This window comes from Limanda limanda, chromosome 4 (genome assembly GCF_963576545.1).
Source record: "Limanda limanda chromosome 4, fLimLim1.1, whole genome shotgun sequence".
Lineage (NCBI taxonomy): Eukaryota > Metazoa > Chordata > Actinopteri > Pleuronectiformes > Pleuronectidae > Limanda > Limanda limanda.
In genome coordinates, this window is record NC_083639.1 from 6232695 (window position 1) to 6356652 (window position 123958).

The following is a 123958-nucleotide window of genomic DNA, read 5'->3' on the forward strand; positions in this document are numbered from 1 at the left end:
TGGTGAAGTTGATGTTGTGGGCGTCATAGATTCACTTGTTGTTGATTCAGCCGAAGTCTGCATGGATGAAGTAAATATGGTTGTTGATGGAGAAGCACTTTGCAGGGTTGTCTTTGTAGTTTCAATTGTACTGGAGGTTGATGCTGGTATTGAACTGGTTGGTGTGGTAGACGTTGTGGGTGTCATAGATTCACTTGTTGTTGATTCAGACGAAGTCTGCGTTGATGACGTAAGTATGGTTACAGATACTGGAGCGCTTTCTAGGGTTGTTTTTGTAGTTTCAATAGTTTGGGTAGTTGATGCTGGTAATGAACTGGTAGGTGTAGTTGATGTTGTCGGAGTCATAGATTCACTTGTTGTGGATTCAGCTGACGTCTGCATGGATGAAGTAAATATGGTTGTTGATGGAGACGCACTTTGCACGGTTGTTTGTGTAGTTTCAATAGTTTGGGTAGTTGATGCTGGTATTGAGCTGGTTGGTGTAGTTGATGTTGTGGGCGTCATAGATTCACTTGTTGTGGATTCAGCTGACGTCTGCATGGATGAAGTAAATATGGTTATTGATGGAGACGCACTTTGCACGGTTGTTTTTGTAGTTTCAATAGTTTGGGTAGTTGATGCTGGTATTGAACTGGTTGGTGTAGTTGATGTTGTCGGAGTCATAGATTCACTTGTTGTGGATTCAGCTGACGTCTGCATGGATGAAGTAAATATGGTTGTTGATGGAGACGCACTTTGCAGGGTTGTTTTTGTAGTTTCAATTGTACTGGTGGTTGATGCTGGTAATGAACTGTTTGGTGTGGTAGATGTCATGGGCGTCATAGATTCACTTGTTGTGGATTCAGCTGATGTCTGCATGGATGAAGTATTTATGGTTGTTGATGGGGACGCACTTTGCAGGGTTGTTTTTGTAGTTTCAATTGTACTGGAGGTTGATGCTGGTATTGAACTGGTTGGAGTGGTAGACGTTGTGGGCGTCATAGATTCACTTGTTGTGGATTCAGCTGACGTCTGCATGGATGAAGTATTTATGGTTGTCGATGGGGATGCACTTTGCAGGGTTGTTTTTGTAGTTTCAATAGTTTGGGAAGTTGATGCTGGTATTGAACTGGTTGGTGAAGTTGATGTTGTGGGCGTCATAGATTCACTTGTTGTGGATTCAGCTGACGTCTGCATGGATGAAGTAAAAATGGTTGTTGATGGAGACGCACTTTGCAGGGTTGTTTTTGTAGTTTCAATAGTTTGGGAAGTTGATGCTGGTATTGAACTGGTTGGTGAAGTTGATGTTGTGGGCGTCATAGATTCACTTGTTGTTGATTCAGCCGAAGTCTGCATGGATGAAGTAAATATGGTTGTTGATGGAGAAGCACTTTGCAGGGTTGTCTTTGTAGTTTCAATTGTACTGGAGGTTGATGCTGGTATTGAACTGGTTGGTGTGGTAGACGTTGTGGGTGTCATAGATTCACTTGTTGTTGATTCAGACGAAGTCTGCGTTGATGACGTAAGTATGGTTACAGATACTGGAGCGCTTTCTAGGGTTGTTTTTGTAGTTTCAATAGTTTGGGTAGTTGATGCTGGTAATGAACTGGTAGGTGTAGTTGATGTTGTCGGAGTCATAGATTCACTTGTTGTGGATTCAGCTGACGTCTGCATGGATGAAGTAAATATGGTTGTTGATGGAGACGCACTTTGCACGGTTGTTTGTGTAGTTTCAATAGTTTGGGTAGTTGATGCTGGTATTGAGCTGGTTGGTGTAGTTGATGTTGTGGGCGTCATAGATTCACTTGTTGTGGATTCAGCTGACGTCTGCATGGATGAAGTAAATATGGTTAGTGATGGAGACGCACTTTGCACGGTTGTTTTTGTAGTTTCAATAGTTTGGGTAGTTGATGCTGGTATTGAACTGGTTGGTGTAGTTGATGTTGTCGGAGTCATAGATTCACTTGTTGTGGATTCAGCTGACGTCTGCATGGATGAAGTAAATATGGTTGTTGATGGAGACGCACTTTGCAGGGTTGTTTTTGTAGTTTCAATTGTACTGGTGGTTGATGCTGGTAATGAACTGTTTGGTGTGGTAGATGTCATGGGCGTCATAGATTCACTTGTTGTGGATTCAGCTGATGTCTGCATGGATGAAGTATTTATGGTTGTTGATGGGGACGCACTTTGCAGGGTTGTTTTTGTAGTTTCAATTGTACTGGAGGTTGATGCTGGTATTGAACTGGTTGGAGTGGTAGACGTTGTGGGCGTCATAGATTCACTTGTTGTGGATTCAGCTGACGTCTGCATGGATGAAGTATTTATGGTTGTCGATGGGGACGCACTTTGCAGGGTTGTTTTTGTAGTTTCAATTGTACTGGTGGTTGATGCTGGTAATGAACTGGTTGGTGTGGTAGATGTCATGGGCGTCATAGATTCACTTGTTGTGGATTCAGCTGATGTCTGCATGGATGAAGTATTTATGGTTGTTGATGGGGATGCACTTTGCAGGGTTGTTTTTGTAGTTTCAATAGTTTGGGAAGTTGATGCTGGTATTGAACTGGTTGGTGAAGTTGATGTTGTGGGCGTCATAGATTCACTTGTTGTGGATTCAGCCGAAGTCTGCATGGATGAAGTAAATATGGTTGTTGATGGAGAAGCACTTTGCAGGGTTGTCTTTGTAGTTTCAATTGTACTGGAGGTTGATGCTGGTATTGAACTGGTTGGTGTGGTAGACGTTGTGGGCGTCATAGATTCACTTGTTGATTCAGACGAAGTCTGCGTTGATGACGTAAGTATGGTTACAGATACTGGAGCGCTTTCTAGGGTTGTTTTTGTAGTTTCAATAGTTTGGGTAGTTGATGCTGGTAATGAACTGGTAGGTGTAGTTGATGTTGTCGGAGTCATAGATTCACTTGTTGTGGATTCAGCTGACGTCTGCATGGATGAAGTAAATATGGTTGTTGATGGAGACGCACTTTGCACGGTTGTTTGTGTAGTTTCAATAGTTTGGGTAGTTGATGCTGGTATTGAGCTGGTTGGTGTAGTTGATGTTGTGGGCGTCATAGATTCACTTGTTGTGGATTCAGCTGACGTCTGCATGGATGAAGTAAATATGGTTATTGATGGAGACGCACTTTGCACGGTTGTTTTTGTAGTTTCAATTGTACTGGTGGTTGATGCTGGTAATGAACTGTTTGGTGTGGTAGATGTCATGGGCGTCATAGATTCACTTGTTGTGGATTCAGCTGATGTCTGCATGGATGAAGTATTTATGGTTGTTGATGGGGACGCACTTTGCAGGGTTGTTTTTGTAGTTTCAATTGTACTGGAGGTTGATGCTGGTATTGAACTGGTTGGAGTGGTAGACGTTGTGGGCGTCATAGATTCACTTGTTGTGGATTCAGCTGACGTCTGCATGGATGAAGTATTTATGGTTGTCGATGGGGACGCACTTTGCAGGGTTGTTTTTGTAGTTTCAATTGTACTGGTGGTTGATGCTGGTAATGAACTGGTTGGTGTGGTAGATGTCATGGGCGTCATAGATTCACTTGTTGATTCAGACGAAGTCTGCGTTGATGACGTAAATATGGGTACAGATACTGGAGCGCTTTCTAGGGTTGTTTTTGTAGTTTCAATAGTTTGGGTAGTTGATGCTGGTAATGAACTGGTTGGTGTGGTAGATGTTGTGGGCGTCTTAGATTCACTTGTTGTGGATTCAGCTGACGTCTGCATGGATGAAGTATTTATGGTTGTCGATGGGGACGCACTTTGCAGGGTTGTTTTTGTAGTTTCAATTGTACTGGTGGTTGATGCTGGTAATGAACTGGTTGGTGTGGTAGATGTCATGGGCGTCATAGATTCACTTGTTGTGGATTCAGCTGATGTCTGCAAGGATGAAGTATTTATGGTTGTTGATGGGGACGCACTTTGCAGGGTTGTTTTTGTAGTTTCAATAATTTGGGAAGTTGATGCTGGTATTGAACTGGTTGGTGAAGTTGATGTTGTGGGCGTCATAGATTCACTTGTTGTTGATTCAGCCGAAGTCTGCATGGATGAAGTAAATATGGTTGTTGATGGAGAAGCACTTTGCAGGGTTGTCTTTGTAGTTTCAATTGTACTGGAGGTTGATGCTGGTATTGAACTGGTTGGTGTGGTAGACGTTGTGGGCGTCATAGATTCACTTGTTGTTGATTCAGACGAAGTCTGCGTTGATGACGTAAGTATGGGTACAGATACTGGAGCGCTTTCTAGGGTTGTTTTTGTAGTTTCAATAGTTTGGGTAGTTGATGCTGGTAATGAACTGGTAGGTGTAGTTGATGTTGTCGGAGTCATAGATTCACTTGTTGTGGATTCAGCTGACGTCTGCATGGATGAAGTAAATATGGTTGTTGATGGAGACGCACTTTGCACGGTTGTTTGTGTAGTTTCAATAGTTTGGGTAGTTGATGCTGGTATTGAACTGGTTGGTGTAGTTGATGTTGTGGGCGTCATAGATTCACTTGTTGTGGATTCAGCTGACGTCTGTATGGATGAAGTAAATATGGTTGTTGATGGAGACGCACTTTGCAGGGTTGTTTTTGTAGTTTCAATAGTTTGGGTAGTTGATGCTGGTATTGAACTGGTTGGTGTAGTTGATGTTGTCGGAGTCATAGATTCACTTGTGGTGGATTCAGCTGATGTCTGCATGGATGAAGTAAATATGGTTGTTGATGGAGACGCACTTTGCAGGGTTGTTTTTGTAGTTTCAATAGTTTGGGTAGTTGATGCTGGTATTGAACTGGTTGGTGAAGTTGATGTTGTGGGCGTCATAGATTCACTTGTTGATTCAGCCGAAGTCTGCATGGATGAAGTAAATATGGTTGTTGATGGAGAAGCACTTTGCAGGGTTGTCTTTGTAGTTTCAATTGTACTGGAGGTTGATGCTGGTATTGAACTGGTTGGTGTGGTAGACGTTGTGGGCGTCATAGATTCACTTGTTGATTCAGACGAAGTCTGCGTTGATGACGTAAATATGGGTACAGATACTGGAGCGCTTTCTAGGGTTGTTTTTGTAGTTTCAATAGTTTGGGTAGTTGATGCTGGTAATGAACTGGTAGGTGTGGTAGATGTTGTTGGCATCATAGATTCACTTGTTGTGGATTCAGCTGACGTCTGCATGGATGAAGTAAATATGGTTGTTGATGGAGACGCACTTTGCAGGGTTGTTTTTGTAGTTTCAATAGTTTGGGTAGTTGATGCTGGTAATGAACTGGTAGGTGTGGTAGATGTTGTGGGCGTCATAGATTCACTTGTTGTGGATTCAGCTGACGTCTGCATGGATGAAGTATTTATGGTTGTCGATGGGGACGCACTTTGCAGGGTTGTTTTTGTAGTTTCAATTGTACTGGTGGTTGATGCTGGTAATGAACTGGTTGGTGTGGTAGACGTTGGCGTCATAGATTCACTTGTTGTGGATTCAGCTGACGTCTGCATGGATGAAGTAAATATAGTTGTTGATGGAGAAGCACTTTGCATGGTTGTTTTTGTAGTTTCAATAGTTTGGGTCGTTGATGCTGGTGATGAACTGGTTGGTGTGGTAGATGTCGTGGGCGTCATAGATTCACTTGTTGTCGATTCAGCTGACGTCTGCATGGATGAAGTTAATATGGTTGTTGATGGGGACGCACTTTGCAGGGTTGTTTTTGTAGTTTCAATTGTACTGGAGGTTGATGCTGGTAATGAACTGGTAGGTGTGGTAGATGTTGTGGGCGTCATAGATTCACTTGTTGTGGATTCAGCCGACGTCTGCATGGATGAAGCAAATTCGGCCATAGACGGGGAATTACTTTGCAGAGTTGCTGTAGTATTTTCACTATAATTTTGTTTTACATCCAATACAGATCTAATTTCCAAAACCTGTGACTGTTCATTTACTGTCATGTTCAGTTTGGATTGATTGTTCCCCTGAGGGTGGGGTGCAGACTGTAGTTCCTTCCACTGGTTCTCAGGTTGATCTTGTTTTGCATTTTGATTTCCTGTTGAAACAATTTGTTTGTGCCGTTATGAGCGACTTGCATCACATTTTCAGTTTCACATGGAAGATAACACATCACAAAACGTTCTATTGTTATGTCATTGTTTTCAATTTATCTTATTGGAAGCTCAACCAAATATGATCACATACATATGTTCTGGTCTTGCCCTCTCCTCAGAAAATTTTGGGGAGACAATTTTCATGCCTACTCTAAAATTTTCGGTGCGGTCATCCCTCCAAATCCATTATGTGCTATTTTTGGCTTTACTGATGAAACTCGTCCTCTTAAAGGCAGGGTCCATGTTGTCATAGCTTTCACCTCACTGCTTGCCAGACGTCTGATACTACTCTTATGGAAGGAGCAAACACCTCCCAGAATTCAGTAGATGGATTATAGACACCATGTCTTTCTTGAAACTGGAGAAAATCAGATATACTCTGAAAGGTTCCATACAGAGCTTTGAGAGAACCTGGACCCCTTTCTTGTCGTAATATGAAAGCATACAAAGGCCACTACAAGAGAAAGATTAGATGGCAAACACCCCCCCTCCCCTCTCCCTCCTTTATTTTTATTTCTTTTAAATTTTAATTACCTATTTACTGATTTATTTTAATTTATATAAATTTTCCTCTTTCTTTCTTTTCTCTGCTTTGTCTTGCTGCAGTGTTGTATGTAATTGTATTGTAATAATCTAATATTCCTATATACATATATATATATATTAGGGCTGTCAATAGATTAAAAAAAATTAACTAATTAATCTCACATTTTCAAATTCATTAATCTAGATTAATCGCGATTAAAAGTTTGTTTTTCTTCTAAAGACTAAATCTTATAAATTAACGAGTAATCACTTCAGACAGCCTGTATTTTACACAATGCTGTGTTTTCACAGAGACTCAGGCCTATAACACCTACCTATAAAGTGGCAGCCAGGAATACGTAATTTACTCTCCACACCCGACATTGAACGGAGCAAACTGCGGAGTTCTTGAAGATGGATGACATTAAATTAATAATTGAAGTGGAGAAGTACAGTCAGCTGTATGATCCTCAGCACATATGAGACAAAAATACAAACGTTGGGACGCTGTTGCAGTTAATGTTGGAGCAACAAGTAAGTATATGCTTGAAAAAAATGATTAAATGCGTTTTTTACTGCAGGCTGATAACAGCAAAAGTAGGTGATATTATTGGCGCTGCGCGGTGCTTCAGCAGCGCAGAGTAGGACTACACACACCAACATGCGCACAAACACACACACAGTTCGAGGAAGTTAAAAAAATGCACATGAGAGGACGGAAAGAGTGGAGTTGCCTGTGTGACGGTCTCTGTTTGCACTGCTGCTTTCTTCATCCACTTCACTTGACTCAGGCTTAGTGAAACAGTTTAACTTTATTTTCTGTAACATATAACGGGACACAGTCACAGTTATCTTCAAAAGAAATGTTGCATATTACTAAACAAGTTTCATACACTAAAATAACCATTAGAAACTAACTAAAACACTAACAGACAGAGCGACACAACTTACTCAGTACGGGGGAATCTGCTTCTGAGATAATAAAGGGTGCGCTGCTACACTAATCCCCAGAAGTTCCGGCTGTGGGCCTTCAAAATAAGACAAACACGGCAAAATAAAAGAAATACAGTTCAGCCAGCGCTGAGCGAGGGTGGCAGCGAGCGGACCCTTATTTCGCTGGATCCGTTTGATCATCTCCACCGGGTGGCAACATCTTGAACTAGTGACTCTTCCTGCTGTCCTTGTTTGCTGTGCTTTCATTAAGACGGGACTTATCTTTTTACGGGCTGTGTTTGAAGTGCGTCGAGGAATTCCTCCGCAGTTTTCCGCTGTATATCGCGACTCTGTTTTTTTTAATTCCAATGCAAAAGATCTAAATGTCCATACATTGTCAATAAAATGAGCTGTGACACCGAGGTAATTGTCATTGCTGAGTGACGTCAAGTGGTCACCGGTGAGGGCGATGCTGGCAGCTTGCTGGAGGAGCTGAATTTTCTTCTGCACACCGGATGTAAACAAAGCTGCGTTAAAATATTTTATCGCATTAATCTAGGTCACGATAATCTCATAGATTAACGCGTTAACTTTGACAGCCCTAATATATATACATTCTAAAGTGTCTCTATTGTATGTACTTCTGCTGCATGGGGTAGGCTGGCTGGGGGTGGGTGTGTCTTATTGTGGGTAGGGGTATAATCCCTAAGATTTGTGATGAGTAATTGTATAATTGTATTGATTACCCAAAGAAAACCAATAAAAAAGTGTTAAACAGGAAGTACCACCAAATTGTTTTTCAATGTTATTTTTGTTACCTCTCAAGTATTGGTCGAATTCCAAACTCAGTTCAATATTAACTAAATTGAAATGCACTTCCTTCAGCTCTGTGCAACTGGCTATTCTAATTATGTCCAGATGAAAATCTATCATCCAGTTTCTGTAATGGTTCAGTGGCACACCATTTATTTTCTGGAGTTATTAACTTCTAGTCCATCAGTCCGTATCACTGATTCCCCTGTTATGTGAACTCTATTGCCTCAATGGAATTTAGCTTTATGCCATCATGAAATACAGGCGAGTGCTAAGATGACTGTTGAAAACCTAAAGCTGCAATAACTTTTTGTTGTGAAGAAAGTTATTCAACTATAAATGTAAATAATATATTTCAGGTAGATTAATTAATAAAAGTGATGATTTGTAATGATTATGAATCATCACTTTTATCAACCCTAACCCTAACCCAATATTTCGTCAGATGACATAATTTAAAATAAATGAACAACCAATAATTGTCAAATTTTTTGAACATTGCTTAAAATATATATGCCTATGTTGAGTACAATTAACCATGAAATATCGTGCAACGAGTAATGTGCATGTTAAGAATTAAGGGCAGTCATTATTTTTGTATGTATGTACAGTGGATATGAAAAGTCTACACACCAATGTTAAAATGCCAGGTTTTTGTGATGCAAAAAAAATGGGACCAAGATAAATCTAGGCAGAACTTTTTCCACCATTAATGTGACCTTTAACGTGAACAATTCAATTGAAAAAACAAACTGAAATCTTTTAGGGGGAAAAATACAACTAAAATAATGTGGTTGCATAAGTGTGCACACCCTCTTATAACTGGGTATGTGGCTGTATTCAAAATTAACAAATCACATTCAAACTCATGTTAAATAGTAGTCAGTACACACCTGCCATCATTTACAGTTACTCTGATTAATCCCAAATAAAGTTCAACTGTTCTGATTTTCCTGACATTTTCTTAATTGCATCTTAGAGCAAAGCCATGGTCCGCAGAGAGCTTCCAAAGCATCAGAGGGATCTCATTGCTGAAAGGTTTCAATCAGGAGAAGGGTACAAACGAATTTCCAAGGCATTAGATATACCATGGAACACAGTGAAGACAGCCATCATCAAGTGGAAAAAATATGGCTTTTCTTACAAAGAAAAACACCCAAGCCCGGCTACATTTTGCAAAAGCATACATGAAGTCCCCAAAAAGCATGTGGGAAATGTTTTATGGTCTGATGAAACCAAGGTTGAACTTTTTGGCCATAATTCCAAAAGGTATGTTTGGCACAAAAACAACACTGCACATCACCCAAAGAACACCATACCCACAGTGAAGCATGGTGGTGGCAGCATCATGCTTTGGGGCTGTTTTACTTCAGCTGGAACGGGGGCCTTAGTCAAGGTGGAGGGAATTATGACCAGTTAAAAAATACCAGTCAGTTTTGGCACAAAACCTTCAGGCTTCCGTTAGAAAGCTGAAGATGAAGAGGAATTTCACCTTTCAGCACGATAACGACCCAAAGCATACATCCAAATCAACAAACGCATGGCTTCACCAGAAGAAGATTAATGTTTTGGAATGGCCCAGCTACAGCCCAGACCTGATTCTAATTGAACATCTGTGGGGTGATCTGAAGAGGGCTGTGCACAGGAGATGCCCTCGCAATCTGAAAGATCTGGAGCCCTTTTGCCAAGAAGAGTGTGCAAATATTGCCACGTCAAGATGTGCCATGCTAACAGACTCCTACCCAAAAAGACTTGAGTGCTGTAATAAAATCAAAAGGTGCTTCAACAAAGTATTAGTTTAAGGATGTGCATATTTATGCAACCAGGTTATTGTTAGTTCTTAATTTTTAATTCTTCCGCCTAAAAGATTTCTCTTTGTTTTTCAATTGAATTGTTCAATTTATAGGTCACATTAAAGGTGGAAAAAGTTCGGGCAGGATTTATCTTTGTCTCATTTGTTGACATCACAAATACCTTGCATTTTAACAGGGGTGTGTAGACTTTGTATATCTACTGTATGTATATCACTGACGACTAAAACTGGGACTAAAATTTATTATATCAAATTGTATCACTATAAATACACTGCCATATTATATCAATGTAAAGATTGCATGCAAATTATCATTCTTAATTAAAATCACTTGTTTATGCAATAAGAATTATAGAAGTCATAGACTTACCCCTTTTTTGAACAAAGAACACATTGACTGAAATTAGTATGATGACCACAAAAGCAAGAGTTATGAAAATGTTGGAAATCCTCTTCCAGTTACTGGATCCCAAATAAATCCACGTCTTCATTTTCCAAGTCTTTTAGGTAATCATCCAAACGATGTAAAGACAAAGTATTTCAACTGCTGCAATGTTCTTCACTCCATGAATACCTATCAATTCCACTGAAGAAGAAAAATGTAGACTTTTCTGTAATTCTCTGTCTTGCAGTAAATGTCAAATGATCTCCTCTAATAATCGTCAATGAACTGGCAGTTAAGTTTGATCCTGCTGGCAGTTGTATAAACATTTGTCTATCGGAGTCAAGTCTCCCCTGTGTGTCATCAATGATCAACTGGTAACTGAGGTTGAGGAGGACTACCCTCCCTAGGCAAACCTCTTATTGTGATACGGCACTGTAAGGAACTGTAAAGTTTCCTGAGTGTACATGCACACCCAGTGCGTATGTGTTTATAATAGTCCAGATCACAGTAAAAGTGAAGTGGTCAAGGACTAAGGTGTGGTTGTGTGAGGTAGGTGGGTCTGTTTCAAGGAAAACACAAGTGATACATTCAAAAAACAATGCATTAGCTGTATCCCCAGACATCTGGCAAATAGTGTTTTATTGTTCTATTGCTGACACATGTTACACTATTTTAGTCCAATATTTATATACTGAGCAACATGTTGATGGATATCCACTGAATTGAAAAGGCATGCTATAAATAGATTGTTAAACACGATCCCAGCTAGGTTAATAAGTGGTCTCAATAGCTCCAACAATAAATAAGCTGTGACGAGATTAAGCACAAATATTGTGCTCGATCTTGAGGGCACAAGTTGTTTGACCCTCCACACCCGTGTTTGCTCATTGCTAAATAATTTCTAAAGTCATTGCTACACATCAAACAATCTGGATATTTCCTGCTCAATACATTATGATGGATTGCAATAGTTTCATATGAGAAATGATTATTTTACAATTTTTCCTGATATGTACAAACGATCACCGGTATTGGAAACAATGTGTAGAGCTGCATACCAACACCCTGCTGCTACATAATTACAATACTTTGGGATTCCACAATCTTTATGGAAATGAAGAAATATCAAGAGCAGAGCTGGACTTTGGTGTGGACCACTGGGTGTTGTCAGGCGTGCCTTTGCTCAAAACAGTCCCTCTATCACTAGATCAATGACGCAAACTGCCCTTGTGGTTTGAAGTATGACCCTACTAATGACCAGTTCACAGGAAAGACAAGACACCTGTAAAACATTTATCGTAATATTTATTATAGTTGAGTTTGATTGCTCTTACTCTTGCTGAAAGGGTGACATGTCTTTGGCTGTCACTGGGCTCTGGGGTGCGGAGATGCCTTTCAGCCCTTTTTTCACGATATGACTCGTTGATGAAGATAACAGTGATGCGGTTATCTCTTTGAGATCTATATGATAAAACTAACTAATAAAACTTTAACGATGCAAACGTCATTTGTTGTGGATTTTTGTGGTCACAGTTAAGAGCTTGAAGTAGAACAAAATGGAAAATAGAAAACTGATGATTCACAACACCGCCCAATGTCATCTGACCTAAGTGACCTATCTAAGTGAGTGATATGTTTCCAGTTTACAAAGGTTTCCATAGCACACAGTACAGTTTATGGGTGGAGATTTTGGTATTGATCCAAAAATACATTGTGTGCTAAAACCATTGATGATAATCTAATCAACCAACGGTTCCACCCACTTATGTTTCTTTCTTTACGTCTGACGTAGCTGACATTCAACAAAAGAGGGATAGATGGATGCAAAGTTCACATCATTCGCAATAGAAAATAAATATTGGTGGTTATAGATCTTAAAGATTGCACAGAGCATAATGTAAAAAACTGAAACTGAACTCCAAACTAGTTCAATAATGACAAATACTTTAATTAGGTCACATGAAATAGTAAGTACAAATAAATTCAATGAAGCATCAGTTGTAATGGAAAAAGTTTGTCCATGGAGACCACTGAATCAATCAGGGCTATATGTGATGTTGCAATGAGCTGTACAGCCAACAGGTCAGGAAACAAATCCATCTGTTCTCTTCCAAAAGACCTGTGGCCTCTTTTTGGACCCGGCAGTCACACACAGTCCCCAGCTTTGGTTCTCATACTTCAGCCTGCTGCTGTCCCACCTCCAGACCCTCTTCTGCTTCGGTTTCAGTCTGCTCTGTTCGAGCTCTGAGACGCTCTGCCTCCGTGATCGTCATGGGGTGCAGAGGGAAGAATCCCGCTAACCCTGCCGAAAGAGAGGAGGGAGAGAAGAAGACTGTAGCAGAGCCCAGGGTTGCCAAACATGTTGAACGGACTCAAGGAGCTGATGGATCATCAATTTGTGGAATAGTTCACCCAAACATTTGAAAATGTATGTAAATTACCCCGTTTTGGGTCGAATACTAATGTCAGGGCAGAAACGGCGTCATTGCAACGGGTTTTAAGCCAAAATATCCACTGATATCTTCCGACGAGGTGCATACAGGACATGCTAGCGTCCGCTACCTTAGCCACTTCCTTAAAACGCAATGTTAATTCTGCCGTTTCGAGTCGAATATGAATGTCGGGTCTTGCGGAGACTTGGGTTACAGCAGGATGGAGGAATGCTATGTTCTTTTCTGTTTTATTACATTTGAAGAATAGCTCACCATTGACTTCAATTGTATTGGATTCTGATTTTACAAAGTTTACCCCTGATACTCCTCAAGTGTGTTGTGGACTCAAACACTTCATCCATCCCTCCATCAGCATAGTGGTGAGTAGATGAGTGAATTTTCATTTCTGGGTGAACTATCCCTTTAAGATAATCTTTTCCCTTTATCCATCCACATTATATATTCATCTTTGGCACGTTATCGTACCAACTAGTCGATTAACAAAAACAACTGTGATATATTAGATGCTTTTACAACCGTGAAAGTCAAATGTAATCTGAGGCTACAGAAATAGCAATAGATAGGATTCATGGTGCAGGTGGCAGATAATACATAAAGCTAAAAGGTGTATGTGCTCAAATAGTTATGGATGGACCTCCTTCAATAAACATATCACTGTGACTCACATAATTCCCTTGAAAAGCTGACAATAATATTGTGAAATGTTGGTTCGACTTAAATGAATGCTTGTGTTGTAAATACACACCTAGAAGTTTGGACACAGGATTTGTTGGGTGTGCGCCGCAGCCGATCCAGTACTTGATTCGGTCGAAGTTGAAGCTGACTAGTTTCTCATTGTAGATGTTAGGGAGGGGGTCATAGGAACCCAGCTGCTCAATGTACTTGCCATCTCTCGCCCTTTTGTTGTACGCAGCTACGATGCGGTAAAAGGGTCTGTTGGCTTGTTTGTGGCCTGCAAGAGCCAGTCGAATGACAACATAACCCCCATGATACTTCTTCAGGAGGAGTGACGCTGCAGAGAGAGATGAGCACAGTAAATGTTTTGTAACATTTAAACACCTCAGTACACCAGACAGAGATCAAGTCATTTTCAACACTGCTGTAGTTTTCCATTTCTCTGAAGACACACAGCACAGTTTAAATTGACTTTCATGAGCGAGCTGAAGGGAAGAGGAGTGCGAGGAGCAGCAGTGGTAAAATGTTCAATACTTGCTCAGTGTCTTTCACACACCTAGCTAGTCTAAAATCCTGTTTTTATTATATTCCCTTTTTAGAAGCCACAGTGAGGTGTGAATTAAATCTAATCGTCTTTTCGGAGGCTGTAGCTTGTTATGTCATGTTTAGTTTTTCCCTTATTGATATAAAAGGGGGGGACAAAATATAATGTTTTTTTTAGTTTTAAAGCTATACAAATCCTTAAAAAAACAACATGCAACTAGTTTTGCATTCATTTTATTGTTGTGTACCTTATACATTGTGAATTGGATGTATATTTATATACAAATTAAGGTTTGATTTTACTTTCTTATCTCTGTGTTTTGGACTGTTGGCCAGAAAAAAAAAAGACATTTGAAAAGCTTAAGTGGAGGTATTTGGATTTGTGATGGGCATTTTTTTCAAATCTTAATGTATGTTGAAGCCATATAATCAAATAAATCTACTTGACTGTATTCTACAACAAGCAGTCCACACCTGCCTGTACTCAGTGTTGGGGAGTAACGGAATACATGTAACGGCGTTACGTATTTAGAATACAAATTATGAGTAACTGTATTCCGTTACAGTTACAAATTAAATAGATGGTATTCAGAATACAGTTACATTGTTGAAATCAGTGGATTACATGACGGTACTTCTCTGTTTCACGAGTTTAATCACTGTCTCGTAAATCCACCGGAGGCAAAGCCCCCAGGAAGCAGCTGGAGACCAGGGCTGCCGTAAGAGCGCCCGGACCCCGGCGGCGTGAAGAAGCCTCACCGCTACCCGCTCGGGACCGTTACAGGCCCCGGGACCTTGGCTCTGAGAGAGTTCCGTCGCTACCAGAAATCTACGGAGCTGCTGATCCGCAAGCTGCCCTTCCAGCGCCTGGTGAGAGAAGACCGACCTGCGCTCCCAGAGCTCCGCTGTCATGGCTCTGCAGGAGACCAGCGAGGCATGCAGGGTTCACACCGGACGCTGAAGCGACGCTAAAATAATATCACCCGTTGACCCAGTAGTATAAAAGCATATGGTCACTTGTTGCTCCAACATTAACTGCAACAGCGTCCCAATTTAATGTCATCCATCTTCAAGAACTTCTCCGCTGTTTGCTCCGTTCAATGTCGGGTGTCGAGGGTAAATTACGTATTCTCCGCCCCCCCCCCCCCCCCTCTCTTTATTTAAAACTCCAGGACAACAGAAGGGGAATACAAACTATGGGATGCATGCTTTATCATTTATATCATATAAAATATGTCATCCAATCCAGGGCCGGCCCTGGCAATGTTGGCGCCCTAGGCGGGGTTTCAGAATGGCGCCCCCCCCAACATACACACGCAAATTGTCATGCATCCCCAAGAACTTTTGGACTGTATACAGATGCACACACAGACAAAATTGTAAGCTATAAAAAATAATAAAAATATATAATAAAAATATAAAAAAGTCTGAACTCAGCTGTACTGACAGCATATCATGTCATGTCGACAAAAATAAACATTAATGATGAATTGGGGTGATTCTACCTCTATATTGTTCTTTCTTCTCCTCCCCTACTTTGCTGCGCTTTCTGAATCGTGCACCTGATAATTTAATCCTTTTTTGACTCATCTTCAACTCTTACCACAGTCTAACACGCCTCCCCACACACACACACACAAGAGAGTATGTGCTTGTGTGTTTCTGTCTGTTTAGACACAACTGACAAATGTGTGGATTAAGCAGTGTTTGGCAAGTTACTGAAAATTAGTAATTAGTAACAGTTACTAGTCACTTCTTTTAAAAGTAATTGATTTACCCCACCAGTTACTGTATATCAAAAGTAATTAGTTACTAGGGAAAGTAACTTTTAAGTTACCTTTATGTCTGCTTTTTAAATGTAATGAATATGAACAGTACTGAACAGTCAAACACAATACATATATTTTTTAGACCTATTTTTGTAATCAACAGGGCAACAGGCCCATTTGTGGGTCATTTGGTACCGGGCCGCACAGAAAGAATAAATATTTTACATGTTTTCTGTTTTATCTATTATCCGGTAGTTTTTCAAAATAAAACCGTTTTATTTTGAAAAATTACCGGATCCTCTGCGTTATGACTCATGCTTTATGCATGTCAAGACGCTCGTCTCGGTCACGTCACTTTTTCGCTGACCACAAACCAGCACGGTATTTGTCGGACCCATTTGTCAACAAACCAGGTGAATCCAGCAGGTCTGTTTAAGAAAAAGATCAGCTGCCCGAGATCACAAATGACGGCGGCCCTTAAAGTATGTTTGAGAAAACAACTCTGCCGGTGTCCTGGATTAAAGTCACGGCAGAATACCCTGAGATCGCCACAACAGCACTTACAACACTGTTGCCATTTCCGACATCATATCTGTAATGACATGATAGATCGTTTGAAATATATCAATTTTCAGTGTGTTTTCCAGCCCGATTTGCTCGCAGCGAGCGAAAAAAATAGAACAGACCCCGGAACCCTCGCTGCAGATCGCGAGCCGGCCGCGGCGCTGCCCGCAGCTTCCCGGCACAACGCTGCCGGTGCGAACAGCCCAATTATTTAACATGGGCGCGGAAAGGAAGCGGACAGCTTTCGTGGCGCCTCGCTGCGCTTCTATCTCCGGTGCGTCCCCGGGTTTAGAAGATGATGTTGTGATGTGAATGTTTTGGTTTATATTGCATGTGTCACGTCATGATAAATCAGTCCCTTGTGCCGCCCTCTCGGCATTTTGCGCCCTAGGCAACCGCCTACTTCGCCTATGCCAGGAGCCGCCCCTGATGTCATCAATATCGTTTAAAATCCTTTTTCAGTGTGTTTCCTGGAGCGATATGCTCGCGTCAAGCGCAAAAAATAGACCCGACGCCGAAACGATCGCTGCACGGCGCGAGGCAGCCTTGGCGCAGGGGGGGGTTCAGCCTCCGGTGAGACCCGCACAGAGGTGGGAGTGGATGGGAGCCGGACATCCAGCGGGCCCGCAGCATCGGTGGAGAGAGAGTTTAAACTGCTGCTGCTCCACTGACTATAACAACGCCGCAATCATACACTTAAAAAATGCAATACAAACCGGAAGTATTCCAAGTATTCAGAATACGTTACTCAGATTAGTTAATGTAATGGAATACGTTACAGATTACATTTTTGTGCATGTATTCTGTATTCTGTAACGGAATACGTTTTGAAAGTATCCTTCCCAACACTGCCTGTACTAAATGTAACTCATACCCACATAGATGTGGAATAAGTTTGGCAACACATTAAGTCAATGTAATATTGCGGAACACTTTTTAATACATGCTGCGATTTTTACTGTAATTTCCTTGTAACACCACTAAAATATACCTACTGATACTTGGATGTTATGACGATGTGACAAGTGACAGGATCGGGCATTTTAGAGGTAAGAAGAAATAAATTAAACTATATGTTCCCTCAGATACTTTACAGTGCAGGGTAGACATCTGAATTTTGGGGAAATGGAGTAGAGAGGGGAGAAAAGTCACATAATATGTTTTAACTTTCATAACTTGTTCTTACTGAGTAAACAAAGGAATGTATGATTAAAATTAATGATTAATATTACTATTTGCTTCTCAGTGATCATGACAACGTGGGAGTGCCCAATAAAATTAAAAAGAAAGAGTAACATATTGGACTACGTCATTGTATATCTAGATAAAGACACAATGGCTCAATATAATGACGGAACATCATGATAATGACTGGGCAAGCAAATGGTAATGGACATCTATGTGATTATTGCCATGTGGATCTCTGTGGGCAAAAGCCTCTTGAAAAATTTGAGTTTGTCGTTGTTTTGTACTTTTCACCCCCTTTAAAATGTCCCTTAAGAAATTTTTGTATAGGTTTGTTTTCTTAGGAATTGGGGTCTGAACTCACCTTCAACTTCTTCTTATTGTTTATCTATTTACTTTTAATCTAGCACTGGTGTTACCAACTGTTTGAATCATTTTATAATGTTTGGTTTTATTTAGTTTTTACTCTATTCTCATCCGTAACATATAAATTCTTGTATTTCTGCTGTAATATTATCTAATGCTGTGTGATCATCAAAATGCATTCAATCATTGTCTATTGGTTGTCCTTAATCCCTAATTTTTCACTTGTAAAGAACATTTAGCTGTATTTTGAAATGTGCACCATAAATGTTTATATCACTTTTATTTCATGGCTTATTTGTAGACTCTCCATACTGTTTGACATGATTCTTGCTTTGGTCATATAATAGGTTAGTGATGTTTTGAGTCTGATGTTGGGACCAGTCTGCAGCATAATTTGCAAATTAAAGTGTTCTGGTCCACAATAGATATTAAATTTGCTGGTCCAATTGATCCTGTTCTGTGTCCTGTTCACTCTCCTCCATATTAGTTTGTGTTTCCTAATGCAAATGTATGCCTTCTGTAAAAGAACAATGTAACTAGTGTGATCATAATCAGAAAGTCATAAATAGAGACATTATGATACCAGCATCAAAGTCAAAGGGCAGAGATAATGCTGAAATCGCCGTGTCAGGCCACGGCATGTACGAGAATCAAAGTACGAGAATCAAAGTACCGATCTGATACCGCGTTTTTAGTTTCACCAAGGTTAAACTGCAACTTTCTTTCCCCGGAAATCCCTTCATCCTTGCCAGTCCAACACAGCAGTTGCGCTGTGATGCCAGTGACTAGTAATGTTTTTAGAAGGAGCCGAAGAAGAAATGATCTTCGTTACTCTGGCGTAAGCAAGAGCTTTCTAAAATGTCAGTCATTTGGCAATATTCATTCTGGAAAGTCGCACAAGTAAAACAGCGACATGTACTTTATGCAATTCAAATTAAGCTATTTAAATGAAGTAATTGTTATGTATTCCTAGATTTAGTCACCTCCATACAGGGAAAGTAGCATACAGCAGTATTACAGCAGTAATACTCTATGTAGCTGAGTATTACTACCATCGCCAAGTAGGTTGTTCTGGTCTGTAGTTGTTTGTCTGTTTGTTAGAGGGATAACACAACCCCTAATGGACGGATTACCTTCATTAAATGTTCAGGGTTCATACACATTTGACCAATTGGATTTCCATGACTTTTCAATAACTTTAAACCAAATTTTCATGACCAAACATTTTGTGAAATCTCGTGACATTACATGAAGAAGTGACCATTTAGTATTTAAGCTAACAATGAGAATTCCAAAGCATACAGTATACCTTAAATGTCACAAATGAATGAGAGACAATAGTTTGATTGAAGTCTTTGTCTGTTTTAACCCATGACATGTACTTTTCCATTTGTAGCCAAGCATGGTTAAATCTACACTTCTCTGGCATAGTGCATTATGTAACTAGTGTGATCATAATCAGAAAGTCATGAATAGAGACATTATGATACCAGCATCAAAGTCAAAGGGCAGAGATAATGCTGAAATCGCCGTGTCAGGTCACGGCATGTACGAGAATCAAAGTACGAGAATCAAAGTACTGATCTGATACCGCGTTTTTAGTTTCACCAAGGTTAAACTGCAACTTTCTTTCCCCGGAAATCCCTTCATCCTTGCCAGTCCAACACAGCATTTGCGCTGTGATGCCAGTGACTAGTAATGTTTTTAGAAGGAGCCGAAGAAGAAATGATCTTCGTTACTCTGGCGTAAGCAAGAGCTTTCTAAAATGTCAGTCATTTGGCAATATTCATTCTGGAAAGTCGCACAAGTAAAACAGCGACATGTACTTTATGCAATTCAAATTAAGCTATTTAAATGAAGTAATTGTTATGTATTCCTAGATTTAGTCACCTCCATACAGGGAAAGTAGCATACAGCAGTATTACAGCAGTAATACTCTATGTAGCTGAGTATTACTACCATCGCCAAGTAGGTTGTTCTGGTCTGTAGTTGTTTGTCTGTTTGTTAGAGGGATAACACAACCCCTACTGGACGGATTACCTTCATTAAATGTTCAGGGTTCATACACATTTGACCAATTGGATTTCCATGACTTTTCAATAACTTTAAACCAAATTTTCATGACCAAACATTTTGTGAAATCTCGTGACAATACATGAAGAAGTGACCATTTAGTATTTAAGCTAACAATGAGAATTCCAAAGCATACAGTATACCTTAAATGTCACAAATGAATGAGAGATAATAGTTTGATTGAAGTCTTTGTCTGTTTTAACCCATGACATGTACTTTTCCATTTGTAGCCAAGCATGGTTAAATCTACACTTCTCTGGCATAGTGCATTATCCCACCTGCTCCCCCCCCCCATGAGTCTGTGTAATTTCAGATGCAAATAAAAATTACAGATCTAGTGAATTTAAATGTGGTTTCATAAGGGGACTATTGGGCGGAGGCATAAGAATCTCTTATTAATAAATGATTAATCTACCATAAAATTATACATAGGTTTCTTTTTCCCAGCCAGAGCTGTTGTTCTTGAGTTATTTTTATTTCTTGCTCAACCTTCTACACGTTACAGTAAAAGTTTAATGAGAAACGCAGACACTTGCGTGGAACATGACAGTAAAGATAAGGTATGGGACCTGCAGGGTTGGGTGTGCCTGGCCCTCCCTCTCATTACATAGGGTTGCCTAATATCTACTTCTTTATTGCGTCGAGCCACCCTCCAGTCTTTGCTGACACCAGACAGAAAAGCGGGAGATGTCAGGGTGTGCCTGATCACAATGCATACTCACATAAATGGACCATCGTGTTCACTGGGTTCTCCTGTAACAAGCAAAACAAACATTTACAGCGGCTTGCCCTCAGCTATATAACTTTATATACACTTTATATACACTGTCACGCGTTATAACACATGTGTGCTGAGGTCAGAGCCTGTAAACCTCACAACAATGTCACTATACGTTCCCAGTGCAGCTCAGTGGGATGCTAGCGGCTAGCTGTAGCATCTGCTTGTGTGCTACGTCAAATTCGCTTAAATACCTCAGAGGACGTTGAAGGACAGAAAGTCAAATCCTCTCGCGGCTGTCGCTTCTGTCTCAGAGCTCTGAACAGTTCAGGAGACAGAGGTTCTTCACCATTTGTTTCCACACGAGCAGTAGTGTGACATTTGTCAGGGGGCGGCCATGTTTTTGAAGGCGGAAGTGACGTCAAGGCCGCCTCGGCGTCTCTGCATCGCTAGATGGCGGTGTTGCGCCGCTGCTTGCGACGTGAATGTGGAAGTCCAAACGAAAAAATAACACGTTGAGTCAAAATGAAATAATTAGTAAACAGTCCCGAAATGTTCTTCTAAAAAAGTTCCTTTAAATAAGATAGCAACATCACATTCAAGCTCTTATGAGGCCAGTTTGTCTAGTGTCTTGTGTTTATAATATTCTGTTTTTATAGTTTGACATTTTTTACATTAATGCCTAGATAAACATGCTACAGCAAATTCCTTGTATCTGTATACCTGCTTGGCAATACCCCAGATTCTGATACTGATTTGAAATGTTATTCAGATTTTAATTCTGATTGTGATTCTGATTAAAATTTAAATTCTGATTCAGATTTTAATTCTCATTTTACATTCTCATTTTAATTCCGATTTGATTTTAATTCTGATGGTGATTTTAATTTTGATTGTGATTTTAACTATAATTCTGACTTTAATTCTGTTTCTGACTTTGTTTCTGAAGTAGGTCTTCAGTATGTATCATCACTTTTGGTCAGAGGTGGCAGTAGAACTCAGATCCTAACTCCCCCTAACCCTATTCTCTATGACTTGCCAAACATTTGGACTATTGGAAAGTATACAAATAGCATTAGATTACATTTAATTTAGCTGAGGCTAACACATTCAACTTGATAAACTCTGGGTGCTGGACAGAAATGACAAAAATCTGAAGATGAAAATGTCCACACGCAAGTTAATGCTCCCGTAAACGTATATTTATTTGTCTTCCCAGTTTGGTTTGGTCACAGGCCCTTCTGCAGGCGAAGGGAAACGATATCTGCTTGTGAAGATAAATGGGAGAATTAAATGGACATTCTCGTCTGCCCATCCCACACAGGATAACAGAACATGGGTATTTTACAAAACATACAGCTTCCATTAATATATATATACAAAGACAAAAAAAAGTTAAATCAGAAATATTTATATTTTCTTTTAAATAACATATTCAGGTGGAATATAACATACTGCAAATGCTCTGCAATAACAGAGATGTCATCATACATGATTACGCCTTTATAAGTGTTTTCGTTGATTTCTCAGAGACTTAGAGGATCTTTATACATTATATATATGTATATATATATATATATATATATACATATATATGTATTTCTTGTACTGCTGCTGCTATATTAAACTACTGTATTAGTATTACTAATGTACATTAACATGTGCGCTGCAATTTATATTTTAACTGGTTGAAATGGTGCTAATCTTTAGTACTATACCATTTGCTGTAATTGTATTTATATCATGCTGAGATCATACATTATAAAGATCTCACGGTATATGTTGTTACTCAAATCTTAAACTAGTCACTACATCTGTAAATCCAATTTAGTGAGGTAAAATGTAAAATAAATGTACAATAATCTATGATATTACCCAGGAGTAGTGCAGTAGAGGTAGCAAGTATATACATTGAAAATACTCAAATAATGTAAAACTATTTCACTTAACTATCGTTGAAAACTTACGCTGTATTTTGTTCCACTGTAATTTTAGAGCCTTATTAATATGTAGTGGCTGCATTTATTCTACTACTGCCCTCAGTGCTGGCCTCTGTGGATAAGTACATTAGCTACGAATGCGGCTAAATGCCTGAAATGCATGAACGTGTAAATGTGCTCACATTTACCTACTGTTTATACAGCAACGCTTTCGATTGTTAATGGAAGTAATGGGGCTGAAATGAAGATGCTACAGAAACTAAATCATAATTAAGATTAATGTTACGATCTACTGCTCAGTATGAGACTCTCTGTGGTCGTTCAATCACTCACATTGTTGTGTGTGTATTTTCTATTCGACGTGTATCATGTATCTTACATCAGCACACGCACAGTTTCAAATATCCATTTCCACCGGTGACCCCAGAGGAGATGAGACACTGGCTCTTCTGAATGAATTCAGGGGTCACTGCTTAACACCACCCCCCCATCTCCACTCCCCTATCCTTTCCTACAGTCTTGGAACATGGTGATTTCACACTCCTGTTGTGTAAAGCTTGTTTTTCTCTTTCGCTCTCTCTCTCTCTCCCTTAAGTGTGTGTGTGTGTGTGTGTGTGTATGTGCATGTGTGTGTGACAAACACATGGTTTCTCTGTGAGAAGAGGTCACTAGAGACACACAAAAGAGACGGGCCCTTGTTTGTAAATGTTTTCTGAAAATATCCCACTGTCCCTCCATGACTCTTCATACATAAGGCTATGACTGATGAAAAAACTGCTAAAAGACACGTTACCTAAGAATATTCGGGAAATACGTCTGTTTACTCGCATTGATTATTCGATTAATTGGGAAAAAATGCTCTCAGCAAAGGAAAACATCAAGGCTACTACTTTATACTTCCTAACTTCTTCTGTCACATAGTCCAACTAAATCTAAACCACTAATACAGCACTCTAGTTGTGATGTTTTTGCAAATTAACGCTCTATTCTCATGGGAAAACATGGGAAACAAATTAAACACTGCTTTAATCACCAGGATGAAGAGCACTGAATGGTATACGGTATGTAAAACCAATCCAATTGACAAAATGCATGCACCCTATCCAAACACTCAAACTCGTCTGTCATTGAAAAGAATAACAAGATTATAAGCGTATTAGTTCAAAAAGATTTGAAAATTTTGACAGTATGGTTTGTCACAGAAGTAATCTCAGCGACCAGACAAATAAAGCGACACAAAACCCGTTCTCCTCAGCGAGCCAGGGCTGAAAATCTTTAATAGGAAAGCGTCATTATTGAGCTGACCACGTTTTTTCGGCGTTAAAATCTGAAAATGAATAGAGGCTTTACACAGTTACGAAGCAAACAAAATGCATCTTACATGGTGAATCAGCAATGCGTGATTATCTGAACGATGACATTGATTCTAGTTGTGGATAAGTCTCTCGTGAGGACCCCATGCTCTTTGGGATACCAAGACGAGTTGTTCCTCCTCTAATCGTCTGTGACAGTTCAGTTAGAGACGCTCAGATGACCAGATATTTTACTTGGAAAAAAAAAAGAGAAAGAGGAGTCTGCTTTAAACGAAGAATTTAATTTAATTATGTGGAAGACGCCGCTAATGTCTTCTGAACACTGAGCTTGCTCTTGCATTGTGAACTTACAAACACCTCTCACCTTCACTGTAAGCTAAATTAAAACAGGATTTCAGATAATTCACGAGTTTATTTTTTAGGTCCCCGCTTCCTTTTATTTTGTTTCAGAGTTTTTATTGTCCATTTATGGGCTTAAGTTTAAGATTTCAGGTGTTTGATTGTCCTTTTTTCTCTGCATGTATTACAAATGTAATAGATCGTCATCTCTTTCTTTTGTTTTCACTCAAAAATATTGTTTTGATGCTGAAAACAGGCAGATACATGTAACACTTCAGAAATATTATGATATTTAAAAAAATATTTGCTCACATAATAGTAAAGAAGCAGAACTGACGTTGGACTGAGCAGGTTATATAGTAAAGTTTTAGTAAAGTTACTTTCTGGCATCACCGCAGCCAGATGAGCTGTAAACAGCCACAATGGTATCGGCCTTCTCATCTGACTCTTCCGAACAGTGTTGTTTCCCAAAATGCCATGTAAACTGTTGTTTCAATCTTACATTGGATAGAGACCTTTGTTTGGCTTATTTAGGAAATTCAGTGCTTATCTAAAGTGACCAGTTCTAAACACAGAAGTGTGCGTTGCTAAAAAACATAAATCCATCTTGTGGAAGTCAGCCCCCCGCTACAGGAAAATGGTTTTCAGAACAATCTGTATCATCCATTATATAGTTCGCATACAATCGAGAAAGATAGTTACATGAAGGGCTATTGTAGGTTCTTAAAGACTGACAGATTATCTGTATTGGTGGTGAAACTTGTATTAACATGTAAATTATCATTTTTAATCCCTGTGTTTCTTCTGGTATATTGTACAATTTGAAATTGGAAAATTGTATATGGAAATTTTATATTCAAACTACAATGGCTCTCATACTTCTGCCAATGCCTAACAGTCCATTTAAATTCCTCCTCAAAGTCCATGAATTACTCCGTTGTAAAACAGTGAAAATGTTGAAAAACGTTAAAGAAAGAGAAAATAAATCCCAGATCCTCCCCCTGATCCAAATCTGATTGGTTTCTTCCCCGACTCACACTGCATCCTACCACCAGGTTTCGTGGAAATCCATTCAGTTGTTTTTGTGTTATTTTGCTCACAAACAAACAAACTAACCACCAAACAGACAAGGGTGAAAACATTAGCTCCTTTGCAACAGTAAAAAGCATCTGAAGACATCAATGATCTCTTTATCCCCCCCTGCTTATTTTCAAAATGGAGCCAGTTGAAGCTCGTACATGTAAGGTAACAAGGCATTTTGGAGAGGAACAGAAAAAATACTATATACGACCCCAGTCTTCTCCAATCCGCTTGCTGAAGTGTCCTTGGGCAAGATACTGAACCCCAAAATTGTCCCTTCTCATAGAGAAAGTGCTGGACATAGATGCACGATATAAATGTGTGTGTAAATGTGTGAATGGCAAAAACTGTATCAAGATTGTAAAAGCTCGGAATAAATACAAACCATCTACCATTTACATTTATTAATACAGTTTGAACAATGTTGGATCTTCAGGTCTATCAATGGCCCTTGAAATGTGGGATGAAGCCATTTGAGTGCACATTAGAAACCCACAAGAAACACTGGGAAGGCATGAAAACATGCACTACACTCAGAATGAGGCAGGGAATCATCCAGATAATGTAATAAATCACAACAAGAAAGATTCTCTGTCCTGATCAAGCGGTGAAAGACACACAAAAACATAATTTTTCATGTTTTTAGTCTGGGAAACATTCGAATACCACACAGAAAATCACCGGAGATCAATCCTGGATCTTCGTGTCAACCACTGAATCACTGTATCACCCCAATCTCTTCAACAGCTTAAAGTATTTAATGCTAATTACTCCTAACCACCATTTCTGCACCAAATAATATATTTTCTAAGGCAAATTATCAGGCAAACAACCAGTCAAAGTGTCTGTTCAGACCGAATGACAAGAAGGATCTTTCTCATGGATCGTTCCGTGAGTTTTGTTACATCAACCTCGGTCTAACATTGTGGTAGCTGTGATATATGATAATGTTATGTATAAACATGTATGATATGTTTACATAAATATTCATCAGGGATTAATGCTCTTGACAACAATATCAAGAAAGACCTGTTTACAACTACCTTAAAATGCTGTTTAAATTATTCATGTTTATATATTCTAATTAAATACAACATAGGAGTGTTTGAATTAAAATGTTAATGCTTTTTATTGGTTTAATTTACATTAAGGGATGTAAGAGTTTCTCAAGTCATAAAAGAAAGAAACTAAATGCTTTATTTCATCTGAGCACTGCTCATTAGATCATTCTCTGATATCTGTATTTAATGCTTTATAGCAGGTGTTCATATAAGCCTACCTTCATTTATGCTGCTGTATTGAAGTGCAGTTGGATTGTAAATTGCATGTAAATTTGCATTAAGAATGTGTCTTTTTTTACATTCGAAGATACTTCATCCGCACGGCAGTTGTTGTTTTTACTGTTTGTGTTGTTGTTGAAAGAAAGAGTATGTGCATAATATTCTTCAGTTCGGTTAGTTGGAATAATGGACCTTTTCAGTCACAGGCACCGTGTGACTTCTACTCTGTGAGGTCTTTGTGATGCCCACTGCTTTTTTAAGCATCTGTGTCCAGCCCGAGTGGAGATACACGTTATGGTTGCGGAGAGCACCTAATGGAAAGACAGGGCTCGGTCACAGATGGGGGGTCAAGTGATCTCCCTTCTCCGGAAAGATCTTGCAGATGGTTATGGTGAGACTAATTGTGATAGCATGCTAAAAGGAGGCATTACTTTTATCTTCATTAACAAAGAGACTTCTTCATTTTCTCTTACTTTTTTTTCTAAGATTTGTCCACTTTTGCAGCCACTGATTAAAGCAGAAATGTTGTGTCTTCTTTGGAATTGAGAGACATGTGGTCGCTTGCCTCGGGCATCAAAGTAGTAAAGGTTGTGGATGATACACAACTATCTCAGTTGTCATTGAGCTTAAGACCCAACATTGAGTTTTGAGTTTCACTTATATTGTTATTTAAATATCACATTTTACCAAAGGTCATTTTTGATTAAGCAATTGTTTCTCTTTCTCCTTCCTCATACACCAGAAAATAATGCATTTTTGGTTACAGATGGACAGTGAACAGTGACACGAAGAAGAGAGAGTGATGAAATGCAGTAGTTTGTTCAGATGGGAGTTGAACTGGGGACTCGCTGCTCGAACCATTCAGCTCTTAGGTCACCTCTCTTAAAGTCTTAAACACACTCATATGGGTTCGTCATTTCTGAAAGTTACCTTTTGAAGACCTGGCTAATTTGCAATATTGCAGACATCAGTGAAATCATTTTATTCAGGATTATGTAAATGGTAAATCACATTTTATTTCGTAATACTGCTGAAGAAAACAACATCTCAGTCAAAGACAGAAATAGAGAAGATTTATGTTTGCAACTTGGAAAATGCCACGTTCCAGTTATACAAGCACATTTACTGCATGAATTAGACTCTTAATACAAAAAACAGGATGTGAACAATTGTTATATATCCAACGGTAAATAAATACTCTGTCCCAAGCAGCTACAAGTTATATGTTCATATATCGTTTATAATCATCCACTAATATAATATGATGATATAATATATGTAATAATAAAAGCCTGACAAGGAGGGTTTCCCTACATAATATAAACTGTAAATTGAAGTACATTTACTGATATAACTAATACTCAGTTTCCTTTTTAATACAAAACTTATACTTTCAGAGAGCTGAATACATCTTCCACTTGCCAACTCACGCAAGTAGGCAGAAAGCATTTCACACATCCAGAATAATCAGAAAACAACATTTCTCTTTCAATTCTTTTACATTTTTTTTTCCTGCAGAAAGAAAGATAGTAAGTGCAATAGTAATTTAAACATATGTGGTGAGATCAGTTAAAACTATAGACATGTCCTTAAATATTGAACAGAGACGGCTGAATTTGACATCAAACACATATCGGATTAAAAAATAACTTACCAATATGATATATAAATACAATAAAGGTCAGTGGAAGCAGACATAGTGAGTGTAGCTGGCTGAGATTAATATGGAATTGGTCAAACTCAGTCAGCACATCACAGTGTGACTTGTGCTAGAAGGGGTCGTGACCTGCTTCCTGTGCTGCTGCTCTCCACAGACCTCTGCTGGCGGAGCCGAAGCGGCGGAGCCACACTCGTAGGTTGTGTGAGAGGACAAGTGGATTTGGCATGCACATCAGAGCGTGATACCCAGGCATTTTGGTTCTATCACATGCCACACACACTCACACTCACACACAGTACAACACACACACAGAGCATTCTTGGTTGCGTAAAATGGATTGCAACACTGGCCACTGTAATGAAATGATAGCAGCAGCCCCACAGTATTCCTTTACAGCCAAACCCGGTGAAGGGTTCAGTGCACTCACAGCGTCCAGTGTTGTCCTTACAGCCGACCGAAGGAGTTTCAAATGTTTTGTAAATAATCTGCACGTTTCGTCCTCTGACTGCAGATGAGGTGATACTAAGGTAGCCGTGATTTATTATTCCTATTTTCAAGTCAGTGGCCCTGAGTACAAAGAAGTTTAAATTTGACAAATGTTAAAGCCTAAATAAAGTTTTACCAGTTTCCCCACTAAATAGAATTCTGATCAATAGAAAAAAAGCTCCTGGTTATTTCAGTTTAACCTTTGATTTTCTTCTTAATTTGCTGGTTCACTGATTTAGTCTCAGAAGCTTTTGTGCACGCTCCAGGGAAATTTGCTCATCTCTGATCTTTCACATTTGGGTGTTGGTGGAACCTGTTTATTGAACACCCAGTAGCAACTTCAAAATGTCTCCGTATTTAACTGTTGTGATGCCCCATTTTATTTATTTATTTTTTACAAAACTGACACTAAACCAAGAGCCACCTTATCTTGGGGACATCGTAGGCGGCCATGACAGGTTATACACCATTTAAAATATTGCTATTTCTCGAAGCGGCCGTGCCAGTCTGCGGCGAATCATCAAAGACACAAGATCAGCGGCTGGTAACGACATGGTACCTTGTTTACGCACAAGTCAGAGGTAGCGGGAATCGCGTTAAACTCTCCAGCGCCGTCCCCACAAAGACAAACGTTTAACAAACTGAGCTCGGAGAGGAAGTGTGATCTCATGTGACAGTAACACAGAGAGAGGTGCTTTATTGGTTCCCTTGTGCGTTAAACAGAGGAGGACAGGTGAGCTCTGCTGTGTGGTGATAAGAGCCTCGGGATACACAGACAACAGGTTTCTTATTGTGTTGTTTAACAGGGGATAAAGGAGCACTGTTGAACATCCCGAGACGCTGAGGAGGACAACAGCCATCAGCAATGCTTTGTCATGTGCCTTGTATTTTCTACTTGTTTGTTCCCTGTTGCTTCCCCGGCTGCAAAGCGTGAGATCGCTCTCATTTTCAGACCTCAGATTGTCCGTGTTTGTGCAGCACATTGTCCTCCGTCTCCATTATCTTCCACCTGTTCCTCAGGGATCAAACTGGATTTGCGCTCTCTCCCTCCCTTCCTCCCCAGACCTCTCTCTCCAGTGTCACATCACTAGTTTTGTGCTGCTCGTGCCAAGTGAAGGTGTTACACGGAATTCACACTTTAATGAGCAGTGACAGGATGTCAGCCGCTCTGCCACAGATCAACCCCCACCAGCCTGCCCCTGCACCCACCTGCACCCATGCAGCTGAGTCTGCCTGTTTGTGTGATGTCACCTGCACCCTCCCAGCAATCTCTGCAGAACCGATCAGTCCTGCTGATGGTGTTGCAACAAGGAGGCAACATCTCCCTGCTCCAAGCCGCTCGACTGGCCTCCACGTTTAACACCCCACTGCTTTACCATCTTTTGTTTTTCATGTGTGCTTGTCCAAGTTTGACCTCACACTGATCTCTGATCTCTTTGGAAAATCCACAGCGCTGCTCCCCTCTCTCTCTCTCTCTCTGTAGCCCGTGGCTGTGTTTGATCCCTGGCTGAGTTATAGATGTCACCATGACTCATAACTCAACACACCAGACTCAGTTGTCAACATAACATATGTTGCTTTCCCCACCTCCTCTGCCACACATTGAGTGTGTAAAGAGATGATGCAGGACAGAGAAACGTTGTTGTCGGAAATCTTGTGATGAAACAAGAAAAGGATTTTGGTTCCAGTTGTTTTTCAACTCTCAAACCTTGTACATATGGTTTCCGGACCGTTGCTCCTCTAAAGCTCTTTGTACTGGGGGTAAAATGGGATCCGCACATTTTCTGGAGTTTGTCTTTCACATATGATGAAGGAGATTTTCCATGCCAGACCCGTTCACAACAACAGAAACATTTCTGGAACATCCAGTGTTTTTCATTACAGCATATCCACACCAGCGTGGGCTCCTGTCGCCAATAGCTCTTGAATTCCGTTGTCTTTCCCGGTGGTCATCTTTGTTGGGGTCTCCGGCGTTCACATCACCTCTTTTTCATTCTGAGAAATTGGTAATCTTTGGTTTGGTTTAGGGTCCGTTTTTTTTGCTCACTGTTAATTTCCTAGTCCTTTTCTTGCTGTTTTCTCACATGGGCTCACTCTGAATATTTCTGGATTAATTTACTCGGACATTTGCATTCTCACACACAAGCCCTCTGGAAAAGAGTCCCCAACCCTGGAAGCCGAAATGGTTTTACACACTCTAGAGTCTTTATGGTTATGTAAATTGACTTTTCCTTTTGAGAATTCATTGAATTTTTTCAAACCTTACCAGCCTTGCCTTTGTCCGACTTTATCTCGTCATACTTCTGTGTTTCCTATATATGTTCTGCATTGGGCCACCTTGGAGGAGACGGAGCAGTGCGAGTTCAGGCAAGGTTCACACCTAGGCTAACTTGTTCCAAATGACTGGGAGGAATTCCTGGGCCTTTGCTCTCCCTATTAACCAAACATCACCTTGTCAGACCCGACATGCCTCTTCAGAGCTTCTCCCTGTGCCACACATAATGAGATGAGTGACTCAAATCACCTTTCTTTAATTAAAGGTACAACACAAAATAAGCTTTTACGCCAGTCTCCTCCTAAGACTCTCTCTCCATCGTGATAAAATAATTCCCATGAGGAAGTGATTACACATTTGGATAATGCCGAGCAGATGTGAGAATGTCTCAACAAGTTAACAAGGCGGTGGTGGACGTGCACTTTGTCACCATTGAAGCAGTTTGTCGCGGCATCACAGAAACTGTCTCACGAGCCTCGAGCCTGGCAGGGGACGTGATCTGATGATTTAAAAAGGGACAGATTGTTAAGTATTTTTTATTTTTTTTATAAATTATTGGTTGTATCCACTGAGCAACTTCCTCCTCCTGATATTTTTGGTGGTTTTGGTGGCCACAGAATCAACACATGAAAAATGTGGTCGGTTATTCAGAGTTTGTCTTTCATGTAGGAAGCAGCAGGAAATTGTGCGTGTGCGACTTGTTCACAACAACAGGGACATTTTCATAACATTGAGGCGAGCGCATGGGAAGAGCACTCAAATTTTGGCGGGAAATCAACAAACCGAGTCCCTGCAGCTCTTCTGAAAATGTCAGCTTCGCCTTATCGTTGTCTTTCCAAGTTGACATTGTCATCGGCGTCTTCTACGTTTATGGATCCTGATTTTCATCCTGAGTTATTTGTATTCTTTCAGCTTCACGTCCATCACGTGTTGGAAACGTCATCACTCGCTGGCTGTGAATTATCCAGTCATTGTCTCGCTGTATTCTCACGTGGGCTCGCTCGGACATTTGCTTTTCTTCTTGAAAACAACTTGGACATTAGCGTTCAGATGTAACATAGTAGCCACTATTTTATTGCATGTATAGACTTAGGCAGTTGTTCAACTTCACCAGAATTGAGGCCAGTCATCACAGGAGAAGCAGAACGAAAAAAAAGATTATTTAAAAAAAGATATCTGCTTTCCTTCAGCATTAATAGGCATATTAAATGTAAAAGAAAGGCTTGAGGAAACTCATATCGTTTTGATTTTTACAGCGCAGGTTACTAGGGATTGGAACACTGCAGGAGACTGGATATTTGTTTGGATGTTTTTCGTGTTTTGGGAATGTTTATAATCTGAATTGTATAATACAGCAGTTTAGTTTTACTTGTGTGTTTTACATATTTAATGTCTGAGTTTAATACTAGTTTTAAAAGGTTGTTCCCTTTTAATTTCATGGAGTTTATTCATCATGTGGAAACAGTGCAGCACAGAGGTTTATCAGCTCTGACAGACTTCATTCAGAGCAATGTGAAATATAAAAAAATACATAATCTAAAAGACAGAATGTATTGTTTGTTTGGATCTAACGCTTCACCCTCACCTTCTGAAAGATAAGAGAAGTGTTCAAATTCAAATAAAAATAATGTTTATATGCACTTATCGTCTTTGTTCAGCTCGGAAAAAAGATAAAGACGAAATTGGCGATGCCTCTAATCCAAGGTGTTTTCTCTTTTGTGCTTCTGTATAGCGAAACTACACGTTAAGAAGAGAGAGGAGGGGGAGAGGGTTCACCTACAAGCAAGAAAGAAACTTTGGTAATTACCAGAACACAAATAATGAGAGGCTATGAGGGAAAGTGTTTGAAGAGAGACCCTGATCAAGATAAGATTGCAGACTGTATCGTGAGAGAGAGGAAGAGTTTTTTTTCTGTCTGCTGCAGCTGAGAGGAAACTTAAGTGACAGAGTTATATACATGAACCAGACGCCGAGCTGAACCCTGCAGAATCAACCACAATAAATGGGGTTTAGGGTGTGACGAGGACGAGTGAGATTCAGATGCTATTCGTGGTCAGACAGTAAGGAAATATGATGCACACACATCTCTACCTTTACGGGTCTGTTGTTTGGAGCTGGAGAAAAACTCCAAAAGGTGCCAAGTTGAGCTTTTCTGTCCTTTAGGACATAAATCAACTGACAGAGAAAAGATGAAGCAGTCGTCGCCCACTAGTGGACATGGTGCCAATGCCTAAATGGGAACTTATCCCAGCAGAAAACACAGAAAAACCACAAACGAGGATTTGTAAAAGAAAAAATCAGGGGTTTTGTGATACACTCTACACTTTTTGTTACTGAGGGTCTAAATGTTACTTTATTAACCTGCTAATAAACTATAAAAACTGTTAATAAGGAGCCTATAATAAACTGATTTTGTGGTACACTCTTTGTTTTATGGGCTAAAGCTATTATTTTACACTATAAACTATCAAAACTGTTAATAAAGAGGCTGTCATTAAACGTGTTTGTGATACACTGTGTTTTTGTCATTCAAGGTTCAATTTTTCTTCATAAATCAGCGGATAAACTGAAAACTCTTAAAAAGGACATTGTGATAAACTGTTTCTGTGTTAAACCGAGGTCTAATTTTACAAAATAAACCTGCTTATAAACTAAACATTTCTTAATAAGGAGGTTGTAATAAACAGTTTGTGTGATAAGTGATGAGTTTTTGTTTTTGCTAAAGGTTTAATTTTATTTAATGAATCAGCAGAACTGGACTAAAGCTATAATTTATAAACTATAAACTAGCTCATAAACTATGATAACTCTTAATAAGGAGGTTGTATAACCAGTTTCTTTTAAGACAATGCCAATAAACATCCTGGATTAATGTAAATTTAACCGGCCATTGTGTCTTTGAATGGATAATTACATCTGGAAAAATGTCCACACAAACACAATTACAATATAGTGATTTTCAAGAGGTAATAACGGCTGCATTAGATGAGCTCTGTTTTCATTCCGCTCTAAAGTCTCTTATACGTTGTAAGGTCGTTGTTCTCCTCCTGCATGTTTGTCTGAAAGGGAATCTTAAATAAGAAATTTTTGGAATCATATAAAACTTTTTGGGGGATAACAACATTAAAGCTGAACATAGATCTTTAAAATAAACAAAAACCAAATCAGAATCTATGTAATAAGCTGTGGCAGTGACCTCCAGATGAGAAACACATCTGCCTTTATGTTTGAAAAAATATAGACAGACCTCACACAACTAACTCTCAATAATGTAAATGATGCACATTTCACAGCCCACTCTAAACTCCTGTTGTTTTATCAGCAGCTGCATAACCAATGAATACCAGGCTAATAATGATTAGAATAACAGAGGCCAGACCTGGCGGTGGTGAACCAATGATATTTGCAGGGATACGGGATTATTAGCTTGATGTGCGTATCCGTGTGATTCTTCTTTTAAAAAAAAAAAAGAAAAGAAAAGAAAAGAAAGAAAGAGCATACCTGTTGCAGCAAAGGAGAGGAAGAGAGAAGCAGGGGAGGTGGAGTATTTAGAGGAACATGCTTCCCCATAAAGAGAAATTGACTATTGTTTGGATTTCACATGATTGATGCTTGACTTAATCCAGTGCTCTTTGCGCCTTCCCAGGAGGGCGAGGCGGCCTCTTTGTGCGCCGCTGTCCCATGTGAAGCAAAGCAAAGCGGGAGAGTGAGGGTCAGAGCTATTCGGCAGGGTACCAGGTCCTTCCCACCGGCGCATCTGCATGTGAAATCGCCATTTCACCCCTCCACACTCCCTAATTGTTGCTAAAATTATTTGTGAAATTGCCTTCCACCAGGAGTGTTTTCCACGGCAATTGTCACGATTTCATCTGCACGGTGGGCCCACCGAGTCGACACACGCACCTCTCCTTTCTCTGCCACATGTGAGGTTTTTATCCCACTTTAATAGTAGCGCATCATTTCTCTTTCTTTTTTTCTTTTTTTTTTGAACAATTACCTTTAAGCAATTACTCTCGTGTGTACTCCGGGGGCAAGTCAACCTGTTGTCATCAGGGGAGGGTCGAGCCGATGGTGTAATTACCACAAAGGAAAAGCTATAGGAGCGATTCACATGTCCACGCTGCGCACATTTACTTAATTGAAAGGTTAACAAGCCTAAAAGCATCCGCTGGACCAAACCTCCGCCACGTGGAGCCCGGTCCGTCCATCCGCACATCCCGGTCCTCACCTCAGCTGCTTCAGGTTCCAGGTCTCTTTTTCTGGGGGGGTTCACATCAGGCAGACGATTCAATATATTTAATCAAAAATATGGCAATTTCGGAAATATATATGTATATATTTCTTCCAAATTTATTTTAATCGAAGTGATATTATAGACAAGCAAACTATTTTTTAACAACTTTCAAGGCTTTTTTTTACCTATGTATTTGCTATTGTTGTAAATGTGTTTTTCATTTGATTTGTTTCTTAACATTGACTGTGATGTTCAAAGAAAGAAAGAAAGAAAGAAAGAAAAGAAAGATCGAATATCATCTTTTTATAAACGCATTAATATTCCACAGGTTTGAGCGGGTGAATATCAAGGAGCCAGACACACACTTTTTTTTAAAAGACGGGATTTATAATAACATTTAGATTTAATAACATTTTGAACTGGGTTTGGTGCGTTGGGGTCTTTTTCTTATGAGGGAGGCAGCAGTGAATTAAAAGTGGAATGCGCGCCTCTGATTGGTCCGCCGGCTACTGGATAAACCCAGGAGAGGCCAGGGAGCCAATGGGAGCGTGCGGCTGTCTCCTCCTACGACATGCACGAAAGTTGGCCACTTAAACTACTTCCAACCAGCCAGCAGACATTATACTCAACCAAACTACAGCAAGGGAAAATAATAACATTGCCGTTTTCTCCCCCAAATTCACATCCCTAACTTGTGGTGCATCTCCTCCGGTCTGCAGACTTAAGGGTGTTTTTATTCCATTCGTTACTGACTTTTTATTTTATTTCGTACATTCATCGCACCAGAGGAGAGCATCAATTCCGTTCTTCCCCCGGTGGAAGAAGGGCTCGTCCAGTTTCTCCGCCTGGGATTTGGGATTTGACAGCGCTTAGAGAAAGAAAGAGAGAGAGAGAGAGAAAGAGAGAGAGAGCATCTTTTTTGAAGCATTTTGAAAGATATTCAGTTTTTTATTCTTTTTGACTTGGACTCAGTGAGCGTATCGCAGGTTTCGAACAGAGTCTGTGTTCTGTGTGAGTAACTGTGGGATGGCTACTTTGCCAGGAACAGTGCCTCGGATGATGCGCCCTGCGCCAGGACAGAATTACCCAAGAACCGGCTTTCCCCTGGAAGGTAAGAAAAACATGACACGCAGCTTGTGACTGTCAATTTGTTTTTGTGTGTTGGTCAAAGTGTTTATTGCTAAGAAATAAAACACTGGGTGAACAAATGCAACCTCGATTTAATGATGATTAAAGTTTACAACCAGAATAAAAGCTGGCATTTCCTGTGGTTGCAGATCAGCTCACAGCTTTTAAAAATGTGTATTTATTAATATTATGTTTTGTTTGGGCTTTATGGTGTTTTTAAATGTTTGTATTTAATTGTAGCATATTTTAGTTTGAAGCTGCATAGACTCCCAATAATTCCTGCTTTTTTATACAAAATAATATTCCTATTAATAAATTTTATTTTACGTTTTAATTAAGCTGTTTTTATGGGGTTTTTAAATCATGTAATTTAAATTACAAAAGAGTTGCTTTTAGATATGCGAGGCCTGGAAATTATTTTATTTTCGAAATTATCCTCTGTATCATAATCATTTAATACAATTCCCTTTATGAAAAATTAAACTAGATAATAATCGATGTTTTGGTTCCTTATTTCAAGGAGCACTTTTACAAGTCCATCCTCGATTGTTACACACACAAATACATGCACGCACACACTCTCCCAAGCACACACAAGCAATTTAATTGGTAATTTCTGAAAACTTCCAAGCCCGCCACACTCCAGCCGTCTGAACATATGGGCGGAAAAAAGATCACTTTTGTATTTGCATGCATTTACGGGAGCAGTTTTCCCATTACGCCCGCTGCGTGCTCAAGTGCTCTGGAGTGAAATGGACAAAAACCACGTAGCTCGCAAGTGACTCGAGCTGCGGGGATTTGTTCAAGTGTCCTGCTGCTGGAAATGGCAATAACACACACGGCAAAGAGACGGCTCAAAGGATCACATCAATATTTGTACAGCATGACTAGGAATAATCAAGGTGGGAAGTGTCACCCTGCTCAGTGTCTCTTGAATGTGGAGCTGCAGGCTGGAGTGGCCTCGGACACATCCTGCCGCTGAGTCTGGATGAGTCTGCCTCTTGAAAATGTATGAAATGATAATGTGCGTAACCTGCGTCCGGGTCAAAGTCAGCCACATGGCAAAAACAACGCTGCTGCTCCACCACATCGCACAAACTAAAAGTGCATCCACTCAGAACATCCTGCCCCTTGTGTGGTTGTTGTTGTTGTTGTTTATTTCCGAGGCTGATGTTGTTGTTTGTTGTGGCGCAGTGTCCACCCCTCTGGGCCAGGGTCGGGTGAACCAGCTTGGCGGAGTGTTCATCAACGGGAGGCCGCTGCCAAATCACATCCGACACAAGATAGTGGAGATGGCCCACCACGGCATCCGACCGTGCGTAATCTCGCGACAGCTGCGGGTGTCTCACGGCTGCGTGTCCAAGATCCTGTGCCGGTACCAGGAGACCGGCTCCATCCGTCCCGGGGCCATAGGAGGCAGCAAGCCCAGGGTGAGTGGCGGCCCGTGGCCATCGGGCTCTGTGGGGGGGAGAGGGGCGAGGATGGGTGGGTCAGAGGGGGCAGCACACCTGAAGAGCCCTGATCTGATGGAGTGTTAACTGGAGGGAAAGATCAAGTTATAAAAATACTCTGTAATACTGTATTTGCATCTGAAATTTAATAATATTAATATCAAAAATTCTTATTATTTTTTTTCACCTGAAATTTAAGTTACACATTCAAGCTCCACTCTTCTCCTCTTCATATAACTTAATTGCAGATGCATTGTTTTTTTTAAATATTTGTATAGATATGTTATATCATACATCATTTTTTAAAAGAAAAAAGAATACAAATATTTATTCAAAAACAACCCTGAAGTTTTAAAAATTTAAAAAATTGTCAAATAGTTTTTTCACAGGGTATTTTTGGTAATCAGATGTATTACCTATTATTATTTAAAATTGTATAATTAGAGCATTTAATTCTAAACATTAGAAGTATTTTACCTTTTTCTATCAGAGCATATTTGTTGATTTATAAATTATAATACATGGGGGCATATGGTTTGTCACTGCTGTCTAATATTTTGTTCGTATTTCTGCTAAGACATGTCAATGGGCCTATTGTAATGATACTGTTAATAATACTGATATTTAAAAATTATACATCATTCATAGATGTTTTGTACACTGCACTGTTATGTTCCTTCAATTAAAAGTGTCCCCCCCCCCCCTCTCTCTCGTCACCTTCACTCGCCATTCCACACCTAAAGCAGGTGGCAACTCCCGACGTGGAGAAGCGCATCGAGGAGTACAAGCGAGAGAACCCGGGTATGTTCAGCTGGGAGATCCGGGATAAGCTGCTGAAGGACGGGGTGTGCGACAGAAGCACTGTTCCTTCAGGTGAGGCCTCATCTGGTAAGCTGCACTTCTTTCTCCCTTATTACCAGCGAACACTGCAGCGTCACCAGCAGAATGGCCAGCACCAACATGTTTTTAAGCCCCTTTAAGTTACTGATAATAAAATGTTGGAGAGTGCCAGGAGAGCTCACCCTCAGCTGGTCGACACAGAAATAATAAAAAAAAAGAAGTCATCCTTTTGCTTCTGCACTAGTGAATCTATAGCTGATTATTGTATTTACAGAATAACATTGCTCCTTTTTTATTCTTTTACAATTTCATTTTCAACATTTTCTCAACTGAAAGACTTGACCTGTGCTTTATATTATTTATATTTTGTCCTTCTAAAATAAATGTATGATAGGATTATTATGGTTCTTCTATGGGTTTTAAGGGCTAATCACCCATTTACTTTTTTATTTGCCATTAGTGAGCTCCATCAGCCGCGTATTGAGGGCCCGATTTGGCAAAAAAGATGACGAGGATGACTGTGATAAGAAGGATGAAGATGGAGAAAAGAAAACAAAGCATAGCATCGATGGCATCCTCGGTGATAAATGTAAGTTAACAGCAGATAGTATATGGCCCTTTTTTGTACATGTCTGGAATAACAAATTATCATTCACACTACACAGATATTATTATTATTGTATGGTTATCATTATTATCATCATTTAAAGTAAATTGCAGCCTTGTAAGCAGGAAGCAAATGTTTTCCTTCCTCCCTTCAACGTCCTCTTGGGAAAATTGTCCCACATCCGAGCTGCAGCTAAACGGAGAATTTATTCCTGCTTTTAACTCCGAGCCAGCAGTTGTTCATTTGCTCAATTATTTATGAGAGCCTTGGCAGAAGGTATTTAAACTGCAGAAAATTAATTTGTGTGGCGAATGCCTTCCTCATCCATTCACTCATTTAACGAGCCCCTAAACGACAGCTGACAGTTTGACCCATTTCACAATCGATGTCAGTTCACTGACATTTCACCACTTGTCAGTTAAAGAGGAAATCAATGTCCACATTATTATTTGCTCTATTAGTAATGCTTTGCGAGGAGGGGGAATAAAGCTTTGATGCAGGTATTCACTGTCACTATTTGTCAATAGAATTTATAGGGTTTTAATATCCTTAAAATGTATTGGTATGCGATGTGGGTTTCATATTTTCTGTGGCATGTTTGGTGGATTTAAATGTAACTATGATATTGCACCCGGGGACATAATTACACTCTCAATAAACAAATGTGAGGATTTTCTTATTCTAAATTACTTCCTAACACAAGTTGTAGAGTTTACAATTTTAACTCACTGCCAAAAATTCTTGATTTTCTTCTCATGTTTTATTGGAGCCTTTAGTTTAGAGGTTCCTTTGGTTATGAGGAGTGAAAATGGCACAATGCTATAAAGCTGTCTGGTGATCAAAGATGTGTGAATGGAGTTTAGATAAGAAAGCGCCCTAAAACGCCCTCTTCTTTCCCCACCTCAAATAAAAAAAAGACACTTCCAAAAAAAAAATTTCAAACTTGAATTTGGACTTCACAAGCAAAACCTCCCCTCTATTGACGCCTTTCTCAAAGTGAAGAGTCCGAGGTACAAAAGCAAATCCTGGAAAGATGGCAGCGGAGGAAAAAAAGAGAGGAGAGTATGGGCCCGGCCATTCACATTCAAAAAACCCGGCTAAAAGAGAGAGAAAAGTTTGGACAAAGGGCGCGGAGAGACATAAAAGGAGATGAATTATTCAGTGCGCCCCGCTGCTAGATAGTTTTGTAATTTTATATAATAGCGTTGGAGAAGAATCAGTTGATAGCGTGAAAACGGTCTCTCTTTTTTTCTTCTGTCACACCACGCATTAATGTTATGAGAAAAAAATGTCACCGTTTTGTTGGAGATGTCTCCAGTGTTCATTTGGGATCCTGCTGGTTACAAATCACCAGCGGTTTTTTTTTTCCTGGAGAGTCTGTTCAGCCGCGCCCAGGACGCGTTTTCTGGATAATGTGATAGTTTGACTTATGAAGTGTTAAAACACAAAATATCCTCATAATGTCCCTGCTCCTGTGTGTTTTTTCTTGTAGCGCTGCTTATGTTTTAAATTGGGGCGGCATTACGCTGCTATAAAAAGAGACGCACCCATATGCGTAATGCAGTTTAGACTACCAGCATCCGGATGGCATTTAATAATGTTAATACTTATTAGAGTAAGCAGTGGAAACGATGGTTGCTGAATAGGTGGCTGTGTTCGTGCCGGGTGTAATAGCTCGCAGGCATGGTAAGAAATGTATTTATCCCCAATCAGCCCCTCACTCTGCGAGTTTGAAGCACAGCCCTTATGTGGAGAGGGGTTTTAAAGCAGATTAAATAGAGCCTTTTATTTCTTTTCACTTTCATCTCAGAGCGGAGCTCACAGTGGCTCGCCCTGGGCACAAAATTCATGAGATTTTTTTTTTTCGTTTACTTATCCAGATTTTAAGACTTTATTTATTTATCTATTTGTTTATTAGGTCTGTGTATTTGATTTTCTCGGAGGTTATATCAAGGATTTATCCAAGCTCTAATCTAGCTTTATTAAAACGTGTATTTAAACTGTTCAGCACATTACAATATTTGTAAATTCTATTTTTGCTGCATGGATAAAAGTGTTATTTCTACGAAAATAGTTCCACCTAATCGGCCTTTTTTCCCCCCACCGTGTGGTGATCACCAAGCGGAGATCCTGCTCCACCCTACATTATGTTTGTGCAGGGACAAGTTCCTCATCCATGGTGCGCACATTTGCGCGGCTGTTTAAGTCTGGGCCAAAGTTTAATTACGCGCAAGGAAAGGGGTAAAGGTTGCTGCGCAAACTTGGGCATCCCTTTGTTTTGCGCCATGCGTACTCAGGGAGAGAAGGAGAATTTGAATCAGCTGTCCCGCGTCCTGATCGTAGGATGAGCTGGAGACAGGCGATGGACACTTGAGCGAATCGCAGGCTTACCTGAGTTCTTCAACCTAATTAAACAGATGCCACGTGGGATTATTCCCGAGCGTCAAGGATGGAAAGTGACAGCCCGGTGGAGACGCGTGAGGGAGGCAGACAACCCAGAGAGCCAGGTTAGGAGTCAAGGGGGAGGAGGCTTCTGTTAATTCAAATATAATTTAAGACTAAATATACGGCACACGCTTAGTTTTAAACATATTTAGAGAAAAGAAACGTGTTTTCATTCCTGTATCACTTTTTCATGTAAAGTAAACTACTTGTAAAGGCTTGGAAATTTACCTCATGCGTCAAGCAATTACGCACAGATTATTTCAGGTTTATTCTCAATTACCGGGTACAGCCATGTTTTACAGCAATAATAATTATAACATTGATAATAATTATAATTTCTAGCTGGTATTAACACTCAGCCTAGAGTGGCGAAGAGTGAGAAAAGCTGCCCCTCATCACACTCCACGTCACAAACACACATGAGGGCACTCGCGCACGAACACACCAACTATAACACACACTTCCGCGCGCACTCAGCCGGTCTCTAAGTGTATGGTAATATAATGTAGCTATATTTCGGGTCTAAAGCCGTGCTGAATGAGAAGGACAGGGGAATGAAGCGAGAGACCACTTCAAACAAATCCATCTGGAACAGTGTGTGAGAGAGATTCAGTGAAAGTATGGGGAAGTTATTTAGCTATTAATAACGTTTTTTCCTCAGGCATTGAGAGTGACTCCATCTGCACTTTCTCGCAGCTATTTGGCTGGGTGGAAATTGAGGGAGACCCAAATGTTGGGCAGAGATAACATACCCATCATAGCCCAGACCCTGCGCTGTGCTTCACTGCATTAAACTCGGATTAACCTCCCCTGTCCCCGCAGCCACTCAAGCCACATTTCACTGGAATTTACATCGGTGGGCCCTCATTTTTTTCAAAAAGGGGGCAGGGGCTGAAAGAGAGGATGTGATCGATTAAAATAAAATAAAATAAAATAAAAATAGAGTAAAATAACATAAAATAACATAAAATAAAACAAAATACAAATTTTAATAGGCTTCATTTATGGTTTAATTTTTAGGAGAAATTAATGAAATTAATAAATGTGGCAAAATATTTAATTCAATTTTTAGGGTAATTAAATAGTTGTCCACTAAAATGTTTTTTCCCCCTCAATGTAAACTGACATTCTTTCTAATGTTCTGAAATTCCTCAGCTATTTATAGTAAACACTGTCAATTTAATGAGCTAATTTATTAACATGTTGTACATAATACTCCATGAGTCAAATGAGTTAGTTTTGTGATATTGCAGTTCAAAATCTGACATAACTCACATTAAATCCATGTACCTATAACTTCACTGGCAGGTAATTTAGTAACCTACTCCGTTGCTTAGTAACCACTAACTTGATTAAACGGTTTCTCAGTGAGCAGCCTGTCTGCGCCTAAAATGCCGTGACAAATTTCAATTTCAGTTAAGTAATGCACCAAAACTGTAGTTTTTGTTGTCACCCTTAGCATTTAATTGAGAGCCACTTTTTGGGGTTAAACAATACGAAGACTTAAGATGATACGTATATAATGACGAATACGATTAATATAAAAAAAAATACTTGCAAGTATTTCAAAAGAATATTTTTGAAGTAATAGATAATGAGTGCTGTGACTTTATGCATTTAGCTCACATTGTAATGGGCCTTGTATTTTAAGTCAATCATTAGGCCACGAATTTCAAAATTAGTTCAATTAATGAGAAAAAAATTGCTCTTTGGATGGAGAATAAATTACATGTTCGCTTATGCAATTTCATTTATTTCGTCAGGGCTACTACAATAATGAGATTCCTTTACCTTAAATATTTCATTCAAAAATAATAAGTTCTTAGAAATAAATTCGAAAGTATTGAATTTTGACTGTTCGTGACATTTCGTGACATTTGATGATCAGGGCTACAACCTGTGTAAGGAATGATCATGTTGGCTCCAGGGTAACTTGAGCAAGCCCTGCAGCGTAATAACACGAAACCCTGCTGCTTATATGAGTATAATGAGTAATGCATGAATGTGAAGGTGTGCACTTTAAGCTTGCAGGCCCACCACACCACAGAGACGTGTCAGAGTCGGGGGCTTTAAGTGTCGACAGCATTAGGCTGAGTTAAAAAAAAATGGAGCAGGCTTAAATTCAGTCTGTGCTGGCATTTGACTTTGATCACATCAGAAATATTCATGGAAGCACAAACAGTGGCTCTGCCGCCATTATCCAGACTGACAGTGATACCTCTCAAGGCTGTCTATTAATTAAAGTGGCGCTTACCATGTGGGACGACTCCCTATCTGGGCGCAGAAATGGTTTTTCCATCTCTTGTGGGGCTCTTGAAAAGGAGCAATCTTTCCTCCCCAGCTTCTAGTGGGAAATTTAAAAGTGTACAGAGGAAGACATGGGGATTTCTAGCTCATTTATAAAGACGAGTTTATAATCCTTTCCTGCTTAATAACTTAAAAGGATTCAATTTCTCCCCTCATTTATGGGGTTATGATCGCACATTGTTACACGCAGATAGTAGCATTTCAAGGTTAACATTTCCTGTTCGAAAATATCAGAATATAAGCTGTAAGCCCATAGGTGCCCTTTGTTTAGCCCGCAATTCCCCCCATCACATGCTGATAGACCCGTTTTAGATGTTGTTACTATTAATGTGATAACAACGAAAGGAGACGAAGAAGACCGAGTTGATAAGATGCCTCCACGCCACTGAGCATTATTTTTCCAACATGATATGATATTTAATTATAGCCCATAATTTAACCATCGAGAATTAAATTTCAGGAGGCTTATGTAGACTCGGAGGATTGCATGTGTGGTTGGGGGTCTCAAACCATACGAGACAAATTAAAGAGGAAGCGTTGCCCTCCAGGTATCCTGTCACAACAGTGGGGTGCTTCAGCGCGTCTCCACTTTCTGTCTGTGTTTTATTCCGCCAATTTTCACCGTGGGGCTGCGGGATCCTGGACTGTGCCTGCGGGGCTCTGCTCCAAAATAAATACAAAGCTCACAGTCTCCCTTCTCTGCTGCTGCTGCTGCTGTCTCTGGTCAAGTTTGACCTGACTCCCTCTCTCTCTCACACACAATCTCAAACTCACACACACACACACACACACTCACATAGCCTGCACACGTCCCATCAGCATCACACATTCTTGTCAACAGGTGAGGGCGTTAGTAATGAACGTACAGGCCTAAAGGAAGATGAGTTCCTTTTTTTTCATTTGTTTGTTTTGTTTACGGTGCAGTCTATCAAAAGTAGTTATTTTGTCAGATTTATTTTGTAAACGACAATTTATCCATTATTTGCTAACCTAATAACGTAGAATAAAATCAATTTGGGGAAACATTTTTGTGGTGCTTTGGTTGAAATTGGGTTAATATTTTGACAAATTCAATTGTTAGTGTTGTGACAGCTATTCTAGGAAATGTTGCTCCTAAATATCAGACCCATTTGTTGCATTGTTTTTGTAGAAAATATCTAATATAACAACTACAACTTCAGATAATTATATAAACTATGAATACTTGGTCAATTTGTTTATATTTATATTTATGATTATATTATTATGATTATGATTATTTTTATTACTAAACTTGTGAGCCTATATATACTGACACCACGTCAGACGTTTGCATTTCCTCTCCGGGTACTTAACGCAGCCTCTGGCCCGGATTGGCGTCGCTTTGTGCGCAGTATAAAGTTTAATTGGCTGGAAGAAGATGAATGAGGCTGACAGGAATCAGCTGTCCACAGATTCCCCCTGTGTGTCTGACTCGGAAATCATAACCTGACCAGCTTTTCCTCCTCTGGAACCAGCTCGTTGAACTTGTCACATCTAATTAGGGTGTTAACGCGCACCGAGAGCATCGGTGGGAAACAGTAGGTGGTGAGGACGGGGCAGCCAATGAGGCCTTTTTGGGTCAGATGGTGGAGGGGTGGTGGGGGTGCAGCCTGGTTGGATGGTGTTGTTGTTGAATTGAACCGCTGCGGGCTTTTATTTCTAAGCAAGCTCTTTTTTTACCCCCCTGCTATTACTTCAATTATGGCCATCCAGCGGGCTAAATAGGCAAGTCTGCACGGACTGTAGCCTTGCTTTAATTAGGTATGAAATTAATTAGAACAGACATCTATTAAAGACTTTTAAGTTTGGCTAATTTTGTTTCCACAGAGTTTAAAGGTATGACAGTGGATTAATGGCTTACAGCCAAAATTACATTTTATTGCATCCCATCATTTTTCTCCTGCTGCCTGTCTAACAGGTGTCAGGCAATCTCCAGCAGAAAAATATCAAGTTAATACAAAAATTTCCTCTGTTGTCCACCTCCAGCAGTGTTTTAATTTAGATATTCACAAATGTTCATGACTTTCAGCAAACAGCAGGTCATGCAGTTTCTGCAAAATATTAATGTGATTTGAACTCCATGTTCTTACAAAACCTACGAAAACTTAAAAAAACAAACAAAAAACTCAACAACTCAACATTCAGCTCACTCAAAATCATTTTGTCCGGGTAGTCTTAACCTCCCGTGCAAATGTGAAAATTCAATATTCCTCCATTTCCATTTTAAGAGGTCGCTTTCTCTGTTTATTGAATACTTCCCCCCCACCCCCCCTTGTATTGGTACAAAAAAGGCCTGTGATGTCTGACAGGCTGCTCTCACCATTGTTAGATGAACAGCCACTAGAAAAGGACGAGAGAAAGAAGAGGGAGGAGAAAAGGCCCCTCTGTTATTTTCTGTCTTGAGACTTGCTGCATAGGCCATTCAGGCGAGTTGATGAACTCCTCCAAAAAGTTTATTAAGGGGCCGAAAACAATACGAACTAAAGCCTTTGGGTGCCCGGGCAGACAGTTTATAAACTAGCTGCTATTGTGCCTCAAAGGCAGATGCATGAATACTTTTCAATGGGGCCTTCAAACTGACACGATCAGGCTGGACAGCAGCACTTTTAAAGGGAGAGAGGGCGCTTCTGCAGCAGCTCACAACGCTGCCTTCTTTTGCATTAATGTACATCTGCAAAGGAAGGAGGAGGAGGAGAAGGAGGAGCTGAGCACTGTCTGTCATGGCCTTGCTCGTTGACTGGTTTTCTCGTGGTCTTTATATATGTTTTTCAAATAAGAGAGAAAAGTCAGTATATTTTCATGTTTATTTATCCTCAAAGAGGTAATTTGAAAGAAAACTCCACAAAGTCTGGTTTTATGTGCTGCATCAAATTTATTTCCTTTACCACAAATTTTATATTTTGAGTCTGGAAACTACACAATCTGTTGTGTGCAGACCGTGGCAATGAGTTTCCTGTTAATGCTACATTTTAAACAAAGATTTCAAATATTCCTGCTCATCTGTGAGCACATCAAGCGAGGCAGAAGTCTGCTGTGTGCTCTGGTGACGTGGATCCACTGTTGATTTCTTTGGACGGGACACACCAGCTACGCACACTCAAGAAGATACATTATTCCCCTCCTTTTCAGCAAACAATAGACTGTCACTCTTTATCCCTCTTCCCTCCTCTGTTCCTCCCTCCTCAGCTTTCTCTTTTAGTCCGCTCAGTCTCTGGCTCTGTGCCTCACAACATCAGAGGGAGTCCAGTGATTTGTGACCCCAGCAACCCACACTTAATCTTGCTAAAGAGGGGGAGCATCCAGTTTGCAGCTTGGCGGGCCCCAAATAGACCAAGCCTGCTCTGGCAGGTGTCAACATTAGCAAACAATTGGTCCCCAGTCCCATGCCCCGTACCCCAGTGCGACACTGAACCTAAACTATTTGAGGCGCGCTGAAAGAAAACCACATAATAGGGAATGTGGAGGGGAGGAGAGGAGGGGGAGGACAAGGGAGAGATTACACTCTGAGACAGCTATTAGCAGGGATGAGGCTTTTCTAAACAAACAAAAAAAGAAGACGATCAATACTGTGTTAGTTTACAAAGTGGAGCCATCATTGTGGCTTTGGAGTATTTATTTTCTGCTCCATTGTTTTTCTCGACTTCTGAAATGTCTGTGGGCCGTATTGGCAATCCAATTTAGTTTGGAGGGGGGTCCCTTGGACGCCTATTTCTTCTCCCGGGCACTCGTGTGTTTACGCCTGTGGTGGGCAGTTCATTGGTAGATTTGGTGTTGTAATGAATCCCGATTGGTGAGTATTACCTTCAGTGGTGGTGCACAATGACTGGGCTGTCCAGAGGGAAAACAGCACTCAGGGATGACAGTCCCTGTGGGGGTGCAGTGCCCTCTCCTTCATTAGACAGAGGTGTCTATGCGACGAGAGCGCAGGAAATGAGAGGAGAACGAGTTGACATGTGGACTGTTGCTGCTCTCGAGTGGAAACGTTACTCGACAAGAGGGCCAATGTTTTTCTTAGAGGCCATTTATTTATCTCTCACTGCTGATTCCCTGCCATGCCACGAGGAGAGACAAGTGTTCTCAGCAGGGGAGATTAGCTGCAATGGGTTTAATGGGAAAAAGAAAACCTATAGTATTTGTTATCAGACAAAAATCTCATTTAATTACTTTGAGATGTCCTCTTTGTGTCTCTATCCTATAGGCATCTGGAATAAATACAAGCAAGTGTAGTTCAATTCAGGTAACATCCACCAAAACAAACCTCCTGCTGCAGTTGTTCTGTTATTAGAAATAATGCCATTATTCTGCTACAATAAACAAATGTAATTAACTGACCTGGTCACCTTTACAGACAATGGTGCCTGTTGTCAGAAAGCACCAGTAACAATGTTAACAGGCAGTAAAATGATTCTGATTGTTCACGGTATTAGAGCATCACACAACTCAGAAAATAAGCACCAAACATTTACATTCCTCCTGTTATTGTCCTCATGTACACTGGAGGTTTTTTGTTTTGTCTCCACTTAGGTGAACTGCCAAACGATGACAGACAGTGTACAGAGTAATGTCAGCTGTAAGCAATATTTAAGGAACCATGTCATTTCATAAATCGTAGTCATTTTTGTCTAATAAGTTATCCACCAAACGATACAAGTGTTGTCACTGGATCACAGATTAAATAATGACGAAGCCCAAAAAAAGTCCACCAGTGATTCTGCACAGTACAGGACGAAGTCGTCAGGAGTTCTATGATTTAAGCCAAATAAAAATTGAAATATATTAGTGGGTCCAACTAACAATATTATATCTATTTGTAAATTTGCTTTTCAACCCTGTGAAAGGGTTTTGCATACATCACTTTGATCCCCTATAATACAAACATCGGTGTGTTCCAATACAAGGGTTTTTTATTATTTCCATTACATTTTTCAGGAGTATTAGTTAGGATGCAGTCCGGTAATTACCAATATCTGTTTCTAAGATTAAATTATTGGTGGATTTTGACGATTATAGAATAAACTGTATGGTCTAATTGAATTCCTCGCCTGCCTGAAAAAATCTCAGGACATTGTTTAAAATGGACAGTGTGATAATGAAAGAGACCTTTGGCAGGAAAAGGTCTTTGTCTTTGTGATTAAGCGCTTGTTATATTTCCAAACAATAAAGCAGAGTGTAGCATGAATGAGTGTGGAGCCCATCGGGACATCACCAGCTTTATCATGCCCCATGTTAAATTCGGTAATAGATGAGCAGGTCAGAGCCACGTAATTTACTGAAAGAAATGTAGTTTCCTCCAATTTGCATTGGCGGCTCGGGTTGTCAAACTCTGACAGCTGGCACAGATCACGGTGGTGTTCTGCATTATGACCGTCCACTGGTTACCATGGAGCTGCATTAGAAAAGACAAAAAGCATTTCTGGCTAATTTTATTACAATACAGGAATAGCCCACATAATGTGCAACAGTAATTACGTTTCTCACAGTGCTCTCCCTCAGTGATAAATGAGAGACACTGACCATGGTCTGCTAGTTTAGAAATCGCCATTAGCCTATGCTACTTAATGGCAGAACATTTCACATTTTATGCTCTTGATGTGCTTCACCACTGAAATATTCATTTGTTTTAATTGTGCATGTTTTTTCCCCCTCCACAACCACAAAGACAATAAACACGTTCCCTTAAGTGTTGCGAATCAGAAATGTGTTTTTTTGCCACCGAGTTTAAATTTGAACGCTGTTGTCCAAACAGTGGGGCGGGGCTCCCGTCCTGCAGCCGACAAAATAACAACTTCTAATGTTGTCCCCCCCCATTTTCAACTAATGGGCTTATTTCTGCATCGTCAGTCAGTCTCTCCTTGGGGAATATGTAGTCTCAGTATAAAAAGCTTTGCTACTGTGCCACATTACAAACCCTCAATATGTGAGGAATATCTCAAACTAATGCCAGGCACTGTGATGCTTCACTCTGCCCAGAGAAAAAAGGACTTAACCGCAAATATTCATTTAAATTCTGACAACAGTTTGTTCACTTGCAACCAAGGGACCATAACACAGTGTAGAATAATAGTATTTTTGATAATATATTGCGTAATTTTATTTCAAAGCAACCTATATTGTTATTTTATTATTTATCACATTTTAAAAGACAGGATGTACAAAGGAGTATTCAAATATATAAAGCAGAAGCCATAATAGTTAAAAACCTTTTATTTTACTGCACGTTAATGGAACGCTTCCTTCACATGAATCCTGAGTTTTCATTAAAGTTTCCATCAGTCTTCACAACTCGTCCTCCCTCCATAATGTCCTCTGTATCACTCCAAACTTTTCCACAATATTTGCTGCCCAACCTCGTCCAGAAAATTAGGAAACTTCCCTTGGGCACATAAAAATGTCCGCTGTGCATTCCTATACTGTGCCCAGTAATCTCTCTTTGGCTTTGTTGAGAAAATGATTTGTTCCTCCAGGAGACCTCAGCTCATAGCCCTGAGACATCACTGTTTGATTTCCTGCGTAGGTTTTTAGAGCTTTTTGCTGGGGGACCAGGGCTCTGGCTCCAGTGCCATTTGGCAGAGACCCCCAATGGGCTTTCTGTTTTACTTTCTTGTGCTCTCTGTTAATTTCATTACTTTCGCTGTGACCTCAATTAGTAAAGACTTAAGCTGAGGCGATGACATTCTGCTCTAAATAAGAAGGAGAAGAAGATGAAACCTGGAGAGAAGCTCAGTCTTGGGGAAGTGACGGCTGGAGACCAGGTTCACATTTAGTTTTCTGGTCTCTATGTAGTTTTGTTAGATCCTCTGTATTGACTTTATTCTAAAAACTGCCAAAGTAGAGAAGCATATAAGTAAATTCAGGATTTTATATTATGTGAATGCTGGAAACAAACATATTTATGTGCATTTTCCCCCATGTTACCTTACAATAACTTATATTAAAAAAAAATTCAAACAATCTTAAACAATAGCCCAGTGAACAACAGTGTTTCCTTCGTGTAGAAAAAGAGCCAAAAGCATCAAATCATATTGCTGTTAAATTACTCGTTTTAGTCAGTAGTATATTAAAGAAAAGAATCCCACCCTTCAAGCCCTTCACGCTTTCACACTCAGTGCAGTGCAGAGGCATGGGGAGTCAATATGTCAGCGTTTATGGATGCCCTGCGGAGCTGCACAGGGCTGTCAGGCCCCTATTCATGCTCTAATGGCCCCCTGAGGAGCTCGTCTCTGCAGGCTGAAAAGGCCGGGAGGCCCAGTGGACGCCCTGTTGTTGAAGGTGAGCGTGCGCTCTCATGGACGCGCCGCGCCTTCATCCATATGACAAGAGCCATAAAAGAGCATCGCTCTCGCTGCTTCTCCCTGTCCGTCTCCTCTGCTTTCTCCCGCACCCCCTCCTCTTCACTCTCTCTCACTTTCTCTCCACCTCAAACACAGAAAAGGGGGCTAATTGTTTGTTGTGAGAGCCAAAGATTATAGAGCCTCCCATCTTTCTTCCTTCCTTGCATTTTTGTCCTCAACCCCCCGTACTCCTTTTCTAAAGAATGTGATTCTGTCCAAGAGACAAGGGAAGAAAAGTATAGGAATTTTCTTGAGGAATGTTGATGTAAAAGAGTCTAAAAATCTGACACCGACACTGAGCGGTTGTGCGCTTGGTAACAAAAGCGAGGCAGCATTTTCTAACATTTTCATCAATCCACTTCAAGTTCCTTTATAAAGTGTAATTTCCGTACAGGTAGAGCACAAATTTAAGTTCACTTCCACTTGTCCTCTCGCAGCGGGTACACTCTGGGACAAGTGCCCTTGGCCCGCAATCACCTGCTAATGTATTGACACAAGCTATGAGAAAAAACTTTATCCCATGACATCTGTCCCTTCAGGTGAGAATGATTTTATTTTAGATAGGTGCATTTAAAATATCCTTATATGTAAACTTACACCTCTCCTCCAGATTCAATTTTAGCTAAATGTCAAATCACTGCCCAGAGAAGGTCACTGACAACCAGTGGAAATTGATTATGTATTTTGGCATGTCACCAAACCGAGTAACGGATAACTTGATCGGCCACATATACACTCTTTTTTGGGGGGGTGGGTATGCTGATCTAAATATATTTAATATACAGAATTCAATCTCCAGGTTGCAGAGGCTGTACGCTCACGTTGAGAGTTTTGTTTTTCGTTAGCAGGGAGATAACTAGGGGAAGAGATTATTCATAGGGAATTTGTCTTTAAACCATTCTGGTTATCGCTGTCGTCTATCTTGTATTCACATAAGGTTCCTATCTCCGATACATCCTTCGGTAAATGCCTTGAATCACATGCCTCCTTTAACTTGGCAACCCCTTTGGGATGAACAGGCAAGTGCATTAAGCAGAGATGCTGCACCATTCTCGGAAAAATGCAAATTGGGAAGTTGTTAGCTATTTGATGTTGCTGCGCGATCCCCCACCCCGCCCCCGAAAAAACATCCCTCCACTCCAGTGTTAGCGGTTGAATTGCGTGCAGTCCCGGGGACAGGCAGGGCTGTTTATATGCAGGCCTGGAGCAGCAGAGACAGCACAGAGACAGATGCATGTCAGAGATAGCAGATCCCATCTCAGGCAGATGCCTCTTATCACAGGCCTGTTTGCATAATTAGGTCTTTTGATATTCACCCCCTCTGACTGACAAAAAGTATAATTGCAGCATCAACTACGACAAAAGGTAGGCACAAAATAAACAAGTCAACATAAATAGGGAGAAAGGATGCGGTGTTATTTTTGTCCCGTGGGGGGAAAAGAGGGAGGAAAAAACAGCATTTTGAACTAAATCTGCTGTCAGTCACAGTCAACTGGTGTGACTCGGTGCTCAGAGGCTGGTCCTGTGAATGCCTGCAAAACACTGAGCGCGAGGCCTGATTGTAATTATGCTGGAACTAATATGCTTTTCAAAATGAGCCATTATGAGCTAATGCTGCACTGCCAAAGCCCTGTCTGTTTTTGTCCCTGTGTCTTGGATAGTTTGCGAAGGTATGGCTGATATGGAGGCCATGGGTTATGATATCAGAGACAGTCTGACAAGGTGCAGCTTTAGAGTGCAACTTTACTTTGAGTCAGTGCTGCTCAGAGGTGAAGGATGGAAAACACTTTACACCTGCACAGCTGCAAGAGCATGATTTTGTTTTTTCAATCTTTTTAACAGGGGCATTTTTTGTTTGTATTTTTAAATGAAAAAATATAATAATTCCCCGACCTTATAATTTGCTAAATGTATTAATATTTGAGGGAATATAGTTTCTATTTAATGATCTTTTGGACTGGGATTCTATCCTAACTGTATTTTTTGTCATTTATTCTTATTGTTATTTTCATTCTTGATAATATAAAGGCTAAATATGAAAAGGAATAAAGCAAAAATTTTTACTTTGGATTACATTAAACACATTAGATATTAGTTTTCATGCTGGTGACAGTAAACCTCTTGTTATCTTTTACTTGAGGGTCCGCGATGTGTTTTATTCAAAACCTCTTCACAGTATCGCGTGTCCTGATGTAGTGTTTTCAGCCACCGAGCAGACATGAAGTTCATTGCTGTTGTTATGCATCGTAAATCTGGAACTTTAAATATCACTTTCTTTAATTGCCGGTTTGAAAGGACAGCTGCCTGTTCAATCGACTTTACCTCAGCATCTCGGGGGTAAAGGTTTGAGGGGTTGAAGGGAGACGAGCAGAGCAGGGAGTATATAGGTGGGGAGGGGGGGTCGATATGAGGAGGTGATGAGGATCCCATCTGCCTGTAGTCTGAAGAGTCTGTCTGTGAGGTCAGCGGTGAAATCTCCGGGGAGAGAGAGCGGCCTTTAAACCTCGGAGTCACCTCAAAACTATTAACTAGCTGCTTGAGTCTTTCCAGAGTGTAACCCAGTTTTATCCAAAATGTCTGGTCGGAGTTAGAGCTTCATTAAAACAAAGTCACATCAGGGTCAATGTGTGGTTCTCCACGTCTATGGGATACTCTAATAACTGCACATTAATTTACAACACAATAATTGTTGGTGGATGATAGTTTCTGTGCAAAACTGAAGTACTCCAGGAGAATGAGGTACCCATAAAACCTGATATTTATCCAAAATAAAAAACACTGTTTTAATTGTGTCTGTCTGAGACAGATTTCTCGCTTTTTTAGCTGCATGTCCCAAAACCTCACTCCATCCAAATCCTGAACCAGCTTTGAGTATGTGGAGCGAGTACACTTGACTACACTTGATTGCTGTGGATGTACAATATTCTCTGCGATGAAAAAAAAACTTTATCACAGCTGGAAAATATTTCAAACTAACCGTGAACGATGATGCTCCAGAAACACTTGAGAAAAAATGTGGTAAAGAAAGTATTTCGCTTGGAAAGTTAACAGTAAGGTTGTTGTTCAGTTGACATCTGTCTGAATCAGTACTCTATCATCACCTGTTAGTATAAAGGAGTGAATCATGGTGATTTATACCATAGAGATCAGTGTGGTTTATAGAATGTAAGAATGTAATTTGCATTTGGAACAAGCCGGTTATGTTTGTTTGCAGAGATTAACATCAGTCCTGATATTAGTTTATCAATATTCATTCAGTTGTCAGGGATCGGTCCTCTTCAGCACTAAAGCCGTGTGGTTCAGTCAGTTCACTCCCGGCATTCCCGACAATTTAGGTTAAGGTAGTTTTTTCATCAACAAAACCCAATGCTATCTTCAATCTTAATCAAGCTCTTACCTCCACAAAGCAATGTGTAAACCTAATTAACTCCTCCGATTCATAATGGGCAGAATATTAAATCAATACCGGGGCAAAACCTCAGAGGGCCCCTGGAGGAGAGTACACGGCAGTAATCATGCCCACTGGATGGCACATAATTAGATTCTAATTGGACGATAACTAATGAGACAAGGCAGGAGCTGTTTATCAATATCCCCTGAACCTTTAAATGGAAATTACACCAGTTGTATTATGCGAAGGCGTAATCACAGTGCACCTTTTTGTGCCGAGAGAACCATCAAGAAACGGACCTCAGCTGCCCTGCAGGGAATTTGCTACCTTCGCCAGGGAGGGTGTGTTTTCATTGCTGTTAAATGGTTTGCCGACTGGTTTAGCAAAAACTACTGAACCGATTTTATTGATACTTGGCAGTAGGGTGGGATATGGGCCAAGGGAGAATCACGGGGGCGGATTCAGGATACTTTATTTTCACTCCCTTTTACTCAGTTTAGAGATAGATAAGGTGTTAGCCTTGGCCGAGGTATCCGTCCTCCTAGCACCCTTCCAGTTTGCATATTTCCTCATTTTGTCTCCGATAATTTACTTTGGCATGTGGGTGAGATGAAAACAGACTTACATGTTATACACTTATCTACATCTTGAAGTGTTTCGTTCATAAAACAGACATTATTTACTGTCATGCAGCCTTTGAGACCAGTTTCTAAACCATCTGCTTGCTATGGACGGACTTGGTCCTTTATTGTAACACCACTGTAGATTAACCAGGACTAAGAGTCTGGACAGCAGACATGTGTTTTCTGATGTCCTCTGCCTTTTTACTCACCAGCATACTGATGAGCTTTACATTCAACCCCAATCCCAGTTGGCCCCCATGCATCGTGGGCCACTTTCCATTTTCCCTTACTCATTACAGACAGGGCTGTCGACCTTGTGCTTCTGGTTCATGTACAAGAGCAGATGTGTTGGGCTCAATTGAGAGCAGGGTTACGCGCCATTGTCTGCTGAGGTTTATCAGTCATTGGCCTGATAGCATGCTAAATGTGACACAGATTACCGCAGTGGTTTACTTGCAAAATAAAGTCTGCGAGAGAACCTCGAACAAAGGAGGAGGAAAAGAAAATAATTTGAACAGGAGAAGACTTTGGTGTCTCTCTCCGAGCCCCTTGAGTCCGAGACGACTCGAGAGTCTCCCTGTAGGACGCAGGGGTGACTTTGGAAAGTGATCTGTACACTGCTGGGCCGGTCTCAAGTGTCGTCACGGCAAGTTACCGGGCAAATGGATATACGCATCCTCATGAAAACCAACAAAGGGATATGTGGTGTATGTACATATTCAACTTTGTATGTTCAAGGGTGTTCTGCAGTGGAGAGAGCCTGTGCTTCAAGAATCAATCTTTATTAAAAAGGATAAGACTGAAGAATTGATTTAATGAATGCGGCCTCATGTCCTGCGGCCGCATGTAATCCACAGAGAATCATTGAGCATGAGCTCAGGGGGACAAAAATGTTCGTAGAAGACTCATGGAGTGGCCTGTAATGATAGCTTCCGTATAATCCCCTAATTCCTTGTTTAATTAAACTCTGGAGCTGGCCTTGAGACTCCGCCAGCTCTGTTGCTCTTTTGTTCTCACAGTTGTTATTTGGAGGCGCGGTCTGAGTATTCTTTTGTCCACTTACGCTGAAAGATTTGATGTTGGAGTGAGCTTGAAACAGACAAATCGGAGCAGTGTGACAATGAGTCAGGCGACAGGAACTCACTCAGGCAAAACATTCAGGTGAGCGTTATAGTTTTCATTTGAGCTGAATAGCGAGGGGCCACTGTCAGAAGCGCAAATCTCTTCTTACACCCGCTCCTTCAATAACTCCCTTTATTTTCCCTCTCCCACACTTTCTGGACGGTGCGTGATGCAATCCGAAAGGGGCCTGGAGCAACACTGGCACATCACGCCGCCTTGTCAATGTCTCAATGAGGAAATTATGAAAATGTGAATTTTATGACATGAAATGAAAAGGGCCATGTAGTCTGAATAGACGTGCAGAGGAGGTGAAAATGATGCAATTTTCTAAATTCAGTTATAGCGGTAATGTGCAATGGTAATGCTTATTTGCTGTCAGAAATTTCCCTGTCGGCCTGGATTGTGCATCTTTGTGCTGTATCTATGTTCCTCGAGCAAAAATTCAGCTTAGTTGAATGCCTAAAAAGTAATGTAAAATATGTTGTGATTCATTTAATGACAGCAGATGGAAACACATGGCGCTGAATGGTTTTCGGTGTGATATTGTGTTCTATTTCATACACTCTGGCTGTGCTGTGTATGAGCACTGTGCCCTGGGCCACTGAGAGAGAAAAGCAGGGTGAGGAGCAGCAAGGTGGCCTGTGCAGATTAACCCCTCTACCCACGAACACCCCCACTCCCCCTCAGCCCTCTGCCTTCACAGCCTCTGGGGCCCCTTTCAGAGGCAGGATTGTGTATCAGGGCCTCCTCTACATTAAATAAATATCCACAGATTAAGATAATATTCTCCCGGTTGTATATTGAGAGAGGAGAAGCTGTCATTTGAATCTTCTATGTTGCCAGTCCCCCTCTCTTCTGCAACAAAAGAGGCTCTAAAACGCAGATAATGCTGTTAGAGCTAATTTATGATCACTTTCAGCTCACATTTGATGCCATTTTCCTCAAACACCCCTCGGTTAATTCAGACAAAAGACTTCTCTTTAGTTGTTTTCACTCCACGATCACACACAGATGGCCCCGTGTCCTTTTTTCCCACCTCAGGTAACCGCACAGATGAGGGCTCAGATGTAGACTCGGAGCCCGACCTGCCCCTGAAGAGGAAGCAGAGGCGCAGTCGCACCACGTTCACTGCCGAGCAGCTGGAGGAGCTGGAGAAGGCCTTTGAACGGACACATTACCCCGACATCTACACCAGAGAGGAGCTGGCTCAGAGGACGAAGCTCACAGAGGCCAGAGTACAGGTCAGACTTGAGCAACAGCACACAGACAGATCTGAGCAAACACATTGTTCTGTGACAGGCCTGCATGAAAACACATATTCTCACATCTCTAGTGATAATGTGCCATGTGGAAATATTTTCCATGTGATTTTGGAGAAGTCGAAGGGACGATGGGAGGATTTTGCATCTTCAAAACATCTCAGAAATAGAATAAAAAGATTGTAAAGCTCCGCAGAGGCCGATATTTAATCAAGCTGCACCAAACAGTTGACAATCAGTTTCATAAATATGCTTGATTTTCTTAATATATACATTAATTATTCCCTAGGAAATCAATGAAAACATACAAAAATACCAACATATAAGACAAAAAATGGTGATCCAGATATGCATACACATTTTAGAGGTTACTTCTCTGACACATTCTACATTCTTTCACTATTTTGTAGAAATCTATCCAGTACTTTTATGTGATGCTGCTAACTAGCAGGAAATAAGCGTAGATGAAAACCTTAACCTGTCTGGTTATAATTAAACAGCAACTTGTTTTTCAGAAGAAATGAACATGATAATCAGGATAACTCCTGGAGCTCACTCAGATTTTTCACAGGAACTATTTCTTTGGGAGAACAAAGCTCCAATCAATCAACTGTTTTGGAGTGTGACATAGAAAAACAGGTTGTCAGTAGATTTGCTTTCTTCCATGTAAACAAAATTACATTTACCTCCATGGTATTGAGGTGGGGGTGGAGTGAGAAATCTCAGAACTAAAATAGCTGCATGCCTACAGATCCCACTCGAGGTAAGTGAGGCAACACTTGGTAACCGTTTCTTTGTTATTTGAGTGTGCCGATCCTTTAAACACATGTGTAATTGGACATTAGCCATGCTAACTCTAAAGACTGCACCTGTCAACCTCAATGTGCTGCAGTAGCTCAGTCCTGAGCATCACTGAGGCAAATATCTGGCTTCTGCTGCAGCCTGTTGTAGACGCTCACACTCTATCACACCTGGTTCATGCCTCGCAGGGCTGTGCGCTGCTGTAATTTCCCCTAAACACACCCATAAAAAGCATAACACCTGCCTTCACTCACTTACCAAAGGTTGGGAAAATATTAGTCTTTCACCCACGGCAATGCTGCATTCATCTCTCAGGAAGATGTGACCCTTTTTTCTTCCAGTATCAGAAAGTGCATGTATGAGAATTTGCTTCTTACCCTTAGACTCCATGTTTTAAGTGTTTTGACAGCGATCCTTCCCATCTTCTCACCTCAGACCCGCAAAACTATTTGACAGCCCAAGTGCCCTGTGGTTGTATGTAAGATTGAAGGAAGATGTGTACAGTAGAGTTATAGCAACAGCTGTTCTTCCAAATACTGAGAGAGGGGGTTGTGGGGGTTTGGGACAGAGGAGAGAAAGGGAATGCATTCCTGATGGATTTCTCATTTCGGCCTTTGGCCAGGATCTCATCCCCATCACTTTCAAGCTCGCCGCTGCTTGTAAAATCTTCCACATATCACACAGGGTTCCTCATCCTCTCTTGGGAACCTATGCCCCGACAACAACATTAATCAATCAGCCGCTAGTAAAAAAAAAAGGTCTGGGGCACCGCTCTCCTCTTACCACAGTCGTTCACACTCCCTCTGAACCCCCCAAACTCCTCACCGCATGCTAACTGTTCATCACACTCCAAACATGCAGTTGGGGGTAACTGATTCCACACATGTCTTTGTCCATCTTAAAAAACCCTCAAAATGCAGTGATGTCCTAGGTCTGAGCGTTTAATGCCTCACTCAAGGGAAGAGAAGTTTATCTCTTGTCTGTTATAGAGCAATATATTGCAGGGTTTTTTTGCGTGTATGGGAAGTAAATGTGGAAAAAAGGTGGGATAACTAAAGGCTGCATCAATAAATCTTAGGGAAAATCTACTCAAGCACATTCTGATAGTATTGATTTTAAAGTAAATTAAATGTAGCATTTGCTGGATTGGCTTCCAACACTCTAATATGATGGGAATTAACCACACAATTGCGCAAACCAACATTTTTATTTTATCGTTAATGCCACGTATAAATACATCATTCTTGTGCGAGTCATAGTGATCACAGAGGACAGTGACACCTCGGGTCTCAAAGAATAATCCATGCCTGTATTAGAACCTGTGTATTTATGGAGGCGAACAAAAATATCCTGAAATAGAGAAAAGAAAAGGAAAACGGAATGGCTGCAGTCTCTCTGCTGTTAGATGATAGACTTAAATGATGTCATGTGAAGACCTGAGGAATTTGAGTCATGGCTTTAATTTGTTAATGCTGTTTTCCTCATAATCTAATTCTGAAAGTCTTTGAAAGTCTCAAAAGGTCAACTCAAACTTAATTTTCCGAGAAAGTTACGAAGCAAAAATGGCCAAAGTTGCACTTCAGTTCGAGCGTGTTTACGAGAGGATATTCTACAACATGAGTCTGATAGTTGCTCGATGGTCTGCTTGTTTATCAGGATCTTACACTACTATAATATCACACTCACATAGAAACACTAAATCCTTTTAAATAAATAAAATGATAATAATAAAGATGATAAAAATGAGTTCAGTGCAGATTTTTGGGGTTTAAAAGTGAAGTTTCTGGTGTGTGCGTGTGTGTTGTCTGTATCGCCGTGTTCGGAAAATGTCCACCAGCTGCGCTTTCCCATGTAGGTGCCCAAATGGCCCATCACAGGGCAGGAGAGAGGAGACCCTTTGGCCTGAGAGCAAAGCTTCTCCAGCACAGCTGCAATGACGCATCTTCCAGATGTCGCTCAGAGACTAATCTGTTTGAGGCTGAGGGAGAAGCTTCAGGCTGGGGGTGTCGGGGGGGTCTCACACACTCATATTTTCGGTTGAATTTGTGTCCACAGTCATGGTTCACTCGTGTCCGTTTGTCATTAAAAACGGCGTTAATGTGGAAAGTAGTTTCCTCAGATGGAGGTAAACGGTGCTGGTGAGGTGCAGACCGGCTCTCCACCTCCCAGTTGTAAATTAAACTACTCCTTTCTTGTGGAAGTGTTTAACTTAGCGGTGACTCCCAACCCAAACTCATAAACAGAGCTAATTCCCTTGTGTCTGCCCTCGCCTGCCATTTAAAGACCTTTCCACCATCCATCTTTATCAGACCCGCTGCCCCTTTCAGCAGAGCTACCAGCGCTGCTCCACCACCACAAGCCTCACCGTGGTTTTATCACCCCAACTGACAAATCGTGGGATATGATCCATATCTCTCAGCGATTGGTTCCAGGCTGTCTCTCGGTGGGAGGGGACGCTGCCAACTTCTACCTTCAGTGTACGCTGCGCTGATGCAGTGAGCGCTGCCACTTTCCATCTGATAGCCCCTCAGTTTTAACTGGAGCTGGCGGCAAAGCCAATCCATGAGCTATTAGAGAAGAGAGCAGCGTTTGTGTCCGATGCCTGTGTGGGGGGGGGGACCAGGTGGGGGGAGCGGCGAGGAGGATATGGGCTGCAGGCCGCTGTAAATCAGCACTCACAGATGAAGCAAATTACATTCTCCTCCATTTAGACTGAAGTTTTTAAAGAGACTGACTTCTGAGTCTCGGCTGAGGCTCCTCTTCGCAGCACGCCGCCACCGGCTCACTTTACCAAATCTGTCACATAGATCCTCTTTCATTACCAATAAACATTCTGCATGTAGCTATTATAGTTCGTGGAATCTAATAAGGTATAAGCATTGCTTTTTACGAAGCGTGCAAATCAATTTGGTCAAAAGTTTCTCTCTTTATCTGTGGCTTGTGCTGGCCTGTTGATGTATGGAATGAGCACTGCGGGAAAAAATACCTAAATGGAGTCTGGCCTTCTCAGCTTTTCTGTGAAAGACCAGTGCAGCCACATTCAAACTCACTCTACTGCTGTTAAACCACAAAATAGCTGCTGAACATGTAATCCCATAGGGAGGTGTGAGGAGGTAATACACTGTTTCCTGATTGTTATAATATTAGTCAAGTACCAGCGGCAAGAGAGCGAATCACAATGGAGCCGAGTGCTGACAAGCAAACCCAACAGGCAACTGTATTCCCGCCAGTGTGGGTTTATGTTTCATAAAGGAATAAATAGGATTTGTGTAGATTGTCGGGGAGAAATTGTTGCAATGCTTCAGTGTGAATGTTCTAACACTTTTCTTATTATTAGAATTTAAATGACTTTGGTACAGTGCTTCTGTACTCCTGATACTTATCAAGCTAATCCCACTCTCCTCTCAAATTCATACTCCTAGCTACTTTAATTAGCATAGTGCCAGTCTGGAAGGCAAGCAGGGAGGGAATCAGAGAGAGAGAGAGAGAGAGAGAGAGAGAGAGAGAGAGAGAGAGAGAGAGAGAGAGAGAGGGGGAAGAAAAGGGGAAGGAGAGAGGAGAAGGGGGAGGTGTGCGAGTTCGGGGGGGGGGGGGGTATTGCGTGGTATGAGACAGAAGAGGATTTGTATGTTGAGGCTGGTTGCATCACCCCTCTGTGTTTTTTGTGGATATGAAGTCAGCAGCACATTTTGTTTTGTCATTATCTCGGCTCTCGGTATTCATCTACCGAATGTTGCAAATTGGCTCCTGAAAGGCGTCACACGCATTCAGAACTCGTCTTTGACAAAATAATTCATGGAGGATTGACTGAACGGGGGGGAATTCTGAAATATGAGCGATCCTGTTTAAGAGAAAACAACACCGAGTGTTTTTTATTTTTTACCACTGCACTGCAGTGTCACGCGTTTACAATGTTAGCAGCGTATTATCGCTGATCAGAGATGAAAAATGCAAAGTGCCTCTCGATGGCTTGGAATCGATTCTTTTGGCGTGGGAGTGAATGGGAGATTGAAAGCAATGAACCGATGCAGGCAGCCAAACTCCAGCTGGAGACTGAGACGTGTCGCTGAACTGAACGTCGTGTTTGCAGGTTTGTCATCCGATTGCAGGTTGGAGGTTTTTGTCTAAACCCTCCTCTGCTGTGGAACAACCTTCAACCCTTTGTCCACCACCAACTGGATCCTCCTTCCAGCCTTCCTCTCTGGTTCACAAGCAGCTTGACTTCCTATAAGATGCACTCATATTCCCTTATTCCCGCTCGAATATATTCACTCCACAACGATTCAGAGATATGCTGCCAATATGTTCAAGTGTATTGGCCCTGGGAAACCTCTAAGTCCATGACAGCGAGACAGAAGTGAGCCACATGCATGAGCTGCACGCTTGTAGGTACGGGGGGGGGGGGGGACATGGAGGAAAGTGGCGGCTCTCTGTGCAGCAGGCGAATTAAACCGGATTGGGGAAAGCAGAGGAGAATCTGTGGTCCAAGGTGACTTTGTGATCAGGTTCCAGAGCGCAGCCTCAAATCCTCGGCTCCGGGCTGTGTGAGAGTGTGTGTGAGAGCACGTGTGTTTGTGCATGTGTGTGATACCGTGTGAGCGGCTGGGCACATGTGCATCACCACTGGTTCACATGTTTATCCCAGTCTGTGCTGAGGGCCCGATGATTAGTGGAGAGAACACTTGACATGAACTCGCCTCTTGTGACTTTTATCAAACTGGACACAATGCAAACAATAACTGAGTAGAGCTGGAGACTCATTGGTATTTTAGCTGATTTAAGTGTAGTACCATCGCAGGAAGCCTGTTCAAGGCCTAAGAAAACTGCCAGTTCCCATACATTTTGAATATTGACTTTGCTCTATGGCCCTTTACATATCTGCATATTAGTTAATATGATCACACAGGGGCAGCTCTGGATACAGGTGTTATTTCACCCACGACACATTGAGATCCAGTCGCTCTGACCACATCTGGACGAGGTCTGGGACACATGTGGCCTCATTCTTTTAGCTGTTGAACAGGAATATATCAACTGATGTCGTCCTAGTAAGACGAAGAACATCAGCGATGACTTCCATACATGTATTTACATTGCGTCCGATGGGTGCTTTGATTTACCTGGAACACAGGCTGTGTCTGATTTGTTTTGATTTCTTCTCCTTTTTTAAATTCATCAGCCAATTATTTTCACCTTTACAGTAGTTTTATGATGACATCTTATGATTGATAAATGTTTGTTTAGTGTCTGACCTTATAAAGACTTTGTCAAACTTCAAACACCGAGCTCAGTGATCATGATGGATTTGATTATCAAGATTTATATTAAATCCACAGTGATGGTCAATTATTTTAAGTAATATTTGAAAGAGAAATTATTATTGCAAATTGTTTTAGAGCAGCCACGAATGAATAAAGGTGTTGGGAACTTCACTAATTTAGTAAAGTGAGGGACTGAAGGAAAAAAACCTGAAAATTAAAACGATAAAAAGTTCAAAATAAAAGAAGGAAAAAGCGACTTTAGCGTTTAAGTGTTTTGTGTCGGCCGTGATTGAACACCTCCTTCCTAAGCCTGGATGACAAAGGGGGAAGGAAGTGAAAGTGCAAACATAAAAGATGGGCGGGGGTGAGTGGATGAGGTCGGAGGTGAAGTGGCACTGTGGGGTGCGGAGATGGGGGGGGGGGGGTGTGGAAGGAAGGGGTGTACCCCACCGAACCCCCCCCCCCCCAACCCCTATGCAGGCAGCTGTTTGTCTGGTCCAAGTAGAAGCTTAGCTCAGACCCTGGTCCACGCTCCACTACATCCCAATAGCCGACGTTTCACCGCAGCCACACACCACATTTGTTTTGGAAAACTCGATTGAGGGATTCAGACGGGGGCGACTCGACCTCAGATAAAGATTTCTTGTTGGTTTTTCAGTTGTACGATTTGTCGTCGCCTGTTGAATCCCGTTTTCTTTCCAGCGAGCGCTCAACACTAAACTTTTAGGTCAACAAAAAAAAAAGTTTCTCACAGAGGCATTGACCGTGTGGGAAAAGAAGCACATTCAAATTGAGATCTCTGCTGGACTGAGATCCCTTGTAGGCCTTTACGAGTTTATATGTATGTTTGTGTGTACAAAAAAAAAGAGGCAGCCCCTGAAAAGCAGCGAGTATGTTGCTGTGTAAGTCCCCTTGAAAGTGTCCCTCTATAAGACCTGTTTAAAAGGGACGCCCTCCCTTTGTGTCCACTGTTCTCCGTGGCGTATGGAGGGGCTTTTGTCCCCCCTCTTTCATGTGTCCTCACAATGGCCCGGGCCGTTTGAAACACAACAGTAGATGAACTGCTCTGACAGTGTATTAAACTCTGATGAATTGCCTGTGCGAGGCATAGATCAATGTCCTTCAACCCTCGGCACACAGTGAAGCCCGGGCCTTGTCTCGGGCTAAATGGAACAGGTTGCTGGCTCCTTTCAAAACAGCCTGATTATATTTGTGTTTTGTTGGGAGCAGAAGCCTTTTTAAAATGTGTAAATCTTTGCGGTTCAAAAGACGACGACGCCCCCCGCCCCCCCCTCCTGTCTTTCAGGGAGTTGACATTGTGTGTCTGCGCTTTAGTGCTGCTCATTTTGGGAGCGTTTTGGCCATTTGCTGGCTCAGGACTCAAGAGTCTCAACTCTGAGGTTAAAACACTTTCTGGAAAGTGAATTTTTAAAGCTTTCAAAACAACCATGTTTGAAACCGCACGGTGTAGCAACACGGCCAGATAATGTCGCCCTTTGTCTCCGGAGGTGCGATGGCCTCTCGCAAAGCATCTAATAGTTTGAGGTGTGGGATGTGGAGGCTGCTCACCTACGTCTGACCTTTGAGTGACTTCTTCCCTCTGAAGGAGGCTTAGGGCAGCGTGTTTACACAGATCACAGCTTCAGCCACTTAAGAACAACAGGGACAGACCACTGAGCCTCTGTGGCAGCTCTCAGGCACCACTGGCACTCGCACTAACCGGCAGATTGATCACAGGTGGCAGGAGCAGGCCCACTCTGCACAGGGTCTGCGTGCTGGCTGCACTTAGTGTACGCAAGATGAAATAAAGGTGTTTGTGAATTGAACAATTTTGAACTTTGTTTTGAAATCCTGACGTTGGAGAGGCGGTGGACTAGTGGCAGAAACTTGGACTATGGGCAGAAAAGGTCTCTGGTTTGTCTCTGGTTCGACTCCACGGAGAAACAACAAAAAGACGAACCTGGATTGATCTGTCCAAAAATCCAAGAGGATTCTCCCTACACTGTCTAGTGCCCCTGAGCAAGGCACCTTACTCCCCCAACATCTGCTTCCCGGGCGCCGTACAAATTTCCCTACAATTGCATGTTTGCTTGTGCATGTCTGTGCATGTGTTTGGGACAAATAAATGTATCTTAATCTTAATTTCTCCTGTGTAGGTGTGGTTCAGCAACAGGCGAGCTCGGTGGCGCAAACAGGCCGGGGCCAACCAGCTCGCGGCCTTCAACCACCTGCTTCCCGGAGGGTTCCCACCCACAGGCATGCCCACTCTACCCACGTACCAGCTGCAGGACTCCGGCTACCCCGGCACGCTATCGCAGGGTAAGACCACAACTCCTCCACCCAGGGCACAAAACCCCTTCCGTTTTGAAACTCAGGAAACAGCAGGATCTGAGGTTAATCTAATTTTGGCACAGATTACATTAGTGCTATTTATTTGGGGTATGCCATCCATATTTTATGTTCATGGTAACATCATTATGAACCATGTGCTGCATATAAGAACCATGCAGCAAGTAGTTATCTTTACAGTCACAGCTTTGTCACAGTGTGACGAAAACAAGCCTTCACTTCTTCCCTTGTGAGACGCAGGTCATTTTTTGCAACACTTTTAATGTTCAGCCTTGTGGTTATTGGCTGAAGAATTTGTAGGAAGGACATTTAATCGTATGACCTTCTGAACTGGTGGTTCATGTTGTTGCTTCAGTCGCAGAATTTCCATTTCCGACTTGTTCTGACTTATTTTGTGTTGTGTTTCTGGTCAGAGGGCGGCACGTTGCACAGACCCCAGCCCCTGCCTCCGTCCTCCATGCACCAGGGAGGTCTGGGTTCTGACGGCAGCTCTTACGGCCTGACGTCCAACCGCCACAGCTTCTCCAGCTACTCTGATACCTTCATGAGCCCCTCGGCGTCCAGCAACCACATGAACTCTGTCGGCAACGGCCTCTCCCCACAGGTCAGTCCAATAGGCTTTACCTCCATACATCACGGCTATACCTTCCCCTATAGGTAGCGCTAACATCCCTCCATCCTCCTCCTCCTCCTCCTCCTCCTCCTCCCACTGCTCAGACTAATTGCATTTGACTGAAATTAAAATTCAGAAACAGCTTGTTCAGCAAAATAACTGCCAGTGTGGGCTTTTATGTTCGCCTTCCAAAGCCCTGGATTTACTCTAGCTATTCTAAATTGCTACATTTGTAAAACAATTGGATTAACATCAACAAATTAAAATTCATCTAGATAGTAGCACAAGTGCTCAAGCTGCTCCAAACAGCGGTTTCCCGACTTTCCTGGGACGTCTTAAATCCTGCGCGGCGCAGTGAGAACACATGCAGATGAAATAATTAGCTAAAGCTTATAAATGTAGACCCCATAATCTTCTGCATATAATTGTCTGCAGCGGCGCCATATGTGTGATTTCCTTCTTGTAAAGCTGCATGAGTTCTCCATGCCGCTCAATGCACAGAGTGACGGAGGTGTCGTGATCTCCACATGAGGTTTTTGTCGACCTGCTGTTCGCTTGCCGCGCACTTCCTCGTCTTCCTAGGTTAAGTCCTAATTTGAATCTGCACAAGGCCCTAAACTATTTCCCCTCTCCTGTCATGGAAGCCATCATCTCTGTTCCCTCAGCGGCAGCTTCCTTTGCATCCTTCTGCTGGATGTTAAACCCTTTGTTAATGCGTCCATTAATGAGCATTTAAATTCAGCTCCTATGCTCAGGGTGGAGCTTTAAGTAGCGAAGAATAAAAAAAAGTAATTTGTGTTGACGCACATCATGTGTACAGAGTGAATTACACACAATTACCCATCAATACTGGCCGGTCTTGCCCACCCTCACCGACAAGATGTGGTTAACAAGCAGAAAATAAGATTGAAATGGTGTGTAAAGAGTTGAAAATGAATTTCAATGCTGCATTTGTCCACAATTACCCCGTCGTTCACACGTGTTTTATTGGGAGTTTTTTTTTTTTTCTTCTTCTTCAAATATTTCTCAAAGCAGATTGGAAACATTCTTGGTATTACCCGCTTTCTTCTGAGAAAAAAAGAATTAAGGATTTTGTGACAAAAAAGAGATTTTCTCTCCTGCCGGAGCGACGGAGGATAACATGGAGGCTCACAGCGTGTTTGATTGTTAATCGTGGCACAGGGGCTTTAACTGCTAATGCTCTCACTGCACAACCTGCACAAAAACACCAGGAACATGGAGTCATTTTTTTTTTTTTCATTAATGGCTCTCTCTAATACTGGCATGGGGCGCACTGTCGCTTTCTCTCCCTCTCTGCACAGGCATTCAAGAATGTGTTGGGATATTGAACATTTCCTGTCATAGCGAGGATTAGAACCGGAGCCTTTGGGCAACTGTACAGCTTGGATTTCCAGTATTCAATTACCCTATCAAGTGGGTTTGACGGAAGTCTATAGAAACCCACCTGAAATGCAGTTTATCTGTATTTGTTTTTTTAAACTCATATATTTATTATGAAGGTGAAATTGTGGATTTTATATCATATTTTAAGAGGGCTGATATATGAGTGTGATGCGGATGTTTTCATGTGTCACACCGGGTTTGCACAGAATTGAAATGTACTGAATGCATGCAGAATGCTGTGTGGCATTCCTATCAGTCTCTCAGCATGGAGATGAATGTTCCCACTGACAGCAGAATCAGAGTTCACTCCACGGTGCAGCGTCCCGCTGGGCCGGTCACCCCCCCCCACCCACCTCCCAGGCCCCAGCCCCCTCTTTCTCTCTCCCCGTCACTTCACAAACATGTAGCTCTCCACAAACACACAAAACTCACTCAACAACACAACATTCAATTTCCCGCGTTCAGAACTTGTGTTGTCTTTCTTTTTAATTTCGCTCGGTTTCAGCTTATAGGACAAACTGTCGATCACACATCTGACTACTCGCCGTGTATTTTTCATGATTTACAGCATGTTTTTTTACTCGCCTGCCTTTCCTGCGCTGTAATGGGAAAAAGGGTTGAACAGAAACACGCTCTCCATCGAGATGGAAATGAGAATTTTGATATTGTAAGTTGCAGACGGCATCTGCTTGCTGGAGATATGCTTGTGCATTTTGTATGTGTGGAGCTATTTTCTTCAAGTGTCTGGCATTGATGGCCTCGCCGTACAGAGATTGACAAAAATTCTCTGATTCCCCGGTAAATGGGCCGGCGGTGGCGAGGTGCCAAGTCTGTAATGGAATCCTGCAGCGTTCAGCGGCCTCGACAGGAGCTCGCGTCCATCCCAATCCCATAACCTATCCCGACAGCACACATTTTCCCATTACAGGCGGCGGAGAAGCTATCCACTCTCCAAACTGGTTACTGTCATTGTGGGATATACAGCATGTTGGGCTGGTTGAGGGAGGCGGCGTATTAGAGGTGGTGAGAGTGAAGCTGTGCATGGCTGGGCAAAAGGTATGAAAACCAGAAGTGTGTTTTGTTGTTGGTCTTGTTTCATTTAGCGACACAGCGGGTGTTGGAAAGGAGGAAAGGCAAGGGCATGGAGGACAAGCATCCAGGTATTTTTCAGCCATGAGCACCTGGAGATTTAAGCTTATTTCTGCCTTTTTATTATGGTCCTTCTCATCTCTAATATTTCATTTGAAATGAGTCTCTGTGTCGACCTCCTTCGAAGCCGCTACGATGCTTCAAATCTGAACTTTGCATAGTCCAGACTAGAAAAGAAATAAGCAATATTTGCTTCGGACAGACAGCAGAGCTTTAACTGAAGAGGTCACACTTAGAAAGACATTTGTGTCCAAAGAATATTGTATATTTTCCACAAAACCGGACCAAAAGAGCCTGTTAGATACTTCTCCAGCGATTCCTAGAAGCCGTGTTCATTGGCATTTCATTTGCAGGGAGACATTTGGCCTGCATTCCTCTTTACTGCATGACAGGGACACCTGCTGGGAGAGGAAAGAAAATAATTGAAGTGCACTGGAGGGCTAAAGCCATGCAAGAGGAGCTCGGTGGCAGAGCTTGGGTTTCATTCCTCAGAGAAATGGCTGGAAATAATGGCTGGGAAAATAGGGGCCAAAAAGCATTTCTCTTACATTGTAGAAGTGGGAAATGCGTGTTCCCACAGTTGGAAGCCGGTGACCTGCGTAGGTCGGTGTGGTGGGTGGAGATTTTATTGCTGTTTTGACGAGGGAAGTTTGCAAAAGTTTTGTGAGGACGTTTTTTTTTCTGTTTTGCAGTTTTTATGAAAGTGTTGTGTGTTTTGGAATGACAAGGATGTGCGTGTGTGTGTATCTGAGGAGGGCCTTTGGGCTGTGTGAGTGGGCCGGGCCTGCACACATTCACACACACACACATACGCACACAAGCGCACACGCACACACTCACACACGTACACGGGATCAGAGGCAGAGCGGCTCTCCACCCTGCCTGCCTTTGATCTGTGTCCCCGGGCCTGCCTGCCCGCACCGCACCACGCACGCTGACACCACGCTCACCAGCGACTCCCCACAACTGTCTGAGAGAGATAAGCCAGGGGAGACTCCAAACTGTGCTGCTGCTCTTCCATTAGCTAGTGCAGACGCTTCTTTTAAAAGCGGGATGAATTATTTTTAAGAAGCAAGCTCTGCCGTTGCCAAAAAAAAAAAAAAAAAAAAATGGAGAGAGGGGAAAATGTACGGAACAATCTGGAGCTCTGGCTTCATTCCGCCTCCCTCCCTGACTTCTAACAAGACATTCTGCACCTGAATACCAATGAGAGGGGGAGATTCATGTAGTCCCCCACATTATTAAAACTTGGGCATTAAGCCTCTCGCCGGGCACTGTGTCAGCTGGCAGGCTCCACTGACAACAAATCAAAGGGGATGAGCACATAGCCTGCATTCACAGCTCAGCCACTCGCAGTGCAAGAGGGGGAATACATACTGGTTAATTAGAACTCCCATTAAAACAAATACTGTTTCAATTTGGCAAGTATAAAAAAAGATGTAAGAGGCTTTCAGGAAAAAAGAGTCCTGCTGTCGGCAGCTGCCAAGAAAATCCAGGGACTGTAAATCATATCCACTGGCGATACTGTTTCTGAACAGATTATTAGTGTTTGCTGTTGTTTTGCAACACTCTTGAACTCTGAGGAAAAGATTCTGCATCTGTGACACAAGGAATCCACGTGTGCACGCACCGCTGCTGCGTTGGCCTTCACCTCTACTGTATACCATAATGCGTCTTGGTTTGTTTTCCACTGAGTCGCGTCTGCCGCTTTTATGACGTGAGATAAAACTAACAAACCAGCACTGTTTTTTATCATAAACTCAAAGCGTTGACAGAACCAAAGAGCGCCACTTGTGGAGCACGCCGCGGTTGCAGATGCTTCTTTACATGCAGAGACAGTTCGTCAGTTTCCTACTCGTTTTTTTTGTATTCCTGTGCCATTTGTTGCTCGCTGCATCTTTCAGGTCTCGGCAGAACCCAAGTGAAGCCGTTTTCCTCACTCTTCCAAAATATCTTTGGTCTGAGCTTTGTGTATTCATCGTCTATTTTTCACCTTCCAACCTTCCTTTCCTCCGTTTGGCTTTTTGTCATCCCGTGATGCCTTGCCAATAGTGCTTTGCTCTCTCTCAATCTCTCTCTCTCTTTCACTCTCTCTCTCTCTCGCTCGCTCTCTCTCTCCCCACCTTCCTCCCTTGCTCCAACTCTCTCCCCTGGAGAGGCGGCTCTTCTCCCATACGCCCAGATGAAAGGCTACGGCGGACAATAAAAATGCTATTTAAATGCAAGGGTGTTTGTGTGCGGGTGAGAGATATTTCCTCCTGAAAGTGAGCTGCTGCATCCTGATAAATAGTAAATATAAGGGAATGTGATTTACATTTATCTTGCAGAGGCAGCCAATATGAATTTCAGTAAATCCTAGAAGATGGGGATTTAAGGAGGAAAATGACTGAGACTGATTCACATGCTGTGTCCCACGCAGTCGCAATGCCTATAAGGTGGATCGTGGCGCTGCCTTTATTAAAGTATAGGCACAGACATCGATCCTATCTGGAATACCTATTACACACAGAGCCTCATACATACACACATTTTGAAGGTGACTTGCACCGGATAGAAATAATAAGAATAAGAATAATATTAATAATAATAATGTCTTCTACTTGGAGTAGGAGGCTGCAGGGCAGGTGAGGTGTCTGGGCTGCATACGCTGGGTGACCTGTCTCTGCAGGGTGAGGGGTCAGGGGTCACCGGGTTATGGGACGGCTGGGGGAAGACAGAGCGCCGGCTCGCTGTGAACCTGCCCAGCTATAGCCGGAGGTTTGGGATGTTGTCGAGCTGCATGTGGTTCCCGTTAGTTCCAGATGCCACTCTGACAGGTGCATAGCCGTGATTAATACTCTCTCTGACTCCTTCTCTCACCCACATTTTCTCATTTCTGTCCCTCCTCTCCCGTTCTGTCTCATCCTGCATGTCCTGCTCTGATCCTCTCCGGCCTATGCCCTCTCTCGCTCATGACCCGCGAGCAAAGTTTGTCCAAAACTTGTAGTTTTCTTTGCCTTCGTTAAAAAAAGGGGCTAGAGATAAGAGCATCCACAAACAGCACGCTTCATTTCACCTGTCTCTTTTCTTCCTCCTTGCAATAAGATGAGCCTATGGGAGGTGGTCGGGTCCTCAGCTGCTCGCCCCTCTCAGTCTCCAGCTGAGAGCTATTTCACTATGTATTTACATGTAATTATGGCTATGAGGTGCAGATATTAACACTGTCAAGAACAATTTGACCTGACATTTTTCACTAGACCCGGCCCCTGCTGTTTTCAGCAAACAACCCCCTCCTCCTCCTCCTCCTCTTCCTTCTCCTCCTCCTGCCGCTTTTTTCTCCTTCACTCCCTCGATCCGCCTCGCTTTTCCTTCTGGGGCTGCTACCTCAGTTGCACACACACACACACACACACACACACACACACACACACACACACACACGCACAGGCCCTGCCTCGCTGAAACCACTCTCCTGGAATCAGAAAATCTGCCGTTTAATTTAGGAGAGGCGTCAGGGCAAGGTGCGAAGAGTCGAAGGCTGTGCATGTGTGCGGGTGTGCGTGTGTGTGTGTGTGTCTGCGAGAGCGTGCACTCTGAAGGGGCCTCTCTTGTTCCCAGTGGCTGAATCCATCCCATAGTTACTCAAGCATATCACTAGCAGAGAATAGAGGATTGCTCCCCACACGTTCTCCAATTGCAGTCCAATAGACGGCATATTAACCTCTGGTTAGTGCAGGGCCAAGTTTATAGCTCATACTGTGGGATGTTTAGGAGCGAGGGGGGGGGGCCCTTCCTTCCAGCTCCAGCAGCTGTGCTTTCTTCAACACGTAACGCCAGCGTGAGCTACAAAGTGGGCTGAAAAGGAATCCGGCTTAATGGAAATTTGCAAAGAGACACACAGAAGATGTGTAGATGAACCTAAAATTAGACATGACTGCGATTGCGTTGTGTGACTTGAGAGCTCGGTGGCGCTCGGTGGCGCTCGGTGGCGCTCGGTGGCGCTCGGTGGCGCTCGGTGGCGCCCGGTGGCGCTCGGTGGCGCTCGGTGGCGCTCGGTGGCGCCCGGGCTTTGGAGACGCAGGCGCACAGCGGCTAACGCGTGGTGAGGAGTGACAGCTTGTTCCAGTGCCCGCTAATCGTCCTCATCTGTGCCTGACTTGTCAATGCCCAGATTCTGTCAGTGCCAATCAGCCACTTAATTGAACACAATTAGCGCCCCGCCCCAACCCCCCCCATACACACCATATTCTTCAAAGGCCAATTTCTCCCCCCCCTCTCCCAACGCCTGCCGCTAGCCCGCCGCCCTTCCTCCCATTCCTCCCTTCATTCTGCCTCTGTCTCTTCATCCTAAAAGGCGCACTGTGGAAGACACTTTTCAGTTTTTATTAATGTGCCGCGGCCAATTAACGCAGTGGCGTGCAGGCCAGAGCCGTCATCTGCTGCCTGCCACCGCCCCGGCTGTCGGCCACGGCCCCTCGCCACCCCTCGCGCCACCTCCACCGTGACCAAAACGCTCTAATTCAATTTATACAATCACTGTTATTTTTAAATAGTCATTTTGTCTGCTCAGATGAGGGGCCTTGCTGCCCGCTGGGCCGGCCCTCTCATGTGAGGGATGGGGGAAGGGTGGGACGAGGAGTCGACCGGCTTGAGTGTGTGTGTGTGTGTGTGGGTTTGTGTGTGTGTGGGTGGGTGGGTGGGTGGGTGGTGGGGTCCTTGATATTTTCATTTCTTTATTCCTTCATTTTGTGTTTTGTTTCTGGTTATTAGATATTTGATTCTGGTTTTCTGAAAAGGGGGATTTGAGGCAATGAAATATTTTTAGTTTACAAATTCTCCAAGAAAATATCCACATTAGCTCCACAGTCGCATATTTTACGGGTCTTAGTATTTGTGGCTCTTCTCACCGGGTGTGTGTGACTCTTGGGGTCGCAGATTTAAACACTATTCTTTTTCCTGTAATCACACCCTGAGGACTGGTCTTCAAATATTGATCTGATATTCAGTGTCATCACTGTGGATCTTTAATCACTCACTCTGCTGGGCCGAGTATCAGCCGGGCAGATCTGCTAAGGTGCAAGATGCTATTCTGCAGCGCTCAGATAACTTACAGACATTTGGAGTGCTCATTTTTTCCCCCGTCTGCCCCGGTGACCTCTGCCTAACTTAAAGGTACATCTCGGGGGCATTTTGATTTGGGCAGAACGGGGGAGCTATCGGTGACAGAGGAACTAATCCAGTCTTGCGCAGATTAAGAGTATTTGTGGAGTGGGGTGTGTTGGCGCTGGCGCCGGGGATGGAACAGAAGGGTTCTCCTATCAGCTCTCCAGGCAGGCGAGCCCTCAGGCCAGTGCAGTCCTGCAGGAGTCTTTGTACTTCCCAAAGCCTCCACTTCTCCATCTCACTCACTCTCTATCACTTTCTCTTCTCTCCTCTGCCCCCCCTCGCCCTCTTTCTATAGGCTCTCATATTTTTCGCCGCTCCATTTCCTCCACTTTCATTTGTGTATTTGTGTTGTTTTTGTCCGACACAAAAGACCATGCGCCCAGTTGTTATCGCCACATTCTTGACAAACAGTTGCGGTATGAATTTTGAGACATAGACATAGACACACGCAGAATACAATCATTAATTGTTCCAGTGACGACACAAACTTAATATTCTGGCACGTCTGCATTTTCTTTCTTCACTAACTTCTCTCCCTTTCTTTTTGTTTGTGTTTTTTTCTTGTCTCACTCGCAGTGTTTCTGTCTCCGTCACATTGTTTTATTCTGGAAAGAAATCCAACAACTCGTCAAACATTAGCACAGACAAAAAAAAAAAATTTAATTTGACTGTTGACGAAATTAGGGAGGTATGAAAGAGCCCCTTTTTGTGTCTCAAATGTACTATTTATTTATCTGAAAGGATGCACATTGTATCAATTTACACTTCCCCATTCACTTCGCCACAGGCTGGAGGCTCAGAAGTTGTGAGAATTAATTACTTTTTTATTATTATTTATAAAGTAATCTATCTGTCGAGAGGCAGTGGGGGAATAGAGGAGGAGAGGGTGAGGGGAGGGTGTGTGTGTGTGTGTGTGGGAGAGAGAGAGAGAGGGAGAGAGAGAGGCAGGGAACGCCCTGGAGCATTGTCCTTTAAACTGGGTCCTGGCTCACATTATCTCCCAAACCAGCACTCACACAACGCTGAACAACAAACGAACTCTGGGCTGCTGAGGACGCTGTATGCAAGGATAGAGAGAGAGAGAGAGAGAGAAAGAGAGAGATGGGGGAGAGAGGAGGGGGAGGGAGGGAAGTAGTGAGAGACAAGGAAAGGAAGAAGTCGCAAGAGTATGTTTGGAGAAATATTGTGAATAAAGGTTTTTTTTCTTCCTTTTGAATTTTAAACTCCACAAGTCCTTTGTTAAATCACCTGGTTTCATACAGAGATGATGTCATCAAGCTGAGTGCCACAGATTCAGTGAAACAACATCAACAATAACCGATCATCTCATCTTAATTTTTATAAACTTAGACAAAAACCTAACAAAAAGCTTTTTATCCCTCTGCGAGAGCAAATATGCTGAGTAGGAGTTTGAGGGGGATTTTGAATCGACGACACAGGGAACATTATACTTTACGCCAGACTTATCTATAAAGTTTTGTTTTACATACAGTGACAGAAATATGTGACGGTATGCAGCTGCTAATGTTTTTTTTATGACCTTATGTGACTAAGTATCATTTAACACTTGGATGTGAACTTAAAGATCTTTATGGGGACATCAAAGTAGCAACTATAGAATGGAACTCGGTGGAGTTCATGAAACCAGATTTAACTTCACCAGATCGGGATTTTAATTTGGATCTGCACCAGAGTTCACACACTCATAAATATCACTGATACTCATAAAGTCACTTAAACATTACAGATTTTTTTCCCATCAACTCCGGGAAGTATAATTTGAGGTATCAATGAAAATAATGATAATCCGTCCAGTAGTTTTTGCATTATCTTGTTTACATACAAACAAACTGACCAATAAACATACAGGGGTGAAAACAGATCTTTCTTGGCCATGGATAACATACGAGATGTGGATAGAGAACTTGTCTTGAGTGGTGTTTAAAGGCTGAAGTGAAGTGACTCTAACTCGGAGTCCGACCTGTCACCTGACAGATTTTTATTTTGCTGGATGAGCAAAAAATACAGACTAATGAAAACCCCATAACTCGAGAGGAGCTTGTACCTTTTTCTCCTCCAGTAAAACTTATAATCAGGATGGTCCTCTTCTTTGTGAGGAGGACGTGTGAAGGGTAACTTCATCCTCGCAGATGATAAAAACTTGACAGACTCTAAAGAGGCCCATCCGTCCTAATTGGCTAAAATAGCAAAACTGCAACATTGTGGATGATAAGGAGTCATTTTCTTTTGAAGAACTTTCATGAGCATGAATTATAATAATCGAGCCGTTTGTTGGCTCTTCTATTTCACAAGGAAGCGATGTAATCAAGCTCCAATTAAACCAATGACCAAAATGGACTCATGCCCTCCGGCTGTCGCTCTCAGGATACATAAAGAGCGCCCCCCCCCATCTTCACTCTCAGCCATCACATATACTACTCCTCGTCTTCCTCCAAGTGTGCAGCTCGGCTCCATATGGGAGGGAGCATCACATGTGTCCGGCATGAAGAGGGCCATGAATCTCCCTCTTATGGATACATGTCACATGCTCTGTCTGCAGATGTGGAGGGGACGATGGGGGTTTTCCATACTGATAGAATTAACATGTGGAAATGACTAACCAGCCGTTGTGTTTCTGGTGTGCTCCGAGTGCTGCGGATTTCCTGGGAGGCCTTTTTTCTAAAGATATGATTAATTTGCAGAATATGGTTAATTTTCCCTCTGTGGGATATTCCTGGCTCCGTGCATCCTTTGTGGACTGTTTGGCTTGCGTTTGCCTATATGGTTGTGTTGTAAGTGTGTGTGTGCGTGCAAACATATGTCTGCATGTGTATCACCCCTGTGTAACCACCTCCATGATGGGCTAATTGGTTTAGCAGCCAAAGGGCCAAAGGCCAGTGCAGCATAGCGAAACTCAACATGAACCTGATGTTGAAAGGAAGGCTTCCCTGCAATAGGAGGGAAGCATGTGTGGGACAATTCCCTTCTTACCACCCCCTCTCTCTCTCTCTCTCTCTCACACACACACACACACACACACACTCGCTCGTTCGCCACTCTCTCTTTTTCACTTAAAGAAACTCGCAGCATAAGAAAACAAAATTCTTCACAGTGTTCTGGGCCTCTTCAGACCGGAGTAGCACCAGAGGTAATCTCTTCCATTTTAACATATTTTGAGACCTTCTTCTGACGAATGTCACATGCTATTACAGTAATCTAGAATATTGAATTGGAAAGCTTTTATGCACTATGAATAATATACACACTGTAATATTGCAGCGAGCCCCAACCTGCAGTATCAGCGGGCCCCTCAGTAATGTTTGTGCAGCCTACTTTGTGTGGGGATCTGAGGGGATCATTTACCAGTTCCAACTCCATTACTATTCATGAGATGGGTAGGCTAGGGGCGAGGGATTAGGGACTCCCTTGGTGCTTGTTGTGCTGTAGGCTCGGGCTCAGGCCTCAGGCTCCGGGACAGGGGCTGTCTGGCACGGATGGTGGGTCTATTATCACCCTGGGACCCTTCTGTCCCACAGCAGAACACTTACTGCCACCGCCAACTAATGGAAACAGCCTCTCTTGTTCCCTTTCTCCCTTTTTTCAACCTCATCACCCTCCATGTATCCTTTCCTCTGCTCTCGAAGTTTTTCCCCTTTCCCTAGTTCCAACTTGAAATGCTGTATTTCTATCGGCGTCTGTACCGCGAAGTGCTAGGATGGCACTATATTTTTCCAGGAAAAAAAAAGTACTTTCCCTCAACTCTGTCAATGCTTTGATCCTCAATTTTCCAAATGTATAACATCCTCTGTCCCCCCCCCCCTCTTACCCCCCCAGGTGATGAGTATCCTGAGCAACCCCAGCGTCTCCCAGTCCCAGCACGACTTTTCCATTTCCCCCCTGCACGGCAGCCTGGACGGCTCCATCCCCATCTCGGCCAGCTGCAGCCAGCGCTCCGACACCATCAAGAGTGTGGACAGCCTGGCCTCCTCCCAGTCATACTGCCCCCCCACCTACAGTGCCACCAGCTACAGCGTGGACCCCGTCACTGCAGGCTACCAGTACAGCCAGTATGGCCAGAGTAAGTAAAACCTCAGCATGTGCATTTCAAACTGGGAGACTCGTCTGTGTGGGTGAGAAGAACCAGAGCAGGTCATTTGTTTCTGCAGCCTCCTTTTTGACTAAATTTTAAAAAGCCTCTGAAGCGATGCCCAGGCAAGAGGACCTCCTGACCTTTGCACCCTGGTTGGTGGAGGCAGACACGTGCTCTTGATAAAGACCCCCCCCTCTCTCATCCCACCACCTCCATCCTCCCAGAGAGCTGCCTTAGTCACACCCCACTCCACTTGGATGGGAAAGAGGAGAGGGCCACTTCAAAGAACGGCACACCCTCAGGGGCCACAGTGTCCTCTTGTCCACCTCTCTCTTTCCTTCTCTCTCGTCTCCATCACACACACACAGACACACACACACACACACACAGACACACACACACACACACACTCGCACGTACCCTCAGGGCAGGAAAGAGTTTGCTTTATTAGATTAGCATAATTGACTGATGCTGTCACAGCCATTCATGAGAGGTAAAATGAAGCACACTTCCCCAGCAAGTCAGCAGGCCAACATTTGTTTGTATTTATGTGAAGGTTCGAGTGCAGATCTGTTTGCATTGTGCATCTGCTGCTTTCCCCCCTTTTTTTTTTCTTTTTATAAATCTCCCCGGCCTGTGCTGCGGATGCACGTGAGCGCGCGCCAATCCGTCACGTTTCTGTGTGTGTGTGTGTGTGTGTGTGCACCAGTGTTTTTTGTCAGCAGCACGAAACTGATGGCAGTGCGGATGTGAGCTGATGTGAGGTTAATTAAGATGGTGATTGAGCACAGTGGATGGGTAATGAATGGAGGAGAGAGGAGAGAGCTGCTGTCGGGCGGAGGGAAATGATCGGCCATGAGGAGTGTGGAGGGCATGAAATCAGAGATGCCAAGTGTAATGAAGACTGGCACATAGAACACACACAGGGAGCCGAGTGAGTGACAGCACGCAGACTTCACCAGGATGCACATGCTCGGTGCCAGCGGCGTGCCAACCTCAGACAAGGGACCGGGGAGGAGCTTTTTTTTTATCTTTCACTCTCTCTCTGGGAATTGTTTCTCTTCATTTGACTCACCCGTCTCTGCCACAACTTATTTCAGCCTTGATTACAGGAATTAAATGGGAGAGAATAGGACGTGTGTCTCAGGATTCTACCACCTGTCTGACGTGTGTGTTTTCTTGTCTTTGTGTTTTTTCCTGTGTAGCTGCTGTCGACTACCTAGCCAAGAACGTGAGCTTGTCCACCCAGAGGAGGATGAAGCTGGGAGACCACTCTGCCGTGCTGGGACTCCTGCAGGTGGAGACGGGACAGGCCTACTGAGATCCCTCGGGACGCAGCCCCGGACCTCTCTCCTCCACCCTCTGCCACCCTCCTCCATGCTCCATCAAGTCTGGACTCCCAACTCCAGCTCACCTCCTCTGCAGCTCGATCTGCAGAACCCCCGGGCCATGACATCAGCGCACAGACACAAGCAGCCATGCAGTGTTATCAGTGAAAAGTTACGCTTGGGGGTGTGAGAAGGATCATCCGCGAGAGAGATGGACGTAAACTTTTCACACCATCGTCAACCACCAGGCGGCTCGGCACCTGCTCTCCTCAAATCTGCTGGCACCCCTGCCCGCTCCGGGTTCTCACACCCCTTCCCCCCCGAACCCTGTTTTGTTTGGCGGTGGCCAGACAGGACCCCAGACGACCCAAGAAGGGTCGGCCGCCTTGGGCCGGTTTCCCCTTTGTCATGGCTGCAGTCCAACACACATTTCGAGCCATCAACAACATGTACTCTGACCTAGCTGTTCATAGTAGTTAACAAAGCCAATATCACTTCAGTGACTCTTATTCTCGTTCCTTTTTGATATTGTTAAGATTCTTGTTGCTGTTATATGATTATGGTTAATGTGATTTACGTTGTTCTTTGATTCCACTCGTATCTCTTTTCTCTGTTAGATGTCGGTGTGTAAAAAACACAGTTGGATGTCTGAGACCATTTGGGAGTTGCGTGTCTGTTGCGTGTGCATGTTTGCGTGTCGGCACAGTCACACCAGAGAGGATGATTGTTTTCCAAGCTGCTGCTCCTCTGCCTGCTCCCTGAGCTCTAACGCTCATGAGCGATTTGACCTTCCGACTTTCATATTCGTCTTGACATTCCTAAAGAACTTGGCCACTCTGTGGGAAGTCTGGCTGGATGGATTCTGCAGGGAATTCAAGCGGCGTTTTGTCGGCCAATAGCTTTCCCCTTCTAACCTCCATCCCATCCTTAGCCATGGTCCGTGGGGAGGCGAGCATTGTTTGCAAAAACAGGATTGGGGAAATTAATGTATTTTGTTTAGAAATTTGGACCTTGCCAAGGAGGGCTAACTCGATTCCCCCCTCTGCTCCTCCCAAATCCCCCTCTGCCAGGGAATCTGTGTGACTTAAACAGTGTAAAGCAGATTAAATCACACAAATATAGCGTCGACACTAATTCACAGTGACCCTTCCCATCACCAGCCAGGATTTCCTTTTTTTTTTCCTTTATAGAGTATTTAGCACATTCTGTAAATGCACCTTCAGTCGTTTTTCCACCATCAGACTAAATAATCATTCCTTTTTCCAAACATTCCTCAGGCTCCATTTACAAACACATACTATGAGCATTCCAGCGCTCTCTGTTATGAGATTAAAAAGCACACAAGCTGAGCCATTCACATGCACTCTGGAAAATCATATAATCCAGTCAGTTGTGAAAGGGCACAGGTAACAGCACTGATTGGCCCCCCCTCCCTCGCTCTAAGGTTTGGACTGTAGCCCCCCCCCCTCACCTCTAATCCTCCACTTTGACGTCCTGTGTGAAATGTACAAAATGAAGAAAAAAAAACAACTTAAAGAATAGTGAATATGAGACGTTTGTGTAGCACTCATAGTTGACTTGACACGACCCAGGACCTGCTGTTCCCCTTGAGATGTGTGTAATTATTATTTTCTTTCATCGGCATCGGTGCGATATTGATGATGTTTGAAAACTTCATCTCGAGACAGAATTAGGTCCTTGGTCACCTTTTAAAAACTGAAACCTGTAGAGTAGCTGGAGCAGATTGTGTATTGTTTGTTTATAAAGAGTATGTTTTATACTAAAACAACACTATGTGGAGTGGTAGGTGAGCAAGGGATCTGTGGAAGTATAAATGTTTGGGTTGACTTTTCATTTTGAGTTTCTTTTACTTGTATTTAATTGGTTTTTAGCTGTTTTGACCAAAAGTTTTTGTTTGTTGGTTGGTTTTTGGGCCCAGGTGAGAATGAATTTGTATAAATTTAGTAAAATATAAATTCCATGAAAAAAATAAAATAAAAATTGTATAAAAGGGGATCGGACTGAAACACAGAGATACTCCCTGAACCACAGGACCGCTGTATATTTGAATAAGTGTCCGGATGAACGTCTTGGCCCATCAGAGCGTTTTGAGGGTGTTCATGACCACAGACTGATTATTAATGCAGATCGGACGCCACTGGACCTACCACACCTGAACTCCTGAGCCTGTCGGTGTGAAGGGGGGACCAGTGATGAGGAAGCCTGCGGAGTCGGCCCCTCGGCTCGGAGGGGAAACCGAACCTGAGTCCTGTTTGATTTGTGGACCAATGAGACTTCACGGAGGAAAAGTCCAAGTCGACTCCGCACTGAACCGCAGCAGTTTCCGGCTGCTCCGCTTAGACGCCTCACTCATGTGTATATTTTAAAAAGGAAGAATTTTAGAATTGTCTTTAGTGTATCAAACCCATTTCTAACACTTGCGTCAATAAACATTTGGATATTTAAAAGCATACAACTCCTTATCCCCCTCCCGTCTATGTGACCCTTAACCTTTTTAGTTCCTTTCTGACATCTGTGCTTTGCTTTAGTCCTTCTTTCTGTTCCGCATGTGTATATATTATCATGGTATAATTTATTCTGCTGTATGAAGTATTAGAGTAGTGGAAAACTTGTATTGGTATTTACTACCTTCAGCCTGTTGGTGTGTTTACTGTAACACTGGCGTAACTGTTATCAATTAAAGATCCAAAATTTCTGCCATTTGTCTCCTTTCTTTATACTGTGTGTTTTTTTTAATTTACATTTTCAGTATCTTCTACTCTAAATGTGCATATGAGCCCACAGGACAATCATTGACAACTATTCTGATAATTGAAGAACCATTTAAATCACCAATTAAGCAAATTTTATGGTCCCAGCTTCTCAAATCAATTTGTTCGTTTTAGTTTAACGTCATTTAAAATTGAACATAGACGAGTTTTGGGCTGACAGAGTTCTACCTGGAATGAGTGGGACAATTACAATCAGTTTTTTTAGCTCCACCACAGAAGTGATGTTTTTGTTTTCTTTGTCCTTTTGTTAGTTCAGTGCACGATCACATAAAAACTAAAACAATACCATTACTACACTAAGGGAAATTACCACAAAACTTGTTGGAAGGATGCGGTTTGGGTCAGGAAATAACCAATAACATTCTGGTGCGCATCGGGATCAGGGGTTGGATCCAGTTTTTGTTTTTTTTCTCTTTCATTTAACAATTCCATATTTTCATTGATTGAAAAATAAAAAATCAGACATGTTTAGGGGAATGATATTTTTGAGTTTGAGCAATTTGGTGTAGATCCAAATAAAAATGACCGCATATTGAGAATTGAAAAGTGGTCTCGTTAGGAGATGTTTTGCCCTCGTGGAAATACGAACTCTCTACCCTTCTAGTCATAGTATTTGCTCTGATTTAATAAGTAAACATATAATAATAAAAGACACACATTTATGCATATAGTTAACTAAATTGCACATCCGTGTTCTCATGCATGTGCATCCTCCATGTGTTCAAGTACATCAGTGGAGCCAGTGGTGTCTGTTCCAGTGGTGGTGATGTGATTAAGGAGTGATGAGAGCTCAGACGTCCCAGACACAGACTGTGAGTGTGTCTGTGTGTTTCTGTTTGCAGCTGTAGGAAGTCACTCATTCATGCTCACTGACCAGCAGCGCTCTCCTCTCCCCCTCTGCTGCTGCTGCTGCTGCTGCTGGCCGGGGGAATGTTGTCTGCACGTCTCTGTGGTATGGCGTGCATGCAGGGGAACTAACCGGTGTGGTATGTAGGCATCGGTTGTGCTTTATTTGAACTGGAGCTCATTCAGGTTTTCACCCTTAGCACTGTTGGAGGTATGTCGGGCACGTCGGAGGCACGTTCACTCAGTGCTGACTGATTTTAGACACATTTCAAACATGCTGGACGTGTCTGATCAATGCAGACACACAATGTCAACACGTAATCATGCCAAATTATACCATGAGATGAGGTATTTACATTTTATATACAACAAAACAACCACAAATTCTTTATTTACAATTAAATTAAACAAGTGAAAGGCATCATTAATCTCAATGTTTGAGATTGTTTACATTAAATCGTTTAAGCACATCCATTTTAAGCTTAATAAAGTAAATAATGATTTGGATAAAGTTCTATCAGAATATTTTATTGGGAGGTAACTGTCATTGATATTGAATAGAGAGTGATTTGAGGACAAGCATGAACAGATACAAAATATTAAGTATTCACCCAGGATGTATTGATTCAGAACCACTAAACTGTAGTTTTATCACTATAATAAATAATCAAGGCTCAATTGGAAGATCTCTGATTAAAAAAAACACAGATTTTAAAACAATGTGCGTTTTACAGAGTGGGCTCTGCAGAACTATTTCAATAAGGCAGGAGTATGGGAAATTATTAAATTGATTCCAAAGCATACTTTCTGTCACTCCGAGGAGACTGACGGGTTCCAGTGGATCCCCCAACACTTTTTAATAATATACATTGTGAGGTGGCTTTTTGCCTGCCATGTGTCATCCCTGATATATTCCTCTAAAAGTTGGTGTCCTGGTTGTCCAGATTAGACCCTGGCATGTGCCATGGTTGTCCCCTTTGCTCCAGCTCGTCTCCTGAGGTGCCAGCCCGGCAGTTTTGTCTCCCTCTGGTTTGCTGTCACTCAGACTGGACAAGGTGGCAGCTCAGGCGGTGTTGTGTGGGAGAGCTTTATGACACTTCGCTCATCTCCCCCTTTGATCCCCTAATTGATTGACTACAGGAGCAGGGGATAAACAGAGCCCACAAGAGCCGATTCCACTCGCCTCTCTGGAGTGGTTTAGATAAAGTGCAGGGGCCCGAGCGCTCCGTTCTTCCTCTCCACTCTCTATATGGACACGCGGCCATTGAAGGTGGCTCGGTGCCATGGTAGCTTAGCTGTGGGCTGTGTCCTCAGGCCCGGGGCTTGCCTACTGCCCCTGTGCATAAATGGCTGGCGGTAATGGGTTTGTTTAGATCACAGGGATGGAAATGAAACTCCTGAGCCTCGCTGTAGAGACCAGGAGGCCCTATCGCTCAGGAGGCAGTGATAAAGGAGTCCCAACCTCAGCCTGGTCATACTCACTTTCAATCTGAGCCATGGAATAGGAGCTGTGATTCAGATCTAATTTAGGACCGGGCTCTTCAACCTGACCATGCTGTGATAAATAACTGGCTGCTGAAGAGGAGAAAACCCGTGAAGACGAGGAGGAAGGAGAGGAAGAAGAAGAACACAAACAGCCACCGAAGGCCTTCTGAGGAGAAAAATAGGCCAACAAATTTAAAGAAAATGTGTTTGAGAACATGACTTTAGAATGATTTATACGTGATATGATAATCATATTCTAATTTTACAAATCTGTCTTCAGAAAGTGAGTTCAGAGCCGTGTGCAGGTATGCTAAGAAATGATTAAGAGATGCTCTGGGGGTCTTGGTTTTATTCTTTGAGATTATGTGTCACAGGGAGTAAAAAGCTCCCAGCTGTCGCCATGAAAGCACTTACAGTATAATAATCCCCCAAATCCTGTAATTATGCCAGCATACGCCGTGTACCTGAGCCTCAGCTTTGTGCTCGTCACCTCAAGGATCCCACTGACACAGACGCACAGCTTGCTGCGCATATATCTTCTTCCAACGGTGTGTTTTGCATAGGGAGAAAATCATATTTTCAGAACATTTGAGGTATTTTGAATTTCACGGTTACCCCCCTCATGTATTAGACAATCTGTCATGTATAAGTAATAAGTAGAGGCTCAAATAAGGTATTGTCGTAGCTTAAAGTCGTCTGATTTAGCAGAAACTCACAATTGTAAAAATCTTTTACCTATATTGTGTTTGTTCGTTTACATTTAGTTTATGAGAAGAGTCAGTATTTTTTTGTTTGGTATTGAAAACACACGTCCTTGCACAAAGACCCACGCCGATGTACACACCTCCCTCAAAGCAGTTTTAAAAAAAACGAAAGGAGACGGGAAAAAAAGTCCAAGTAAAGTTATAAATCTAAGAAATCTGAGTGAGATAAAAATCACTGTGAAGCCAAGCTTGATTTACATTTAAAATCTGAGCTGTGCTCTCAAACTAATTAATATTAATAACAAAAATGGAAATGAGTGCAGTGGCGGCCCTAAGTGAAGAACAAGCTGGGTGCATTCAGTCAGGAGATTCATATATAAGCCCTTTCTCAGGAGAAGTGGGCTCTAAACAGGCGTGACGGCAGGGCATAGACCGCCATACACAGAGACAATTTTTCTAGATAATAGCCTATCACGCAGGATACAATTTAAATTAAAAAATGCAATTTTCACCTTGAAATGAACAAATGATTACAATTTCTATACAAATTAAGGCATCCAGGCTGTGCCTCAGTACTGTGCCAAGGCCATGAAACCTGACATAATTACCATGAAATACATTTTCAAATATTTGTATTTTGTCCATCGCTTTAAAACATGCCACTCTGCCTTCTGTGGGTTTGTGATCTCACCTTCTGGGGGAAATACATAAAAAAGAGGGAAAATCATCAGAGATGAAAAGCTCTTCAACAGGAGAGATAAAAATGTGGAAAAAAACAGCCTCCCATACACACAGTAAATCAGCGCAGCTCAGCACAGCGGCCCCCAGAGCTATCTCTAAAAGCCAAATTACTGCTCCTTATCTAAGGAATCATATCTACTAGTTATCTGCTCCTGAGATAGGCGCCCCTCTCTCTCTCTCTTGTGCCTTGTACTCATCGCCAGAAATGCTATTTATTTGTGATTACAGACACCCTTTGAATAAAAGATGTTTGTGTTTGAGATCCAAAGTTTCGGCAGATTCTCAACTCCTCAGATTCTTCAGAGAGAAGAGCACTGAAGGCAGAACACCTTATTTGGGCAGGGTTGCTAGGGGTGGTCTACTACAGAGAGAGGGATGAAAGTGTAGCCGATGGGAAATATGAGACAAGACCTCAAACTTCTCTGACTCTTCATATCACATACGCTTTCGGAGGGGATTCACACTGAGATGAGGTGTCGAATTGACTTTAAATGCAGAACCTTATGTTTGAAACACACGGAGGTAGGACGCTCTGGCATGTATTTTGCAGTAAGCTGCCAAGAGCCACAAAGTTTGAAGTTTTCCGAGTTTCTCGACTCGGAGAAATGACTGCCCTCGACTGGGAGGAAAAACATGAACATAATGTTTCCAGCGCAGAAATGGAGAAGCTAAGCATCTATTTACACGAGTGGGAGTGATTTAAAATGAAAACAAGGCCAAATACAAACGCTGAGACCAAATATTGAACATGACCTGGAACAAATGGACACAAATTGTGATGATAATATTCAAATTCATGATCACAAGCTCTCTGCAGTTCACAGCAGTCAGGTGAAGTCACAGGAATGTTTCTGATGAGAACATGTCCACCTCCCCTCAGATGTATTAATTTTAACATCATCTGTCGTGTTTATTTTCTATTTCCTTGAAGATGGATTTTTTTTCCCAGGTGAAAGCAGATCACGTGTCAAAAATGTGACTGCTGCTGCAAAAAATGTGTTTCTCACTCCTCTGACATATTGTTGAACTTTTTTATTAGAAAGTGATGTTTTTAAGACACAGCCCAGTAACCCACATCTTGTTATAAGACGGTTCTTTCCCTGTTCTTACCTTCCCTCTCTTTCCCTCCATCTGTTGAAGTCCCTCAGCCAGAGAGGCGCACATCAGATTTCAATAGTTGACCTCTTAATGCTGAGGTCAGTGCTGCACCGGCAGCGATTTCACACTCAAGATGAAAGGGAAATGAACACTGAGGATGCGAGGGGTGACATGGGGCCCTGACCACACCAGCTATTGCCACTCTAACCGCTTCACTGCACCGGGCTGAGATGTGAGAGGAGCCGAGGAGGGGTTGTAAGATGGAGGTCTGCCACCTGTATATTATTGGTTCACTGACCTAAAACAGATACGCGCTGATTGGTTTGCTGATTGATGTTCGGTGGTGCAGGAAGTACTCAAACATTGTGTGTAAGTACAAGGACAAATAAATAGACCAAAAAGCACCACATTAACTTTGCTACTCGAGTAAGTTGCTTTTAATTAAAGTATTAAAAGTAAAAGTACTTGCTGAGTGTAGCCTATATTCCCTAATGCAATCATCCATTTCATCTTTATTATATATTACTACCTCTTCTGAATTCATTACCTCATTACAAGGGGGCTGACCCAGGAATTTTCTTATCACTTTCTTTAACATATCGAGATTAGATTAGATTTTTTTGACAATTTGCTGCAGTTTGACTGAATTTAACGAGACTTAAGGAGGCAGGTTCTGATTGTGTCTTCCCGTCCTGATTCGATCAGTGAACTACTAACCTCTCAGTATTGATTACTTCAAAAAATATAACGTGAACATGTTACGCATTTCATTGTATAAATGTAGTAGAGAGAAAGCGCAGAGATTTGTTGATATATGCAGTGGAGTAAAAGGGAAAATTTCCTCAAATAAAAAATCTGCTAAAGTAAAGTACAGATGCATTAAAATGCTTCTTCACTGCAGTCACAGCTACATCCCATCTCTGTTTATGTTAGATAGTAGACATGTGTCCCTGCAGCAGGTCTGGAGAGCTGATCTCCCATCAGACTGAAACACATCTGAAGCTCCTGGTGTCTCTTACAGACTCCAACACATTTCTCTCCTCCACCAACGAGCCTGCATGGTCCACAAAGTGTCCTGATGCTCAGCGTCGGAATCACCGGCCCGCCTGCCCGGCTACATCGCCTCATTACTGGCGCATTTCTCATGGGCCATTATTGAATGAACACTGAGACAAGGCCAGCGGTGAATGGACAGTTTGGTTACACCGCCGTGAGGCTTGAGCTCCTCGGAGTAATGTACCGCTTAAGTACCTGTCAGCTTTATAAAGGAGGGAGTAGACTGTGTAAATGTGTGTGTAAATAGAGTGTCAGATCAGGACCCCAGGGAGCGGAGGTGGTGGGGGAGTGCATGTGCCTGAGTGTGTGTGTGTTGTGTGCACGTGCGTGTGTGTGTTTGCTCTTTTGCTCACTGACACATATGTGTGTGCATGCGAGTGTCACTATAATGATCATTTAACCCTCCTCAGCAGTCCCCAGGGCTCCACGTTCCCCTTTTGCCTTCATATTGCTCCAGCCCCCCCCAACCCCTACCTACCGCTCTCTCCCTCTTTCTCTCCCTCTCTCTCCCTCTCTCCCCCTCTTCCTCCCCTGTCTGCTGGGCACAGTCGGGGAGCGGCTCCTTATTCATTCATGAGAGAAGCACCGGATAAATAAAAAGGTTCATTACTGTGCTAAAGTGTTACTAATGACATGTACCTGCCACTGAGCACCTCCGAAAATCTAATGTGACACACTAGAATGGAAAATCTATTCTGCTGCACCGGGGCCTCCAATGGTGCTAGCACATACTCTATGGAAATTTCTCTCCGCTTGCCCTCCAATTGTGTCTCCCTAAAACCAATATTTACAATCCCATAGCCATTATGTCCTACTACGCCCTGTGCGCCTGCTGCTGCGACCTCCGTATTAGCTGAAAATTGGACTTTGCAAACTTAGCAGGGGAGGAGAGAGTCTTCTGGTAGATGAGAGGGGGGGGAAGCACCGGGGAGCTCAGCGTGAGGCCCGCGGCGTCTCTTAACTCCCCGCTGCCCCGACCCCTAAACCAACAACACCCACCAGATGACAAACAGAAATAAAGAAACCTCACAGTGCGGCATTTCATCATCTACTGCAGGCAAATTCAAAGTCCGTAATAGGCAGATACTAATAAAAAAACGAAAATAAAACACTAGTAGAAGGTTAACTGACCATTTATAAATAAAAGAAAATCTACTGTAACTATTTGTGCACTTTCTTGCTGCCACTGATTTATAAAGAATGAAATGAGGAATGTTTTTTGCTTTTGTTTAGTTAAAAAAAACAGATGCAAGCCCAGAGTTGGATTTGATCAGAAAAGGCCTGGATGAAGAAGTTTAGCAGTATAGCTAAGTATTATTAGTATGAATCAGTAGTAATATTAAGAACAGCTCCTACAGCTCCTGCAAAGACTTAGATGTCACACTCAAGTACAATTTCTTTTAAAATAATGTGTCTTAAATCTTGAATCTTGAATCTTGAATCTTGAATCTTGATTCTTGATTCTTGAATATAGAATATAGAATATAGAATATAGAATATAGAATATAGAATCTTGAATCTTGAATCTTGAATCTTGAATCTTAAATCTTAAATCTTGAATAATGAAACTTAAATCTTGAATCTTGAATCTTGAATCTTAAATCTTAAATCTTACAAGCCTTATCTTAAATCAGGGTTCAGTAAAACATTTATAAACTATACCACCTATACCCGGGGTCGCAGGGGGCGCTTAAGCAAATCCAAGCTGACAATGAACCAGAGGCAGATCGCCTGCGTATCACGGGGCCAACGTTCAGAAACCAGGACCCTTTTCCCGGTTTGATGAACTAACAGCTAACCACTCTATTACCTTGCAGACAGTAAAACATGAAGCTGTAATTGTTGTTGCTGCTATAATTGCATTTTATACCTTGCTATGATTGCGCTAGATCTGTAATATATGTCTGTTTTGTATATATTGCCCAACGAAATTAAACTTCAGTCAGAAAATAAGCTTCCTTCTCAAAGCAGAAAGATCTATTTTAACTTTCAGCAAAGTAACTGACATTAAAGCTGAATGAGACGCTGCTCGGTCACTGAGGGAGAACAGACACCGAGTGCTGGTTTCAAAGTGGTTTCAACATGTGACATGTTTTGAAGATTATATTGAAAGGATAAAAGTCAAATTCTGAAATACATGGCAATATAATTACTGTAACTTGTAAATAAAATATGCTGGACAAGTATTATGCCAGTGTTGAGCCTCAATTCACATGACTGATGTTTCAGAGATTTTGATGCTGCTGGGTTTTAACACGTGTGAGTCAGTTTCTGATGCAACACAGAGCAACAGTCTGTTGTTTTTGTAGCATGCCTGACATGTGAAATGCTCTAATGTACAATAAAGTTAAATGTAAATTGAGAAAAAGAAAATTAAATGTTTCCACTATTGAGGCTGTATTTTACACGTGTGGATATCATGATATGTTTAGCCTCTCCAAAATTATTTAACATGTAATATTTTGTTAAATGTTGAAGTAAAATAACACAAACATTCACAATATACATATATTCATGTTGATTTTGATATACCATCACTGAATGATTAAGCTGGTCCTTGGTGGATGTGTGTCTGTCAGTTTTCTGGGTTTCTGTTGAAACCAGCTATTCCTGTTGTCCTGAGAAAAGACTTGTTGCATCTTTAAGAGCTCGGTATCTAATTGAATCACAGCTTCCATCAGTGTCTCAGCAGAGTCTTAAATGACTGTTTGCTCAACATGTCTGCCCATTTCCACTGATTAATTCACACGAGGCCAAACGAAATGTTCTGCCTTGTTTGTCACGTTACTTCCGAGCCATGCAGTCCGTCACCGATCAGAATATCACAGTGTTTCAGAGCAGAAAGAAAACACAGAAGTACACTAATGGAAATTTTTTCGGATTAATCACAATAAATTTAAAATGCAATAAGAATTTCAGAGAGACACACGTTCTCATGTAATTTATTGCGTGATTTGTGTCTGTATATATCTGAATAATTAATATATCATAATAATTTAAAATGAGAAATGTGGTTTGCTTGTTTACAGAAGCAGTATAAACAAAAGTATATGTCCCAATGTTAAGTGTTTAGTTTCAGGTCATGAAAACTCATCATTTCACACACAGAGTTGTTTAACCAATGAATGGATTAATTAACACTGTGTAGTAACAGTAGACACCGGTCACTGCCATTCATAATGAAAATGAGAAGCTTGTGCAAATTTGACTATTATCATTCCACATATTTCAACGTGGTGTTTATCTATTACATTTTTCTGATATATATCCAGGGAACACCTTGGCTTCCTCCACCTTGTCATTTGTGATTTGATGAGGCAGAAAAAAAGGCAATGATAATAAAGAACAGGAACAATGTGAGACCAAACGTATTCCCGAGCAGAACAGATTTAACATCACTGCGTAAACCTGTCTGTGTTGTCCCACGCTAATTAAATGGATTATTCAGATTATTTAACATTAGTGCTGCATGGTCCAGTGTCCACTTGTCAAATAACCTCACAGCAGAAGGAAAGTCCATTCTGATTTGACATTTTCATGTAAGGGCCCGCTGAGCGTGATCAGACTGTGTTTTAAGACGACCTCACAGGCAGCTGCTGGTGAATGTGGACCAGAGGATGCGATGATGTAGATCGCCCCCTGGTGGCACGCTACTATATACGTCATAAACCCCGTCTCCTCCATGTTAGTAGATGGAGCATGGACCAGACAAAAAAAGGTCAAAATATATATCAACTTATTTTTATGTTATTTATGATGTTTTCTGTGATTTAAGTTGGTTCTTATCACACTGATGTGAGTGCTAATTTTTCCAGGGTAAAACGTTTTGATTGACAGCTGCGACTGTCTCACGATTGGTCGAGCAGTGTAGGGGTGGGACCTACCCGCTCCGCAGAATCTGGCTCCAAATTACGTCCTTGCGGGAAGATGGTAGCGTTTGCATCTTGAATATTTCGGCTTCATTTCTGGATAGTGGGAGGAACTGGAGATGTGTCGTCCATCTTAACAGAAACAGTCTGATTGTGACAACAGGCGAAGTGACCGTATTATAATAAATGGCGGAAAGCAACTATTTGCTGAATCTTTTTTATTCAGGCAAGAGTACCTGTAAACATATATGTAAATATGTGCTGTAAATTATGGCTTATGTGTGCGTATTTGTATAGAGATGTGGTGTTTTACACTCCAAAAGCATGTGTTACGGTGTTATTGTATTTACACCGACAACAGAAATTCAAAGATCATTAGGCCCCTGATTGATCAGTGTGTGGTTTAAATACTTAGTGGTGTCATTTTATCACCAACCTTGTGACAGCCCCTGTAATTATCTCCCCTCCCTCCCAACGCTCCCTGGGGTCCTGTAAACCACTTTACTCCAGCAGATTATTATTGAAGGAGGCTCCGTCTCTGAACATTACTTAACCAGTCCACCGCAGCATTTACATTTAGGATTTTAACTGTATATATTCAAACATGATGATTTCCGTCTGTTGTGTCCTCCTTTTTATTTTCTGGTATATTTGAAACACAAAACAAACTTGTCATTTACACCCTCGTATTGTTAAAATCTAAAATGACGGGTAGATTGAGCTTGCATCTGTTGCACTGTGTCTCCCTGAAAGGCCGGCTCAGTCCCTTATTCAGCAACCTGTTCAGTGCGTGATTGACTTTTCCCTCCACACCCCTGCAGCAGATGAGGGAACAGAGCTTAAACCTGTTACTGTCAGCTTCTCACCTGGATCATAAGAACTCCTGCTCAGAGCATGCAAACCAATATCCCCCTATTCTGTGCTCAGCCGCCCAGGATTCACAGCAATAGCTTTTCACAAAGACCAGGGCAGAGCGTGCTCCGTGTTATCTTATTGAGTTACCTGTAGCTAAGCTCTGAGCGAGCACACACAATGGCAGGCGGTTAATGACAGCACAGGGCCTAACCCCTCGTCCCCGGCCTTTCCCTGAGCCTCATTTCCGCGCGGCGGCTGCCATTTCACAGCTGTTAGCCACAGACTCTCTTTGTCATGATTAAGGACAAATTAATAGATGCCTCCTGGTAATCAGCTTTCATTAGGGCTGTCAAACCGTCAGTGGCGTTCGCTCCGTGCACTGGACACGGGATGATCACCTCCCAGTTGAGAGACACTGCGGCTGGCTGTGCTGGGCTGTGGCGCTGCCTCTCAGCTGCTGTATTTGTGCGCTCGGTGTGGCTAAAGTGTGGGTAACCAGTGCATTAGCACGCTCCTTCGTGGCACAAGTGCTTGTAGTTGGTGCATTAACAGTGCTCCGTGTGGAGCTGCGAGATGGAGGTCATCGTGGGAATGACATAAAGAGTAGTCTTTCTGCTGGGTGTAATTGGCCCCAGCATGCTGAAAATGGACTGTGAAATGTAAGGGGGGGTCAAATAATTGATTTTCCCCCGAATGCAGAATCCAGGGCAGGGATGTTTAGTGAGTAATTTACAAGAGCAGTTCAGCTCAGGCTGACTGGCATATCTGTTGAAAGTTCCCAGGGGCACAGGAAGAGATAACACACACCTGAGACCCTGGAGCAGATGGACAGCAGTCACTGTGCTACTCAGAGGGCAGAGAGGATTCACATCAAACTTACCTACACACATCTAGGTATGCACAGGGGAAACACACACACACACACACACACTCACACTCAGACACACACACACACACACACACACATGCACACGCTCAGAGGTTGATGGACACAGCCTTTTGTGGGTTGAAATGGACTCTCTCCTCTCACTCTGTCCATCTCTCGCCATCCATCCGTCTCCCTCTCCTTCAATCTCTCTCTCTCTCTCTCTCTCTCTCTCCCCCCCCCCCTCTCTCTCTCTCTCTGCAGCATTTCTGGATTTGATGAAATAAACTCATCAGACTTCCAGCAAGTTTGGCATTGTGTGCCAGAGCTGAAGTCATTTCAGTATGTAGATTTCAGACTTAAACCCATAACCGTGTTGCGTGGTGCATGACCACCCCCACCTGCTGGAGAGAGAAGGCCAGGGTGTGCATGATGGGATAGGGACGTCTGTAAAACAGGATATAGCCTGGCCCTCTGTGTGTGTAGTGATTTTGCTACACCACAGCCGGAGGGAATTAAGACAATAGCCTTATGTCAGATGGCATAATCTAGTGACAAAATGGCATTTTATTTGCTGTGCCAAAACCGGGCTCAAATACATGTGTAAGCTAATTGAGGAGAACCAGCTGCTTAGCCATCTGCAGCGGGGAAATTGGTTTCATCTTTGATTTGGAGAATTTCATGTTAAGTAAAAAATGACGACTGGAAATGGTCAAGATCTGTGATCTCTATAATTTGAATTTATGGAAAACACAATGATTAGCTATTGTTGCAGCAGAAAGTAAAAAAAAAGGTGGATGAACGTCGGTGATGCTTGCATATTGTGTTTGTCACAAACGACATTTGTATGGGGCACAGTCACCGCTCTTCAATTTTCATAAGCATCTCAGTAAATTGCACCAAACAATTTTCAAGATCAATTCCGGCATCAAAGAAAAACAATGCACACAAATCCCATTTCTTCAGCCCACATTGTGTTGGAGAGGGCCCCTGTGTTTGCATGAAGGTAATTACAGTGGGATTTGATGTTGTGGTGTGCCCAGAATTCTCCAGCTTTAGATCAGGCTCAGGGTGCTCCACCCCATTAATACTCCATATGGGGAACCCAGCTGTGATCAGAATTGGAAGAGCGGGAGGGGAAATCGATTTCATTTGCAGGATTATTGATGTAACCGAGATGCTGTTTGTATGAAACATAAAGTCTCATTTCAGAGGTTATGGATAAAACTGGATTGAGGGGCTGTGTGTTTGTTTTATTCAATGAAACATTACAGAAAACAGAAAAGTCAATACACACACTGCTGTACAGTCCTCACCCGCATTGCACCACATTACAGCTTTGGAACTAGTTTTTATTTTTTTATTGTTTTCTTATCTTTTCATATTTGCCTGCTTATACTGACACAAACTGCTGCATGCATCCCAAAGAGCACAAGACAAAATACAAGGAGGAGAAATAATCTTGGAAAATAATAGACTTTAAAAAAACATGGAGAAATTAACTTAATAAAATAGATTTATTGCTTTGCATGAGGTTTGTAAAAGCGGGTTCAAAGCAACACACACAATGTTGGCAGAGAGAACAGACCTGGCATTCGGCCTTTTTCACCCCTTTGCCAAATTTCCCCTTCCACCTGTTCCCTACATTTTTTAGGAGGCTTTATGAGTCAGGCTGATGGGCTCACCCATATATTAAAAACAATATCAGACTTTCCCAGGGTTCACATGGTCTAACAGCTGGATCTTTCAACCGAATCCATTCTGTTCCCTCTTTCTTCTCTTCTTCCTCTGTGCCCAGTGACGACCATTGTAGTTCCCACACGTATAACAGCAGTTGGAGTGATGGCAAACCAGATGGGAATTCTTTTTTTCTTTTCCGGGGGTTCACAGCATTCCTCTGATGACGACAGCGCGGGTCAAGACAAGGTAAATTCCTCTTTAAAAAATATTTCCTCTCACTTTTGATTGCATTTTATAGGCAGAGGGAGAAATTCAGCTTCTCATAATCCAAACATGGTTGATACATGTATGAAACCTCCACGGCGTGACCACATGTGCGGTCCTGAAGTTGCTGTAAAGTTCACATTAAGTTCTTCCCTCAGACAGATTTTAACAAGCTCTCCCGGTCATCAAGTGAAGGCATCGAGGCGATTCCAGCTCCTCTCGACTAACTGTCCTTGTTCAGGAGCAGATGTTCAGTGATGGGCAGTGTAAAAGCAGGCTTACACATGTTCATGTCACCATATCGTTACAACATGGAGGAGAAAGTTATGTCATCGGGCCAGCTGGCTCTAATATGGGCTGCAGCAGTGTGTGAAAAATATGGAGCAGGGGTGGAGCCAAAAAACTTGTTTGGCTGCAGACGAGTTCGGCGTTACTCGCTCTGGGTTCAAGGTTCAGACAACACGATATGTAGGACACCGCCGAGTTTCTCTCATAAGTTTGTCATTAATTGCACACAGACTCACGTGGTCGCCCTGTCAATACGCCCCGTGCAGCTTTGTTTTCAGTGAGAATAATTATGGGGTTTAACAGTCGCGAAATGGGCTTGTTGCAGATGATGAAGGAAATTGCAGAATTCCATCATAGAGCGTTTGTATTTTGACAGGGAGAAAGCTGAGCCAAGTGAAAAAAGAGAACATGCCATTTTGCGCGGCATGTCTGCGAGGGGGCCGCTGTTTTGATACGGGCCCTGTGTGGAGCGAGGAGGGAAAGTGGGTCCCTGTCTGGGAGAAAGGGCTGAAGCTCTGTTACGGAGCTTAGGCCTCCATCTATCCTAATAAAAAACACTTAAGCCAAACAGCCTCCTCCTGCTCTCCTTGTGTCTGATCCTGGGAGCTACCTGCAGGCCCTCCGCAGAGCACATTTAATAATGGTCTCCACTCCGAGCCATGGGCAGCCATATAGACTGCAGGCTGGGGCCTACGTTTGGAGCGGCGGTGCAGCATTCTGGGAAGGCTGGGGCTTGTCAGAGTGGCATGGTGGGTGTGGTGCAGGGTCCCTGAGGTGTCTGCTATGGCAAAATAATAGAGCTGTCTTTTTCAATAATGAGGTTTGGCTTTTGCCCAAACTTTATTGAACGTATCCACTCTTCAGCTGACACATTTTATGTTTATTCTTCCCTCTTGCCCTATTTTTTGAAGTCACTATTCTTTGATGGTGTTTATTGGAAGCAGTTTGAAATGGTTTTCCTTTGCGACCGTAATCCCAGTCTCTGTTCCACACAGGGCCCGATGTGAATGAGCGGGAGGGTAATGAAAGACTCGTGCTCTCGACGATTTAAACCTGAATAAAAAGTGGCATTTTTTATTTGTTTTGCCTCGTGTCTGATTCTTGGTAATGCAGACAATCAACAGGGTAGAGGAGTTAAGTGCATTATAAATTACTGCGAGGGAGCCACCTCGCTCTTGGAGCTCATCCTGATGCTGCTGCTGCCACTTTGGGTTATGTGAGGAGTAAAGTACTTTAGTGGAGACCGTGGAGCTGCTCCACAGCACTCCTTTGCATATCAAACAAACAGCAGGGCACGATGGCGGTGCCAACCCAGACAGCTATGGGTTATATATGAACGCGGCAGCGATGCACATGCAAGTGTGTCTGTAAAGGTGCCACTGAAGTCTATTGAGTGTCTCCTGTGATACACATCATGGTGACACAGTGTCTGAGGTTGGTGGTTTTGTGTATAGAGATGTTTCAAATGGAACCTCAAGATGAATATGGTAATTAGAAAACAAACCCATTCATGGAGAATATAATGAGAAATTATACACATGAGAGATTTCATATCAGCACGAGAACTGCACTTCACCGTTCCGACTGGTTTTGTGTTTGTAAAACTACATTATGATGATAAATACATAGATTTGAATAGTGTGTGTTTTTATTCTCAGTTTTTTTAAAAAGAGAGAAAGAGAGGGATGGAGGTTTTCATGCTGCAATCCCGTGTTTATAGTCCCCTTTTCTGTGTCCTCGATCCATAAGGTGACGATCCATGACTCTTATTTTCATAACAAAACCTCCCAGGGTCCAGCAAACAAACTGTTGTATGGATGTACTATTGATTTCACATTCACACGTCCGGACTTAAAGGGACTATGGGATTGCCCGCGAATCCCAAATCTGTGTGCTACTCACAGTCTGTCAAGTTGACATCCACTCTCCTCTGTAAACTGGCAAGATTATTCACTCAACAGGATCTCCCTCTCTTTCATCCCGCGAACTACAGGCCAATCCGGCCGCTGACAGCCAAGTGATAGCATACAGATGGAAATGAAGGCGAGCGGGGGGGAATGGTGCTGTTTGTCAAATGCTGGAGGAAGGAAGGAAGGAAGGAAGCTTCTGGGCTCAGGGAGCATAGACAGCCACTTCCAGAAGCTGGTTCCTCTGACTTTGCTTACTGTGAGGTTTCAGCGCCCGAAATCTTATACTTAACACCGCGGTCGTGCATTTCGTTTGTGTGGTTAAACTTAAAACTCGATATGATCTGATTATGTGCTATACAAGCTTGTTGCGAGAGAGTACGATTCCAGCCCAAGAAAACATGCAGACGTAAAACCCTTTAATATAAGTGATGATAAAGTACAACAGTGCCAGTGGTTTTACAGGCGCGGAGAGAATTTATTTTCCTCCCTCAAATGCCCTCCAATCTCTCTATTTTCAACAACCTACCCTGAGCAAAGAAGAACCTAAGAAGAAGCATACCGGCTGCTGAAGGAGAAGTCTGTTTTTTGTGTAAGGTAAATTACATACAGCCTCTATACACTGATAACCATCATACAACAACTCAACTGGTCTTAGGAATTGATATGAGCAGTATTCACTGTGAAATGTATTTCCCTCTCCTTGGGCAACAGATGAAATGCATTCTTCCCCCGTCGTCCGCCGAGCGCACACAAAGAATGCATTCTGCCTTTTCACTCGTACTGTTGGCTTCTGCTCGGAGATGGTCCTTGTGCTTCCTGGATCACAATTCACAGCAACTGGAATGAAACCAATTTGAGCTCCTTTCAAGATAATGCAAATAAATATCAGCCCTGATTTGCCAGTTTTTTTTTTTTTTTCTTCGCTCCACAACTTTTCCTCTCTTCACTCCCTTATCAGCACACAGAGCGTTTCTCCCTTTCTCAGGGGTCGAATGAAAGGTCTCTCTTCTCTCGTGAATCAAGGCAGAGGAGAAGCCTGGTCCAGGGCTGATTCATGTCGCACACACTGGCGGGATGTTATGCATGGATAATTGATTGTCGAAGCAGCATGGCCACCGTTGGATCTTGATGGTGCTGCCGAAATGTCACCTGACTGATGTTACAGCGGTGCCGATATTAAAAAGGCCGGTCTCAAAGGCTTCCATCCGAGCACCCTCCTCTCCCACTGTGTCTGGGAGAGACAGTGCTGTTTGTCAGGCTTCTATTTCAGAAAAAGACAGATCTCGCATTGGCAACCTTATCTGCACAGGACAGCGCACCCTCCTCCAGAAGTGCATTGAACATTTCCAATCATAGGAATATATCACTCTGCTTTTAAAGTGGAAATCAAAAGTGTGGGAATATTGTGAGGGGAAGAGACATAATTGAGATTGCATAGGATTTATTTATAGCTAGTTTGTCTCCTCCGAAACCCAGGAAAATTACACTCCGAGCTGCAAATATCTCCTCCGACTACAATGGAGGAAGCATCATTTTTGTGGGAATGTTTTCATACCAAATTGTTTGGAGACGTCTCAGACATTAAGTCAGATAATATAGTATGCATTTGTATAAAAAGTGAGGGATTAAGTGAGTGGAATCCGGTTAATTTCAGAGTTAGGATGGTGAACCAAATGCTGAGTATGGGCTGGTAAACTGTGTTAATCTATAAAGGCTTATGCAGGTAAATATAGACTACACCTGCATGCTTTTTTACCGCCATAATACTTTGCATGGCGAGACTATTGAGCATCCGTTTCCATTACCAAGGAATGGAAAATAGATGTTTTGCCATCGGTTTTCTGTGTGGCTTTGGTACGTTGTTCAAAGAATGAAGCACATAGAGCCGCCATCATTTCCGAGGCCTGAGCAGGAAAAACCCGAACGGAATCAGAATTTTTTGCCGCATTTATTGCACCGTGAATTATGCTGAATTGCAAATACACAAAGTAAGAATCAAACTGCTCCAATCGCTCGATGACAAGTTCATAAAACTATTATTTTAAATAGGAATCATGTGAAGTATGTTTTTCTGCTCTTATCTCTCGTACCAGTAATATGAGTTCCAGAACAAAAGCTTAAATTTACAACATCCCCATTGTGTCTCTGGGGTGAACAGCATTGCTTCCTCTCTGCCATACTGAAACCATTCAGAACTCAGGGCTTCCCCCATAATCAAGTGTGAATGAACATGTAAACTTAGCCAAGTATTAACAGAACTTGGCCTTTCTTCCAGACACAGCGGTTCATGCTGCTGTGTGAATCCTGGTTGGCGTGACAGAGGTAAAAGGCAAACAGCTTGAGGAGAGAAGAGGACCCAGAACAGACAGGCGGGAAGAGACCTTGGTGTTGGGCAGAGGGCTGCGGCGCAGGAGAAGGGAACATTAATAGCCACCATATGGCTGCATATTCTGGGGTCGCCGCGTAAATTTCATTACCCCCCGACGCAAAAAAAAAAACAGCATCTAAAAGATGTGTGTAACGTGGCCTGAGACAGCTACCGTGTGAAAAGCGGACCTTTATGTGCGAGAGCCATGGCCTGATCGGTCACGCTGGGGTTTTTAAGGAAAACCGGGGGTAGCAGCTGTTTGGTTCACCTGTCCTGTCCTGTACACGGCTCTCCATCAAACCAGAGGCTGCTGTCCTCGCAGGCCTGCACCCACAGACACGTTCCTCCACACTAATCTCAGATGTAACACTCCTATCTAACCTGACAACATTTTACAAGACCACAGCCACTCCGTTTATCAGACTTGTACAATTATATGGTGCTCTATTTGGTTATAGTGAGAGAGATATCCACAAACACAGTGTGCAGCCTCTTGGTCTGCCTGTGCTGGGAGAACTCAACAAAGAAAGACCAGGCGCTATCCGTGTTGTGGACCATCGGGTTTCTGTGTTGGTGAACCTACACCATCGCAACTTTAATGGCGGCACTACTAGCTGGAAATTTTGTCTTACTTCAATGTGGGGAAAGTCTTTTCCTCACGGCGCGACAGTGTGATTGAATTAAATTTAACTGTTTGCACATATGTTCCCTTGTTTAAAGGGGAAAAGTTACTACAGCACTGCTTAAGCCGTGGATTATCTGTCTGCGTCCTCTGCCTCTTTAGCATCAACATGAATTCACCCACTCAGAGTCTATCACACATCCACAGAGCTCCCTGAGAGAGAGCGGACCTTAGGGAAGACCGAGCAGTGGGGGGGGGGGGGGGGGGACCTCGACAGAGCCGAGCGGAGCTGAGCGGAGCAGGGCTGCGGTGGAGCCCATGGGCATGGCCCTCTCACTCTCTGGCAACCACTTTGTTAGGCACACAACACTAATCCTCCTTGTGTCTTTATTGCCCTCTGTGTAGAGGAGCAGGCCGGGGCTGGGGCTGGGGGTGGGGAGGGGGATGGGGGGGGGCACCGCTGCAGGGCCAGTATCACCAGCATTCCTGTTTGAAGATAGGCCACACTGTTCAGCATTAAGGCATCTAATAAACACACTGATACTCAGTGAGACAGAGAGGCAGAATGAAGAGACAGAGGAGTCACTCCTGCACCCCCCACCCTGGAAGAAGACAGGCCGGGGCATCATTTGAGGGTTGGCAGATTATTGCAAACCAGAAATGACTGTGAGGCAATTCTGGTTCATGTTGCTACACACACTCAATAATCTAAACAACACATTAATGTGCTGCCTTAATTTGTAATACTGCCTCTGTGGTTGAAAACCATTTGTCGTGCATTGGATTTGCAGGAATCTCATTTTGGATAAAGAATTTAACACAGAAGGTTTAATGAAGGCTGGGACGTAACATGCAAACGTATCATTGTTCAGTTTATCTGCTCCGCTCATAGAAAACTATACATCTTAAAACTTCTGATGATTTAACAAAGACAGCTGATTGCCTCTGCTGTCGCCTTCCAAAGTCAACTTTTTGTATTATTTTCTTTTTTATGATTTGCAGAGATGTTATTTGAAAATGTTCTCACACCATTGGCCTTGCTTTTGAACCCTCCTGCACCAAGTTGAACTCACTCAGCTGGCGCCACCTTGTGTCTGCACTGCACCGCACGACCCCCGACACAGGTGCATAGAATTCAATGTCACCTTTTCTCCCGTCTCCTCACTGCCCCCCCCCCCCCCCCCCCAGCTGTCGCCTGAGCACTTGGCATCATAAGGTAATAGCATCAAGATGCAATCAAGATTATATGCTTGTCACTCATTCCACTGCACAGTGTGTGAAACAGACACTGGATAAAAAAAAACTGTGCACAGACGGAAAAGATAAAACGCTCCTAAATATTTGTCAGTTTTCTGACTACAGGGTAGAGTCACCACTGAGCAAAATGAGGAACAAAATGAGTTGGAATGTAGGAATGCAAAGAATAAATAGAGAGAATATCATCTGAAAAATGTAATCTCTGCCTGTGGAAGCAAATTTTGTGTAACCACTTTTGAATGTTGTGGCACTCTTCCTTCCCGGGGATCTGAAACAGGGTTTGCAGCTGTGTATCTCAACTAAACAGAGCCACTGCTTGTAAGCTACATCCACACTGGCAGTTTATTTCCATGTTTACACCATTTCATATTCTTTGCAATAGTAACAGGATTACCTTGTGACAAACGGTAATTTGTGGAATTCCCTCATTTCAGTTTGAGGATTTTCATTTTTTTTCCCCCCTCTGTCCCCGTCTTAAAAAAATGTTTCTGTATTCTAGTCGCCCCCCCAGAAGGTTTGGTTTCAGAAAGCCTTCAGGTTTTTGAGCAGACCTCTGTGAACGGGCAGATAAAGCAGAGCCCGGCCTGGTCATGGAGGAACATGGAGCACGAGAAGTAATAATGTAAAAAAGAAATCCACACGATGAGCACTCACACCAAGTACAACGTACACTTACACACATAACGTAGCATTCGTCGCCATGTTATACTTATGGATAATACAGGTTTGTAGATTTTAATAGATAAGAATATAGTTCTTGTATTTTTCTAGATGTATTTTTTATTGTCAACAAACCCCATAAAAAGTCCACAACCAAATCTGTTCATAAGTTCCTCAATATCTTCCAACCTCCTTATCCTGTGTGCGTCTCTCAGCCACAAGTCCATTGAGTCCAACTGATTACATTGGTCACAAATAATTGATAGGTTAATTTATATCAATATCAAGTAATTTCCTATATGGACTATTTTCAGTCGTGGATTAATGTTTGCATTAGAAGCTATATGGCAGCATCACAGAGTGTGTGGGGCAAAAAATAATACACCTGTTTGTCATAAAGAAGGAAACATGTACAACAGTAGTGGAGGTCTATAGCAAGAAAAAAGGGGAATCAAGGGCCGGGTTTGTCCAACCAGGCAGTTTGTCTTACTAGGTTCAATCTATTGATAGTTTATAGGATTTTTTTTCCATAATTTAAAACCTGAAATCACCTGTCTTCTACTTTAATGTTTTATTATTTTCCAGAAGGTTGTTTTAGTTCATTGTGTTGTATAAATATTTTTTTAGAAGGAGAAGAACTCAGAGGAAATGAGAAGCTGAAGCAAACAGACATTAATTGTCATTCTTTCCTCCTGTGTCATGAGTCACTTTGACAGATCTGCTCAGTGTGATCGTGCACTTGATGATCACATAGGCCTACTGGAAGGAATTAGCACACGTATATAAGTGAATTAATGTATGGAAATGAGTGCCACCGCGGGTCTGGTTCAGTTGATCCCCAGCTGCATATGTTGGTAATCACCACTGGCTCTTGGATTCACTCGTAGGCACGCAACAAACAACCTGCTGCCAGCACCCCCTACGCTTTTGTCTAATCTGCCATTTCACTGAGCTCGAGCTCGACGCACAAATATGAAAGTGGAATCTCAGCAGCAGAATGTACAGAGGCACATTAACTAGGATAGGTGCGTGCAACACTAAAGCCCCAGACATTAAGCCTGGGATTTGATTCACTAACTTTCTGGAGAGTTTGCGGCAGAAGTTCTCAGACAGATTCTGGAGAACTCGGTGAACCTGCAGAAACAGGGCCTGTGTTGTGACCTCTTGCATGGTGTTGTTTTAAAAAAGCACATTCATCCGCTGACTGAGTTAACCCTGAATCACTCTTAGAATTAGAGTGTGATTAACTAACAGGGCTCATGGATTTACAGGGAAAATAACACTGGTCTGTTATTGTCTGTGGATTTAAGACTGTGGTGAACACTGATGTAGGAGAAACTTTCCGTTTTGAATCTTGAAGTAAGGCTACCACCTGCTGGAATAAAACCTGTACTGCCGGGTATTAGGGACCATTATTCGCACAATGCATTCATAGCTGCTCACAGCTGAAGTATCATTAATACTTTCTGAAATAAACTACACAGAAATGTTATTTATCTAACCTTATAAGTGTGTGTTTGATAGCACCAGTTTCAATATACTTATTAGACTGAAAACTATTTTCTGCACTGATACTGCCAGGTAAATATACTGCACTCTAAATCCAACATGTAATGTGCAAATACACCGTTTGAAAGAAACCAAGGCAGACTGCCATGCAAAAGATATCAAAGGGGGTCAAAGGTCATAATTGTAGATACATGGAAGGAAAATGATACATTTTGATGGACGCAAAGCAAATGTGTGTCAAACCACACAGGTCAGAATTCTTTTCATGAGCTTTTGCACAGTGTTTTCATCTGCACTTGCTTGTTTATTTGTTTGTTTGTTTAAAAGCAGGAATCTGTTAAAATAACTACAAGACTAAATACCATAAACCTGGTGCACGGATGTGGTGTGGGTCCGGATCAGGGGGCAGATTCAGGAGTCTTTTTTTCCACTGTCTTAAATATTGCAACATTTTTCACCATTTTCGTTGAGGACATAGATCTTGATGAAACAAAAACCAACATGTTTAATTGACTGATATTTATGAGTCTCTGCAGTTTGGTGCAGATGAACACAAAAATCAGGATCTGGTGAATTTGATTAAAGTCTCATAAGGGGGACTGTCAGTGCTATCCTAGTTTTAACTTTAATATATTTCTCTCTGCATAGTACATTGAATTAAAGAGTAGTTTATCCGTATTTGCTCTAAGTCTCTCTTTAGTTCACCATTCATTAGTTCAGTGTTGCCACTCTTCTGTTGTGGGAAGGACGGAAAGGGGGATAGAGGAGCTAACGTGGCAACCCGGCCTCTGTCAAGCTGCCGCATAGCAGACTGGGTCAGTTCCAGTTCCTGCTGCAGGAAGTGATCGGGTCCCAGTGTGTGTTTGTGTCCCAGCTGAAACTCCACCATGAGCAAGAAGGCGTTAGTGATCCTGTCTGCAGGTGCAGAGGAGATGGAGACCGTCATCCCTGTGGACGTCATGCGGAGAGCTGGGGTCTGTCTGCGTGACGTGCTCTGTGTGTTAGCAGCTAGCAGGCTAGCAACAACTTAGCCTGCTAGCATCAGTTTAAAGTTAGCTTGTCCCATTAGCCAGTCATGTCCCCTCAAGTGTATGAGTGTAATGTCTCACTGATTATAACCATGTAACACGTATTCAACACAAGCTAATGCTAACATGAGTCAGCCAGCTAAGTGCTCGACTAGCTAGTAGCTACTCACTGACCAGTTCCAGGTTGAACTGGAGTCTAATGGTGCTGAGTGTTAAACTGTCTCTCAACCTTTCACATGAGACCAAGTAAAATGTCAAAGTCCAATGTCCTTACAGCTCTCCGCCATCTGATACCTTTTAAAATAAGAGTCACAGTCAGCACTACAGGATGAAATGTCTTATTCGAACGTGTGTTTGTGTGTGTGTGTGTGTGTGTGTGTGTGCAGTAGTTGGAACAAGTGTATAAAAGCAACTGGACATGATTGTGTCTCTGGAAGCTGTTCTCAGATCCTCTTGATGAGAGGTGTCTTCAAGAGACACAAGCAAGTCTAGTGTCCTGTGTACAACTCGCTCCTGAGGACATCATGTTAGCTGGAGAGTATTCACTGATATAGTGTGCCTGTGTGTTTGTGTGTGTGTGTGTGTGTGTGTTTGTGTGTGTAACCCTGTAGATTTCAGTCACAGTTGCGGGACTGACTGGTAAAGATCCAATCCAGTGCAGCAGAAACGTGGTCATCTGTCCTGACGCCAGCCTGGAGGAGGCCAGAAAACAGGTTATGCACAGTATCTACAGCTGTATGCACACATGGAGAACTTGATTTAATATGTTGAAATAAAACAACCACTGCTGCAAATAATCATTAATGACGGGCCTATGTCTCCAAATTCATCACTCCACCCATCTATCAATGATCTGTACCACTTATATTCTATGGGTTACGTGGGAGCTGTCAGTATGCGAGAGGTGGGGTACACCCTGGACAGGTCGCCAGCCCATAACAGGACCGACATACAGAGACAAACACACACTCACATCTTCTGTCAATTAAGATGTGCTGTGAGGCAACAGTGCTAAACACTGCACAACTGTGCCACCCCCCTATGGAAATAGATGGGGCAGGCATTATTTAATAGATTTATTTATAGATAAATAAAGATTTAATAGTCATTGTGGCATGTGTGCAAGTCTAGGCACCTTGCTAACAACCTCCCTTTTTTGCCAGCTCCGATACATAATGTACAAGAGGGACTATTCTTCTTTGGGGTTGTGTGGCAGTCAGGAGTACAGGGAATATTATAAAGATAAAGATATGACCTGAAATATCATCAAATTCATGATCAGTCAAGAGAAACTGAAAGGACCACGACCAAGAAGAGAAGAACCCCCCAAAATCCAAAACAAACTACTTCAAGAAACACAATCTGAAGCTTTTGGAAAAAGCCCTCACATTCCCTTGATCTGAACATTTTTGAAAACCTGTGGGCCTTGATGATAGATGTATGTGTGTGCATGACAATCCCAAAATATCCCAGAGTTTGAGATGATTTACTGGAGGAGAGAGTAAAAATTCATATAACAAAAATAGCAAGACTCTGCCAAACTGGGGTTACTAAGTACTTGTGCACATGCCACAATTACTGGATTTTTTTAAACTTCATGAGATAAAAACTTACAGGACATATCATTTTAAAGAATAGCTCACTATGGATTTTTATTTGCAGCCGGCATTACAGTTATTTTTCACTGCAAAAATCCACAAAATCTATCTGCACACAATGCAATGTTTCATCACTTTTATTACATGTTGGCTTAAGACCCTGATAAATATTTCAATAAGTCAGATGAAGTATAGAGTCTTTTATTGTATGTTAAGTTTGATTCACCATGAGTTCAACAGATCGCGGCTATTGTTATGTAATGTTTAACCTCATCTGTTTCCCAGGGCCCTTATGATGTGGTGTTTCTGCCAGGAGGAATGCCAGGGGCACAGAATCTGGCAGAGGTGAGAAGCAAACTGCGTTTGGTTGGAGCAAGTCTCTTCATATTTTCATCTGGCCGGGTTCCAGCCACATAAACACGACCCATTGTTCTCAAATTGTCAAAAAATGTCTCAAATTCTCAACTTTGAAAATTGCTGCAATGAATTGATAATCGATTGATTAGTTGACCAACAGACAATTAATTGGGAATCAGCGTGGACACACCTCTGCATGTTTATTAAAGCTCTATGTGACCCTGAACAAGAATAACGAGTATAGAAACTGTCCTCAATATTCATATTTAAGAGTAAATTGATTTTTGCTGCGATTGGTGGTACTCAAACCTTTTTTTTTAAAAAAAAAACATTTTGGGGCATCAGAACTGAGAGAACGAGATAATTACTTAGTGCACCTTTTTTCTATTATATTCTACCCCTGCTGCTTAGGGTTAGGACTCTAAATGTTCTAAAATTGAAACTCATTGGACATTTATTCTAAAGTACAACTTTTAATCAAACTCATCTGATCGATAAGATATAGCCACATTTAGTTTAGATGTAATATTGTAATAAATATTTGGCTGTTTTGAAACTGTGATGGGTTATTTTTGGATGTGTTCCACACATTGTCAGTTTGTTTTCAAGAGTATAACTCAGTCAGCATACACACTGTGCAATCCCAAACAAGTCACAGTGCGTCTGGTTTCCATGCTCTCTTGCAGTCTCCTGCTGTGAAGGAGGTGCTGCAGGAACAAGATGCCAGGAAAGGTCTGATCGCAGCCATCTGTGCAGGTACGGTTTGTGAAAACAAACTAAAAACAGGATTACACAGGGCCAGCTTCTTATAGAGATATCTTTCACTGGGTTAACGTCAAGTTTGACCGTCGTGTGGTGCACGATGAAGTAAATTTGAATCACTCCAGACATATTGCTGTTAACGCAGTTCCTTACTACGTAGATTTAAGTACATTTACACTCAATTATCACAATAGTCTGAATAATACACTGTCATTTAAACAGTATTTTAATATTAATACTAGTAATAAGCATGAAAAAATAAAATAAACACGTGGTGTATTCTGACCATAATTATATAGACATATACAAATCTAAATCACATTATGTAGTTTTCACAGCAGTTTATAACATCGGCAGCATACAGCAGTTAACAACTGGACACATGCCCTGGGTTCGAGTGTAAACGGGCAGTAGGATGTAATGTTTACGTGAGTCACAATCAGTTGTGCTAGTAAATTGGATTTGCTCACAGCTGGAGTTAAAGATTTCGACAGGGGAAAAGGTACAGTTTGATATGAACATGGCTCTGAATAAGGGGGATTTCCTGGTACTTAACTGGTAAAAGGATGAGCCCTTAAACATGTTTACCACTAACCTTTACCAGATTGTGATACATGTTCAAGGTTAATAAAAAACACGCTCTGTTAACCAGTGGTCATTTGTGACCCTCTCCCTCTTTTGCCGTTTGAAATAAAAGGGCTTGGGTTTGATTAATATCTTACCCCGAGTGACCCCCATAAGCACTGACATTTCATTTGACGTATGCAGAGGAAAGGACACTGGAAGGACATTTTGAATAGGACAGGGAACCAATGCAGCAAATTGGATTGAAGGGTGTCCTAGAAAATGACTGAAATCCTCTAAGGAAAATATAGTTTAATGAACCTGCTAGCATGAGGGCCGATTGCAAGCCTTATTATTTTGCAAAGCATGAAAATTATCCTGACATGTGGAAAAGGTCTATTTTAAAAATGACTTGGTCGAAAAAGCAGTTTAATAATGGGTGTAAAGAAAATAATCTGATTAACCATTATTTCCTTCTTGTTTTCAAGTGATATTTGTAGATGCATGTAAGGTTTGTGTCCATTAAAAACAATGCATGGTTTTTCTATCAGACGATTGAAAGATGGTCATCACCCTTCTCTCCCCGTCAGCCTCGCTGTCTGTCTCTGGTTCTCAGAAGGTCTCTCTCCCTTCCTCTCTCTCTCTCTGAGTGGCGTCCTTTGGGGTGGGGACGGTTTGTAACAGGAGCAGCTTGGCTTTAACCGGCAGTCTGCTGCTCTGCCAGGGGAAAGTGTAATCTTTAGACTGCAAGGGAAGGCGGCCAAGTAGCATAATCAATAACTTTCTATTTATTAACAGTTTTTGTACGAGCTCGCTGCAGTGCTAGGACGCTACCAAAGTTAATGCAGCAGTAATGTCTTCAGCCTCTCTCTCTCTCGCCCCCCCCCCCCCTGTGGTGCAGAGGCTTCAGGGAGAGGCTGAAACTGTAGACTGCATGTGTGTATTCTTAGAAACAATGGTACAGTTGAGGACACCTTTAGGACATAACGTTGTCATCAAATATTTTGCACTTAAGTCATACATTTATTTTGCCAACTACAATCCCATCTGTGGTTTCTGTATTTAGATTGTCTCTGGCTGAATATAATTTTATATTTAGTGTGTAGCTTGAAGGGAGGTCACACTATTTTACCCTTGACTCCTGCAACCATTTTAAAACAGCACTGAGATGGAAAACTGGACTGACATAAGCAAAAGAACATGTTCTGAAGTGTCATTTTTATCAGAGGAGGCTGTTAAATGAACCTGAAAAAGCTTTGCCCTTCTACAGGTCCCACTGCTCTCCTGGCACATGGCATTGGCTACGGCCGCACAGTCACTACGCATCCTGCCATGAAGGAGAAAATGATGGCTGGAGGTAAAAAAACAACAACTCAATACAATGAGTAACATTATAAATGAAAGACTGTATAAAAAGATGGACGACACATTTTCACTTCCACACATTATCCAGAAAATAAGCTTAAATATCAGACATATCAAATTATGAATGCTACCGTCTTGCACATTTGAAACCAGAGATTGCACAGTAATGATCGTGGCGTGGCGCAGTGGCATCGAGGTCCTGCCAACGCATCTGGAGTAGGTCCCAGCTGTCAATCATGACATTAAAGATGATCATTTGAACAAACATCTCTGTGATGTAGAACTACCTACAATGACAGTCACCATGATGTGTACTTTGACTTTTTGGTTTTAGTCCAAGTCCCATCCACTATCACGAAGGAGGCGTATTTATGACCTATATTGCAGCCAGATGCTTTGGTTTCACTCTTAAAGAACTGTCATTTCGTCCATCTTAATATACAATCAAGTATGAATTGATAGCTAGTTGTTTTAACGTGTCCTTCTGTACCTCAGAAGAACCTAAGATATTGTAATTAAAGGTAAAGGGCAGCAGATGGTGCTGTACAGGCTTTTTCCTGCCTATAGAATAATCATGTCCCTATGCAGTAAGGGAGAGGCACCACTTAGAGGTGAGAGAGAATGCAGGAATTTTACAGAATATACTAGAACTGGGTCATCTGGAATAGTGATAGATTATCTATGATAAGGCATTATTTTGGTTTCCGCTTGTGGCTTTAATCTCTCATATTGTGATTATCCTTATACCGTTGCTCTTTGCATTCTTCTTTTTTTAGACCACTATAAATATTCGGAGGCTCGTGTGCAGAAGGATGGCCACTACATCACCAGCCGCGGGCCAGGAACCAGCTTTGAGTGCGCACTGACAATTGTAGAGGAGCTTCTGGGGGCTGAGGTGGTAGCTCAAGTCAAGGCTCCACTTCTTTTGAAGGACTGAACGTAGCTGTGTGTTCATTTCACATCCTGCAAGTAGCGCTTCCTGCTGCACAAGTGTGACACTACTGAGACAGCAGATCCTGTGTAGCATGGTGCAATGACTCAAAGTCACTAGTCACAAATCACTCTGCCCAGAGAATAAAGGTGTTTCTGTTCTGACAGATTATTGTCTTTCTTAGTCAGCAATGAAATGCATCCTTGTGTAGTTTAACACTGAAACATAGCATGGGCTAGAATGGCACTCAGTAGAGCGTGTGCCTCTGCCAAATTGCCTTAAAGCCTTAATTGTTTCAGGCTTTTTTTCATCAAGATCCATGAATTATTATTTATTTTAAAGAAAGTGAATAAAAAAATTCCTTATTCTGATTCCTGATTCGCACCAAAATGTGTTGGAGTCCTTTCCTGACCCTTATCACATCTTTCCAAACTTGCTTACAAACAATTAGGGGTTAAAACATAACCTCTTATGGCAGCGAATGGAACAATGAATGGAAATGCTTTCAAAATCTGAAATGCATTTAGTTTGATTGTAGTTTCTCCACTGATGCTTCTGTCATTATACTTACTGCTTTATTACTTCACGTGCCATATACCTTCAGATAAGATAAGATAAAACTTTATTGATCCACACAAAAAAGAGTTTGCACAATATATCCCCCCATTCATTGTAGTGGTTTGTGTAGAAAAGTAAAGTGCAGTGGCACGAGCAAGTAAAAATCTGTACATAAGAAATAAAACCTGTTTGTACATCAACACAAATGTACAAGTTATTTTTTGTTATAAATAGTGTAGGGAATCATTCATGGATCTTGATGAGAAAGAATGAGGTGTTTCCAGGGGCTGATGTCTATGGGTGTGAGATTTGGTGCTGCTTGATTGAATTTAAGGGACTGTTGGGCCCAAGAAATATCCCCATGGGGACAATAAAGAATATTTGATTGAAACCTTTTATCTGAATCTGTTTGTCTCACTCTACTGTGTAATAACACTGGAGGTCACTGGTCTCCATACCGCTGCAGTGGCTGAGAAAAGGCTGCATCACACAATGTGTTGATGCTGCTGCTGCTGCTGCTTGAGACGCGGGAAGCGGAATCCAAACAGATTGGCAGGCGACGCTGGCCAATGGGAGGCCTCGGCCCGGCTGCGGCTCTGCGCTCGTCAGCCAATCGCGGCTGGCGCCTGGCCGGGGAGGGGCGGGGCCGTTCTGCAACGTGTGGTGGTGTCAGAGCAACAGAAGCTCCTCAGTCACAGAGAGACGGAATCCGGCTAAAAGGTAAGAGACCAAGTGCTGTGTGGGCGATTCACGCGTTTAATGGCGGTGGTGTTCATGTAGAAGAGGGGTTGAACGTCGTCAGGATACTGTCATGTCTGCTGTGTGTTGCTAGCGAGGCTGGTATCGCGGCGTTAATCACGGTAACTAGCTCCAGACGGTTATGGAAATTGAGGCTCTGTATTCATAACAACAGCCGGGACAAGTGTCCTTCACACCGGGGAGAGAGGAGTCAGAGAGTCGCTGCTGTGTCTGTGTTGGAGCCGAGGGTTAGTGTGTTAACTGAGCCTGAAGTTCGCTGGCATTCACGGGCTGAAGCGGACCAGGACCAGCACCAGCGGGTCGAAGAGACCGGGCAGAGGTGTGAACGGTAGCCCGGAGGAGATGCTCCTGCAGCGGATATGTCCCATACAGACGTCCCCTCCGCAGCTCCATCACTGAGGGACCCGGGTGCAGATGTGAGCCGACACGGAGATGTCATGTCCCGCAGGCTCTCCATCCTCATCCTCAGACTGTGCTGCATTCACTGACTGCAGCTAACACAGTGCGGCAGAGGCCAGGTCCATTCCCCCTGCAGAGAAACCAACCCTGTCAAACACATGAAGTGAAATCATCATAACATAATAAAAATGTATTTTAGAATGATAAGAGATAAACATAATCCCAGGGAATGTCATCATAGCGAGATAAAGGTCACGTTGATGCCGATCATAGTTGTCATTAGTATGATTTATCCTCATAAAGACATTTTTTATTAATAATAAATGTATAATAATAATAATACATGTATTAAATGTACCTGAACGGAGCCTGTCTGCCCGGGGCAGCCTTCTGCAACACGAGTTGTCTTCACCAGAGACATGTCCTCCACAACACGAGGCCTGTCAAGATTTGTGCTCATCATTTTTTTGGCTTAAACACTTAAAACAGGAAGAACCAGAGGTGTTATCAGCACCGCTTTCACTTTACACAGACGGGTGAATAAAGTTCAAGTTTTTTTTTTTTTTTTCTGGCATATAGGCATATTGCATTTGCATTTGCCAGGAAGCTGCCTCTTAGTCACTCTTTGCAAAGCATGCTGAACTACAGCGAGTCGAGGGAGGTCACTCAAAATCTGTAGGAGGGCAACTTAAGTGTTTTTTCTTTTCCACCCACCATTCTTCAACAACTCTAAAGTGAGCCAAAAAAAGACTGAGGCTGCCATTACCCTGCCTCAGGAGAGTATTGTTCACTGCTTAAAATCACATCAAGTCAAAATAATCACGATCATCAGAATGCACTTGTGTATGACTTTTACCTCAGGTTGCACTGTCAAGGTTCAGGCTTGTTGTTTGTCCTATGACAGCCTTGAACATTTAGATGGGGCCGTGCCTGTCACCTTGAAGCAACATCACTGCATCGTGTGCCTGAGCTTATATGCTTTATGTCCATGTTCCAAAATGAGGCATAAATTGTTTTCCACTCGCTGACAAACGGCAGCGTTGGAAATATGTGTCTCGATGACAGTTTTATAGCAGTCTCATTAATGCTATGTTTTTCAGTCGGGTATTTCTGGAACGTTAACATTTTGCGCTGTTGCACATAACATGTTAGAATTATTCTGCTTGAGCAGCTGTACAGTAAAGAGCTTGAGGCTTGACTCCCTATTTCTGGATGGGGCAGAAGAGGGAGTGGTGGGGGGAGGGTAAGACTGAAGTCACTGTGACTGAGTCATTGGTTTAGCTAATGATGCAATTAGAGTGCTGCACTTTGCATCCCCTGATTAGATCCCGTATACACATGTTGGCCTGCAGACGATGAACGCTCAATTTTGGTGCCCGAGTAACTTCAGCAGATAAACAACAGTTTGCAAGTCATTGGGATTTTGTCAAACATAAAAAAAAAAAATTCTGTGTCATCAGCAATGAGTGAAGAGATTTTTCGATCTGAGCCACTTAACCTAATGTGGAATTTAAAGTATGGCTGTAGGTCAGTGATTTCTATTCTTAACTTTCCAGTGAATTATGTTTTACATAAAAATAAATTAAATATGGATGTTGCATTTGAAAGACCCTGTACATATTGATACAGAGTCACTTGTATCAATAAGTACTTTAGTATAACACAATTTTAGCTTTAACATGATTTATAGGAATGTTTGTTTTTACCAACCGTTTCCCCCAATGGATTCATCTGTTTGCAAGAAAACGCATTGATTTACAAAAGTATAAAGAACTAGTGGTAGTTTAACTTTTAGAAGATGAGAAGGTAATTGCATCGATAGAGAATTTAATATTGAACTTTTTCAAATGCAAAGGCTAATGTGAAACGCTGAACTTGGGTGTCCACAGTTACACTTATCATTCTGTTAGTAGGCTGTCTGCTCAGCTCTTGTACTTCGTATTTCCATAAACACAACATGGTTCCAGGGCTATGTGAGGACAAATACACACACGTTTTATGTTTTTTTTTATGTATTGGTAAGAATAGTCACATACTGGACTTGGGTAATTTTATTGTATAGATTTGACTGATAGACCTCAAATACTGTCTGCTTTCTGCATTGTATTCTGCTGAGGTAAAATACAGTGGGCAGAACTAAAGGTCAAAACTTTACAGGTACAAATTAGGATCTTAAATCAAAACAGGAGTATAAACTTATTCAGCTTGTTTGTTGTCTGGAAAAGATTGGATTTATTAGTCTCCTCTATGCAAGTAAAGATGAACAAAAACATGGACATCTGCTGATTAAGGGAATGTCCTAAAAGTGGAATTTCAATCATAAGACCCCTTGAGGTTCTTCAAGTCTGTTTTTTTCAGTCAGTGTGAAAATACTTCTGGGTACATAACAGTCCCCAGAAGTATCTGCAGAGTGAGTGCTCCTCACTTTCACGCTCTAGGGTAAAAATATCCCGCTACTGTCAAGTCGTCCTGTCCACTTGGTGAGGTGTCTGTGACGGGTACAGGTATCTGCAGAACAATCGTTTGTCTGAGTGAGAAGAAGGAAGCTGATTGGTCAGGCTCCATGACCAAGTGTCATCTTCTGCTTTCTGCATAGAGATGGTACATTTACAGCTCACAGTAACTTCATGCAATAAGTTTTGTTTCATATCTCGTGTCGGTATGGGCCGTCATTAGTGTAGTATGCATTATCTTGGAGGGATAACTTGACTTTTGCCATCAGTTTGCTTCCTTCACCTGTATGTACATACTACAAAAACATGTTTTATATTTGCATTCCAGTGGAGAGTATTGCAAAGCACTGGTTTAAATGCCTAAAATGATATTTCAATAGCATAATCAATGTCTGGTTTGAACCCCGATTTCTGATACTAGCTCACAGCATTTCTTTAGATTATCTGACTCTGTATGAAGATGGAAGTCCAAACCTGTAACACTAGTATGGAATCATCATCCACTACTGTGTCAATCTATTAATACTACTTTACACTTATCTATACAATCTGGACCTGTTTTGAACTGTGTGGCCTCCTGTGTTGTACAGGAAGTTGCAGACTAATACCTCAGTGCCTGTAATTTTGTGTACTTAATGCTCGTCAATTGGTCTGTTGTGATCCCAGTGAGACCGTGCAGGCTGCAGTACTAAAAGCCTAATGCTCCTCTACTCAGCAATACTCATAGGACCTGAGAGTCAGCTCATTATGGGGTGGAAAGAATAACCAACTGCATGTAAACTATTGTGTTGTGTATTATGCAGAGTGGTATTAATTTGCAAGCCACCTCTATTCTATTGTCCATTTCCCTTCCCCTGATTTACGTGTAGATAAAAATAAACGGCCTAATGATACTTATAAGGTATCATCAGTCAGGAATAGGCCTGTTTTTACACATGTGGGCTAAAGTGCTCAGGAAGCCTAATGCCTCATCTCCAAATAGCTCTGTTGAGTCATGCAAATCTAAAATTATATTGGAATGTACATGATCTCCAGTGTGTTGGTGGAACTTATCCCAATTTTCCTGGAGTGTGCTAACAAATTAACAAAACAAATATGGTTGATTTTGGACTATATGCACTGTGTAATAGGTAAATAAGCATATAAACTAATTCGCAAACAATCTAGGATTGTTAGCATACTAATAACATTGGTCCTGTGGTTGTCTCGATAATGCACCATGTGCCATGGCTATAATGGCGTCTCTCTCCGTCAGTAAAGAAATGCATTGACTTGTGTTGATCATTACACATCATACTTCGTATATTAGACAGAATTAGACAGCCACAAAACTCTGGACCCCCCAACCCCTAGCTACCTTTTCCCACAGGCTGGGTACTCCTTATTCTTGTGTAAAGCCTTGTTGGATTAATAAAACACAGCCTGCCTCACCACTTGCTTGTAATAATTTACTACTGGCCTTAAGGTTTTAAGGAGTGCCACTGTTGAAGTATCATGGAATCAAAGATTTAAATAAGAACCAAATACAGTTTCATAAGTGTTTTCAGTCTGCATCACCCTTTGTCCACCTGCTCAGTGAAATCAGTCAAATAAGGACAGTTTTATTCAAGAGGGTTTTGTCTTCTTGCTGAGGCACTTTGATGCTTGCAGTCAGTGTGGTTATCATACAGCTGGTTTCTGTTAATAATGCAGTTTTACCCAGAACACACTGGCTTACAGTTAAGGCAGTATCTGTAAAGGATCATACTATGCACGTTGTTTTGGGCTGATTTTAATTTGTGTATACACCCAATGACTTTGCACTGCTAATGTCGCGGATGAAGGAAGATTGGTTGTTGCTGTACATTGTCTTTGGGGCCTCAACCAATACCTCATGAAATCAATGTACTGATTGAGTCTTAAACTGCCCACAGTGCCCAGTTATTGAGAAGGGCAAATACTCCCTTCCACATTCAGACTAGATGATCACTGCATTACACAGCACATAATGAACCCTGACACTATTCAATATGAATGTGGACTCTCAAGGTGGGTCATTTTCGGAGGGCATATTTGCGAGTGTGTTTGTGGGTGTCTTTGGACAATGGATTTTGTATCAGAGTTCGTGGTCAAGTTTTTTCTATGTTCTTCCCTTAATTATTAGATCTTAGGAGGTTGTAGTTATGTTTGGATGTGGGTGACAATCTCTTGATAGGGCCCCATCAGGCTGTCTGTCGTACACAGTGCCACGCTTAGTGTCATGATTGAAGGAGTGAGCTGTGAAGCTACAGCCTGGCTGGAACCAGAAGGTGGAGATGCTGTGACTGAGCTCAGATAGAAAGGCGAGGGACATTGGTGCGCAACAGTGAAGCAGCTGTCCCTTCAGGCTCTCGGCAACACACACATACATACACACACACAGACACACACACACACACAGACAAACACACTCACACGCAGGGGGTAAGGCAAATCCATCGAGAGACATTTAGAGGATACTGATCTGAGCATCACCCTAAAAGCAAGAAATAACTACACAGGTAGTTCAAATCTAAGATTATTTATTTGAAGTGGAAGTACTAAGAAATCAGAAACAAGATAGAGAATACAAACACTTTTTTTTCTCCATTCATTTTAAATTAGCTGAAAATGTTATCAAACATCACCGTCACATTTTCAGGACTGAATACTACACCACACACGGTTACTGTTACCTAGGTGTTACCTCAGATAAGTTTTGACTGGCTGTGTGAAAAAATATAAAATTTGGACCCTGAAGTTTTTGTAGGGTTTGTGTCTCACTGGGTACTGCAGTACATACTGGAAATCTTTTGCAAGTTAGATTCCATACTTTGCGTATCAAAGTTACTCATAGGACTTGGGGTATGTGGTCGTTTTTCTTTAGCGTTTGCATAGAGCTTCCTACGAGTGATAACACTATGCTGCCAGTAACTTTGAGCCACTCACAGTGGAAACCACATATCTCTCAATACGAGGAAGGACTGTCATGTCTTTGGTTTTTAAATGCACACAAATGCTCTTTGCTTGCTCTTCTCAGGTCCGCCCTTCTTCTCTTTCACCATTTACAGTCCACTCTGAATGCATGCTTTCTGACATGCTGACAGTGCAAAGGGAGATGTGTGTGTGTGTGTGTGTGTTAACGTGTGTGTCTGTAGAGGGAAGAGGGAGGGGCATTTCCTTTAATCCATCTGCTCTGCTCAGTGACTCTCCAAGCTCACACATTTTTTCTCTCTCTTCTCTCTGTGTCTGTCTTTCTTTCTTTCCCTCGTGTTCCCATTCCTGTTCTGTTTGTCTTTTGTCACTTTTTTAGTTCTCTGTCTGTATTTTTGTCTTTCTCATGTCCAACATACAGGCTCATCTCACTCAGGCACAGAGTGTGGGTCACACATGATCTCATATCATCTTCCAACATCTTTCTCTCTCTTCTCTCTGTGGTTTCCTGCTCAATCTCTTGGATTGTGGTTGCTGCTGCTCCTTTATCAGAGCTACTTTACTCTGCAATTACTCCCTGGTTGTGCTCACTGCGTCAGGAATCAGCAGCAGACTGAGGTGGGTGTTTTTAAGAGCATCATCGCTTGGTCTGAGGCTACATCTCTCTCTCCCTTTCTCTCTCCTCTCACCACTCTCTCTTCCTGCCTCTCTTCTCACTTCACTCAATGAGAGTTGGGTTGATCATGCTTGTGTGTTCCTACAAGGGAGCAAATGTAGTATCTGTATGCCGCAGCATTTACCATTGTCACACTTATGCTAGCGAGGTTGCATATCCTCTCCAGATCTCCCTGACGGTCTCAGAGCTGTCACTGCGGTTGATAGGGCTGCTGCTGCAGCTGCTGCATTGAAAACCGTCTTTGCATACCTTATTATACTGGCATGTATTTTGCTCTCCCTCTGTTACTCTCCTCTGTCTGAATAGCTGTCATGTTTAATGCATCCCCTGTTCTTTTGAATGCTTGCCAGATACTTGGATATGCTATAGGATTTATAAAGAACCTCAAAATAACCAAGGTGAAAGACATGGGTCCAGACCTTGTGAAAAATTCACTTGCACATTCACACATAGGAGGTTTGATTCTTTTTCACCTTACCTGCCCTGCTGCCGCTGCGGTGGCTGCAGTAGTTCCATCTGTTGCAGGTACCACAGCCAGCAACTCCCTGCAGCGATGCTTGAACTGCCAATCTTGAGATGTGTGTTTCTGAGAGGTTGTGACAGTCATGTGTGCCTGACCGAATGTGTTACCATGTCATTTAAATGTGTTTGTGTGTGTGGGTGTTCATGCTGAGGCTGATTGTTGTGGGGCCAGTATCTCTGTGTGTGTGTGTGTGTGTGTGTGTGTGTGTGTGTGTGTGTGTGTGTGTGTGTGTGTGTGTGTGTGTGTGTGTGTGTGTGTGTGTGTGTGTGTGTGTGTGTGTGTGTGTGTGTGTGTGTGTGTGTGTGTGTGTGTGTGTTTGTGTGTGAGAGACTGCACACACACGCATCTCTGGCTCTGGTCCAAGAGGAAAGCACAAGAGAGGCAGGTTGCAGGGGTTCAGTTTGGTGCAGTAAGCTGTTGAATGCTCTGTAAAGAGCAGATAAAGGCAGATTCGAGTGCTGGTGTGTCCTTTCACTGGGCTGCTACTTGTATATTGCAGAAAAGCTCAGATTTTTCTGAAATGTCTGCAATAAATTTGTCCTTGTCTAACAGTGAGCTTGCTGCTGCTGTTTAGACTAACCTATAATTTGTCTTGTCAACAGACAGGCTTATGATGAGACAGACTTAAGTGTGATAGTGCAGGAACAGTAATATGTTTTTTATCTCATTGTTTTTTTTTAATCTTACCCTTAAAGCAAAGGTAGTGACAAGCCCCAGCAAACAATACAACAATGCTTCAAACAAAATCCCATCAAGGAAACATCTTGTGACATCCAGTGACAATAGAAAAGGCTGAATAATCTGGAATTTGCTGTATTAGATGTCACTCTTTATACTTGTTATGCTGAAAACAAAGGAGATACTTGTCCTGTCAAAACCGTACCAATACTCCTCCATATGTGAAACTAATACTATTCAGTTTTTCATTTGTTGACGATGGTGTTGGATCATGAATCTGAATCGTTCCAGACACTTTAACCCTGATGTCCTGGTTGTGCGGGTCATGTCCTGTCTCCTGTCTCATAAAGTCTCGAGCGAATCAAACAAGACAAAGTAAACTTCAAGTACTGTTCAGATCCTAATAACTTCTGATTAGTGATGGTGTTTATTGTTAATGTGTAAAGTGAGCCCAGGTGAGACGGGGAGTGAGGAGGGAGGACATGCGGCAAGGTAATACAAAACAGTTGAAGGATACCGGATTCATAATGTGTGTCTGCCCTGATCCCGAGGGAATAGCTCACCTTCATTTCACTTTCCCCTACGTTCATTTAAATTTTTAACTTTATTAAATGGACATAGGGGAAACACCCCTACTGTCTGCACCCGTCCATTGTATTGTGATATTGTACTTTGTGATGGATCCAATGTGAAGCCTTTTACATCTTGAACAACAGTCTCCTCTGTTTTGAAATACAAAGAAAATAACACATATGCAGTCGGTCAAATATTAAATAGTGCCACACTGGCTTAGTCAAGCTACATACTACTTAAAGTAATAACTAACTACTCTCGTTATTTTAATAATGTACAATATCAGTTAACAGATGTTACACAGCCGCCCGCCACTGCCCAGGGCTGCAGCTCTGGCAGACAACAGTCCCGCTTAACTCTCTGCTATTGTCCACATGTTGTAAACAAGCAAGGTAGAAAGTGGGGCAGTTTCCAATCTTTGAAAATAAGTACAGTTTTGATTTTGAAATGAAACTAAGGTTGTATGTAGGCTGTGTTAGATTAAAATGGCATACAAGCACTCAACTGAAGGCAAATTAATGTTATCCTGCAAGGAATGAAGGCTGCTTGAGCTAGCACTGCTAATGTAAGCTATCATTAACCCAAGTTTGTTTAATTTAGTTTACTCTGAGTGTGGGGTCCAGGCTGCTAGCACATATAACTTGGCAACCTAGCAAAGACAGATGAGCAGCAAACAAATGACAGAAAATGTGTATTTTCCGCTCTATATTGTAGGATCCATTGAATACTGCATATCAGTACCCACCCCATGATGTACAGCTGATCAGGAAGCCTGTGGGTAAGAGGCGTGACATTTGCGACACTCGATCCATGCGGTCGACCAATCACATACAAGTGGGTCAGGTGACTAACTAGGCTTTTTTGGAGGCGGTCCAAGAGCTAAAATTTAGCATTTCAGATAGAGGAAAAAAGGAGTTTAATATTTAGTATTTATCATAAGACGAGTAATTCATATTTTGAACATTACAGCATGTACAGTTACTCTTGTACACACAATTAAAAGAATGAGCATCTAAATCACAAAAGACACTTTGAATTACTTATTGTTTCAGTTCAAATCCAAGATTTGAAAAGCTTATTAAAGGAAAACTCTCAAGTATTTTCAGGTCAGGCAGTCATGTGCAGATCATTATGCAGACAGTACAGCTGATATACTGAAGTAACTAAATGTGTCACTAATGTAGGTCCTGTCTCAGCCCAGTTTTTACAGCTTGGTCTGCTGAACTCTCCATTTGGGGACCACTTGAAAGACTCGTTTTGGAACCACAACTTGGTTATAACTTCACATATTCAATCATTCTCATGGTTGCATGTACATACACATTTCTGCGCTGATGTTGCCATTTTTGTCTGTGCTGATTTTTCTGTACTAGTCTCACAAATTGGTGGGTCTTGGTTAGAGAAAGGTGATGTTGAGTACACTTCAAAGATATGTAATCTGGTCAATCCACTCCCTCATAGATTTTTTCAGGCTAAGTAGCTGGATATGAGTAATATAGTACAGTTTTATACCATGCGATGCAGAGCAGCAGAAAACGGCACTATGAAAAACAACCTGAGTGAGAGAGTGTGTGAAAGAGAGGTTATGTCGGGTCAAATGAATAGGAAAAAATGAATCCAGAATAAATCCCTGCTGATGGTGGTGAGAATGTGTTTATATATTTGGTAACAATTGTGGTTTAAATGTTTCACTAATAACTTTCTGGAGGTCAGTAATCATATAAAACCTTTCTGCAGCAACAGAAAACTTAGACAAGAATATTGTGGTATTCATTCTCTTGTTTTTACAACATTTAATTGTTCATTGACAAGGTGGGTTTTAATCAAGAAAGAGCTGGGTCAGAACCAAAGCTGCAACTACTATGACTAAAGCCTCCATATGGGGCACCCACTCATCCAGTTCAACCATGGAATGCCCTGGTGCTGTTTTAAAGGTCTCATTTGGCTCAGACAGAAGCACAATAAACAAGAATTTGCTACATTTTAAGAGAGTAACAATCAGGTCAATCAGGCGAAAACTGTCAGCAGATATAAAATATCACTTTCGCAGTGTTGAAAGTTAAGTTGAGACCCCTCATAGCTCAAACAGGCGAGGACAGGACAAAGAATCAAGTGCGACCATAAATGACAGCAAAATGTGGCAAGAAAACTCTCAGCATAGTTTTTTTATTTTATTCAGTTAAGGTGCTGTGAAAAACAAAACCGAAAACCTGCGTGAGGGAATAAACATGTCAACCCACAAGCTTGTTGTTGTTATGCCTCTCTACTGACAACAGCTGTTGCTGGAAGCATTATGTTTTTCGGGGTTGTCCCTCCATCTGTCTGTCCGTCCCTACCACCATCGTGAACACGATATATCTCAGATATCCTATGAGGGAATTTCTTCAAATTGGACACCAAGCTTCACTTGCACTGTAGGATGATACAAATTTGATGGTCATAGCCTCATGGCCATAACTCAATAATTCCTATATTTATTCATTAAAATACACTTCCTACCTTTTATTAAATTCCTTTAAACTCTTTTTACAGCATATTATTAGTCTGGTCCGACATAGTAGAGGCATTTATTCGGTTTTGTTTTAAAATTAAGGTGTCTGATCTGGTCCAGTCCTGTTTAGTGAACTTAATAAGAGATAACCAGACTAGTGCAGTGCTGGTCAATGTGCAAACAGTGGTTGTTGATTTCTGTAAAAATAAACAGGATTAGCGACCAGTTTGACAGTGGACATGAGAGCATTCTGTGTTTTTATTCAGAGACTGGCTAAGTTGAACATTTTGCAAATGCGTGTT

The 123958-nt window shown here is 42.1% G+C and overlaps 3 protein-coding genes across 5 annotated transcripts; 2 read left to right on the top strand and 1 right to left on the bottom strand.

Moving 5' to 3' along the window:
* Window positions 1–12446: 12446 nt before the first annotated feature.
* mrps16 (mitochondrial ribosomal protein S16) lies at window positions 12447–21267 on the bottom strand. Its single transcript, XM_061069965.1, has 4 exons — window positions 21124–21267; window positions 20874–20904; window positions 13722–13988; window positions 12447–12825 (listed from the first exon to the last, which is right to left on the bottom strand). Exons 2-4 carry the CDS (start codon window positions 20884–20886, stop codon window positions 12695–12697), a joined length of 411 nt encoding a protein of 136 aa, XP_060925948.1. The 5' UTR covers window positions 20887–20904; window positions 21124–21267; the 3' UTR covers window positions 12447–12694.
* A 15235-nt stretch (window positions 21268–36502) lies between these two features.
* On the top strand, window positions 36503–80134 carry pax7a (paired box 7a). 3 transcript variants are annotated; one of them, XM_061069671.1, is made up of 9 exons: window positions 36503–36587; window positions 37799–38034; window positions 38799–38943; window positions 39356–39484; window positions 57784–57983; window positions 66220–66382; window positions 66826–67016; window positions 78558–78801; window positions 80019–80134. In XM_061069671.1, exons 1-9 carry the CDS (start codon window positions 36503–36505, stop codon window positions 80132–80134), a joined length of 1509 nt encoding a protein of 502 aa, XP_060925654.1. The 3 variants fall into 3 exon arrangements, with proteins under 3 accessions (XP_060925654.1, XP_060925655.1, XP_060925656.1); XM_061069672.1 differs by having other exon boundaries at window positions 38799–38928; XM_061069673.1 differs by having other exon boundaries at window positions 38799–38928; window positions 57796–57983.
* A 25667-nt stretch (window positions 80135–105801) lies between these two features.
* park7 (parkinson protein 7) lies at window positions 105802–112569 on the top strand. Its single transcript, XM_061069334.1, has 6 exons — window positions 105802–105984; window positions 106650–106751; window positions 107922–107981; window positions 108680–108749; window positions 110590–110676; window positions 111461–112569. Exons 1-6 carry the CDS (start codon window positions 105898–105900, stop codon window positions 111619–111621), a joined length of 567 nt encoding a protein of 188 aa, XP_060925317.1. The 5' UTR covers window positions 105802–105897; the 3' UTR covers window positions 111622–112569.
* The last annotated feature ends 11389 nt before the right edge of the window (window positions 112570–123958 follow it).

Bases quoted from the DNA above. Each gene is read 5' to 3' on its own strand.
- mrps16 (XM_061069965.1), bottom strand. The intron at 12,826-13,721 runs GTGTGTATTTAC...CTCTTTCGGCAG, and splicing joins TCCTGTGTCCAAACTTCTAG to GGTTAGCGGGATTCTTCCCT.
- pax7a (XM_061069671.1), top strand. From the start codon at position 36,503: ATGGCTACTTTGCCAGGAACAGTGCCTCGGATGATGCGCCCTGCGCCA. The intron at 39,485-57,783 runs GTAAGTTAACAG...TTCCCACCTCAG, and splicing joins TGGCATCCTCGGTGATAAAT to GTAACCGCACAGATGAGGGC. The intron at 78,802-80,018 runs GTAAGTAAAACC...TTTCCTGTGTAG, and splicing joins GTACAGCCAGTATGGCCAGA to CTGCTGTCGACTACCTAGCC.
- park7 (XM_061069334.1), top strand. From the start codon at position 105,898: ATGAGCAAGAAGGCGTTAGTGATCCTGTCTGCAGGTGCAGAGGAGATG. The intron at 106,752-107,921 runs GTTATGCACAGT...TCTGTTTCCCAG, and splicing joins TGGAGGAGGCCAGAAAACAG to GGCCCTTATGATGTGGTGTT. The intron at 107,982-108,679 runs GTGAGAAGCAAA...GCTCTCTTGCAG, and splicing joins GGGCACAGAATCTGGCAGAG to TCTCCTGCTGTGAAGGAGGT.